This window comes from Phyllobates terribilis, unplaced genomic scaffold (genome assembly GCF_046119375.1).
Source record: "Phyllobates terribilis strain yellow unplaced genomic scaffold, ASM4611937v1 Scaffold_9__5_contigs__length_417890890, whole genome shotgun sequence".
In the NCBI taxonomy this organism is placed as follows: domain Eukaryota; kingdom Metazoa; phylum Chordata; class Amphibia; order Anura; family Dendrobatidae; genus Phyllobates; species Phyllobates terribilis.
The window spans coordinates 406,457,560-406,601,738 of record NW_027362769.1 but is presented as its reverse complement, the minus strand read 5'-3'; the positions used below and the strand labels follow the sequence as shown (position 1 = coordinate 406,601,738).

Sequence of the window (144,179 nt, the reverse complement as noted above, 5' to 3'; positions counted from 1 at the left end):
CTTGTACATAGGGGGCAGTATTATAGTAGTTATATTCTTGTACATAGGAGCAGTATTATAGTAGTTATATTCTTGTACATAGGGGGCAGTATTATAGTAGTTATATTCTTGCACATAGGGGAAGTATTATAGTAGTTATATTCTTGTACATAGGGGGCAGTATTATAGTAGTTATATTCTTGTACATAGGAGCAGAATTATAGTAGTTATATTCTTGTACATAGGGGGCAGTATTATAGTAGTTATATTCTTGTACATAGGGGGCAGTATTATAGTAGTTATATTGTTGTACATAGGGGGCATTATTATAGTAGTTATATTCTTGTACATAGGGGCAGTATTATAGTAGTTATATTCTTGTACAGAGGAGCAGTATTATTGTAGTTATAATCTTGTACATAGAGGGCAGTATTATAGTAGTTATATTCTTGTACATAGAGGGCAGTATTATAGTAGTTATATTCTTATACATAGGGGGCAGTATTATAGTAGTTATATTCTTGTACATAGAGGGCAGTATTATAGTAGTTATATTCTTATACATAGGGAGCAGTATTATAGTAGTTATATTCTTGTACATAGAGGGCAGTATTATAGTAGTTATATTCTTATACATAGGGAGCAGTAATATAGTAGTTATATTCTTGTACATAGAGGGCAGTATTATAGTAGTTATATTCTTATACATAGGGGGCAGTATTATAGTAGTTATATTCTTGTACATAGAGGGCAGTATTATAGTAGTTATATTCTTATACATAGGGAGCAGTATTATAGTAGTTATATTCTTGTACATAGAGGGCAGTATTATAATAGTTATATTCTTATACATAGGGAGCAGTATTATAGTAGTTATATTCTAGTACACAGGGGGCAGTATTATAGTAGTTATATTCTTGTACATAGGAGCAGTATTATAGTAGTTCTATTCTTGTACATAGGAGCAGTATTATAGTAGTTATATTCCTCTACATAGGAGCAGTATTATAGTAGTTATATTCTTGTACATAGGAGCAGTATTATAGCAGTTATATTCCTGTACATAGGAGCAGCATTATAGTAGTTATATTCTTGTACATAGAGGGCAGTATTATAGTAGTTATGTTCTTGTACATAGGGGCAGTATTATAGTAGCTATATTCTTGTACATAGGGGCAGTATTATAGCAGCTATATTCTGGTACATAGGAGCAGTATTATAGTAGTTATATTCTTGTACATAGGGTGCAGTATTATAGTAGTTATATTCTTGTACATAGGGAGCAGTATTATAGTAGTTATATTCTTGTTCATAGGGGCAGTATTATAGTAGTTATATTCTTGTACATAGGGTGCAGTATTATAGTAGCTATATTCTGGTACATAGGGGGCAGTATTATAGTAGTTATATTCTTGTACATAGGAGCAGTATTATAGTAGTTATATTCCTGTACATAGGAGCAGTATTATAGTAGTTATATTCCTGTACATAGGGGGCAGTATTATAGTAGTTATATTCTTGTACATAGGAGCAGTATTATAGTAGTTATATTCTTGTACATAGGAGCAGTATTATAGTAGTTATATTCTTGTACATAGGGGCAGTATTATAGTAGTTATATTCTTGTACGTAGGAGCAGTATTATAGTAGTTATATTCTTGTACATAGGGGCAGTATTATAGTAGTTATATTCTTGTACATAGGGGCAGTATTATAGTAGATATATTCTTGTACATAGGGACAGTATTATAGTAGTTATATTCTTGTACATAGGAGCAGTATTATAGTAGTTATATTCTTGTACATAGGAGCAGTATTATAGTAGTTATATTCTTGTATATAGGAGCAGTATTATAGCAGTTATATTCTTGTACATAGGAGCAGTATTATAGTAGTTATATTCTTGTACATAGGAGCAGTATTATAGTAGTTATATTCTTGTACATAGGAACAGTATTATAGTAGTTATATTCTTGTACATAGGAACATTATTATAGTAGTTATATTCTTGTACATAGGGACAGTATTATAGTAGTTATATTCTTGTACATAGGGGCAGTATTATAGCAGTTATATTCTTGTACATAGGAGCAGTATTATAGTAGTTATATTCTTGTACATTGGGGCAGTATTATAGTAGTGATATTCTTGTATATAGGGGGCAGTATTATAGTAGTTATATTCTTGTACATAGGGACAGTATTATAGTAGTTATATTCTTGTACATAGGAGCAGTATTATAGTAGTTATATTCTTGTATATAGGGGGCAGTATTATAGTAGTTATATTCTTGTACATCCGAGCAGTATTATAGTAGTTATATTCTTGTACATAGGGGCAGTATTATAGTAGTTATATTCTTGCACATAGGGGCAGTATTATAGTAGTTATATTCTTGTACATAGGGGCAGTATTATAGCAGTTATATTCTTGTACATAGGAGCAGTATTATAGTAGTTACATTCTTGTACATAGGAGCAGAATTATAGTAGTTATATTCTTGTATATAGGGGCAGTATTATAGTAGTTATATTCTTGTACATTGGGGCAGTATTATGGTAGTGATATTCTTGTATATAGGGGGCAGTATTATAGTAGTATTATTCTTGTACATACGAGCAGTATTATAGTAGTTATATTCTTGTACATAGGGGCAGTATTATAGTAGTTATATTCTTGTACATAGGGGCAGTATTATAGGAGTTATATTCTTGTACATAGGGGCAGTATTATAGTAGCTATATTCTTGTACATAGGGGCAGTATTATAGCAGCTATATTCTGGTACATAGGAGCAGTATTATAGTAGTTATATTCTTGTACATAGGGTGCAGTATTATAGTAGTTATATTCTTGTACATAGGGAGCAGTATTATAGTAGTTATATTCTTGTACATAGGAGCAGTATTATAGTAGTTATATTCTGGTACATAGGGGGCAGTATTATAGTAGTTATATTCTTGTACATAGGAGCAGTATTATAGTAGTTATATTCTTGTACATAGGAGCAGTATTATAGTAGTTATATTCTTGTACATAGGGGCAGTATTATAGTAGTTATATTCTTGTACATAGGAGCAGTATTTTAGTAGTTATATTCTTGTACATAGGGGGCAGTATTATAGTAGTTATATTCTTGTACATAGGGGCAGTATTATAGTAGTTATATTCTTGTACATAGGAGCAGTATTATAGTAGTTATATTCTTGTACATAGCGGGCAGTATTATAGTAGTTATATTCTTGTACATAGGCGGCAGTATTATAGTAGTTATATTCTTGTACATAGGGGCAGTATTATAGTAGCTATATTCTGGTACATAGGAGCAGTATTATAGTAGTTATATTCTTGTACATAGGGAGCAGTATTATAGTAGTTATATTCTTGTACATAGGGAGCAGTATTATAGTAGTTATATTCTTGTACATAGGGGCAGTATTATAGTAGTTATATTCTGGTACATAGGAGCAGTATTATAGTAGTTATATTCTTGTACATAGGAGCAGTCTTATAGTAGTTATATTCCTGTACATAGGAGCAGTATTATAGTAGTTATATTCTTGTACATAGGGGGCAGTATTATAGTAGTTATATTCTGGTACATAGGAGCAGTATTATAGTAGTTATATTCTTGTACATAGGAGCAGTATTATAGTAGTTATATTCCTGTACATAGGAGCAGTATTATAGTAGTTATATTCCTGTACATAGGGGGCAGTATTATAGTAGTTATATTCTTGTACATAGGAGCAGTATTATAGTAGTTATATTCTTGTACATAGGGGCAGTATTATAGTAGTTATATTCCTGTACATAGGAGCATTATTATAATAGTTATATTCTTGTACATAGGAGCAGTATTATAGTAGTTATATTCTTGTACATAGGAGCAGTATTATAGTAGTTATATTCTTGTACATAGAAGCAGTATTAAAGTAGTTATATTCTTGTACATAGGAGCAGTATTATAGTAGTTATATTCTTGTACATAGGAGCAGTATTATAGTAGTTATATTCTTGTACATAGGAGCAGTATTATAGTAGTTATATTCTTGAACATAGGAGCAGTATTATAGTAGTTATATTCCTGTACATAGGAGCAGTATTATAATAGTTATATTCTTGTACATAGAGTGCAGTATTATAGTAGTTATATTCTTGTACATAGGAGCACTATTATAGTAGTTATATTCCTGTACATAGGAGCAGTATTATAGTAGTTATATTCTTGTACATAGGAGCAGTATTATAGTAGTTATATTCCTGTACATAGGAGCAGTATTATAGTAGTTATATTCTTGTACATAGGGGGCAGTATTATAGTACTTATATTCTTGTACATAGGAGCAGTATTATAGTAGTTATATTCTTGTACATAGGGGCAGTATTATAGTAGTTATATTCTTGTACATAGGGGCAGTATTATAGTAGTTATATTCTTGTACATAGGAGCAGTATTATAGTAGTTATATTCTTGTACATAGGGGGCAGTATTATAGTAGTTATATTCTTGTACATAGGGGCAGTATTATAGTAGTTATATTCTTGTACATAGGAGCAGTATTATAGTAGTTATATTCTTGTACATAGCGGGCAGTATTATAGTAGTTATATTCTTGTACATAGGAGCAGTATTATAGTAGTTATATTCTTGTACATAGGAGCAGTATTATAGTAGTTATATTCTTGTACATAGGAGCAGTATTATAGTAGTTATATTCCTGTACATAGGAGCAGTATTATAATAGTTATATTCTTGTACATAGAGTGCAGTATTATAGTAGTTATATTCTTGTACATAGGAGCACTATTATATTAGTTATATTCCTGTACATAGGAGCAGTATTATAGTAGTTATATTCTTGTACATAGGAGCAGTATTATAGTAGTTATATTCCTGTACATAGGAGCAGTATTATAGTAGTTATATTCTTGTACATAGGGGGCAGTATTATAGTACTTATATTCTTGTACATAGGAGCAGTATTATAGTAGTTATATTCTTGTACATAGGGGCAGTATTATAGTAGTTATATTCTTGTACATAGGGGCAGTATTATAGTAGTTATATTCTTGTACATAGGAGCAGTATTATAGTAGTTATATTCTTGTACATAGGGGGCAGTATTATAGTAGTTATATTCTTGTACATAGGGGCAGTATTATAGTAGTTATATTCTTGTACATAGGAGCAGTATTATAGTAGTTATATTCTTGTACATAGCGGGCAGTATTATAGTAGTTATATTCTTGTACATAGGGGGCAGTATTATAGTAGTTATATTCTTGTACATAGGGGGCAGTATTATAGTAGTTATATTCTTGTACATAGGGGCAGTATTATAGTAGTTATATTCTTGTACATAGGAGCAGTATTATAGTAGTTATATTCTTGTATATAGGGGGCAGTATTATAGTAGTTATATTCTTGTACATAGGGGCAGTATTATAGTAGTTATATTCTTGCACATAGGGGCAGTATTATAGTAGTTATATTCTTGTACATAGGGGCAGTATTATAGTAGTTATATTCTTGTACATAGGAGCAGTATTATAGTAGTTATATTCTTGTATGTAGGGGCAGTATTATAGTAGTTATATTCTTGTACATACGAGCAGTATTATAGTAGTTATATTCTTGTACATAGGGGCAGTATTATAGTAGTTATATTCTTGCACATAGGGGCAGTATTATAGTAGTTATATTCTTGTACATAGGAGCAGTATTATAGTAGTTATATTCTTGTACATAGGGGGCAGTATTATAGTAGTTATATTCTTGTACATAGGAGCAGTATTATAGTAGTTATATTCTTGTATATAGGGGCAGTATTATAGTAGTTATATTCTTGTACATTGGCGCAGTATTATAGTAGTGATATTCTTGTATATAGGGGGCAGTATTATAGTAGTTATATTCTTGTACATACGAGCAGTATTATAGTAGTTATATTCTTGTACATAGGGGCAGTATTATAGTAGTTATATTCTTGTACATAGGAGCAGAATTATAGTAGTTATATTCTTGTACATAGGAGCAGTATTATAGTAGTTATATTCTTGTACATAGGATCAGTATTATAGTAGTTATATTCTTGTACACAGGGGCAGTATTATAGTAGTTATATTCTTGTACATAGGGGCAGTATTATAGTAGTTATATTCTTGTACATAGGGGGCAGTATTATAGTAGTTATATTCTTATACATGGGGGCAGTATTATAGTAGTTATATTCTTGTACATAGAGGGCAGTATTATAGTATTTATATTCTTATACATAGGGGGCAGTATTATAGTAGTTATATTCTTGTAAATAGGGGGCAGTATTATAGTAGTTATATTCTTGTACATAGGGGGCAGTATTATAGTAGTTATATTCTTGTACATAGGGGGCAGTATTATAGTAGTTATATTCTTGTACATAGGAGCAGTATTATAGTAGTTATATTCTTGTACATAGGGGGCAGTATTATAGTAGTTATATTCTTGCACATAGGGGAAGTATTATAGTAGTTATATTCTTGTACATAGGGGGCAGTATTATAGTAGTTATATTCTTGTACATAGGGGGCATTATTATAGTAGTTATATTCTTGTACATAGGGGCAGTATTATAGTAGTTATATTCTTGTACAGAGGAGCAGTATTATTGTAGTTATATTCTTGTACATAGGAGGCAGTATTATAGTAGTTATATTCTTATACATAGGGAGCAGTATTATAGTAGTTATATTCTTGTACATAGAGGGCAGTATTATAGTAGTTATATTCTTATACATAGGGAGCAGTATTATAGTAGTTATATTCTTGTACATAGAGGGCAGTATTATAGTAGTTATATTCTTATACATAGGGGGCAGTATTATAGTAGTTATATTCTTGTACATAGGAGCAGTATTATAGTAGTTATATTCTTGTACATAGGGGGCAGTATTATAGTAGTTATATACTTGCACATAGAGGGCAGTATTATAGTAGTTATATTCTTATACATAGGAATCAGTATTATAGTAGTTATATTCTTGTACATAGAGGGCAGTATTATAGTAGTTATATTCTTATACATAGGGAGCAGTATTATAGTAGTTATATTCTTGTACACAGGGGGCAGTATTATAGTAGTTATATTCTTGTACATAGGAGCAGTGTTATAGTAGTTCTATTATTGTACATAGGAGCAGTATTATAGTAGTTATATTCCTCTACATAGGAGCAGTATTATAGTAGTTATATTCTTGTACATAGGAGCAGTATTATAGCAGTTATATTCCTGTACATAGGAGCAGCATTATAGTAGTTATTTTCTTGTACATAGAGGGCAGTATTATAGTAGTTATATTCTTGTACATAGGGGCAGTATTATAGTAGCTATATTCTTGTACATAGGGGCAGTATTATAGTAGCTATATTCTGGTACATAGGAGCAGTATTATAGTAGTTATATTCTTGTACATAGGGTGCAGTATTATAGTAGTTATATTCTTGTACATAGGGAGCAGTATTATAGTAGTTATATTCTTGTACATAGGGTCAGTATTATAGTAGCTATATTCTGGTACATAGGAGCAGTATTATAGTAGTTATATTCTTGTACATAGGAGCAGTATTATAGTAGTTATATTCTTGTACATAGGAGCAGTATTATAGCAATTATATTCCTGTACATAGGAGCAGCATTATAGTAGTTATATTCTTGTACATAGAGGGCAGTATTATAGTAGTTATATTCTTGTACATAGGGGCAGTATTATAGTAGTTATATTCTTGTACATAGGGGCAGTATTATAGTAGCTATATTCTTGTACATAGGGGCAGTATTATAGTAGCTATATTCTGGTACATAGGGCAGTATTATAGTAGTTATATTCTTGTACATAGGGGGCAGTATTATAGTAGTTATATTCTTGTACATAGGGGCAGTATTTATAGTAGTTATATTCTGGTACATAGGAGCAGTATTATAGTAGTTATATTCTGGTACATAGGAGCAGTATTATAGTAGTTATATTCTTGTACATAGGAGCAGTATTATAGTAGTTATATTCCTGTACATAGGAGCAGTATTATAGTAGTTATATTCCTGTACATAGGGGGCAGTATTATATTAGTTATATTCTTGTACATAGGAGCAGTATTATAGTAGTTATATTCTGGTACATAGGAGCAGTATTATAGTAGTTATATTCTTGTACATAGGAGCAGTATTATAGTAGTTATATTCCTGTACATAGGAGCAGTATTATAGTAGTTATATTCTTGTACATAGGGGGCAGTATTATAGTAGTTATATTCTGGTACATAGGAGCAGTATTATAGTAGTTATATTCTTGTACATAGGAGCAGTATTATAGTAGTTATATTCCTGTACATAGGAGCAGTATTATAGTAGTTATATTCCTGTACATAGGGGGCAGTATTATAGTAGTTATATTCTTGTACATAGGAGCAGTATTATAGTAGTTATATTCTTGTACATAGGGGCAGTATTATAGTAGTTATATTCCTGTACATAGGAGCATTATTATAATAGTTATATTCTTGTACATAGGAGCAGTATTATAGTAGTTATATTCTTGTACATAGGAGCAGTATTATAGTAGTTATATTCTTGTACATAGAAGCAATATTAAAGTAGTTATATTCCTGTACATAGGAGCAGTATTATAGTAGTTATATTCTTGTACATAGGAGCAGTATTATAGTAGTTATATTCTTGTACATAGGAGCAGTATTATAGTAGTTATATTCTTGTACATAGGAGCAGTATTATAGTAGTTATATTCCTGTACATAGGAGCAGTATTATAATAGTTATATTCTTGTACATAGAGTGCAGTATTATAGTAGTTATATTCTTGTACATAGGAGCACTATTATAGTAGTTATATTCCTGTACATAGGAGCAGTATTATAGTAGTTATATTCTTGTACATAGGAGCAGTATTATAGTAGTTATATTCCTGTACATAGGAGCAGTATTATAGTAGTTATATTCTTGTACATAGGGGGCAGTATTATAGTACTTATATTCTTGTACATAGGAGCAGTATTATAGTAGTTATATTCTTGTACATAGGGGGCAGTATTATAGTAGTTATATTCTTGTACATAGGGGCAGTATTATAGGAGTTATATTCTTGTACATAGGAGCAGTATTATAGTAGTTATATTCTTGTACATAGGGGGCAGTATTATAGTAGTTATATTCTTGTACATAGGGGCAGTATTATAGTAGTTATATTCTTGTACATAGGAGCAGTATTATAGTAGTTATATTCTTGTACATAGCGGGCAGTATTATAGTAGTTATATTCTTGTACATAGGCGGCAGTATTATAGTAGTTATATTCTTGTACATAGGGGGCAGTATTATAGTAGTTATATTCTTGTACATAGGGGCAGTATTATAGTAGTTATATTCTTGTACATAGGAGCAGTATTATAGTAGTTATATACTTGTATATAGGGGGCAGTATTATAGTAGTTATATTCTTGTACATAGGGGCAGTATTATAGTAGTTATATTCTTGCACATAGGGGCAGTATTATAGTAGTTATATTCTTGTACATAGGGGCAGTATTATAGTAGTTATATTCTTGTACATAGGAGCAGTATTATAGTAGTTATATTCTTGTATATAGGGGCAGTATTATAGTAGTTATATTCTTGTACATACGAGCAGTATTATAGTAGTTATATTCTTGTACATAGGGGCAGTATTATAGTAGTTATATTCTTGCACATAGGGGCAGTATTATAGTAGTTATATTCTTGTACATAGGAGCAGTATTATAGTAGTTATATTCTTGTACATAGGAGCAGTATTATAGTAGTTATATTCTTGTATATAGGGGCAGTATTATAGTAGTTATATTCTTGTACATTGGCGCAGTATTATAGTAGTGATATTCTTGTATATAGGGGGCAGTATTATAGTAGTTATATTCTTGTACATACGAGCAGTATTATAGTAGTTATATTCTTGTACATAGGGGCAGTATTATAGTAGTTATATTCTTGTACATAGGGGCAGTATTATAGTAGTTATATTCTTGTACATAGGGGCAGTATTATAGTAGTTATATTCTTGTACACAGGGGCAGTATTATAGTAGTTATATTCTTGTACATAGGGGCAGTATTATAGTAGTTATATTCTTGTACATAGGGGGCAGTATTATAGTAGTTATATTCTTATACATAGGGGGCAGTATTATAGTAGTTATATTCTTGTACATAGAGGGCAGTATTATAGTATTTATATTCTTATACATAGGGGGCAGTATTATAGTAGTTATATTCTTGTAAATAGGGGGCAGTATTATAGTAGTTATATTCTTGTACATAGGGGGCAGTATTATAGTAGTTATATTCTTGTACATAGGGGGCAGTATTATAGTAGTTATATTCTTGTACATAGGAGCAGTATTATAGTAGTTATATTCTTGTACATAGGGGGCAGTATTATAGTAGTTATATTCTTGCACATAGGGGAAGTATTATAGTAGTTATATTCTTGTACATAGGGGGCAGTATTATAGTATTTATATTCTTGTACATTGGAGCAGTATTATAGTAGTTATATTCTTGTACATAGGGGGCAGTATTATAGTAGTTATATTCTTGTACATAGGGGGCAGTATTATAGTAGTTATATTCTTGTACATAGGGGGCAGTATTATAGTAGTTATATTCTTGTACATAGGGGCAGTATTATAGTAGTTATATTCTTGTACAGAGGAGCAGTATTATTGTAGTTATATTCTTGTACATAGGAGGCAGTATTATAGTAGTTATATTCTTATACATAGGGAGCAGTATTATAGTAGTTATATTCTTATACATAGGGGGCAGTATTATAGTAGTTATATTCTTGTACATAGGAGCAGTATTATAGTAGTTATATTCTTGTACATAGGGGGCAGTATTATAGTAGTTATATTCTTGCACATAGAGGGCAGTATTATAGTAGTTATATTCTTATACATGGTAAGCAGTATTATAGTAGTTATATTCTTGTACATAGAGGGCAGTATTATAGTAGTTATATTCTTATACATAGGGAGCAGTATTATAGTAGTTATATTCTTGTACACAGGGGGCAGTATTATAGTAGTTATATTCTTGTACATAGGAGCAGTGTTATAGTAGTTCTATTCTTGTACATAGGAGCAGTATTATAGTAGTTATATTCCTCTACATAGGAGCAGTATTATAGTAGTTATATTCTTGTACATAGGAGCAGTATTATAGCAGTTATATTCCTGTACATAGGAGCAGCATTATAGTAGTTATTTTCTTGTACATAGAGGGCAGTATTATAGTAGTTATATTCTTGTACATAGGGGCAGTATTATAGTAGCTATATTCTTGTACATAGGGGCAGTATTATAGTAGCTATATTCTGGTACATAGGAGCAGTATTATAGTAGTTATATTCTTGTACATAGGGTGCAGTATTATAGTAGTTATATTCTTGTACATAGGGAGCAGTATTATAGTAGTTATATTCTTGTACATAGGGGCAGTATTATAGTAGCTATATTCTGGTAAATAGGAGCAGTATTATAGTAGTTATATTCTTGTACATAGGAGCAGTATTATAGTAGTTATATTCTTGTACATAGGAGCAGTATTATAGCAATTATATTCCTGTACATAGGAGCAGCATTATAGTAGTTATATTCTTGTACATAGAGGGCAGTATTATAGTAGTTATATTCTTGTACATAGGGGCAGTATTATAGTAGCTATATTCTTGTACATAGGGGCAGTATTATAGTAGCTATATTCTGGTACATAGGAGCAGTATTATAGTAGTTATATTCTTGTACATAGGGAGCAGTATTATAGTAGTTATATTCTTGTACATAGGGGCAGTATTATAGTAGTTATATTCTTGTACATAGGAGCAGTATTATAGTAGTTATATTCTTGTATATAGGGGGCAGTATTATAGTAGTTATATTCTTGTACATAGGGGCAGTATTATAGTAGTTATATTCTTGCACATAGGGGCAGTATTATAGTAGTTATATTCTTGCACATAGGGGCAGTATTATAGTAGTTATATTCTTGTACATAGGAGCAGTATTATAGTAGTTATATTCTTGTACATAGGAGCAGTATTATAGTAGTTATATTCTTGTATATAGGGGCAGTATTATAGTAGTTATATTCTTGTACATACGAGCAGTATTATAGTAGTTATATTCTTGTACATAGGGGCAGTATTATAGTAGTTAGATTCTTGCACATAGGGGCAGTATTATAGTAGTTATATTCTTGTACATAGGAGCAGTATTATAGTAGTTATATTCTTGTACATAGGAGCAGTATTATAGTAGTTATATTCTTGTATATAGGGGCAGTATTATAGTAGTTATATTCTTGTACATTGGCGCAGTATTATAGTAGTTATATTCTTGTATATAGGGGGCAGTATTATAGTAGTTATATTCTTGTACATAGGGGCAGTATTATAGTAGTTAGATTCTTGCACATAGGGGCAGTATTATAGTAGTTATATTCTTGTACATAGGGAGCAGTATTATAGTAGTTATATTCTTGTACATAGGGAGCAGTATTATAGTAGTTATATTCTTGTACATAGGGGCAGTATTATAGTAGTTATATTCTTGTACACAGGAGCAGTATTATAGTAGTTATATTCTTGTATATAGGGGGCAGTATTATAGTAGTTATATTCTTGTACATAGGGGCAGTATTATAGTAGTTATATTCTTGCACATAGGGGCAGTATTATAGTAGTTATATTCTTGTACATAGGGGCAGTATTATAGTAGTTATATTCTTGTACATAGGAGCAGTATTATAGTAGTTATATTCTTGTACATAGGAGCAGTATTATAGTAGTTATATTCTTGTATATAGGGGCAGTATTATAGTAGTTATATTCTTGTATATAGGGAGCAGTATTATAGTAGTTATATTCTTGTACATACGAGCAGTATTATAGTAGTTATATTCTTGTACATAGGGGCAGTATTATAGTAGTTAGATTCTTGCACATAGGGGCAGTATTATAGTAGTTATATTCTTGTACATAGGAGCAGTATTATAGTAGTTATATTCTTGTACATAGGAGCAGTATTATAGTAGTTATATTCTTGTATATAGGGGCAGTATTATAGTAGTTATATTCTTGTACATTGGCGCAGTATTATAGTAGTGATATTCTTGTATATAGGGGGCAGTATTATAGTAGTTATATTCTTGTACATACGAACAGTATTATAGTAGTTATATTCTTGTACATAGGGGCAGTATTATAGTAGTTATATTCTTGTACATAGGAGCAGAATTATAGTAGTTATATTCTTGTACATAGGAGCAGTATTATAGTAGTTATATTCTTGTACATAGGATCAGTATTATAGTAGTTATATTCTTGTACATAGGGGCAGTATTATAGTAGTTATATTCTTGTACATAGGGGCAGTATTATAGTAGTTATATTCTTGTACATAGGGGGCAGTATTATAGTAGTTATATTCTTATACATAGGGGGCAGTATTATAGTAGTTATATTCTTGTACATAGAGGGCAGTATTATAGTAGTTATATTCTTATACATAGGGGGCAGTATTATAGTAGTTATATTCTTGTAAATAGGGGGCAGTATTATAGTAGTTATATTCTTGTACATAGGGGGCAGTATTATAGTAGTTATATTCTTGTACATAGGGGGCAGTATTATAGTAGTTATATTCTTGTACATAGGAGCAGTATTATAGTAGTTATATTCTTGTACATAGGGGGCAGTATTATAGTAGTTATATTCTTGCACATAGGGGAAGTATTATAGTAGTTATATTCTTGTACATAGGGGGCAGTATTATAGTTTTTATATTCTTGTACATAGGAGCAGTATTATAGTAGTTATATTCTTGTACATAGGGGGCAGTATTATAGTAGTTATATTCTTGTACATAGGGGGCAGTATTATAGTAGTTATATTCTTGTACATAGGGGGCATTATTATAGTAGTTATATTCTTGTACATAGGGGCAGTATTATAGTAGTTATATTCTTGTACAGAGGAGCAGTATTATTGTAGTTATATTCTTGTACATAGGAGGCAGTATTATAGTAGTTATATTCTTATACATAGGGAGCAGTATTATAGTAGATATATTCTTGTACATAGAGGGCAGTATTATAGTAGTTATATTCTTATACATAGGGAGCAGTATTATAGTAGTTATATTCTTGTACATAGAGGGCAGTATTATAGTAGTTATATTCTTATACATAGGGGGCAGTATTATAGTAGTTATATTCTTGTACATAGGAGCAGTATTATAGTAGTTATATTCTTGTACATAGGGGGCAGTATTATAGTAGTTATATTCTTGCACATAGAGGGCAGTATTATAGTAGTTATATTCTTATACATAGGAAGCAGTATTATAGTAGTTATATTCTTGTACATAGAGGGCAGTATTATAGTAGTTATATTCTTATACATAGGGAGCAGTATTATAGTAGTTATATTCTTGTACACAGGGGGCAGTATTATAGTAGTTATATTCTTGTACATAGGAGCAGTGTTATAGTAGTTCTATTCTTGTACATAGGAGCAGTATTATAGTAGTTATATTCTTGTACATAGGAGCAGTATTATAGTAGTTATATTCTTGTACATAGGAGCAGTATTATAGCAGTTATATTCCTGTACATAGGAGCAGCATTATAGTAGTTATATTCTTGTACATAGAGGGCAGTATTATAGTAGTTATATTCTTGTACATAGGAGCAGTATTATAGCAGTTATATTCCTGTACATAGGAGCAGCATTATAGTAGTTATATTCTTGTACATAGAGGGCAGTATTATAGTACTTATATTCTTGTACATAGGGTCAGTATTATAGTAGCTATATTCTGGTACATAGGAGCAGTATTATAGTAGTTATATTCTTGTACATAGGGTGCAGTATTATAGTAGTTATATTCTTGTACATAGGGAGCAGTATTATAGTAGTTATATTCTTGTACATAGGGGCAGTATTATAGTAGCTATATTCTGGTACATAGGAGCAGTATTATAGTAGTTATATTCTTGTACATAGGAGCAGTATTATAGTAGTTATATTCTTGTACATAGGAGCAGTATTATAGTAGCTATATTCTTGTACATAGGGGCAGTATTATAGTAGCTATATTCTGGTACATAGGAGCAGTATTATAGTAGTTATATTCTTGTACATAGGGAGCAGTATTATAGTAGTTATATTCTTGTACATAGGGGCAGTATTATAGTAGTTATATTCTGGTACATAGGAGCAATATTATAGTAGTTATATTCTTGTACATAGGAGCAGTATTATAGTATTTATATTCCTGTACATAGGAGCAGTATTATAGTAGTTATATTCCTGTACATAGGGGGCAGTATTATAGTAGTTATATTCTTGTACATAGGAGCAGTTTTATAGTAGTTATATTCTTGTACATAGGGGCAGTATTATAGTAGTTATATTCTTGTACATAGGAGCAGTATTATAGTAGTTATATTCCTGTACATAGGAGCAGTATTATAGTAGTTATATTCTTGTACATGGGAGCAGTATTATAGTAGTTATATTATTGTACATAGGAGCAGTATTATAGTAGTTATATTCTTGTACATAGGAGCAGTATTATAGTAGTTATATTCTTGTACATAGGAGCAGTATTATAGTAGTTATATTCTTGTACATAGGGGGCAGTATTATAGTAGTTATATTCTTGCACATAGAGGGCAGTATTATAGTAGTTATATTCTTGTACATAGGAGCAGTATTATAGTATTTATATTCCTGTACATAGGAGCAGTATTATAGTAGTTATATTCTTGTACATAGGAGCAGTATTATAGTATTTATATTCCTGTACATAGGAGCAGTATTATAGTAGTTATATTCCTGTACATAGGAGCATTATTATAATAGTTATATTCTTGTACATAGGAGCAGTATTATAGTAGTTATATTCTTGTACATAGGAGCAGTATTATAGTAGTTATATTCTTGTACATAGGAGCAGTATTATAGTAGTTATATTCCTGTACATAGGAGCAGTATTATAGTAGTTATATTCTTGTACATAGGAGCAGTATTATAGTAGTTATATTCTTGTACATAGGAGCAGTATTATAGTAGTTATATTCTTGTACATAGGAGCAGTATTATAGTAGTTATATTCTTGTACATAGGAGCAGTATTATAGTAGTTATATTCTTGTACATAGGGGGCAGTATTATAGTAGTTATATTCTTGCACATAGAGGGCAGTATTATAGTAGTTATATTCTTATACATAGGAAGCAGTATTATAGTAGTTATATTCTTGTACATAGAGGGCAGTATTATAGTAGTTATATTCTTATACATAGGGAGCAGTATTATAGTAGTTATATTCTTGTACACAGGGGGCAGTATTATAGTAGTTATATTCTTGTACATAGGAGCAGTGTTATAGTAGTTCTATTCTTGTACATAGGAGCAGTATTATAGTAGTTATATTCCTCTACATAGGAGCAGTATTATAGTAGTTATATTCCTGTACATAGGAGCAGTATTATAGTAGTTATATTCTTGTACATAGGGGGCAGTATTATAGTATTTATATTCTTGTACATAGGGGCAGTATTATAATAGTTATATTCTTGTACATAGAGGGCAGTATTATAGTAGTTATATTCTTGTACATAGGAGCACTATTATAGTAGTTATATTCCTGTACATAGGAGCAGTATTATAGTAGTTATATTCTTGTACATAGGAGCAGTATTATAGTAGTTATATTCCTGTACATAGGAGCAGTATTATAGTAGTTATATTCTTGTACATAGGGGGCAGTATTATAGTACTTATATTCTTGTACATAGGAGCAGTATTATAGTAGTTATATTCTTGTACATAGGGGGCAGTATTATAGTAGTTATATTCTTGTACATAGGGGCAGTATTATAGTAGTTATATTCTTGTACATAGGAGCAGTATTATAGTAGTTATATTCTTGTACATAGGGGGCAGTATTATAGTAGTTATATTCTTGTACATAGGGAGCAGTATTATAGTAGTTATATTCTTGTACATAGGAGCAGTATTATAGTAGTTATATTCTTGTACATAGCGGGCAGTATTATAGTAGCTATATTCTTGTACATAGGCGGCAGTATTATAGTAGTTATATTCTTGTACATAGGGGGCAGTATTATAGTAGTTATATTCTTGTACATAGGGGCAGTATTATAGTAGTTATATTCTTGTACATAGGAGCAGTATTATAGTAGTTATATTCTTGTATATAGGGGGCAGTATTATAGTAGTTATATTCTTGTACATAGGGGCAGTATTATAGTAGTTATATTCTTGCACATAGGGGCAGTATTATAGTAGTTATATTCTTGTACATAGGGGCAGTATTATAGTAGTTATATTCTTGTACATAGGCGCAGTATTATAGTAGTTATATTCTTGTATATAGGGGCAGTATTATAGTAGTTATATTCTTGTACATACGAGCAGTATTATAGTAGTTATATTCTTGTACATACGAGCAGTATTATAGTAGTTATATTCTTGTACATAGGGGCAGTATTATAGTAGTTATATTCTTGCACATAGGGGCAGTATTATAGTAGTTATATTCTTGTACATAGGAGCAGTATTATAGTAGTTATATTCTTGTACATAGGAGCAGTATTATAGTAGTTATATTCTTGTATATAGGGGCAGTATTATAGTAGTTATATTCTTGTACATTGGCGCAGTATTATAGTAGTGATATTCTTGTATATAGGGGGCAGTATTATAGTAGTTATATTCTTGTACATACGAGCAGTATCATAGTAGTTATATTCTTGTACATAGGGGCAGTATTATAGTAGTTATATTCTTGTACATAGGAGCAGAATTATAGTAGTTATATTCTTATACATAGGAGCAGTATTATAGTAGTTATATTCTTGTACATAGGATCAGTATTATAGTAGTTATATTATTGTACATAGGAGCAGTATTATAGTAGTTATATTCTTGTACATAGGGGACAGTATTATAGTAGTTATATTCTTGTACATAGGGAGCAGTATTATAGTAGTTATATTCTTGTACATAGGGGACAGTATTATAGTAGTTATATTCTTGTACATAGGGAGCAGTATTATAGTAGTTATATTCTTGTACATAGGGAGCAGTATTATAGTAGTTATATTCTTGTACATAGGGGGCAGTATTATAGTAGTTATATTCTTATACATAGGGAGCAGTATTATAGTAGTTATATTCTTGTACATAGGGGACAGTATTATAGTAGTTATATTCTTGTACATAGGGAGCAGTATTATAGTAGTTATATTCTTGTACATAGGGGACAGTATTATAGTAGTTATATTCTTGTACATAGGGGACAGTATTATAGTAGTTATATTCTTGTACATAGGGAGCAGTATTATAGTAGTTATATTCTTGTACATAGGGGCAGTATTATAGTAGTTATATTCTTGTACATAGGGGCAGTATTATAGTAGTTATATTCTTGTACATAGGGGCAGTATTATAGTAGTTATATTCTTGTACATAGGGGCAGTATTATAGTAGTTATATTCTTGTACATAGGGGCAGTATTATAGTAGTTATATTCTTGTACATAGGGAGCAGTATTATAGTAGTTATATTCTTGTACATAGGAGCAGTATTATAGTAGTTATATTCTTGTACATAGGGGCAGTATTATAGTAGTTATATTCTTGTACATAGGGAGCAGTATTATAGTAGTTATATTCTTGTACATAGGGGCAGTATTATAGTAGTTATATTCTTGTACATAGGGGCAGTATTATAGTAGTTATATTCTTGTACATAGGGGCAGTATTATAGTAGTTATATTCTTGTACATAGGAGCAGTATTATAGTAGTTATATTCTTCTACATAGGAGCAGTATTATAGTAGTTATATTCTTGTACATAGGGGGCAGTATTATAGTAGTTATATTCTTGTACATAGGGGGCAGTATTATAGTAGTTATATTCTTGTACATAGAGGCAGTATTATAGTAGTTATATTCTTGTATATAGGAGCAGTATTATAGTAGTTATATTCTTGTATATAGGAGCAGTATTATAGTAGTTATATTCTTGTACATAGGAGCAGTATTATAGTAGTTATATTCTTGTACATAGGGGGCAGTATTATAGCAGTTATATTCTTATACATAGGAGCAGTATTATAGTAGTTATATTCTTGTACATAGAGGCAGTATTATAGCAGTTATATTCTTGTACATAGGAGCAGTATTATAGTAGTTATATTCTTGTACATAGGAGCAGTATTATAGTAGTTATATTCTTGTACATAGGAGCAGTATTATAGTAGTTATATTCTTGTACATAGGGGGCAGTATTATAGTAGTTATATTCTTCTACATAGGGGGCAGTATTATAGTAGTTATATTCTTGTACATAGGGGGCAGTATTATAGTAGTTATATTCTTGTACATAGAGGCAGTATTATAGTAGTTATATTCTTGTACATAGGGGCAGTATTATAGTAGTTATATTCTTGTACATAGGAGCAGTATTATAGTAGTTATATTCTTGTACATAGAGAGCAGTATTATAGTAGTTATATTCTTATACATAGGGGACAGTATTATAGTAGTTATATTCTTGTACATAGGAGCAGTATTATAGTAGTTATATTCTTGTACATAGGAGGCAATATTATAGTAGTTATATTCTTGTACATAGGGGACAGTATTATAGTAGTTATATTCTTATACATAGCGGCAGTATTATAGTAGTTATATTCTTGTACATAGGGGCAGTATTATAGTAGTTATATTATTGTACATAGGGGCAGTATTATAGTAGTTATATTCTTGTACATAGGGGGCAGTATTATAGTAGTTATATTCTTGTACATAGGGGCAGTATTATAGTAGTTATATTCTTATACATAGGAGCAGTATAATAGTAGTTATATTCTTGTACATAGGGGCAGTATTATAGTAGTTATATTATTGTACATAGGAGCAGTATTATAGTAGTTATATTCTTGTACATAGGGGACAGTATTATAGTAGTTATATTCTTGTACATAGGGAGCAGTATTATAGTAGTTATATTCTTGTACATAGGGGACAGTATTATAGTAGTTATATTCTTGTACATAGGGAGCAGTATTATAGTAGTTATATTCTTGTACATAGGGACAGTATTATAGTAGTTATATTCTTGTACATAGGGAGCAGTATTATAGTAGTTATATTCTTGTACATAGGGGGCAGTATTATAGTAGTTATATTCTTATACATAGGGAGCAGTATTATAGTAGTTATATTCTTGTACATAGGGGACAGTATTATAGTAGTTATATTCTTGTACATAGGGAGCAGTATTATAGTAGTTATATTCTTGTACATAGGGGACAGTATTATAGTAGTTATATTCTTGTACATAGGGAGCAGTATTATAGTAGTTATATTCTTGTACATAGGAGCAGTATTATAGTAGTTATATTCTTGTACATAGGGGCAGTATTATAGTAGTTATATTCTTGTACATAGGGGCAGTATTATAGTAGTTATATTCTTGTACATAGGGGCAGTATTATAGTAGTTATATTCTTGTACATAGGGGCAGTATTATAGTAGTTATATTCTTGTACATAGGGAGCAGTATTATAGTAGTTATATTCTTGTACATAGGAGCAGTATTATAGTAGTTATATTCTTGTACATAGGGGCAGTATTATAGTAGTTATATTCTTGTACATAGGGAGCAGTATTATAGTAGTTATATTCTTGTACATAGGGGCAGTATTATAGTAGTTATATTCTTGTACATAGGGGCAGTATTATAGTAGTTATATTCTTGTACATAGGAGCAGTATTATAGTAGTTATATTCTTGTACATAGGAGCAGTATTATTGATGTGTTTTATTGATGTAGAACGGTATACACTAGGTTCTTACTCTCTCCCCATTATCAGCATGTTATACAGCATGTCAGTAATATTTGCTGACATTGATGTGGATGATTTACAAGCTATAAACCTCTTTTTGTTCTTCTTGATCTTCTCGGGGTTGTTATGGAGCGTTGATCTCCCGCGGGTGGATTCTCGGTGGAGTCTCTTGTTTTCCTCGGTCTTTGCGTCTTCTGAGACGTTCATTATGTGGTTGCAGAGTGACATCTCTCATGTAAGACATTGTTTTCTCTTATAACGAGTCCCAGTCCGGCTTTTCTAAGAATAATTAAATCAATTAGTGAAGATTATTGTGACTGTAAATTACCGCAGCGCCTCTTCATCCTTCTATTATCTCATGTATTTTAGGTTTTTATTATTACATGGACTGAATCATAAGAATAACCAGAGATTGTGATAGAAGATGAATATTGGCCGGATTCCCCATCATCCTTATATAATAGACCATGGTCTGGACTATTAATCTGAGCGACACGGACCCCTGTCCCACCTCATACATTGTGGTGAAGTACAGCGATATCCTGGATGAAAACCTCTTCCAGAGTGCTCTGGCCCTCAGACTTGGCTGAAGGTTCACCTTCCAACAAGACAATGACCCTAAGCCCACAGCTAAAATAACAAAGGAGAGGCTTCAGAACAACTCTGTGACCATTCTTGACAGATAAGGACCCTCAAATCAATACCAGACATAATTATATAGAAGTCAAAACATTATTAAATCAAATCCAGGCAGCCATAGTGCCCAATTGTGTGAAGGTTAAGGGGTCTTTGTTGCAAACACAGGACAAATCTCCAGATTGTGACGATTTTTCACCAGGTATTTCCTGACTTGATAGCATTCTAAAGACGGCTTATTACTGTACTTGGATGACCATTCGGCACCACCGTCCCATGATCGGTCCATTACAAAGGTCCCAGAATTGAGGCTGCACTGCCATGTAGACGTTCTAGTAATGATCTATAATGGCATCTCCCAGTGAGGAGACAGTAGAGCCATGTAGAGGTCCTAATAATGATCTATGATGACATCTCCTAGTGAGGACACAGTAGTCCCACATAGAGGTCCGAGTAATGATCTATGATGACATCTCCTAGTGAGGAGACAATAGTGCTATACAGAGGTCCTAGTAACGATCTATAATGATGTCTCCTAGTGAGGAGACAGTAGAGCCATGTAGATGTCCTAGTAATCATCTATGATGTCATCTCCCAGTGAGGAGACAGTAGAGCCATGTAGAGGTCCGAGTAATGATCTATGATGACATCTCCTAGTGAGGAGACAGTAGTGCCATGTAGAGGTCCTAGTAATGTTCTATGATGATGTCTCCTAGTGAGGAGACAGTAGAGCCATGTAGGGGTCCTAGTAATGTTCTATGATGATGTCTCCTAGTGAGGAGACAGTAGAGCCATGTAGGGGTCCTAATAATGATCTATGATGACATCTCCCAGTGAGGAGACAGTAGAGCCATGTAGAAGTCCTAATAATGATCTATGATGACATCTCCCAGTGAGGAGACAGTAGAGCCATGTAGGGGTCCTAATAATGATCTATGTAAACCAGGGATTGAAGCTTGAAGAGGACAATTTGCATATTCCAGGTGCCTTCTGGGAAAAGCGAAGAGTCTCTTTCAGCTAGAAGATCGTTGGGTACAGCCGGGACCAGCTGCTTGGAAAGCATCGCCAAACCAGGGATTGAAGCTTGAAGAGGACAATTTGCATATTCCAGGTGCCTTCTGGGAAAAGCGAAGAGTCTCCTTCAGCTAGAAGATCGTTGGGTACAGCTGGGACCAGCTGCTTGGAAAGCATCGCCAAACCAGGGATTGAAGCTTGAAGAGGACAATTTGCATATTCCAGATGCCTTCTGGGAAAAGCGAAGAGTCTCCTTCAGCTAGAAGATCGTTGGGTACAGCCGGAACCAGCTGCTTGGAAAGCATCGCCAAACCAGGGATTGAAGCTTGAAGAGGACAATTTGCATATTCCAGGTGCCTTCTGGGAAAAGCGAAGAGTCTCCTTCAGCTAGAAGATCGTTGGGTACAGCCGGAACCAGCTGCTTGGAAAGCATCGCCAAACCAGGGATTGAAGCTTGAAGAGGACAATTTGCATATTCCAGATGCCTTCTGGGAAAAGCGAAGAGTCTCCTTCAGCTAGAAGATCGTTGGGTACAGCCGGGACCAGCTGCTTGGAAAGCATCGCCAAACCAGGGATTGAAGCTTGAAGAGGACAATTTGCATATTCCAGGTGCCTTCTGGGAAAAGAGAAGAGTCTCCTTCAGCTAGAAGATTGTTGGGTACAGCCGGGACCAGCTGCTTGGAAAGCATCGCCAAACCGAATTTGTTTAATTTGTTTATCCTAGGGTATCACAAGAAAGAAGACAGACGTCAAGTCAGCAGGGACAAGGAGCAGCATGGCAGATGTGACAACCTACATGGTGAGCTTTAACATGTGCTACATGTTCACAGATCGACCAGAAGCTGAAAGCAACTTCACCTGCCAGAAGTGTAGACTACTGTCTCTTTTAGAAGAAAAGGTGCGGGGACTGGAAGAAAGAATTGCGACATTAAAACTCATCAAGGAAAATGAAGACTTCCTGGACAGAACAGAAGCGTCACTACTGGTCACGGAAAGTGAAGGAAGCGTCAGAGAACCTCCAGAGGCAGACAAGTGGAGGCAAGTGACCAAAAGAAGCAAGAAGACCATGGAGACACCACCAACCACACAACTGAGAAACAGATTCCAAGGACTTGTGGAGGACGAAGATGGCACACCTAAGGATGAGGCACTACCAGCAAGCTAAAAAGAAAAGAGCACCCAGAAACACCCAGAAGCGACAAGAAAAAGGACAGCCAAGAAGGGAAGAAGAGTGGTGGTGGTGGGAGACTCACTACTGAGAGGAACAGAAGCAGCTATCTGTAGACCGGACATAACTGCAAGAGAAGTATGCTGCCCCCCAGGGGCGAAGATCAGGGATGTTACCGATAGGATACCGAAGCTCATCAGTTCCAAGGATGTCCACCCATTTCTTCTGATACATGTTGGCACCAATGACACGGCAAAGAAGGACCTACCGACAATCTGCAAGGACTTTGAAGCATTGGGGAAGAAAGTAAAAGAACTGGATGCGCAGGTAGTTTTTTCTTCTATCCTTCCAGTAGACGGGCATGGCGTCAGGAGATGGGACAGGATCCTTGATGTGAACAACTGGCTGAGACGATGGTGCAGACAACAAGGATTTGGATTCCTGGACCACGGTGTGAATTACCTCTATGACGGACTCCTTGCCAGAGACGGACTACACCTCAACAAACCTGGGAAACACACATTCGCCAGGAGACTCGCAACACTCATCAGGAGGGCGTTAAACTAAAAGAAGAGGGGATGGGAAGAAAAACGCCGGACACGAACATGCAACCAGAGAACATACTAATGAAAGATATGAAGTGCGACAAAGAAGGTCCAAGACAAGATGCTTGGAAGGGAGGTAAGAAAATTTCTAATACAATCCACAGGGAGAAGATTGGAACAAAACAAAATCATGTAAACTGCGTGCTAGCAAATGCCAGGAGCCTGACAAACAAGATGGATGAACTGGAAGCAGAAATATCTACAGGTAACTATGACATAGTGGGAATAACCCAGACATGGTTAGATGAAAGCTATGACTGGGCAGTTAACTTACAGGGTTACAGTCTGTTTAGAAGGGATCGAAGAAATCAGAAAGGGGGTGGAGTCTGTCTATATGTAAAGACGTGTCTAAAGCCTACAATACGGGAGGATGTATGGGAGGGACATGAGGAGGTCGAGTCCTTATGGGTGGAGATACATGGGGCAAAAAACAATAATAAAATTATCATAGGAGTCTGTTATAAACCACCAAATATAGCAGAAGCCACGGAAAGTCTATTAATGAGACAAATAGACGAAGTAGCAAAAAATAACGAGGTGATTATTATGGGGGACTTCAACTACCCCGATATAGACTGGGAAACCGAAAGCTGTAGATCTCAGAAAGGAAACAGGTTTCTGTCAATTATCAAAGACAATTATTTGTCACAACTTGTGCAGGAACCAACTAGAGGGACGTCCCTTTTAGACTTAATATTAACTAACAGGCCAGACAGAATAACTGAGGTGCAGGTCGGGGGGCACCTGGGAAATAGTGACCCCAACATTATACAATTCCACATGTGCTTCAGTAGGGTGCCCAGCAAGGGAGTCACAAAAACACTGAACTTCAGCTAAGAGATGCCCTTCACCTTATAGACTGGGATAGGATCTTCAGGAATAGGAGCACGGATAGAAAATGGGAAATTTTCAAAACAGTCCTACATAGTCACTGTAGAAGGTCCATACCTTATGGGAATAAAAGGGCTAGGAATAGGAGGAAGCCAATGTGGCTAAATAAGGAAGTCAAGAGGGCAATGAAAAACAAAAAAAGGGCTTTCGGTAAACTTAAACAAGAAGGCAGCGAGGAAGCGCTAATATCTTATAGGGAAAAAAACAAAATCTGTAAGAAACAAATAAGAATAGCAAAAGAGGAGACAGAGAGACTAATTGCCAAAGAAAGTAAAACCAATCCCAAACTGTTCTTTAACTCTATAAACAGTAAAAGGATTAAAACTGATGGAGTTGGCCCATTGAAAAATAACCTGGGTAAAATCCTAGAGGGCGATGACGGTAAAGCAAACCTACTCAATAGCTTCTTCTCCACTGTTCTCACAAAAGAAAACAATTTATCGGAGGAAATGCAGAATGATAAAGTAAACCCTCCGTTAAATATCACCCACCTAACCCAGGAGGAAGTTCAGAAACGCCTAAAGAATATCAAAATAGACAAGTCACCAGGCCCAGATGGCATACACCCCCGAGTACTAAAAGAATTAAGTAATGTGATAGACAGGCCGCTGTATCTTATATTCAAGCACTCTTTATAGACAGGGACTGTCCCACTAGACTGGCGCCAAGCAAATGTGGTACCAATATTCAAAAAGGGGTCTAAAAGTGACCCTGGGAACTATAGCCCAGTCAGCTTAACGTCTGTGGTGGGTAAATTGTTTGAAGGATTTCTTAGAGATGCTATTGTAGAATATCTTAATGATAATAACTGTCTAACTCCATATCAGCATGGATTCATGAGGGATCGCTCCTGATGGCCTTCTACGAGGAGGTGAGCTCACAGCTGGACCGGGGAGAGTCAGTGGATGTTGTAGACCTGGACTTCTCCAAAGCGTTTGATACCGTGCCACACAAAAGGTTGGTATATAAAATGAGAATGCTTGGTCTGGGGGATAATGTGTGCAAGTGGGTAAATAGCTGGCTGAGTGATAGAAAGCAGAGGGTGGTTATCAATGGAGTAAGCTCAGGGGGTGTCAGGGTTACTAGCGGGGGGCCTCAAGGGTCTGTCTTGGGCCCTATATTATTTAATATATTTATTAATGATCTAGTGGAAGGGTTGCATAGTAAAATAGCAATATTTGCAGATGATACTAAACTTTGTAAAGTAGTTAATACAGATGAGGACAGGGCACAGCTACAGGAGGATTTAGATAAATTGGGGAGTTGGGCCAAAAAATGGCAAATGGGGTTCAATGCCGATAAATGTAAGGTCATGCACATGGGAAAGAAAAACAGCAGTCACCCATACATATTAAATGGGAAACCGTTGGGGAAATCTGACATGGAGAAGGACCTGGGCGTCTTGGTTAACAGCAAATTAAATTGGAGTGCCCAGTGTCAGGCAGCAGCTGCGAAGGCAAATAGAGTCATGGCATGCATCAGAAGAGGAATAGGGGCATATGATGAGAACATTGTTCTTCCTCTGTATAAAGCGCTGGTAAGGCCGCACTTAGAATATTGTGCACAGTTCTGGGCTCCGGTGCTCAGGAAAGACATATTGGAGCTAGAGAGGGTACAAAAGAGGGCGACTAAGGTAATAAAGGGAATGGAGGGACTAGAATACCCAGAGAGGTTGTCAAAATTAGGCCTATTTAAGTTGGAAAAGAGAAGGCTTAGGGGAGACCTCATAAACATGTATAAATACATCAGGGGGCAGTACAGAGATCTCTCCCATGACCTGTTTATACCAAGGATGGTGACAAAGACGAGGGGGCACACTATGCGTCTGGAGGAAAGGAGGTTCCTGCACCAGCATAGAAGGGGATTCTTTACGGTCAGAGCCGTGAGACTCTGGAACTCTCTGGGAGAGGAAGTGGTGATGTCCAACTCACTTAATGAGTTCAAGAGAGGCCTGGACGCCTTTCTGGAGAACAATAAAATTGCATCTTATGCTTAGTTAATTAATCCAGGGATTTAATCTGACTGCCAGATTGGTGTCGGGAAGTGAATTTTTCCTCAATGATGTAAATTGGCCTCTACCGCATGGTTTAGGAATAGCGGAATAGCTGCAGTGCACAAGAAATAGGCTGAACTGGATGGACGCTTGTCTTTTTTCAGCCTTATAAACTATGTAACTATGATGACATCTCCCAGTGAGGAGACAGTAGAACCATGTAGAGGTCCTAATAATGACCTACAGTTAGGTCCATATATATTTGGACAGAGAGAACATTTTTCTAATTTTGCTTCTAGACATTACCACAATGAATTTTAAACAAAACAATTCAGATGCAGTTGAAGTTCAGACTTTCAGCTTTCATTTGAGGGTATCCACATTAAAATTGGATGAAGGGTTTAGGAGTTTCAGCTCCTTAACATGTGCCGCCCTGTTTTTAAAGGGACCAAAAGTAATTGGACAGATGAAATAATTGTAAATAAACTGTTCATTTCTAGTACTTGGTTGAAAACCCTTTGTTGGCAATGACTGCCTGAAGTCTTGAACTCATGGACATCACCAGACGCTGTGTTTCCTCCTTTTTGATGCTCTGCCAGGCCGTCACTGCGGTGGTTTTCAGTTGCTGTTTGTTTGTGGGCCTTTCTGTCTGAAGTTTAGTCTTTAACAAGTGAAATGCTGCTCAATTGGGTTGAGATCAGGTGACTGACTTGGCCATTCAAGAATATTCCACTTCTTTGCTTTAATAAACTCCTGGGTTGCTTTGGCTTTATGTTTTGGGTCATTGTCCATCTGTAGTATGAAACGACGAGCAATCAGTTTGGCTGCATTTGGTTGGATCTGAGCACACAGTATGGCTCTGAATACATCAGAATTCATTCGGCTGCTTCGGTCCTGTGTCACATCATCAATAAACACTAGTGACCCAGTGCCACTGGCAGCCATGCATGCCCAAGCCATCACACTGCCTCCGCCGTGTTTTACAGATGATGTGGTATGCTTTGGATCATGAGCTGTACCACGCCTTCGCCATACTTTGATCTTTCCATCATTCTGGTAGAGATTGATCTTGGTTTCATCTGTCCAAAGAATATTCTTCCAGAACTGTGCTGGCTTTTTTAGATGTTTTTCAGCAAAGTCCAGTCTAGTCTTTTTCTTCTTGATGCTTATGAGTGGCTTGCACCGTGCAGTGAACCCTCTGTAGTTACTCTCATGCAGTCTTCTCTTTATGGTAGATTTGGATATTGATACGCCTACCTCCTGGAGAGTGGTGGTCACTTGGTTGGCTGTTGTGAAGGGGTTTCTCTTCACCATGGAGATTATTCTGTGATCAGCCACCACTGTTGTCTTCCGTGGGCGCCCAGGTCTTTTTGCATTGATGAGTTCACCAGTGCTTTCTTTCTTTCTCAGGATGTACCAAACTGTAGATTTTAATATTTTAGCAATTTCTCAGATGGGTTTTTTCTGTTTTTGCAGCTTAAGGATGGCTTGTTTCACCTGCATGGAGAGCTCCTTTGACCACATGTTTACTTCACAGCAAAACCTTCCAAATGGAAGCACCACACCTCAAATCAACTCCAGGCCTTTTATCTGCTTAATTGAGAATGACATAACGAAGGGATTGCCCACACCTGCCATGAAATAGCCTTGAAGTCAATTGTCCAATTACTTTTGGTCCCTTTAAAAACAGGGAGGCACATGTTAAGGAGCTGAAACTCCTAAACCCTTCATGCAATTTTAATGTGGATAACCTCAAATGAAAGCTGAAAGTCTGAACTTCCAGTAATGGTCTATGATGACGTCTCCTAGTGAGGAGACAGTAGAGCCATGTAGAAGTTCCAGTAATGATCTATGATGACGTCTCCTAGTGAGAAGATGGTAGTGCCATGTAGAGGTCCTAATAATGATCCATGATGACAACTCCCAGTGAGGAGACAGTAGAGTCATGTAGAGGTCCTCATAATGATCTATGATGACATCTCCCAGTGAGGAGACGGTAGAGCCATGTAGAGGTCCTAATAATGATCTATGATGACATCTCCTAGTGAGGAGACAGTAGAGCCATGTAGAGGTCCTAATAATGATCTATGATGACATCTCCAAGTGAGGAGACAGTAGTGCCATGTAGAGGTTCCAGTAATGATCTATGATGACGTCTCCTAGTGAGAAGATGGTAGTGCCATGTAGAGGTCCTAGTAATCATCTATGATGACATCTGCCAGTGAGGAGACAGTAGAGCCATGTAGAGGTCCTAGTAATGATCTATGATGATGTCTCCTTGTGAGGATACAGTAGAGCCATGTAGAGGTCCTAGTAATGATCTATGATGACATCTCCCAGTGAGGAGACAGTAGAGTCACGTAGAGGTCCTAATAATGATCTATGATGACATCTCCTAGTGAGGAGACAGTAGAGTCATGTAGAGGTCCTAATAATGATCTATGATGACATCTCCCAGTGAGGAGACAGTAGAGCCATGTAGAGGTCCTAGTAATGATCTATGATGACATCTCCCAGTGAGGAGACAGTAGAGCCATGTAGAGGTCCTAATAATGATCTATGATGACATCTCCTAGTGAGGAGACAGTAGAGTCATGTAGAGGTCCTAATAATGATCTATGATGACATCTCCCAGTGAGGAGACAGTAGAGCCATGTAGAGGTCCTAGTAATGATCTATGATGACATCTCCCAGTGAGGAGACAGTAGAGCCATGTAGAGGTCCTAATAATGATCTATGATGACATCTCCTAGTGAGGAGACAGTAGAGTCTTGTAGAGGTCCTAATAATGATCTATGATGACATCTCCTAGTGAGGAGACAGTAGAGCCATGTAGAGGTCCTAATAATGATCTATGATGACATCTCCCAGTGAGGAGACAGTAGAGCCATGTAGAGGTCCTAATAATGATCTATGATGACATCTCCTAGTGAGGAGACAGTAGAGTCTTGTAGAGGTCCTAATAATGATCTATGATGACATCTCCTAGTGAGGAGACAGTAGAGCCATGTAGAGGTCCTAATAATGATCTATGATGACATCTCCCAGTGAGGAGACAGTAGAGCCATGTAGAGGTCCTAGTAATGATCTATGATGACATCTCCCAGTGAGGAGACAGTAGAGTCACGTAGAGGTCCTAATAATGATCTATGATGACATCTCCTAGTGAGAAGACAGTAGAGCCATGTAGAGGTCCTAGTAATGATCTATGATGATGTCTCCTTGTGAGGATACAGTAGAGCCATGTAGAGGTCCTAGTAATCATCTATGATGACATCTGCCAGTGAGGATACAGTAGAGCCATGTAGAGGTTCTAGTAATCATCTATGATGATGTCTCCTAGTGAGAAGATGGTAGTGCCATGTAGAGGTCCTAATAATGACCTATGATGACATTTCCTAGTGAGGAGATTATAGTGCCATATACCGGTCACATTGAACAGCCTGTGTTTTTGTGATCCTGTTTTTCTCCTGATCCTTAGTTATTCCGGTATCTCAGCTCCTGTCTGGTACGTGGGTGGTTACTTTATGTATTAAATAATGGGACAGAACAATCTTCCACTTGTATAGTATATAAATAGATGTTTATATAGACGACTCCACCTATTGGCACCGTCCCATCGCTTCCTATACACATGAGTAGCACAAGGTGAAGGTTCTCCTCCTCCTCAAAACCTTATACACCTCTAATTAGTGCAGCATCTGAATGACCAATGTGGAGACCACACACTGCCTCCAATATATCTATTGTAGAAGAATATGACAACTCTTCTGGAATTCTCACAATTTAATCTAATTGTGTCCTTTTATTGGGGATGAAGGGGAATCAGTGCACAATTAAATGGAGGTCATATAAAAGATGTTGGAATTCAAAACAATAGAAATCTGTCACAAATAATTTGGGGATTCGTAACAGCTCTGGTTATGCTGTAATTTAAATGTAGTTTTTCCGTTGTTAGTCTCTTGCTGGCAGTCTTTTGTTAGCGGTCAGCTGATATTGGTTGGTGCCACTCCCACCTCCCTTTAAATAGCCACATGCTCCATCAGCTGACCCGGTTATAGTTCATTCTATGCTGACCTCTTTGAAGGAGCCAGTCTCTGGAGAAGCTGTGGTGTTCGCTGCTATTGCTGCGGTGAAGTTTCCTGTTGGAGAGATGTGTATTTTAGGTTATCTTCCCATTGTTTGTCTTCCCTTCCTTGTGTTGTCCTATTGTAGTGGTGAGACTCGTGCCACTCTGGCCTGTGCACTCGCCAGGTTAAGTCCAGGGCCAGCGAGGGCTTAGGTACGTGATCGCGCATGGGGGAAAGTACCCATCTAGGGACGATAGGAAACTTAGGGACAGACACAGGTTGGTGTCAGGAGGTGTTCCTTCCCTCGTCCCTTACTGTTTGGGCCTTCCTCCCCCTATATCACCCCGTTGTATCCATCACCTTGTCCATCCATGACAAAATCAGAGACATTGGGCAAGTGTGTAAAATATCCTGCAAAGTAAGGAGCTCTCAGAAATAGAAGGGTTAATAGTTTAGTTTTAGCAATTAACAAAATGCAAAGTGACTGAAGAAAAGAGAAATGTAAATCCCCTCAATATCTGGTGACCGCCCGTCGCCTCCATCATCAGTATCTGGTGACCGCTTGTCGCCTCCATCATCAGTATCTGGTGACTGCCCATCACCTCCACTGTCAATATCTGGTGACCACCCTTCTCCTCCGTCATCAGTTTCTGGTGACCACCTGTCGCCTCCATCATCAGTATCTGGTGACCATCCATCACTTCCGTCATTAGTATCTGGTGGCCACCCGTCGCCTCCATCATCAGTATCTGGAGACCGCCCGTCGCCTCCATCATCATTATCTGGTGACCGCCCGTCGCCTCCATCTCAGTATCTGGTGACCGCCCGTCGCCTCCATCATCAGTATCTGGTGACCGCATGTCGCCTCCATCATCAGTATCTGGTGACCGCCCGTCGCCTCCATCTCAGTATCTGGTGACAGCCCGTCGCCTCCATCATCAGTATCTGGTGACCGCATGTCGCCTCCATCATCAGTATCTGGTGACCGCCCGTCGCCTCCATCTCAGTATCTGGTGACAGCCCGTCGCCTCCATCATCAGTATCTGGTGACCGCCCGTTGCCTCCATCATCAGTATCTGGTGACCGCATGTCGCCTCCATCATCAGTATCTGGTGACCGCCCGTCGCCTTCATCATCAGTATCTGGTGACCGCCCGTCGCCTCCATCTCTTCTTCTCGTCACTTGTATGCAGGTTATGGAGGATCTCGGCAGAAGGTTGTGCCAAACTGAGAACTTCCCCCAGATCTTCTGTGTATGAGGCTTGTGCGGATCCTTCTGTCTCTTCATGTGACCCCAGACAGACGGGAGGATGTGAGATCAGAGCTCCGGGGCTGGATGTCATGTCCCATGATTTAGGAATCATACAGACAGTATTGTATTGTCTTTGTGCTGCTGTGTCGTTGCTATGCAGCAAGGTTTGCCTCTTTTGGAAGTTTGTCCTTCCTCTCTCCCTGTAGATGTAGCTCTGATGTCAGTGACCCCTCCCTTCTTCCTCATTCTGTATGTCAGCCATGTTATGAGGCTAATGTCTTGTATCTCTGTTTAAGAATCGTCTTTTTACCTACTGATAATTGTGCATAATTACAAGAGTTCAGCTCGAAAATAAACCTTCTTCTGGAATCGTCACACGTGCCTCTGTAGTCGAGTCAAGCTATCTGATGAAATCACTTTGTGAGTAACGGTACATAGAGAGCCACAGAAATGGTATCTGAAGCGCCCCACACACTCAGACTAGTAATGGAGTCAGAATACCGGATAATTACTTCCAGGACTCCTCGTCGTTAATGATATTGGACGGATGTTGGGGGTCGTTGTCCGGCTGCAGAATAAATTTAGAGCCAATAAGATTTTATGGTATTACATGATGGGTCAGTATCTGCCCGGATTTCTCTGCATTCAACCCGCTGCCATTTTTCGGCAACCCAGTATCAATGCTTTCCTAGTTGAGTCACTTGGTATTATTTCCATGTTGAAAGTCTGGCTTTTTGGCCTCAATTCTTCCATGAAGACCACATCTGGCCAGACATCTCTGAACATTCATGGGTGTAGGAGGTTCCCAATGGTTTTTGCCAGTTCTGAGATAGTGACACTGCTGGACAACTTCCGATTTTAAAAGCAGGTAATTATGATGTGTGTTTCATCTGCTGCACTAAGTTTCCGTGGCCCAGTTTTGCCCAGTTTTTTGAGCTTCTTCAAAAGAGCTTGAAGAACAATTCTTGAAAGCCCATTCCGCTTTGACATCTTTGCCTGGGATAGACCTTGTTGATGCAGCATAACTACCTGGTATCTTAGTGCTGTGCTCAGGCTTGCCATGATGTATGACATGCAACATGAAATGATCTTCTGCAACCTCACCTTTGTTGTATAGCCTCACCGAGTTGTAAGCCTCCCACACGGCTGTTTCTGTTTTAGTTAATGACTGTGTTTCAGCCTCCATATGAAAGTGATGATCTGTATCATCCGTTTGGTATAACTGGTTACCTGACTATAATCCTACAAAATCCATAACTTTGTGCAAGTGCACCTAGAAAATTGATGTTTTCATCCTGTTTTGAAGGGAAAAGGTCGCCAGCAAATAGAGATTTGATTTAGATTTCTAATTTGTTCATTACAGCTGTATTCATCACTGGAGCTCAGATGAAGGGCAAAGAACTGCGTCTATACTTGTCGAATGAAATCTGGGGGTTGTAACACACAGCAGAGTAACCAGTGTCCGATGGGCCCCAGTGCAAGATTTGATCTGCCCCCCATCCTAATATATAATGTAATATATAATATAATATAATATTATATAATATACACTGCTCAAAAAAATAAAGGGAACACTTAAACAACAGAATATAACTCCAAGTAAATCATACTTCTGTGAAATCAAACTGTCCACTTAGGAAGCAACACGGATTGACAATCAATTTCACATGCTGTTGTGCAAATGGAATAGACAATAGATGGAAATTATTGGCAATTATCAAGACCCCCTCAATAAAGGAGTGGTTCTGCAGGTGGGGACCACAGACCACAACTCAGTACCAATGCTTTCTGGCTGATGTTTTGGTCACTTTTGAATGTTGGTTGTGCTTTCACACTCGTGGTAGCAGGAGACGGACTCTACAACCCACAGAAGTCGCTCAGGTAGTGCAGCTCATCCAGGATGGCACATCAATGCGAGCTGTGGCAAGAAGGTTTGCAGTGTCTGTTAGCGTAGTGTCCAGAGACTGGAGGCGCTACCAGGAGACAGGCCAGTACACCATGAGACGTGGAGGGGGCCGAAGGAGGGCAACAACCCAGCAGCAGGACCGCTACCTCCGCCTTTGTGCAAGGAGGAACAGGAGGAGCACTGCCAGAACCCTGCAAAATAACCTCCAGCAGGCCACAAATGTGCATGTGTCTGCACAAACGGTTAGAAACCGACTCCATGAGGGTGGTATGAGGGCCCGACATCCACAGATGGGGGTTGTGCTCACAGCCCAACACCGTGCAGGACGCTTGGCATTTGCCACAGAACACCAGGATTGGCAAAGTGGCCACTGGCGCCCTGTGCTCTTCACAGATGAAAGCAGGTTCACACTGAGCACATGTGACAGACGTGACAGAGTCTGGAGACGCCGTGGAGAGCGATCTGCTGCCTGCAACTTCCTTCAGCATGACCGGTTTGGCAGTGGGTCAGTAATGGTGTGGGGTGGCATTTCTTTGGAGGGCCGCACAGCCCTCCATGTGCTCGTCAGAGGTGACCTGACTGCCATTAGGTACCGAGATGAGATCCTCAGACCCCTTGTGAGACCATATGCTGGTGCGGTTGGCCCTGGGTTCCTCCTAATGCAGGACAATGCCAGACCTCATGTGGCTGGAGTGTGTCAGCAGTTCCTGCAAGATGAAGGCATTGAAGCTATGGACTGGCCGCCCGTTCCCCAGACCTGAATCCGATTGAGCACATCTGGGACATCATGTCTCGCTCCATCCACCAACGTCACATTGCACCACAGACTGTCCAGGAGTTGGCGGATGCTTTAGTCCAGGTCTGGGAGGAGATCCCACAGGAGACCATCCGCAACCTCATCAGGAGCATACCCAGGCATTGTAGGGAGGTCAAACAGGTACGTGGAGGCCACACACAATACTCAGCCTCATCAGGAGCATGCCCAGGCGTTGTAGGGAGGTGATACAGGCATGTGGAGGCCACACACAATACTCAGCCTCATCAGGAGCATACCCAGGCGTTGTAGGGAGGTCATACAGGCACGTGGAGGCCACACACAATACTGAGCCTCATCAGGAGCATGCCCAGGCGTTGTAGGGAGGTCATACAGGCACGTGGAGGCCACACACAATACTCAGCCTCATCAGGAGCATGCCCAGGCATTGTAGGGAGGTCATACAGGTACGTGGAGGCCACACACAATACTCAGCCTCATCAGGAGCATGCCCAGGTGTTGTAGGGAGGTTATACAGGCACGTGGAGGCCACACACAATACTGAGCCTCATTAGGAACATGCCCAGGCGTTGTAGGGAGGTCATACAGGCACGTGGAGGCCACACACAATACTCAGCCTCATCAGGAGCATGCCCAGGTGTTGTAGGGAGGTCATACAGGCACGTGGAGGCCACACACAATACTCAACCTCATCAGGAGCATGCCCAGGCGTTGTAGGGAGGTCATACAGGCACGTGGAGGCCACACACAATACTCAGCCTCATCAGGAGCATGCCCAGGCGTTGTAGGGAGGTCATACAGGCACGTGGAGGCCACACACAATACTCAGCCTCATCAGGAGCATGCCCAGGTGTTGTAGGGGGGGTCATACAGGCACGTGGAGGCCACACACAATACTCAGCCTCATCAGGAGCATGCCCAGGCGTTGTAGGGAGGTCATACAGTCACGTGGTGGACACACACAATACTCAGCCTCATCAAGAGCATGCCCAGGCGTTGTATGGAGGTCATACAGGCACGTGGAGGCCACACACAATACTCAGCCTCATCAGGAGCATGCCCAGGCGTTGTAGGGAGGTCATACAGGCACGTGGAGGCCACACACAATACTCAGCCTCATCAGGAGCATGCCCAGGCATTGTAGGGAGGTCATACAGGTACGTGGAGGCCACACACAATACTCAGCCTCATCAGGAGCATGCCCAGGCGTTGTAGGGAGGTCATACAGGCAGGTGGAGGCCACACACAATACTCAGCCTCATCAGGAGCATGCCCAGGCATTGTAGGGAGGTCATACAGGCACGTGGAGGCCACACACAATACTCAGCCTCATCAGGAGCATGCTCAGGCGTTGTAGGGAGGTCATACAGGAACGTGGAGGCCACACACAATACTCAGCCTCATCAGGAGCATGCCCAGGCGTTGTAGGGAGGTCATACAGGCACGTGGAGGCCACACACAATACTCAGCCTCATCAGGAGCATGTCCAGGCGTTGTAGGGAGGTCATACAGGCACGTGGAGGCCACACACAATACTCAGCCTCATCAGGAGCATGCCCAGGCGTTGCAGGGAGGTCATACAGGCACGTGGAGGCCACACACAATACTCAGCCTCATCAGGAGCATGCCCAGGCGTTGTAGGGAGGTCATACAGGCACGTGGAGGCCACACACAATACTCAGCCTCATCAGGAGCATGTCCAGGCGTTGTAGGGAGGTCATACAGGCACGTGGAGGCCACACACAATACTCAGCCTCATCAGGAGCATGCCCAGGCATTGTAGGGAGGTCATACAGGCACGTGGAGGCCACACACAATACTCAGCCTCATCAGGAGCATGTCCAGGCGTTGTAGGGAGGTCATACAGGCACGTGGAGGCCACACACAATACTCAGCCTCATCAGGAGCATGCCCAGGCGTTGCAGGGAGGTCATACAGGCACGTGGAGGCCACACACAATACTCAGCCTCATCAGGAGCATGCCCAGGCGTTGTAGGGAGGTCATACAGGCACGTGGAGGCCACACATAATACTCAGCCTCATCAGGAGCATGTCCAGGCGTTGTAGGGAGGTCATACAGGCACGTGGAGGCCACACACAATACTCAGCCTCATCAGGAGCATGCCCAGGCATTGTAGGGAGGTCATACAGGCACGTGGAGGCCACACACAATACTCAGCCTCATCAGGAGCATACCCAGGCCTTGTAGGGAGGTCATACAGGCACGTGGAGGCCACACACAATACTCAGCCTCATCAGGAGCATGCCCAGGCGTTGTAGGAGGTCATACAGGCACGTGGAGGCCACACACAATACTCAGCCTCATCAGGAGCATGCCCAGGTGTTGTAGGGAGGCCATACAGGCACGTGGAGGCCACACACAATACTCAGCCTCATCAGGAGCATGCCCAGGCGTTGTAGGGAGGTCATACAGGCACGTGGAGGCCACACACAATACTCAGCCTCATCAGGAGCATGCCCAGGCGTTGTAGGGAGGTCATACAGGCACGTGGAGGCCACACACAATACTCAGCCTCATCAGGAGCATGCCAAGGCGTTGTAGGGAGGTCATACAGGCACGTGGAGGCCACACACAATACTCAGCCTCATCAGGAGCATACCCAGGCATTGTAGGGAGGTCATACAGGCACGTGGAGGCCACACACAATACTCAGCCTCATCAGGAGCATGCCTAGGGGTTGTAGGGAGGTCATACAGGCACGTGGAGGCCACACACAATACTCAGCCTCATCAGGAGAATGCCCAGGCGTTGTAAGGAGGTCATACAGGCACGTGGAGGCCACACACAATACTCAGCCTCATCAGGAGCATGCCCAGGGGTTGTAGGGAGGTCATACAGGCACGTGGAGGCCACACACAATACTCAGCCTCATCAGGAGAATGCCCAGGCGTTGTAAGGAGGTCATACAGGCACGTGGAGGCCACACACAATACTCAGCCTCATCAGGAGCATTCCCAGGCGTTGTAGGGGGGTCATACAGGCACGTGGAGGCCACACACAATACTCAGCCTCATCAGGAGCATGTCCAGGCGTTGTAGGGAGGTCATACAGGCACGTGGAGGCCACACACAATACTCAGCCTCATCAGGAGCATGCCCAGGCATTGTAGGGAGGTCATACAGGCACGTGGAGGCCACACACAATACTCAGCCTCATCAGGAGCATGTCCAGGCGTTGTAGGGAGGTCATACAGGCACGTGGATGACGCGCCCCTGGGCCTGTGTCGCGCTGCGTTGCGCATGCGGGAGCCTACCCGGAGCCGGATCAGTGGAGGGTTGTAGTCTCGTGGCGGTGACCCGGTCCGTGCCCAGGGAGTCAAACTAGACGGCAGTCTATTAGTAGTAAATAGTTGATGACTACGCCACCCGTTGAGTGCAGCCAGGGAGCTGCTGCTGCAGGGCAGACCGCTGAGGCCGGTGGTAGGATTGTGCAGCGTGATAGTATAACCCCCAACGGGAGGGGTATGGCCTCAGGGCAGCCGACGTTGATGATGGGGGTAGCAGGAACCACTCAGAGACGGTACGGTGTAGTTCAGGGTCTTTACTGGTAACAACGATAGACCCTCCCGGAGTACTTGCTAGCAAACGGGGCCTGGTCAGTCTTTGAGCAGATGGGATCTCCCCTGGCCAGGCGTAGTTGTAGGCCTCACAAACTGACTGTACTCTTCTGGCTACCTTGCTAGAAGCTGATGTAAGTAGCCCACGTCCCCGAGTGTACCGTGTGGTGCTCACCCGTATGGCCGGTGACTCGGGGCCTTCTAATGGCTTCCGCTCCACGATGGCGGTGCTGGTCCCACGCGTGTGACCGTGCCTTCGGGCTTCTGGGCCAGAGGACCTGAAATCCCCTGCCTGACGGATTCTGCTGCTGGGTAGAAGTTAGTCCCCACAGCCTCGGACTCCGGGTCCGGTAAAGAATCTTCTTAGTCAGGGCGAGCGCTGCAGCTGCCAGCCCCTGACTCCTTGGAACTCTCCTGTTTCCTATGCTGCTTCTTGTCTCCACTCTCCTTGTCTGACTCACCCTGCCTCAGCCCCGGGTTTATACAGGGGAAGTTCTTCCCCTCCCAAGACTGGGCAGGAGGTGTGGCATGCACAGGCTCCCTGACCAAAGGACCTCCCACCTGCTCTCAGACATAACATTACATTACTGTGGAAAACCAGACCCCTGGGGTGCCACATTCCCCCCTAGTGAAATTTAGTACTCCGGGACTAAACACATTTAGAAAAACATAACAAAGTATAACAATAACAACAGAATAAGAAAAACACATAAGATGGTTGCGGCGTGTCCGCAACCGGGTGCAGTCTTTGAAGAAAAGCAAAGGTGTCCATTTCACCAACACAGGGAGACGTAACCAGGTAGGGGTCTGTCCTACCCCGAGTCCTTAACAGTCTCTAGTCCATCCTGGGTTACGCTCCAACTATATACAAGGATTTCCGGTAAATCCACCAAGGTTTCCTAAAAACAACTGGAAACACAAAATTATTCACAAGCAACAATACACAGAAAAACATAAATAAAACAATTTATACACTTTAAATTCTCCAGCGTGCGGGTAACTGGCCTCTAGTGGCCCGAGTGGACCTACGGAGCTGACTGTCTGGCCCTGAACTACAGGGTGTAGGAGCTGTCAAGGGTAAACTGGGCAGCTGTCTACCGGCTCTTTGTCTCACTAGGGGTACGGCAGGCTCACTATAAGCAGAGGGTTGATTCTCCTGTTCTGCTTGTGTGGAGTCTTCTGCCTCCTGGACCGGCTGTTCTTCCAGCTCTACCCGTTGCTCCGTAGGTTCTTGGGATGATGGTTGGAGGAAGGTGAGTACGGGTACCACAACTGCACCATTGACTTGAGTCCAAGACTGAGGGAAGTCCCCGAGCACGGTACTAACCATATCTTCCCTTTCTTCCACGGGTCGATGGTCTTCTTGTTCCTCTTCAGGGTTCCTCAGTTGTTCGGGACACTTCTTCAGGTGGTCCCGGGATACAATGGCTGTGGTTTCCCCTCCGTCTTTACTGATGGTACAGACCTTCGGGTTCTCGTGGCTTGAGGGCAGTACGGTGTACGGGTCCTCCTCCCACTGGTCATCCAACTTGTGGAGCCGTCTTTTCCTCTTCAAGACCTGCTCTCCGGGTACCAGGGGAACAGCGGGAGCATACTGGTTGTAAGTCTTCTCTTGTCTTTCCCTAGCCTGACAGAGACTTCGCTCCACGCTCTCCTGTACTCTCCGGTACTGCTGCTGCCTCTCTGTGTCCCAGTCTGCTTCTGGTGAAGTGTCCTCAGGTGTCAGGACTCCCATTTCCAGGTCAACAGGTAACTTACCAGGTCTCGCCCTCATTAGGTAAGCCGGGGTACAGTTGGTGGAACCTACCGGGATGTGGTTGTATAGGTCCACCAGATCGGGCAACTTCTCAGGCCACAGACTGCGTTCTTCCAGGGGCAATGTTTTTAGCAGATCCATTACCACCTGGTTCATTTTTTCACAAAGTCCATTAGTTTGCGGATGGTAGGGTGTCGTCCTTATCTTCCGGCAGCCATACAGATTGCAGAATTCCTGGAAGACCTCCGCTTCAAAGGCAGGTCCCTGGTCCGTCAGCACTTGGTCCGGGTACCCGTGTGGACGGCAGAAGTGCTGCTGGAAGGCTCTAGCTGCTGTTTGAGCCGTTAAGTCCTTGACGGGGACGACAACCAAGAACCGGGAATAATGATCCACGATGGTTAACGCGTAGACGTAGCCACTTCTGCTTGGGGTCAGTTTTACATGATCCAAGGCTACCAGTTCCAACAGTTGCCGGGTGACGATGGACTGCAGGGGAGTCTTCTGGCTGGCCCGGTCCTTCCTTCTCAGATTGCACGGGCCACAGTCTCTGCACCACTTCTCGATGGTTCCCCTCATGCCTACCCAGTGGAACCGCTCGCGCAGCAGGAACTCCAGCTTTTTCCACCCGAAGTGTCCAGCTCCGTCGTGGTATGCCTCCATCACCATGGCTGCGTCTCTTCGTGGCACCACTACTTGCCAGAGTAGTTCATGCGTCCGGGAGTTGACCATTCTGCGGCACAACTTCCCCTTGTAAAGGAATAGTCGACTCTTCTCCGCCCATAGTTGTTTGGCTTCCTCCGGAGCGTCTGGTTCAAGTCGAGCCTCCGGCCGAGTCAGCATCTCCTTCACCAGTCGGACGGCAGGGTCGCTGTCTTGCGTTTCCGCCCAGTTGTAGTGGGGTAAGGGGTTCAACGTAGCAGCCTGTTTACCCCTTACCCGGTGGGAATACTGGATAGTCCCATGACGGTGGAACGCAGGGAGTTCAACTTCTTCCAGTCCCTCCGGATCTTCTCCTTCGTCCGGCAGGTTGGGCATCCTGGACAGGGCATCCGCGTTAGTATTGGAGCGTCCTGCCCGGTATTTGATTGTGAACTCGTAGTTGGACAGACGGGCCATCCACCTCTGCTCCAGGGCACCGAGTCTTGCCGTGTCCAGGTGTATCAACGGGTTGTTATCCGTGTATACGGTGAACCGGGAAGAAGCGAGGTAATGCCTAAAGCGCTCGGTGACTGCCCATACCACGGCCAGGAACTCTAGCTTAAATGAGCTGTAATTCTCGGGGTTCCTTTCGGTGGGTCGCAGTTTTCGGCTGGCATAGGAGATCACTCGTTCTCTCCCCTGCTGAATCTGGGATAGTACGGCTCCTAGCCCGATGTTACTGGCGTCGGTGTAGAGGATGAAGGGCTGGCTATAGTCTGGGTACGCCAAGATTTCATCCCCCGTGAGGGCCATCTTCAGCTGGCGGAAGGACTCTTCTTCTAGCTCTTCCCATTTGAAGGGCGGCTTCTGGTTCTTGGCCTTCCGGGACTGGCCTATCAGGAGGTCCTGCATAGGCGCTGCCTTTTTGGTGAAACCGGGAATAAACCTTCGGTAGTAGCCTACCAACCCTAGGAACTGCCGCACTTCTTTTACGCTGGAGGGGCTTGGCCATCCCTTAATTGCGGTGATCTTATCGGGGTCGGGAGCCACTCCGTCAGCGCTCACCACGTGTCCCAGGTATTGCACCTTTGGTTTCAGGAGGTGACACTTGGAGGGTTTCACCTTTAGGCCGTAACTCGCCAGAGCTTCGAACACCTCCGCCAGGTGTTTCAGGTGGTCCTCATAAGTTTTGGAGTATACGATGACATCGTCCAGGTACAACAGGACCGTCTCGAAGTTTCTGTGGCCCAGACAGCACTCCATTAATCGTTGGAAGGTTCCTGGGGCGTTGCAGAGTCCGAACGGCATGCAGGTGAACTCACTAAGTCCCATCGGGGTGGTGAATGCGGTCTTCTCCCGGTCCGCCTCTGCTACAGGAACCTGCCAGTACCCGCTAGTGAGATCCAAGGTAGAGAAGAAGTTAGCAGATCTTAAAGCAGCCAATGACTCCTCTATCCTTGGTAAGGGGTACGCATCCTTGTGTGTGATACGGTTGATTTTCCGGTAATCTACACACATCCTCATGGTGTTGTCTTTCTTTTTGACTAAAACTAGTGGGGCTGCCCAGGGGCTACAGCTATCCCGGATTACCCCAGCCTCCTTCATGTCTTTAAGCATCCCCTTGGCGTGTTGGTAATGTGCAGGGGGTACGGGTCGATACCTCTCTTTTATGGGAGGATGATCTCCCGTGGGGATGCGGTGTTCTACCCCCTTGACTCGCCCGAAGTCTAACGGGTGTTTACTAAACACTCTCTCATACTCTTGAACCACCCGATAGACTCCTTGTTTCTGATGTGGGGGAGTGGAATCAGTACCCAAATGTAGTTGCTGACACCAGTCCTCCATGTCTTTCTTAGAGCCGTTACCTTCCTCCGGGTGAGATGGAGGCAAGGGTTCCACAGATTGTATAGAATTTTGATTAGTGGTATATAATTTGGCTAGCGTGGCATACCGGGGCAGGTACACTTCCCTCTCCCCGATATTTATTATGCGAATGGGCACCCTCCCATGGCGTACATTGACCACCCCCCGTGCTGTCAAAATGGTGGGCCTACTGTCTGAGAAAACTGGTTCTACCATTGCCTGGTAATCTCTTCCTCTCAGACCAATAGCTGCCCGGCACCAAATCATCATTTCACTTTTTGGGGGCATGGCAATAGGAAAAGGGTCACACATTCTTACGCTACCAATCTCACCGCCGGAGAGTTCCACTTGTTGCCGTTGCATCAGTGCCCGGATCTCTTTCTGGAGCACCCGCTGCTCGCCGGAGCTGGCGTTCTTGGCAACCTGCTGTAAAAGGAAAATCACCTCTGCAAGACAATTTTCAATTACGTTAGTTCCTAGAGTTATTTTTGGGTGACTCTCATGTTTATCAATATCTACAATGATCAGTCCCTGTGCGGCCAGTTCGACTCTACCGATTTTGAGGGCCACCTCCTTAAATCCGATCTGTGGCACGGGCTGGCCATTGCTGGCGATGATACTCAAGTCGTCGTCAGGGTAGTGGGTAATATCCGAGTCATTCCAGTACTGCTTGAAGAGCACGTACGGGATGGTGGTGACCTGTGACCCGGTATCCAGTAGGGCACTCATGGGAATGCCATCCAGTACCACAGGCAAGACTGGACGTCCTCCCACATATCTGTCGCGCCAGTTCGATGGGCCTGGTGATCTTTTTCCTGGGGGTTGGCCCTCTACCCCAGGTTGTGCCCGTTTAAAGAACAGTACCTTTCCATATGTCCGGGTTGATTGCAGCGGCGGCAGATGGGTCGTCCGTCCTCGCTGTATCGGTCACTGGGTCTTCCTCTGGCCGGTGGGGTCCTCCTTGGTCGACGCCACGGGATGTCCTCCGGTCCGGATGCCAGCTGGATCTTCCCTGGGGTGGAAACCTGTAAAGACTGCACAGTTCGGGTTAGCGCAGCAACGCTCTTAGCTAGCTCTTGGACCTGATGGTGTAGGTCTGGAGCCGGGTCATTGTCCAAAGCCTGCGCATCAGCTCCCACAGGCCCTGCTAACAAGGGCGCCGCCTCCTGGTAGTAAGTGGTAGTGGGGCGTCTGTGGGTCACAACGCCACCTGGTGCCGGTTCTCGGAGCACCCGGATGGCTCTGTCCTTGAACTGTGCAAAGTCCAGATGGGGATCCTGTAAGGCCATTGCCCGCAACTGGGTTCGGTGGGCATTGCAATATAAACCCTCTATAAATTGTTCAGTCAACAGCCTGTCCTCGTTTCCCACCCCATCAGGGTCGGTCTGCTTTATGGCCCTCAGGGCCTCTTGTAGGTTTAGTGCATAGTCCCTTATACTCTCATGCGCTCGCTGCTTGCACCCGTAGAATCTAAGCTTAATCTCGGCTGAGGTGCGGGTATGAAAGGTGTCCTTCAGCCGGGTTAGTATCCCTGCGACAGTCTTCCTCCCAGGTGGCCAGGATTTTACTTCCCTTTTGGCTGCCCCGGTTAGTTGGGCCACCAGGATGCTCACTTTTTGCTCTTCTGTGAGGGGGTACACCTGGAAGAGGCTATCCAGCTTTTCTCTAAAGTCATGCAGGGTATGTGACTCCCCTGAGTACTGGGGTAGCCAAGCTGCTCCCGGGATATAGGGCATGGTGAAGGGCATAACTGCAGCAGCGGTAGCGCTGGCGGGGGTTGGGGCAGTGAAGCTCTCCTCCGTATCCGACATCTTCCTCCCCCCTAGTGGACCGTGGCCTACCTTGCGATGATCCTCTTCCGTAGGCCGCGGCTCCGCAGTGGATCGTCAGGGTTGAGGACCTTCCGTCGCGCTCCTGTGACGTCGGCGTCTGCTGGGCTCCTTCCAGGACCTTACGCAACGTCCGGACGTGAGGCGGGGCTTCAGTTCTCGCGCGCTTTCGGAGTCCACGCCCCTCTTCTTCCCGCGCGGCGTCCCCAAGATGGCGTCCAACGGCGGGAAAACTCCACGGATGGCGGGAAGAAGGCCGAAGATGGCGCCGGATGGCGGGAAACTTCACCGATGGCGGGAAGAAGGTAGAAGATGGCGCCGGATGGCGGGAAACCTCCACGGATAGCGGGAATCTTCACCACTGGTAAGTTTGAACAGTCTTTGCTTTTCAGGCACGCAGTACCCGGTGGTTGCGGGCACGAAATCCTGCCGACTACGCCAAAGTTGACGCGCCCCTGGGCCTGTGTCGCGCTGCGTTGCGCATGCGGGAGCCTACCCGGAGCCGGATCAGTGGAGGGTTGTAGTCTCGTGGCGGTGACCCGGTCCGTGCCCAGGGAGTCAAACTAGACGGCAGTCTATTAGTAGTAAATAGTTGATGACTACGCCACCCGTTGAGTGCAGCCAGGGAGCTGCTGCTGCAGGGCAGACCGCTGAGGCCGGTGGTAGGATTGTGCAGCGTGATAGTATAACCCCCAACGGGAGGGGTATGGCCTCAGGGCAGCCGACGTGGATGATGGGGGTAGCAGGAACCACTCAGAGACGGTACGGTGTAGTTCAGGGTCTTTACTGGTAACAACGATAGACCCTCCCGGAGTACTTGCTAGCAAACGGGGCCTGGTCAGTCTTTGAGCAGATGGGATCTCCCCTGGCCAGGCGTAGTTGTAGGCCTCACAAACTGACTGTACTCTTCTGGCTACCTTGCTAGAAGCTGATGTAAGTAGCCCACGTCCCTGAGTGTACCGTGTGGTGCTCACCCGTATGGCCGGTGACTCGGGGCCTTCTAATGGCTTCCGCTCCACGATGGCGGTGCTGGTCCCACGCGTGTGACCGTGCCTTCGGGCTTCTGGGCCAGAGGACCTGAAATCCCCTGCCTGACGGATTCTGCTGCTGGGTAGAAGTTAGTCCCCACAGCCTCGGACTCCGGGTCCGGTAAAGAATCTTCTTAGTCAGGGCGAGCGCTGCAGCTGCCAGCCCCTGACTCCTTAGAACTCTCCTGTTTCCTATGCTGCTTCTTGTCTCCACTCTCCTTGTCTGACTCACCCTGCCTCAGCCCCGGGTTTATACAGGGGAAGTTCTTCCCCTCCCAAGACTGGGCAGGAGGTGTGGCATGCACAGGATCCCTGACCAAAGGACCTCCCACCTGCTCTCAGACATAACATTACATTACTGTGGAAAACCAGACCCCTGGGGTGCCACATGGAGGCCACACACAATACTCAGCCTCATCAGGAGCATGCCCAGGCGTTGCAGGGAGGTCATACAGGCACGTGGAGGCCACACACAATACTCAGCCTCATCAGGAGCATGTCCAGGCGTTGTAGGGAGGTCATACAGGCACGTGGAGGCCACACACAATACTCAGCCTCATCAGGAGCATGCCCAGGCGTTGTAGGGAGGTCATACAGGCACGTGGAGGCCACACACAATACTCAGCCTCATCAGGAGCATGCCCAGGCGTTGTAGGGAGGTCATACAGGCACGTGGAGGCCACACACAATACTGAGCCTCATCAGGAGCATGCCCAGGCGTTGTAGGGAGGTCATACAGACACGTGGAGGCCACACACAATACTCAGCCTCATCAGGAGCATGCCCAGGCGTTGTAGGGAGGTCATACAGGCACGTGGAGGCCACACACAATACTCAGCCTCATCAGGAGCATGCCCAGGCGTTGTAGGGAGGTCATACAGGCACGTGGAGGCCACACACAATACTCAGCCTCATCAGGAGCATGCCCAGGCGTTGTAGGGAGGTCATACAGGCACGTATAGACCACACACAATACTCAGCCTCATTAGGAGCATGCCCAGGCGTTGTAGGGAGGTCATACAGGCACGTGGAGGCCACACACAATACTCAGCCTCATCAGGAGCATGTCCAGGCGTTGTAGGGAGGTCATACAGGCACGTGGAGGCCACACACAATACTCAGCCTCATCAGGAGCATGCCCAGGCGTTGTAGGGAGGTCATACAGGCACGTGGAGGCCACACACAATACTCAGCCTCATCAGGAGCATGCCCAGGCGTTGTAGGGAGGTCATACAGGCACGTGGAGGCCACACACAATACTCAGCCTCATCAGGAGCATGCCCAGGGGTTGTAGGGAGGTCATACAGGCACGTGGAGGCCACACACAATACTCAGCCTCATCAGGAGCATGCCCAGGCGTTGTAGGGAGGTCATACAGGCACGTGGAGGCCGCAAACAATACTCAGCCTCATCAGGAGCATGCCCAGGCGTTGTAGGGAGGTCATACAGGCACGTGGAGGCCACACACAATACTCAGCCTCATCAGGAGCATGCCCAGGCGTTGTAGGGAGGTCATACAGGCACGTGGAGGCCACACACAATACTCAGCCTCATCAGGAGCATGCCCAGGCGTTGTAGGGAGGTCATACAGGCACGTGGAGGCCACACACAATACTCAGCCTCATCAGGAGCATGCCCAGGTGTTGTAGGGAGGTCATACAGGCACGTGGAGGCCACACACAATACTCAGCCTCATCAGGAGCATGCCCAGGTGTTGTAGGGAGGTCATACAGGCACGTGGAGGCCACACACAATACTCAGCCTCATTGTGACTTGTTTTAAGGACATTACATCACAGTTGGATCGGCCTGTAGTGGGTTTTTCCACTTTAATTTTGGGGGTGACTCCAAATCCAGGCCTCCATTGGTTAATAAATGTGATTTCCATTGATGATTTTTGTGTGATTTTGTTGTCGGCACATTCAGCTTTCTACAGAACAAAGTATTCAATGAGAAGATTTCATCCATTCACATCTAGGAGGGGGGATTTCAGTGGTCCCTTTATTTTTTTGAGCAGTGTATATATATATATATATATATATATATATGTGTGGCGCCCCTGAGGGTTCAGTCGCCACAGAGGTACTGCACCTCATCCAGAGGTGTGGTGTCTCCTTCTCTCAGGTAAGGAGGGAGTGCTGCCCGGGACCCCAACACCTGCATCCAACACTACACTGCTGCAGGCCGGCTGGAAGGGCAAGATGCATTGTGTCTCCTGCTGAGCCCTATCCCTGGCTGGAGTGGGGGGAACCCAAAGGTAGGGGGAACCAGTAGTGGGTGTGGGTGGAGGAAGTAGTTTAGGGGAGCACCATAGAAGGAGGTACATAAAGGGAAGCCATCTTAGGGTGGCAGGTCAGTCAGTGAGAGGAGAGAGTGAAGACAGTCAAGGAGCAGAGTCTCTTTAGGACCTCTGCTCCACAAGTAGGGCCTAGTGCTAGAGGCCCAGGAGGGGAGCAGAGGAGTAGGCTCCGTTCTGTTGAAGGGATCCCAGGGGGTACAGCGAGTGCAGGACGGCACCTGTACGCCCCGAATCTGTCAGAAGACAGAGGGATCGTAGGCCGCAAGAAGGGGACCGGCCCCTGGACCAGCCGTGTCACTTCAGGTCTCGGCTGGGAAAACCGGAGGCTTCTGGCTTTTATAGTTCAGTTGCCAAAGCCTCATTCTAACCACCGTGAGGGTCAAGCAGGTCCGGGAACTCCAGTTTGACAGGAGGGTCTTCAGAGCACCCGAACGGGACTGTGAGTGGGGAAGTGCAGGGCAGGAGGGAGAAGACCCAGCGTGAAGACGGTCTAGAGAGGAACATAAGAAAGTTCCGTCAGGTGCTCCTAACCTACCTGAGGAAGAGCTGAACCCCCGGTCTGGTGAACGCAGCGCGATATATATGCACACGCTGTATATACCTCCTGTGCTGCGCTGCTATCCTCCGCCTCTGTATAACCAGTTGCCAGGCTTTGTGTGAACGGCCCTGAGCTCGGCCCTGTGGACGTCCTTGTTCTGGGAGATATTCTTCCATAAACCGCCCCTGACTGTCACTGTACAATGTCACCTACGCCCAGCAACATATTGCATACATTATATAACACAAGATGTCTCTCCCATTAATCACATGCTGGATGCCCCTCTATAATATCTGCTGGGGTCTTCTTATGTTGCCCTCATATGTCACAACATTCCTGCAATATACAGTTGTGCTCAAAAGTTTACACACCCCGGCAGAATTTTTCCTTTCTTGGCCTTGTTTCAGAGAATATGAATGATACCAAAAATCTTTTTCTCCCCTCACGGTTATTGGTTGGGTGAAGCCATTTATTGTTAAACTACTGTGTTTTCTCTTTTTAAATCTTAATGACAACAAAAAACATCCAAATGACCCTGATCAAAAGTTCACATACCCTGGTGATTTGGGCCTGATAACATGCACAAAATTTGACACAAATGGGTTTGAATGGCTACTAAAGGTAACATCCTCACCTGTGACCTGTTTGCTTGTAATCAGTGTGTGCACATAAAAGCTGAGTGAGTTTCTGGGATCCAGACAGACTCTTGCATCTTTCATCCAGCCACTGACGTTTCTGGATTGTGAGTCATAGGGAAAGCAAAAGAATTGTCAATGGATCTACGGGAAAAGGTGGTTGAACTGTATAACACAGGAAAGGGATACAAAAAAATATCCAAGGAATTGATAATGCCAGTCAGCAGCATTCAAACTGTGACTAACAAATAGAAAATCAGGGACTCTGTAAAAACCAAACCACGGTCAGGTAGACCAACAAAAATTTCGGCCACAACTGCCAGGAAAATTGTCCGGGATGCAAAAAAAAAACCACAAACAACATCAGCTGAAATTCAGGACTCTCTGAAAACTAGCGGTGTGGCTGTTTCAAGATGCACAATAAGGAGGCACTTGAAGGAAAATGGGCTGCATGGTCGAGACGCCTGAAGATAGCCATTACTGCGCAAATGCCACAAAGTATCTCGCCTACAATATGCCAAACAGCACAGAGACAAGCCTCAAAACCTCTGGAACAAGGTAATTTGGAGTGATGAGACCAAAATTGAACTTTTTTGCCACAACCATAAACGTTACATTTGGAGAGAGGTCAACAAGGCCTATGATGAAAGGAACACCATTCCTACAGTAAAGCATGGAGGTGGATCGCTGATGTTTTGGGGATGTGTGAGCTGCAAAGGCACAGGAAACTTGGTAAAAGTTGAAGGAAAGATGAATGCAGCACGTTATCAGCAAATACTGGAGGCAAATTTGCACTCATCAGCCCGGAAGCTGCGCATGGGACATACTTGGACGTTCCAATATGACAACGATCAGACACACAAGCCCATGTCGACCTGTCATTGGCTACAGCAGAACAAAGTGAAGGTTCTGTAGTGGCCATCTCAGTCTCCTGACCTCAATATCATTGAGCCACTCTGGGGAGATCTCAAGCGCGCAGTTCATGCTAGACAGCCCAGGAATTTACAGGAACTGGAGGCTTTTTGCCAAGAAGAATGGGCAGCTTTACCATCTGAGAAAATAAAGAACCTCGTCCATAACTACCACAAAAGACTTCAAGCTGTCATTGATGTTAGAGAGGGCAATACACGGTATTAAGAACTGGGTCATTTGGATGTTTTTGGTTGTGTAAGGTGGCGGTGTTCACACCGTGCAGTAACTGAGGCATTTGTTAGAACCCTCCTGTTTGCTTTTTTCCATTTTGTGTTTTGCGGTCACGTGACCTTCTGCCTTTATATTCCAGCTCCGCCCTTTTGGCTGAGCTGGACTTCAGTGTTTGACTGTTTCTCTAGCCAGGTGCTTCGGTGCCTTTCTCTGTCAGTTCGCTTGGGACTTCTAGTACCTATTTATCAGTTTGTCTTTTTGTGTTCTGCAACTACTTCTTTGCTTAGGAGGTGTCCCATTTTGTGTCCCAGTCCTTCGTTCTTTTAGGGACCCCTTCCCTTATGCCATAGGTCTTCGTTCAGACTAGCCGAGGACTAAGGCGGGTCTGTTCGCTAGGAACAGGCAGCCCGCTACATCGTAGGGATTCCTTAGTTCATGTTGCAGATTATAACAGTATTGACCCCAGCAAGTCCAATATAAACAGCTTTTATTTCAGCAACTTACGGGTAAACAGAAAGTCCTTTAGTTTGCAGCCGGGTTAACATAAGTCCATAAATAACGGCTGCCGTGGGCAAAGGCCGCGCCGGGCCGCCCAGAGCCTGACAGGAGTGGGTTCAGCTGCTTACAGGCCCGCCGTGCTTTCCTGCTCTGCTCCTAGCAGGTCCCAACACTGAACAACACTAATCCTTAATGCAGGGTTTTAAAAGGACCTGTGGCAAGAGCCACTGGAAAACCCGGGTTGGAGGGAGGACGCCGCCCCACTGCCTTCCTGTAGCCCCCTGCAATAAATAAAGGCCGTGCCGGGTTTTACTAATCTGCCTTAGCCAGTAGCCGGACCAGGTCAACGCTCACCTTCATTCCTGCATTGCAGCCGCAGCTGTGTCTGGGACTCCAATGGGTTTAATAGGTCTCTGTGCACATTCTGGGGGAGATATAACGTCCCTCGTATACGATCCCGGTCACTGCCTCACAGTTGTCATTAAGATTTAAAAAGAGAAATCACAGGAGTTTGACAATAAATGGCTTCACCTAATCAATAACCATGAGGGGAGAAAAAGTTTTTTTGTGATCATTCATATTCTCTGAAACAAGAAAGGAAAACTTCTGCCGGGGTGTGTAGACTTTACAGCACAACTGTATGTACAAGAGAAACTAAACTATAGAAAGCAGAGAGGAAGGAGATAATGCTGAGGAGGACTATGGAAGATTTACCCGTAATGATGATAATATCAGGGACTCTCATTACTCCATACATCAGGGGATGCGGGAGGTTTGGGAAGGTTTGTCTCTACATCTCATTAGCTGAGTTCCCATCACAAGGAGACGATCAGGTTCATCAACTTCACATTGTAGTAATTATAATAATCATCTGTAATTATAATAACTGTATAGAGATCAGCTGCTTCTATCAACACAACCACTAATGAGATGTGCAGAAGTATCAGTACTACATTACCGATCCTGTACTGATCCTGAGTTACCTCCTGTATTATACTCCAGAGCTGCACTCACTATTCTGCTGGTGCAGTCACTGTGTACATACATTACATTACTGATCCTGAGTTATCTCCTGTATTATACTCCAGAGCTGCACTCACTATTCTGCTGGTGCAGTCACTGTGTACATACATTACATTACTGATCCTGAGTTACCTCCTGTATTATACTCCAGAGCTGCACTCACTATTCTGCTGGTGCAGTCACTGTGTACATACATTACATTACTGATCCTGAGTTACCTCCTGTATTATACTCCAGAGCTGCACTCACTATTCTGCTGGTGCAGTCACTGTGTACATACATTACACTACTGATCCTGAGTTACATCCTGTATTATACTCCAGAGCTGCACTCACTATTCTGCTGGTGCAGTCACTGTGTACATACATTACATTACTGATCCTGAGTTACATCCTGTATTATACTCCAGAGCTGCACTCACTATTCTGCTGGTGCAGTCACTGTGTACATACATTACATTACTGATCCTGAGTTACATCCTGTATTATACTCCAGAGCTGCACTCACTATTCTGCTGGTGCAGTCACTGTGTACATACATTACATTACTGATCCTGAGTTACATCCTGTATTATACTCCAGAGCTGCACTCACTATTCTACTGGTGCAGTCACTGTGTACATACATTACATTACTGATCCTGAGATACATCCTGTATTATACTCCAGAGCTGCACTCACTATTCTGCTGGTGCAGTCACTGTGTACATACATTACTTTACTGATCCTGAGTTATATCCTGTATTATACTCCAGAACTGCACTCACTATTCTGCTAGTGCAGTCTCTGTGTACATACATTACATTACTGATCCTGAGTTACCTCCTGTATTATACTCCAGAGCTGCGCTCACTATTCTGCTGGTGCAGTCACTGTGTACATACATTACACTACTGATCCTGAGTTACATCCTGTATTATACTCCAGAGCTGCACTCACTATTCTGCTGGTGCAGTCACTGTGTACATACATTACATTACTGATCCTGAGATACATCCTGTATTATACTCCAGAGCTGCACTCACTATTCTGCTGGTGCAGTCACTGTGTACATACATTACTTTACTGATCCTGAGTTATATCCTGTATTATACTCCAGAACTGCACTCACTATTCTGCTAGTGCAGTCTCTGTGTACATACATTACATTACTGATCCTGAGTTACCTCCTGTATTATACTCCAGAGCTGCGCTCACTATTCTGCTGGTGCAGTCACTGTGTACATACATTACACTACTGATCCTGAGTTACATCCTGTATTATACTCCAGAGCTGCACTCACTATTCTGCTGGTGCAGTCACTGTGTACATACATTACATTACTGATCCTGAGTTACATCCTGTATTATACTCCAGAGCTGCACTCACTATTCTGCTGGTGCAGTCACTGTGTACATACATTACATTACTGATCCTGAGTTACATCCTGTATTATACTCCAGAGCTGCACTCACTATTCTGCTGGTGCAGTCACTGTGTACATACATTACATTACTGATCCTGAGTTACATCCTGTATTATACTCCAGAGCTGCACTCACTATTCTACTGGTGCAGTCACTGTGTACATACATTACATTACTGATCCTGAGTTACCTCCTGTATTATACTCCAGAGCTGCGCTCACTATTCTGCTGGTGCAGTCACTGTGTACATACATTACATTACTGATCCTGAGTTACATCCTGTATTATACTCCAGAGCTGCACTCACTATTCTGCTGGTGCAGTCACTGTGTACATACATTACATTACTGATCCTGAGTTACATCCTGTATTATACTCCAGAGCTGCACTCACTATTCTGCTGGTGCAGTCACTGTGTACATACATTACATTACTGATCCTGAGTTACATCCTGTATTATACTCCAGAGCTGCACTCACTATTCTGCTGGTGCAGTCACTGTGTACATACATTACATTACTGATCCTGAGTTACCTCCTGTATTATCCTCCAGAGCTGCACTCACTATTCTGCTGGTGCAGTCACTGTGTACATACATTACATTACTGATCCTGAGTTACATCCTGTATTATATTCCAGAGCTGCACTCACTATTCTGCTGGTGCAGTCACTGTGTACATACATTACATTACTGATCCTGAGTTACATCCTGTATTATCCTCCAGAGCTGCACTCACTATTCTGCTGGTGCAGTCATCGTGTACATACATTACATTACTGATCCTGAGTTACATCCTGTATTATACTCCAGAGCTGCACTCACTATTCTGCTGGTGCAGTCACTGTGTACATACATTACATTACTGATCCTGAGTTACCTCCTGTATTATACTCCAGAGCTGCACTCACTATTCTGCTGGTGCAGTCACTGTGTACATACATTACATTACCGATCCTGTACTGATCCTGAGTTACCTCCTGTATTATACTCCAGAGCTGCACTCACTATTCTGCTGGTGCAGTCACTGTGTACATACATTACATTACTGATCCTGAGTTACCTCCAGTATTATACCCCAGAGCTGCACTCACTATTCTGCTGGTGCAGTCACTGTGTACATACATTACATTACTGATCCTGAGTTACATCCTGTATTATACTCCAGAGCTGCACTCACTATTCTGCTGGTGCAGTCACTGTGTACATACATTACATTACTGATCCTGAGTTACATCCTGTATTATACTCCAGAGCTGCACTCACTATTCTACTGGTGCAGTCACTGTGTACATACATTACATTACATTACTGATCCTGAGATACATCCTGTATTATACTCCAGAGCTGCACTCACTATTCTGCTGGTGCAGTCACTGTGTACATACATTACTGATCCTGAGTTATATCCTGTATTATACTCCAGAGCTGCACTCACTATTCTGCTGGTGCAGTCACTGTGTACATACATTACATTACTGATCCTGAGTTACCTCCTGTATTATACTCCAGAGCTGCACTCACTATTCTGCTGGTGCAGTCACTGTGTACATACATTACATTACCGATCCTGTACTGATCCTGAGTTACCTCCTGTATTATACTCCAGAGCTGCACTCACTATTCTGCTGGTGCAGTCACTGTGTACATACATTACATTACTGATCCTGAGTTACCTCCAGTATTATACCCCAGAGCTGCACTCACTATTCTGCTGGTGCAGTCACTGTGTACATACATTACATTACTGATCCTGAGTTACATCCTGTATTATACTCCAGAGCTGCACTCACTATTCTGCTGGTGCAGTCACTGTGTACATACATTACATTACTGATCCTGAGTTACATCCTGTATTATACTCCAGAGCTGCACTCACTATTCTACTGGTGCAGTCACTGTGTACATACATTACATTACTGATCCTGAGATACATCCTGTATTATACTCCAGAGCTGCACTCACTATTCTGCTGGTGCAGTCACTGTGTACATACATTACTGATCCTGAGTTATATCCTGTATTATACTCCAGAGCTGCACTCACTATTCTGCTAGTGCAGTCTCTGTGTACATACATTACATTACTGATCCTGAGTTACATCCTGTATTATACTCCAGAGCTGCGCTCACTATTCTGCTGGTGCAGTCACTGTGTACATACATTACATTACTGATCCTGAGTTACATCCTGTATTATACTCCAGAGCTGCACTCACTATTCTGCTGGTGCAGTCACTGTGTACATACATTACATTACTGATCCTGAGATACATCCTGTATTATACTCCAGAGTTGCGCTCACTATTCTGCTGGTGCAGTCACTGTGTACATACATTACATTACTGATCCTGAGTTACATCCTGTATTATACTCCAGAGCTGCACTCACTATTCTGCTGGTGCAGTCACTGTGTACATATATTACATTACTGATCCTGAGTTACCTCCTGTATTATACTCCAGAGCTGCACTCACTATTCTGCTGGTGCAGTCACTGTGTACATACATTACATTACTGATCCTGAGTTACATCCTGTATTATACCCCAGAGCTGCACTCACTATTCTGCTGGTGCAGTCACTGTGTACATACATTACATTACTGATCCTGAGTTACATCCTGTATTATACTCCAGAGCTGCACTCACTATTCTGCTGGTGCAGTCACTGTGTACATACATTACATTACTGATCCTGAGTTACATCCTGTATTATACTCCAGAGCTGCACTCACTATTCTGCTGGTGCAGTCACTGTGTACATACATTACATTACTGATCCTGAGATACATCCTGTATTATACTCCAGAGCTGCACTCACTATTCTGCTGGTGCAGTCACTGTGTACATACATTACATTACTGATCCTGAGTTATATCCTGTATTATACTCCAGAGCTGCACTCACTATTCTGCTAGTGCAGTCTCTGTGTACATACATTACATTACTGATCCTGAGTTACATCCTGTATTATACTCCAGAGCTGCGCTCACTATTCTGCTGGTGCAGTCACTGTGTACATACATTACATTACTGATCCTGAGTTACATCCTGTATTATACTCCAGAGCTGCACTCACTATTCTGCTGGTGCAGTCACTGTGTACATACATTACATTACTGATCCTGAGATACATCCTGTATTATACTCCAGAGCTGCACTCACTATTCTGCTGGTGCAGTCACTGTGTACATACATTACATTACTGATCCTGAGTTATATCCTGTATTATACTCCAGAGCTGCACTCACTATTCTGCTAGTGCAGTCTCTGTGTACATACATTAAATTACTGATCCTGGGTTACCTCCTGTATTATACTCCAGAGCTGCACTCACTATTCTGCTGGTGCAGTCACTGTGTACATACATTACATTACTGATCCTGAGTTACATCCTGTATTATCCTCCAGAGCTGCACTCACTATTCTGCTGGTGCAGTCACTGTGTACATACATTACATTACTGATCCTGAGTTATCTCCTGTATTATACTCCAGAGCTGCACTCACTATTCTGCTGGTGCAGTCACTGTGTACATACATTACATTACTGATCCTGAGTTACCTCCTGTATTATCCTCCAGAGCTGCACTCACTATTCTGCTGGTGCAGTCACTGTGTACATACATTACATTACTGATCCTGAGTTATCTCCTGTATTATACTCCAGAGCTGCACTCACTATTCTGCTGGTGCAGTCACTGTGTACATACATTACATTACTGATCCTGAGTTACCTCCTGTATTATACTCCAGAGCTGCACTCACTATTCTGCTGGTGCAGTCACTGTGTACATACATTACGTTACTGATCCTGAGTTACCTCCTGTATTATCCTCCAGAGCTGCGCTCACTATTCTGCTGGTGCAGTCACTGTATACATACATTACATTACTGATCCTGAGTTACCTCCTGTATTATACTCCAGAGCTGCGCTCACTATTCTGCTGGTGCAGTCTCTGTGTACATACATTACATTACTGATCCTGAGTTACATCCTGTATTATCCTCCAGAGCTGCACTCACTATTCTGCTGGTGCAGTCACTGTGCACATACATTACATTACTGATCCTGAGTTACCTCCTGTATTATACCCCAGAGCTGCACTCCCTATTCTGCTGGTGCAGTCACTGTGTACATACATTACATTACTGATCCTGAGCTACATCCTGTATTATACTCCAGAGCTGCACTCACTATTCTGCTGGTGCAGTCACTGTGTACATACATTACATTACTGATCCTGAGTTACATCCTGTATTATACTCCAGAGCTGTACTCAGTATTCTGCTGGTGCAGTCACTGTGTACATACATTACATTACTGATCCTGAGTTACCTCCTGTATTGTACTCCAGAGCTGCGCTCACTATTCTGCTGGTGCAGTCACTGTGTACATACATTACATTACTGATCCTGAGTTACATCCTGTATTATACTCCAGAGCTGCACTCACTATTCTGCTGGTGCAGTCACTGTGTACATATATTACATTACTGATCCTTGGTTACCTCCTGTATTATACTCCAGAGCTGCACTCACTATTCTGCTGGTGCAGTCACTGTGTACATGCATTACATTACTGATCCTGAGTTACCTTCTGTATTATACTCCAGAGCTGCACTCACTATTCTGCTGGTGCAGTCACTGTGTACATACATTACATTACTGATCCTGAGTTACATCCTGTATTATCCTCCAGAGCTGCACTCACTATTCTGCTGGTGCAGTCACTGTGTACATACATTACATTACTGATCCTGAGTTACATCCTGTATTATACTCCAGAGCTGCACTCACTATTCTGCTGGTGCAGTCACTGTGTACATACATTACATTACTGATCCTGAGTTACATCCTGTATTATACTCCAGAGCTGCACTCACTATTCTGCTGGTGCAGTCACTGTGTACATACATTACATTACTGATCCTGAGTTACCTCCTGTATTATACTCCAGATCTGCACTCACTATTCTGCTGGTGCAGTCACTGTGTACATACATTACATTACTGATCCTGAGTTACATCCTGTATTATCCTCCAGAGCTGTACTCACTATTCTGCTGGTGCAGTCACTGTGCACATACATTACATTACTGATCCTGAGTTACATCCTGTATTATACTCCAGATCTGCACTCACTATTCTGCTGGTGCAGTCACTGTGTACATACATTACATTACTGATCCTGAGTTACATCCTGTATTATACTCCAGAGCTGCACTCACTATTCTGCTGGTGCAGTCACTGTGTACATACATTACATTACTGATCCTGAGTTACCTCCTGTATTATACTCCAGAGCTGCACTCACTATTCTACTGGTGCAGTCACTGTGTACATATATTACATTACTGATCCTGAGTTACATCCTGTATTATACTCCAGAGCTGCACTCACTATTCTGCTGGTTCAGTCACTGTGTACATACATTACATTACTGATCCTGAGTTACATCCTGTATTATACTCCAGAGCTGCACTCACTATTCTGCTGGTGCAGTCACTGTGTACATACATTACATTACTGATCCTGAGTTACATCCTGTATTATCCTCCAGAGCTGCACTCACTATTCTGCTGGTGCAGTCATCGTGTACATACATTACATTACTGATCCTGAGTTACATCCTGTATTATACTCCAGAGCTGCACTCACTATTCTGCTGGTGCAGTCACTGTGTACATACATTACATTACTGATCCTGAGTTACCTCCTGTATTATACTCCAGAGCTGCACTCACTATTCTGCTGGTGCAGTCACTGTGTACATACATTACATTACCGATCCTGTACTGATCCTGAGTTACCTCCTGTATTATACTCCAGAGCTGCACTCACTATTCTGCTGGTGCAGTCACTGTGTACATACATTACATTACTGATCCTGAGTTACCTCCTGTATTATACCCCAGAGCTGCACTCACTATTCTGCTGGTGCAGTCACTGTGTACATACATTACATTACTGATCCTGAGTTACATCCTGTATTATACTCCAGAGCTACACTCACTATTCTGCTGGTGCAGTCACTGTGTACATACATTACATTACTGATCCTGAGTTACATCCTGTATTATACTCCAGAGCTGCACTCACTATTCTACTGGTGCAGTCACTGTGTACATACATTACATTACTGATCCTGAGTTACCTCATGTATTATACTCCAGAGCTGCACTCACTATTCTGCTGGTGCAGTCTCTGTGTACATACATTACATTACTGATCCTGAGTTACCTCCTGTATTATACCCCAGAGCTGCACTCACTATTCTGCTGGTGCAGTCACTGTGTACATACATTACATTACTGATCCTGAGTTACATCCTGTATTATACTCCAGAGCTGCACTCACTATTCTGCTGGTGCAGTCACTGTGTACATACATTACATTACTGATCCTGAGTTACATCCTGTATTATACTCCAGAGCTGCACTCACTATTCTGCTGGTGCAGTCACTGTGTACATACATTACATTACTGATCCTGAGTTACATCCTGTATTATACTCCAGAGCTGCACTCACTATTCTGCTGGTGCAGTCACTGTGTACATACATTACATTACTGATCCTGAGTTACATCCTGTATTATACTCCAGAGCTGCACTCACTATTCTGCTGGTGCAGTCACTGTGTACATACATTACATTACTGATCCTGAGTTACATCCTGTATTATACCCCAGAGCTGCACTCACTATTCTGCTGGTACAGTCACTGTGTACATACATTACATTACTGATCCGGAGTTACATCCTGTATTATACTCCAGAGCTGCACTCACTATTCTGCTGGTGCAGTCACTGTGTATATACATTACATTACTGATCCTGAGTTACCTCCTGTATTATACTCCAGAGCTGCACTCACTATTCTGCTGGTACAGTCACTGTGTACATACATTACATTACTGATCCTGAGTTACCTCCTGTATTATACTCCAGAGCTGCACTCACTATTCTGCTGGTGCAGTCACTGTGTACATACATTACATTACTGATCCTGAGTTACATCCTGTATTATACTCCAGAGCTGCACTCACTATTCTGCTGGTGCAGTCACTGTGTACATACATTACATTACTGATCCTGAGTAACCTCCTGTATTATACCCCAGAGCTGCACTCACTATTCTGCTGGTGCAGTCACTGTGTACATACATTACATTACTGATCCTGAGTTACATCCTGTATTATACTCCAGAGCTACACTCACTATTCTACTGGTGCAGTCACTGTGTACATACATTACATTACTGATCCTGAGTTACCTCCTGTATTATACTCCAGAGCTACACTCACTATTCTACTGGTGCAGTCACTGTGTACATACATTACATTACTGATCCTGAGTTACATCCTGTATTATACTCCAGAGCTACACTCACTATTCTGCTGGAGCAGTCACTGTGTACATACATTACATTACTGATCCTGAGTTACCTCCTGTATTATACTCCAGAGCTGCACTCACTATTCTGCTGGTGCAGTCACTGTGTACATACATTACATTACTGATCCTGAGTTACATCCTGTATTATACTCCAGAGCTGCACTCACTATTCTGCTGGTGCAGTCACTGTGTACATACATTACATTACTGATCCTGAGTTACATCCTGTATTATACTCCAGAGCTGCACTCACTATTCTGCTGGAGCAGTCACTGTGTACATACATTACATTACTGATCCTGAGTTACCTCATGTATTATACTCCAGAGCTGCGCTCACTATTCTGCTGGTGCAGGCACTGTGTACATACATTACATTACTGATCCTGAGTTACATCCTGTATTATACTCCAGAGCTGCACTCACTATTCTGCTGGTGCAGTCACTGTGTACATACATTACATTACTGATCTTGAGTTACATCCTGTATTATACTCCAGAGCTGCACTCACTATTCTGCTGGTGCAGTCACTGTGTACATTCATTACATTACTGATCCTGAGTTACATCCTGTATTATACTCCAGAGCTGTACTCACTATTCTGCTGGTGCAGTCACTGTGTACATATATTACATTACTGATCCTGGGTTACCTCCTGTATTATACTCCAGAGCTGCACTCACTATTCTGCTGGTGCAGTCTCTGTGTACATACATTACATTACTGATCCTGAGTTACCTCCTGTATTATACCCCAGAGCTGCACTCACTATTCTGCTGGTGCAGTCACTGTGTACATACATTACATTACTGATCCTGAGTTATCTCCTGTATTATACTCCAGAGCTGCACTCACTATTCTGCTGGTGCAGTCACTGTGTACATACATTACATTACTGATCCTGAGTTACCTCCTGTATTATACCCCAGAGCTGCACTCACTATTCTGCTGGTGCAGTCACTGTGTACATACATTACATTACTGATCCTGAGTTACATCCTGTATTATACTCCAGAGCTACACTCACTATTCTGCTGGTGCAGTCACTGTGTACATACATTACATTACTGATCCTGAGTTACATCCTGTATTATACTCCAGAGCTGCACTCACTATTCTACTGGTGCAGTCACTGTGTACATACATTACATTACTGATCCTGAGTTACCTCATGTATTATACTCCAGAGCTGCACTCACTATTCTGCTGGTGCAGTCTCTGTGTACATACATTACATTACTGATCCTGAGTTACCTCCTGTATTATACCCCAGAGCTGCACTCACTATTCTGCTGGTGCAGTCACTGTGTACATACATTACATTACTGATCCTGAGTTACATCCTGTATTATACTCCAGAGCTGCACTCACTATTCTGCTGGTGCAGTCACTGTGTACATACATTACATTACTGATCCTGAGTTACATCCTGTATTATACTCCAGAGCTGCACTCACTATTCTGCTGGTGCAGTCACTGTGTACATACATTACATTACTGATCCTGAGTTACATCCTGTATTATACTCCAGAGCTGCACTCACTATTCTGCTGGTGCAGTCACTGTGTACATACATTACATTACTGATCCTGAGTTACATCCTGTATTATACCCCAGAGCTGCACTCACTATTCTGCTGGTACAGTCACTGTGTACATACATTACATTACTGATCCGGAGTTACATCCTGTATTATACTCCAGAGCTGCACTCACTATTCTGCTGGTGCAGTCACTGTGTATATACATTACATTACTGATCCTGAGTTACCTCCTGTATTATACTCCAGAGCTGCACTCACTATTCTGCTGGTACAGTCACTGTGTACATACATTACATTACTGATCCTGAGTTACATCCTGTATTATACTCCAGAGCTGCACTCACTATTCTGCTGGTGCAGTCACTGTGTACATACATTACATTACTGATCCTGAGTTACATCCTGTATTATACTCCAGAGCTGCACTCACTATTCTGCTGGTGCAGTCACTGTGTACATACATTACATTACTGATCCTGAGTAACCTCCTGTATTATACCCCAGAGCTGCACTCACTATTCTGCTGGTGCAGTCACTGTGTACATACATTACATTACTGATCCTGAGTTACATCCTGTATTATACTCCAGAGCTACACTCACTATTCTACTGGTGCAGTCACTGTGTACATACATTACATTACTGATCCTGAGTTACCTCCTGTATTATACTCCAGAGCTACACTCACTATTCTACTGGTGCAGTCACTGTGTACATACATTACATTACTGATCCGGAGTTACATCCTGTATTATACTCCAGAGCTACACTCACTATTCTGCTGGAGCAGTCACTGTGTACATACATTACATTACTGATCCTGAGTTACCTCCTGTATTATACTCCAGAGCTGCACTCACTATTCTGCTGGTGCAGTCACTGTGTACATACATTACATTACTGATCCTGAGTTACATCCTGTATTATACTCCAGAGCTGCACTCACTATTCTGCTGGTGCAGTCACTGTGTACATACATTACATTACTGATCCTGAGTTACATCCTGTATTATACTCCAGAGCTACACTCACTATTCTACTGGTGCAGTCACTGTGTACATACATTACATTACTGATCCTGAGTTACATCCTGTATTATACTCCAGAGCTGCACTCACTATTCTGCTGGAGCAGTCACTGTGTACATACATTACATTACTGATCCTGAGTTACCTCATGTATTATACTCCAGAGCTGCGCTCACTATTCTGCTGGTGCAGGCACTGTGTACATACATTACATTACTGATCCTGAGTTACATCCTGTATTATACTCCAGAGCTGCACTCACTATTCTGCTGGTGCAGTCACTGTGTACATACATTACATTACTGATCTTGAGTTACATCCTGTATTATACTCCAGAGCTGCACTCACTATTCTGCTGGTGCAGTCACTGTGTACATTCATTACATTACTGATCCTGAGTTACATCCTGTATTATACTCCAGAGCTGTACTCACTATTCTGCTGGTGCAGTCACTGTGTACATATATTACATTACTGATCCTGGGTTACCTCCTGTATTATACTCCAGAGCTGCACTCACTATTCTGCTGGTGCAGTCTCTGTGTACATACATTACATTACTGATCCTGAGTTACCTCCTGTATTATACCCCAGAGCTGCACTCACTATTCTGCTGGTGCAGTCACTGTGTACATACATTACATTACTGATCCTGAGTTACATCCTGTATTATACTCCAGAGCTGCACTCACTATTCTGCTAGTGCAGTCTCTGTGTACATACATTACATTACTGATCCTGAGTTACATCCTGTATTATACTCCAGAGCTGCACTCACTATTCTGCTGGTGCAGTCTCTGTGTACATACATTACATTACTGATCCTGAGTTACCTCCTGTATTATACCCCAGAGCTGCACTCACTATTCTGCTGGTGCAGTCACTGTGTACATACATTACATTACTGATCCTGAGTTACATCCTGTATTATACTCCAGAGCTGCACTCACTATTCTGCTGGTGCAGTCACTGTGTACATACATTACATTACTGATCCTGAGTTACATCCTGTATTATACTCCAGAGCTGCACTCACTATTCTGCTGGTGCAGTCACTGTGTACATACATTACATTACTGATCCTGAGTTACATCCTGTATTATACTCCAGAGCTGCGCTCACTATTCTGCTGGTGCAGTCACTGTGTACATACATTACATTACTGATCCTGAGTTACATCCTGTATTATACTCCAGAGCTGCACTCACTATTCTGCTGGTGCAGTCACTGTGTACATACATTACATTACTGATCCTGAGATACATCCTGTATTATACTCCAGAGCTGCACTCACTATTCTGCTGGTGCAGTCACTGTGTACATATATTAGATTACTGATCCTGGGTTACCTCCTGTATTATACCCCAGAGCTGCACTCACTATTCTGCTGGTGCAGTCACTGTGTACATACATTACTGATCCTGAGTTACATCCTATATTATACTCCAGAGCTGCACTCACTATTCTGCTGGTGCAGTCACTGTGTACATACATTACATTACTGATCCTGAGTTACATCCTGTATTATACTCCAGAGCTGCACTCACTATTCTGCTGGTGCAGTCACTGTGTACATACATTACATTACTGATCCTGAGTTACATCCTGTATTATACTCCAGAGCTGCACTCACTATTCTGCTGGTGCAGTCACTGTGTACATACATTACATTACTGATCCTGAGTTACATCCTGTATTATACTCCAGAGCTGCACTCACTATTCTGCTGGTGCAGTCACTGTGTACATACATTACATTACTGATCCTGGGTTACCTCCTGTATTATACTCCAGAGCTGCACTCACTATTCTGCTGGTGCAGTCACTGTGTATATACATTACTGATCCTGAGTTACATCCTGTATTATACTCCAGAGCTGCACTCACTATTCTGCTGGTGCAGTCACTGTGTACATACATTACATTACTGATCCTGAGTTACCTCCTGTATTATACTCCAGAGCTGCACTCACTATTCTGCTGGTGCAGTCACTGTGTACATACATTACATTACTGATCCTGAGTTACATCCTGTATTATACTCCAGAGCTGCACTCACTATTCTGCTGGTGCAGTCACTGTGTACATACATTACATTACTGATCCTGAGTTACCTCATGTATTATACTCCAGAGCTGCACTCACTATTCTGCTGGTGCAGTCACTGTGTACATACATTACATTACTGATCCTGAGTTACATCCTGTATTATACTCCAGAGCTGCACTCACTATTCTGCTGGTGCAGTCACTGTGTACATACATTACATTACTGATCCTGAGTTACATCCTGTATTATACTCCAGAGCTGCACTCACTATTCTGCTGGTGCAGTCACTGTGTATATACATTACTGATCCTGAGTTACATCCTGTATTATACTCCAGAGCTGCACTCACTATTCTGCTGGTGCAGTCACTGTGTACATACATTACATTACTGATCCTGAGTTACCTCCTGTATTATACTCCAGAGCTGCACTCACTATTCTGCTGGTGCAGTCACTGTGTACATTCATTACATTACTGATCCTGAGTTACATCCTGTATTATACTCCAGAGCTGCACTCACTATTCTGCTGGTGCAGTCACTGTGTACATACATTACATTACTGATCCTGAGTTACATCCTGTATTATCCTCCAGAGCTGCACTCACTATTCTGCTGGTGCAGTCACTGTGTACATACATTACATTACTGATCCTGAGTTACATCCTGTATTATACCCCAGAGCTGCACTCACTATTCTGCTGGTGCAGTCACTGTGTACATACATTACATTACTGATCCTGAGTTACCTCCTGTATTATACTCCAGAGCTGCACTCACTATTCTGCTGGTGCAGTCACTGTGTATATACATTACTGATCCTGAGTTACATCCTGTATTATACTCCAGAGCTGCACTCACTATTCTGCTGGTGCAGTCACTGTGTACATACATTACATTACTGATCCTGAGTTACCTCCTGTATTATACTCCAGAGCTGCACTCACTATTCTGCAGGTGCAGTCACTGTGTACATTCATTACATTACTGATCCTGAGTTACATCCTGTATTATACTCCAGAGCTGCACTCACTATTCTGCTGGTGCAGTCACTGTGTACATATATTACATTACTGATCCTGGGTTACCTCCTGTATTATACTTCAGAGCTGTGCTCCCATGAATTGATGTTCTGTGACATTCTAGAAGCTTTGGTATGACACATGACCCTGCAGTGAGTTCTGAGGCTTTGTTATCTTTATTATATCCTTCATATCTAGTTACAGCTGTTACATTGTATCTTAGTATTTTCTCCCCGGATATAAACAATCTGTCAATCAATAGCGATGATGGAATAAAGTGACTGTCAGGAGTCCTCGGGCTTCTCCCATTCATTCATCGTGTTCGGCTTTTGCTCGGTGTCACTCTCTTGCGTCTCCACCGTGTCTTGTCCTTCTGATGAGCCTTCTCCCTCCTCTTTGAAGACAGACTGGAGAGCTTGTGTGGTGGAGACGCTCGTCTTCCATCGGCCCACAACCATGTAGATGTAGGGATTGACAGTGGAATTGATGGCTGAACACAGTGAAATCATAATGTAGCTGAGGACCCTTATCTTCCCTGCAGGGATGAAGCCAAAGACGGCCAAGAGTCTCACCATGGTGGCCGGAACCAGAGAAATCAGGAAGGTAACGACCGCGGTGACAACCACCACGTACAGTTTCATGGGTCGGCAGTGAATGGAGGTCTTCCGAATCTCTACGAGAAGTACAACACTAGAGCCAATAATGGCCAGAGTCACCATCAGAAATACGACTGATACCACGGTGTAGACAGTGGATCTGTGCTCCGGGATGAGGAATCTCTCCAGAACAGTTATCAGGATCGACAGGATCCATATCATCCCGCACAATATGGCCGACAAGTGCCGCGGGCGTCGACACTTGTACCACATGGGAAAGCAAACGGTGAGACATCGTTCAACGCAAAGAGCGGCCAGAAAGAACAAGCTGGAATTAAACCCAAAACTGTGCAGGAACTCGCCAAATATGGAGAATGTCCTGTCATTCTCCGAGGTGGTGGGCACTCCATTATACAAGCACAGAAAGTACAAGGAGACCATGCAGCAGCAGAACAGGTAGATGAAGTCCGCCAAGGCCAAATTCAAGATATAGACCGTGGACTGGTTCAGCTTGATGCGGAAACACAACAGATATACTGTGAGGCCGTTCCCGACCAGACCCACCAGGCATACGAGAACCGTCACCAGGCAGATGGTGATTGGGATGGTGGCCAGGGACAGATCTACTGGGGGGTTCGTATGGTTGACTGATGAGTTGAGGGACATTTTTCTCTACAGTGATTGGAGGCCGGGAATGTCCATTCCCCTGAAAAAACAAAAAAATAATTAGTAAATTAAAAGCGCAAAACAATTTAAAAAAAGGCAACAAGGTGTTGTCGGAGCCCCAAATTAGAACGGGATCACCTGCGAATCAGGCCTCTCCTTTGTGCCGGATGACCGCGTTTCTTAAATACAGCCGTTAAAGAAGCCATTAAAGTGGTTTTCTGGGCAGAATTGTGACGGTGTGTAATGTGCATACTGTCAGGATTCCCCGTTACTTCCATCTCAAGTGGGAATTCATGTGGTTCGCATAGTTGTGCTCATGAGTAAGTATTCCTCCTTCATTCGTTATTCTATTGAGAGAAGAAGAGGAGAAGCTAGACAACATGTGAGCGACCACTCGAGCTGGAAATAGAGGGAAGTCCTGACAGTGTGCACATTGCGTAGAGTAGCTGCAGACCTTCATGAAATTTATGTTCCGCCTGAAATAACCTTCTTAGGTTCTGCCTGCGGGCCACATTTTCTGGACTTTTGCAGTATTGCTCAGGTGATGTGTTTATTGTCCGTATATCATGAATGGCCACAGACATCTCATTACGGGATATCGCGATGTGATGCCCGGAGGTCTGCAGTCCAGAAGCTGCGCTCTAGAAGACCCCTCGATGTTATACACCTGGTGTACAGACATTATGGGGTAGGAATACATTGGATCAAGCGTTCAGCATTTTTTGGCCTAGTCAAAAATAACAATAAAGGGAGGGGGGGCACATAATTAACAAATTGTAAGCTGTGAAACGTGTTGCACGTTATTATTCTTTTATATAAACAGATTAGTTTACTTCATGCATTGCCTCGAAGGCTGGAGTTTGGTCATTTGTAGCAATGAGCGAATCAATTCAAGGTGAATCCTTAAATATTACAAAAAAAAACATCAGATTTACCCAATTCTGAATTTTTTAGTTTTCTGTGAGAAAATTCAGCCCGGAGAGGAGTTTAGAAACTTGTGCTCGCCTTGGTGCTCGCCTCTCCCGTGAGCGCAGCTTCCCTTCCGGTCATCCCTTCTCTCCGCAGTACCGGTGTCTCTTCTCTTGAGGTGTGCTGACGGACGCCCTCTTCTATGATTTCAATCTTTGGCCGCGGTTCCATTTCTGGCTAGACCTAGGTGGCACGTCGTGAAGTCTCAATGTCAGGACATCACTACGTGCGCTGCCCGATGCCCGGAAATGCCAGCAAAGACTGAAGATCTGGGAGTGGAGTTGGCACAATCGAAAAGAAGACACCTTTGTGGCTCAGGTCCTTAAACCCTTTCGGATGCTCAAAGAAGATCTAAACCTTCCAAACAAGTACACACAATTGTAACATGTCCTTAAGACCTTGTTCCCGGGTCCTCCACCCTGTCCTGCAGAAATACCCCTCGTCACTGGTGCTACTGGATCCCGTTGGATCTGGGCTTACATCCCAATTCCATGCCCTTTTGCTGGCAGACTGCACGGATCCAATACATGACAGCCCAGGCGAGAAGTGAGTGCGAGACAGATGTAGCATAGATGAGTGCTGAGAATTCGAAGCTCTTAATCATGTTTCCTGAACTCTACTGAAAGAGCCACACAACTATATGTTCTTCACCGTACGTGTTCCACTGCCGATAGGGAATGCTGGGCCAAAGTGGTTCAGTTCCTACATAACCACATGGGAATCCACATTACAGATGACCCTAAAACTTGAAAATGTGTGGCCACACGAGGTGTCTTCAAGAGCATCAACCATCTCGAAATGGAAAATCGGCCATAAACCTCTCCCTCAAAGTAATCGGCCATAAACCTGTCCCTCAAAGTAATCGGCCATAAACCTGTCCCTCAAAGTAATCGGCCATAAACCTGTCCCTCAAAGTAATCGGCCATAAACCTGTCCCTCAAAGTAATCGGCCATAAACATCTCCTTCAAAGTAATCGGCCATAAATCTCTCCCTCAAAGTAATCGGCCATAAACCTGTCCCTCAAAGTAATCGGCCATAAACCTCTCCCTCAAAGTAATCGGCCATAAACCTGTCCCTCAAAGTAATCGGCCATAAATCTCTCCCTCAAAGTAATCGGCCATAAACATCTCCTTCAAAGTAATCGGCCATAAATCTCTCCCTCAAAGTAATCGGCCATAAACCTGTCCCTCAAAGTAATCGGCCATAAACCTGTCCCTCAAAGTAAAAAAAAATATCTACATTTCGCTGGGCCCACCCTAGAAAATTCCCCCAAAATTTTAGGTAGATCAATTGACTCCACCCTGACTGCATAAAGAGTGTGGGGTGGAGGAATGGGAGGAGGAGAGGGAGGAGAGTTTCTATGGTCGCACCCCTTCTGTTTTGGGTGGGTGACATAGCCGAGCAGCAATGTCTGGTGTTTGCCTTAGTTTTAGTGTGATTTTCCTTTTGTGGGTGGTCAGTAGCGAGGGGAGTGGTGACGAAGCTTTGGAGTCGGGAGATCACAAAGAATAATAATAAGGGACATATCATTTTCATCATATAACTTCATCTGTAAATTGAAATTTCCTGATACATTGAAGCAATTTGCTGAATTTTAATGTCTCTGGTCTCGGGGTCAGGATTACTAGTGCTAAGGTTACATTTGGGGATAGGATTAATAGGACATTGACTACGGTTTATGGATTATTATAGTTAGAGTTTGTTTTGGAGTTAGGCTTAGCAGGGTAAAAATTAGTCTTGGGGTTAAGATTAGTAGGGTTAAGGTTTGGACTGGAGCTAGGACTTGTAGGGTAGATGTTGGGTTTGAGGTTCGGATTACTAGGACTATGATTTATGGATTAGTATAGTTTGGGTTCGTTTTGGGTTTAGTGTTACTGGGGTGAAGTCTAGGTTCAGGGTCAGGATCTGTAGGGTTAAGTATCGTCTTGGGGATAGGATTAGTACAGTTAGGGTTAGGCAGTACACACAGATGAATTTAGTTCATAAATGACCTCTCTGTCCAGCAATGACTACGCCATGAGCCTGATGTAATGGCCATCGATACGTCTGTAGATATTTGTGGGCAGATGGAGCTCATGTTGGTGGCATCTTCTCATCTTCTATTACATCTGCCTGTACCTCCCACCTCAGATATCTAATCACTGTCCACCTGATACAGGTGCATTTCACTAAATTAGAATATCATCAAAAAGTTACTTTATTTCAGTTCTTCACTACAAAAAGGTGAAGCTCCGATATTATATAGAGTCATTACACACAGAGGGATCTATTATATAGAGTCATTACACACAGAGGGATCTATTATATAGAGTCATTACACACAGAAGGATCTATTATATAGAGTCATTACACCCAGAGGGATCTATTATATAGAGTCATTACACACAGAGGGATCTATTATATAGAGTCATTACACACAGAGGGATCTATTATATAGAGTCATTACACACAGAGGGATCTATTATATAGAGTCATTACACACAGAGAGATCTATTATATAGAGTCATTACACGCAGAGGGATCTATTATATAGAGTCATTACATGCAGAGGGATCTATTATATAGAGTCATTACACACAGAGGGATCTATTATATAGAGTCATTACACACAGAGGGATCTATTATATAGAGTCATTACACACAGAGGGATCTATTATATAGAGTCATTACACACAGAGGGATCTATTATATAGAGTCATTACACACAGAGAGATCTATTATATAGAGTCATTACACACAGAGAGATCTATTATATAGAGTCATTACACACAGAGGGATCTATTATATAGAGTCATTACACACAGAGGGATCTATTATATAGAGTCATTACACGCAGAGGGATCTATTATATAGAGTCATTACACGCAGAGGGATCTATTATATAGAGTCATTACACACAGAGGGATCTATTATATAGAGTCATTACACACAGAGGGATCTATTATATAGAGTCATTACACACAGAGGGATCTATTATATAGAGTCATTACACGCAGAGGGATCTATTATATAGAGTCATTACATGCAGAGGGATCTATTATATAGAGTCATTACACACAGAGGGATCTATTATATAGAGTCATTACACACAGAGGGATCTATTATATAGAGTCATTACACACAGAGTGATCTATTATATAGTGTCATTACACAGAGGGATCTATTATATAGAGTCATTACACACAGAGGGATCTATTATATAGAGTCATTACACACAGAGGGATCTATTATATAGAGTCATTACACACAGAGGGATCTATTATATAGAGTCATTACACACAGAGGGATCTATTATATAGAGTCATTACACACAGAGGGATCTATTATATAGAGTCATTACACACAGAGCGATCTATTATATAGAGTCATTACACACAGAGCGATCTATTATATAGAGTCATTACACGCAGAGGGATCTATTATATAGAGTCGTTACACACAGAGGGATCTATTATATAGAGTCATTACATGCAGAGGGATCTATTATATAGAGTCATTACACACAGAGCGATCTATTATATAGAGTCATTACACACAGAGGGATCTATTATATAGAGTCATTACACACAGAGATCCCTCTGTGTGCAATGACTCTATCTAATAGATCGCTCTGTGTGTAATGACTCTATATAATAGATCCCTCTGCATGTAATGACTCTATATAATAGATCCCTCTGTGTGTAATGACTCTATATAATAGATCGCTCTGTGTGTAATGACTCTATATAATAGATCCCTCTGGGTGTAATGACTCTATATTATAGATCCCTCTGTGTGTAATGACTCTATATAATAGATCCCTCTGTGTGTAATGACTCTATATTATAGATCCCTCTGCGTGTAATGACTCTATATAATAGATCGCTCTGTGTGTAATGACTCTATATAATAGATCCCTCTGCATGTAATGACTCTATATAATAGATCCCTCTGCGTGTAATGACTCTATATAATAGATCCCTCTGTGTGCAATGACTCTATCTAATAGATCGCTCTGTATGTAATGACTCTATATAATAGATCCCTCTGCATGTAATGACTCTATATAATAGATCCCTCTGCGTGTAATGACTCTATATAATAGATCCCTCTGCGTGTAATGACTCTATATAATAGATCCCTCTGCATGTAATGACTCTATATAATAGATCCCTCTGCGTGTAATGACTCTATATAATAGATCCCTCTGTGTGTAATGACTCTATATAATAGATCCCTCTGTGTGTAATGACTCTATATAATATAGGAGCTTCACTATTTGTATTGAAGAACTGAAATTAATTAACTTTTTGATGATATTCTAATTTACTGAGATGCAGCTGTATATAGATCAGCGGAGCTGTACTCACCAGCGAGGGTGGTATGAAGATCCGATGCTCTCAGCACAAGGAGGCACAGGGACTGGATGCAAGGTCTCTGGCAGGATGCAGCGCGCTTTACTTGGCTCGAAGCCTCTCCATAGTCTGAGATTTCCTCATCACCGGCGCTTGTCTAATAACTGCATTCCTGGGCGTATATAGACTCGTGTGTATGTAAATGTAATAGCTCAGAAGTGAACTCATTGACCCAAATAGAAGCCCAGACTGAGCCACAGATCATGGCCGACCAACCATACACAACAAGTCTCCATCAAAAGATGTATGGCTCTATAGAGGCAGTGGTAGCACAGATAGAATATGGAGCATGATGGGTATTGAGTACAGGCAGGGTGCAGTAGCAGTACAGTATGGAACATGATGGACAGGCAGAATATGTGCGGCTGTAGGTAGCAGTGATAGCAGCAGTACAGTATGGAACATGATGGACAGGCAGAATATGTGCGGCTGTAGGTAGCACTGGTAGCAGCAGTACAGTATGGAACATGATGGACCGGCAGAATATGTGCGGCTGTAGGTAGCACTGGTAGCAGCAGTACAGTATGGAACATGATGGACCGGCAGAATATGTGCGGCTGTAGGTAGCACTGGTAGCAGCAGTACAGTATGGAACAGGATGGACAGGCAGAATATGTGCGGCTGTAGGTAGCAGTGATAGCAGCAGTACAGTATGGAACATGATGGACAGGCAGAATATGTGCGGCTGTAGGTAGGAGTGATAGCAGCAGTACAGTATGGAACAGGATGGACAGGCAGAATATGTGCGGCTGTAGGTAGCACTGGTAGCAGCAGTACAGTATGGAACAGGATGGACCGTCAGAATATATGCGGCTGTAGGAAGCAGTGATAGCAGCAGTACAGTATGAAACATGATGGACAGGCAGAATATGTGCGTCTGTATGGTAGCACTGGTAGCAGCAGTACACTATGGAACAGGATGGACCGTCAGAATATATGCGGCTGTAGGAAGCAGTGATAGCAGCAGTACAGTATGAAACATGATGGACAGGCAGAATATGTGCAGCTGTAGGTAGCACTGGTAGCAGCAGTACAGTATGGAACAGGATGGACAGGCAGAATATGTGCGGCTGTAGGTAGCAGTGATAGCAGCAGTACAGTATGGAACATGATGGACAGGCAGAATATGTGCGGCTGTAGGTAGCAGTGATAGCAGCTGTACTGTATGGAACATGATGGACAGGCAGAATATGTGCGGCTGTAGGTAGCAGTGATAGCAGCAGTACAGTATGGAACATGATGGACAGGCAGAATATGTGCGGCTGTATGGTAGCACTGGTAGCAGCAGTACACTATGGAACAGGATGGACCGTCAGAATATATGCGGCTGTAGGAAGCAGTGATAGCAGCAGTACAGTATGGAACATGATGGACAGGCAGAATGCGTGCGCCTGTAGGTAGCAGTGATAGCAGCAGTACAGTATGGAACATGATGGACAGGCAGAATATGTGCGGCTGTATGGTAGCACTGGTAGCAGCAGTACACTATGGAACAGGATGGACCGTCAGAATATATGCGGCTGTAGGAAGCAGTGATAGCAGCAGTACAGTATGGAACATGATGGACAGGCAGAATATGTGCGGATGTAGGTAGCATTGATAGCAGCAGTACAGTATGGAACATGATGGACAGGCAGAATATGTGCAGCTGTATGGTAGCACTGGTAGCAGAAGTACAGTATGGAACATGACAGACCAGCAGAATATGTGCGGCTGTAGGTAGAAGTGATAGCAGCAGTATAGTATGGAACAGGATGGACAGGCAAAATATGTGCAGCTGTAGGTAGAAGTGATAGCAGCTGTACAGTATGGAACATGATGGACAGGCAGAATGTGTGTGGCCGTAGGTAGGAGTGATAGCAGCAGTACAGTATGGAACAGGATGGATCGGCAGAATATGCGTGGCTGAAGGTAGCAGTGATTGCAGCAGTACAGTATGGAACAGGATGGACAGGCAGAATATGTGCGGCTGTAGGTAGGAGTGATAGCAGCAGTACAGTATGGAATAGGATGGACAGGCAGAATGTGTGTGGCTGTAGGTAGGAGTGATAGCAGCAGTACAGTATGGAACAGGATGGACAGGCAGAATATGTTCAGCTGTAGATAGCACTGGTAGCAGCAGTACAGTATGGAACATGATGGACAGGCAGAATATGTGCGGCTGTAGGTAGCATTGATAGGAGCAGTACAGTATGGAACATGATGGACAGGCAGAATATGTGCAGCTGTAGGTGGGAGTGATAGCAGCAGTACAGTATGGAACAGGATGGACAGGCAGAATATGTGTGGCTGTAGGTAGGAGTGATAGCAGCAGTACAGTATGGAATAGGATGGACAGGCAGAATGTGTGTGGCTGTAGGTAGGAGTGATAGCAGCAGTAAAGTATGGAACAGGATGGACAGGCAGAATATGTTCAGCTGTAGATAGCACTGGTAGCAGCAGTACAGTATGGAACATGATGGACAGGCAGAATATGTGCGGCTGTAGGTAGCATTGATAGGAGCAGTACAGTATGGAACATGATCTACAGGCAGAATATGTGCGTCTGTAGGTAGCAGTGATAGCAGCAGTACAGTATGGAACATGATGGACAGGCAGAATATGTGCGGCTGTAGGCAGCAGTGATAGCAGTAGTACAGTATGGAATATGATGGACTGGCAGAATGTGTGTGGCTGTAGGTAAGAGTGATAGCAGCAGTACAGTGTGGAACATGATGGACAGGCAGAATATGTGCGGATGTAGGTAGCATTGATAGCAGCAGTACAGTATGGAACAGGATGGACAGGCAGAATATGTGCGGCTGTAGGTAGGAGTGATAGCAGCAGTACAGTATGGAATAGGATGGACAGGCAGAATGTGTGTGGCTGTAGGTAGGAGTGATAGCAGCAGTACAGTATGGAACAGGATGGACAGGCAGAATATGTTCAGCTGTAGATAGCACTGGTAGCAGCAGTACAGTATGGAACATGATGGACAGGCAGAATATGTGCGGCTGTAGGTAGCATTGATAGGAGCAGTACAGTATGGAACATGATGGACAGGCAGAATATGTGCAGCTGTAGGTGGGAGTGATAGCAGCAGTACAGTATGGAACAGGATGGACAGGCAGAATATGTGTGGCTGTAGGTAGGAGTGATAGCAGCAGTACAGTATGGAATAGGATGGACAGGCAGAATGTGTGTGGCTGTAGGTAGGAGTGATAGCAGCAGTAAAGTATGGAACAGGATGGACAGGCAGAATATGTTCAGCTGTAGATAGCACTGGTAGCAGCAGTACAGTATGGAACATGATGGACAGGCAGAATATGTGCGGCTGTAGGTAGCATTGATAGGAGCAGTACAGTATGGAACATGATCTACAGGCAGAATATGTGCGTCTGTAGGTAGCAGTGATAGCAGCAGTACAGTATGGAACATGATGGACAGGCAGAATATGTGCGGCTGTAGGCAGCAGTGATAGCAGTAGTACAGTATGGAATATGATGGACTGGCAGAATGTGTGTGGCTGTAGGTAAGAGTGATAGCAGCAGTACAGTGTGGAACAGGATGTATCGGCAGAATATGTGCGGCTGTAGGTAGCAATGATAGCAGCAGTACAGTATGGAATAGGATGGACAGGCAGAATATGTGCGGCTGTAGGTAGCAGTGATAGCAGCAGTACAGTATGGAATAGGATGGACAGGCAGAATATGTGCGGCTGTAGGTAGCAGTGATAGCAGCAGTACAGTATGGAACAGGATGGACCGGCAGAATATGTGCGGCTGTAGGTAGGAGTGATAGCAGCAGTACAGTATGGAACAGGATGGACAGGCAGAATATGTGCGGCTGTAGGTAGCAATGAAAGCAGCAGTACAGTATGGAATATGATGGACTGGCAGAATGTGTGTGGCTGTAGGTAAGAGTGATAGCCGCAGTACAGTGTGGAACAGGATGGATCGGCAGAATATGTGTGGCTGTAGGTAGCAGTGATAGCAGCAGTACAGTATGGAACAGGATGGACCGGCAGAATATGTGCGGCTGTAGGTAGGAGTGATAGCAGCAGTACAGTATGGAACTGGATGGACCGGCAGAATATGTGCAGCTGTAGGTAGGAGTGATAGCAGCAGTACATTATGGAACAGGATGGACAGGCAGAATATGTGCGGCTGTAGGTAGGAGTGATAGCAGCAGTACAGTATGGAATAGGATGGACAGGCAGAATGTGTGTGGCTGTAGGTAGGAGTGATAGCAGCAGTACAGTATGGAACAGGATGAACCGGCAGAATATGTGCGGCTGTAGGTAGCAGTGATAGCAGCAGTACAGTGTGGAACAGGATGGACCGGCAGAATATGTGTGGCTGTGGGTAGCAGTGATAGCAGCAGTACAGTATGGAACATGATGGACAGGCAGAATATGTGTGGCTGTAGGTATCACTGGTAGCAGCAGTACAGTATGGAACATGATGGACAGGCAGAATATGTGTGGCTGTAGGTAGCAGTGATAGCAGCAGTACAGTATGGAATAGGATGGACAGGCAGAATATATGCGGCTGTAGGTAGCAGTGATAGCAGCAGTACAGTATGGAACATGATGGACAGGCAAAATATGTTCGGATGTAGGTAGCACTGGTAGCAGCAGTACAGTATGGAACATGATAGACAGGCAGAATATGTGTGGCTGTAGGTAGCAGTGATAGCAGCAGTACAGTATGGAATAGGATGGACAGGTAGAATGTGTGTGGCTGTTGGTAGGAGTGATAGCAGAAGCACAGTATGGAACATGATGGACAGGCAGAGTATGTGCGGCTGTAGGTAGGAGTGATAGCAGCAGTACATACAGTATGGAGCAGGATGGACAGGCAGAATATGTGCGGCTGTAGGTAGCAGTGATAGCAGCAGTACAGTATGGAACAGGATGGACCGGCAGAATATGTGTGGCTGTAGGTAGCAGTGATAGCAGCAGTACAGTATGTAACATGATGCACAGGCAGAATATGTGTGGATGTAGGTAGCACTGGTAGCAGCAATACAGTATGGAACATGATGGACAGGCAGAGTAAGTGCGGCTGTAGGTAGCAGTGATAGCAGCAGTACAGTATGGAACATGATGCATAGGCAGAATATGTGTGGATGTAGGTAGCACTGGTAGCAGCAGTACAGTATGGAACATGATGGACAGGCAGAATGTGTGTGGCTGTAGGTAGCAGTGATAGCAGCAGTACAGTATGGAACATGATGGACAGGCAGAATATGTGTGGCTGTAGGTAGCAGTGATAGCAGCTGTACAGTATGGAACATGATGGACAGGCAGAATATGTGCGGCTGTAGATAGCACTGGTAGCAGCAGTACAGTATGGAACACGATGGACAGGCAGAATATGTGTGGCTGTAGGCAGCAGTGATAGCAGCAGTACAGTATGGAGCATGATGGAGAGGCAGAATATGTGCGGCTGTAGGTAGCAGTGATAGCAGCAGTACAGTATGGAACATGATGGACAGGCAGAATATGTGCGGCTGTAGGTAGCAGTGATAGCAGCAGTACAGCATGGAACATGATGGACAGGTAGAATATGTGCGGCTGTAGGTAGGAGTGATAGCAGAAGTACAGTATGGAACATGATTGACAGGCAGAATGTGTGTGGTTGTAGGTAGCACTGGTAGCACCAGTGCAGTATGGAACATGATGGACAGGCAGAATATGTGCGGCTGTAGGTAGGAGTGATAGCAGCAGTACAGTATGGAACAGGATGGACCGGCAGAATATGTGCGGCTGTAGGTTGGAGTGATAGCGGCAGTACAGTATGGAACAGGATGGACAGGCAGAATATGTGCGGCTGTAGGTAGCAATGATTGCAGCAGTAAAGTATGGAACAGGATGGAGCGGCAGAATATGTGCGGCTGTAGGTTGCAGTGATAGCAGCAGTACAGTATGGAATAGGATGGAGAGGCAGAATATGTGGGGCTGTAGGTAGGAGTGATAGCAGCAGTACAGCATGGAACAGGATGGACCGGCAGAATATGTGTGGCTGTAGGTAGGAGTGATAGCAGCAGTACAGTATGGAATAGGATAGACAGGCAGAATATGTGCGGCTGTAGGTAGCAGTGATAGCAGCAGTACAGTATGGAACAGGATGGACCGGCAGAATATGTGTGGCTGTGGGTAGCATTGATAGCAGCAGTACAGTATGGAACAGGATGGACAGGCAGAAAATGTGTGGCTGTAGGTAGCACTGGTAGCAGCAGTACAGTATGGAACATGATGGACAGGCAGAATATGTGCGGCTGTAGGTAGCACTGGTAGCAGCAGTACAGTATGGAACATGATGGACAGGCAGAGAATGTGTGGCTGTAGGTAGCACTGGTAGCAGCAGTACAGTATGGAACATGATGGACAGGCAGAATATGTGTGGCTGTAGGTAGCAGTGATAGCAGCAGTACAGTATGGAACAGGATGGACAGGCAGAATATGTGCGGCTGTAGGTAGCAATGATAGCAGCAGTAAAGTATGGAACAGGATGGACGGGCAGAATATGTGCGGCTGTAGGTTGCAGTGATAGCAGCAGTACAGTATGGAATAGGATGGACAGGCAGAATATGTGAGGCTGTAGGTAGGAGTGATAGCAGCAGTACAGCATGGAACATGATGGACAGGCAGAATATGTGTGGCTGTAGGTAGCAGTGATAGCAGCTGTACAGTATGGAACATGATGGACAGGCAGAATATGTGCGGCTGTAGATAGCACTGGTAGCAGCAGTACAGTATGGAACACGATGGACAGGCAGAATATGTGTGGCTGTAGGCAGCAGGGATAGCAGCAGTACAGTATGGAGCATGATGGAGAGGCAGAATATGTGCGGCTGTAGGTAGCAGTGATAGCAGCAGTACAGTATGGAACATGATGGACAGGCAGAATATGTGCGGCTGTAGGTAGCAGTGATAGCAGCAGTACTGTATGGAACATGATGGACAGGCAGAATATGTGTGGCTGTAGGTAGCAGTGATAGCAGCAGTACAGCATGGAACATGATGGACAGGCAGAATGTGTGTGGCTGTAGGTAGGAGTGATAGCAGAAGTACAGTATGGAACATGATTGACAGGCAGAATATGTGTGGTTGTAGGTAGCACTGGTAGCACCAGTGCAGTATGGAACATGATGGACAGGCAGAATATGTGCGGCTGTAGGTAGGAGTGTTGGCAGCAGTACAGTATGGAACAGGATGGACAGGCAGAATATGTGAGGCTGTAGGTAGGAGTGATAGCAGCAGTACAGCATGGAACATGATGGACAGGCAGAATATGTGTGGCTGTAGGTAGCAGTGATAGCAGCTGTACAGTATGGAACATGATGGACAGGCAGAATATGTGCGGCTGTAGATAGCACTGGTAGCAGCAGTACAGTATGGAACACGATGGACAGGCAGAATATGTGTGGCTGTAGGCAGCAGTGATAGCAGCAGTACAGTATGGAGCATGATGGAGAGGCAGAATATGTGCGGCTGTAGGTAGCAGTGATAGCAGCAGTACTGTATGGAACATGATGGACAGGCAGAATATGTGTGGCTGTAGGTAGCAGTGATAGCAGCAGTACAGCATGGAACATGATGGACAGGCAGAATGTGTGTGGCTGTAGGTAGGAGTGATAGCAGAAGTACAGTATGGAACATGATTGACAGGCAGAATATGTGTGGTTGTAAGTAGCACTGGTAGCACCAGTGCAGTATGGAACATGATGGACAGGCAGAATATGTGCGGCTGTAGGTAGGAGTGTTGGCAGCAGTACAGTATGGAACAGGATGGACAGGCAGAATATGTGAGGCTGTAGGTAGGAGTGATAGCAGCAGTACAGTATGGAATAGGATAGACAGGCAGAATATGTGTGGATGTAGGTAGCACTGGTAGCAGCAGTACAGTATGGAACATGATGGACAGGCAGAAAATGTGTGGCTGTAGGTAGCACTGGTAGCAGCAGTACAGTATGGAACAGGATGGACATGCAGAATATGTGCGGCTGTAGGAAGCAATGATAGCAGCAGTAAAGTATGGAACAGGATGGACCGGCAGAATATGTGCGGCTGTAGGTTGCAGTGATAGCAGCAGTACAGTATGGAATAGGATGGACCGGCAGAATATGTGAGGCTGTAGGTAGGAGTGATAGCAGCAGTACAGCATGGAATAGGATAGACAGGCAGAATATGTGCGGCTGTAGGTAGCAGTGATAGCAGCAGTACAGTATGGAACAGCATGGACCGGCAGAATATGTGTGGCTGTGGGTAGCAGTGATAGCAGCAGTACAGTATGGAACATGATGGACAGGCAAAATATGTTCGGATGTAGGTAGCACTGGTAGCAGCGGTACAGTATGGAACATAATGGACAGGCAGAATATGTGTGGCTGTAGGTAGCAGTGATAGCAGCAGTACAGTATGGAATAGGATGGACAGGCAGAATATGTGTGGCTGTGGGTAGCAGTGAAAGCAGAAGTACAGTATGGAACATAATGGACAGGCAGAATACGTGTGGCTGTAGGTAGCAGTGATAGCAGCAGTACAGTATGGAGCATGATGGAGAGGCAGAATATGTGCGGCTGTAGGTAGCAGTGATAGTAGCAGTACAGTATGGAATATGATGGACAGGCAGAATATGTGTGGCTGTAGGCAGCAGTGATAGCAGCAGTACAGTATGGAGCATGATGGATCGGCAGAATATGTGCGGCTGTAGGTAGCAGTGATAGTAGCAGTACAGTATGGAACATGATGGACAGGCAGAATATGTGCGGCTGTAGATAGCACTGGTAGCAGCAGTACAGTATGGAACATGATGGACCAGTAGAATATGTGCGGCTGTAGGTAGCACTGGTAGCAGCAGTACAGTATGGAACAGGATGGACAGGTAGAATATGTGCAGCTGTATGGTAGCAGTGATAGCCGCAGTACAGTATGGAACAGGATGGACAGGCAAAATATGTGCAGCTGTAGGTAGCACTGATAGCAGCAGTACAGTATGGAACATGATGGACAGGCAGAATATGTGCGGCTGTAGGTAGCAGTGATAGCAGCAGTACAGTATGGAACATGATGGACAGGCAGAATATGTGCGGCTGTAGGGAGCAGTGATAGCAGCAGTACAGTATGGAACGTGATGGACAGGCAAAATATGTGCAGCTGTAGGTAGCAGTGATAGCAGCAGTACAGTATGGAACATGATGGACAGGCAGAATATGTGCGGCTGTATGATAGCAGTGATAGCAGAAGTACAGTATGGAACATGATGGACAGGCAGAATATGTGCGGCTGTATGGTAGCAGTGATAGCAGCAGTACAGTATGGAACATGATGGACAGGCAGAATATGTGCGGCTGTAGGTAGCAGTGATAGCAGCAATACAGTATGGAACAGGATGGACAGGCAGAATATGTACGGCTGTATGGTAGCAGTGATAGCAGCAGTACAGTATGGAACATGATGGACAGGCAGAATATGTGCGGCTGTAGATAGCACTGGTAGCAGCAGTACAGTATGGAACATGATGGACCAGTAGAATATGTGAGGCTGTAGGTAGCACTGGTAGCAGCAGTACAGTATGGAATAGGATGGACAGGCAGAATATGTGCAGCTGTAGGTAGCAGTGATAGCAGCAGTACAGTATGCAACAGGATGGACAGGCAGAATATGTGCGGCTGTATGGTAGCAGTGATAGCAGCAGTACAGTATGGAACATTATGGACAGGCAGAATATGTGCGGCTGTATGTAGCACTGGTGGCAGCAGTACAGTATAGAACATGATGGACCAGTAGAATATGTGCGGCTGTATGTAGCACTGGTGGCAGCAGTACAGTATAGAACATGATGGACAGGCAGAATATGTGCGGCTGTAGGCAGCAGTGATAGCAGCAGTACAGTATGGAACAGGATGGACAGGCAAAATATGTGCAGCTGTAGGTAGCACTGATAGCAGCAGTACAGTATGGAACATGATGGACAGGCAGAATATGTGCGGCTGTAGGTAGCAGTGATAGCAGCAGTACAGTATGGAACATGATGGACAGGCAGAATTTGTGCGGCTGTAGGTAGCAGTGATAGCAGCAGTACAGTATGGAACATGATGGACAGGCGGAAAATGTGCGGCTGTAGGTAGCAGTGATAGCAGCAGTACAGTATGAAACAGGATGGACAGGCAGAATATGTACAGCTGTAGGTAGCACTGGTAGCAGCAGTACAGTATGGAACATGATGGACCGGCAGAATATGTGCGGCTGTAGGTAGCACTGGTAGCAGCAGTACAGTATGGAACAGGATGGACAGGCAGAATATGTGCAGCTGTAGGTAGCAGTGATAGCAGCAGTACAGTATGGAACATGATGGACAGGCAGAATATGTGCGGCTGTAGGTAGCAGTGATAGCAGCAGTACAGTATGGAACATGATGGACAGGCAGAATATGTGCGGCTGTAGGTAGCAGTGATAGCAGCAGTACAGTATGGAACATGATGGACAGGCAGAATATGTACGGCTGTAGGTAGCAGTGATAGCAGCAGAACAGTATGGAACAGGATGGACAGGCAGAATATGTGCGGCTGTAGGTAGCACTGATAGCAGCAGTAGAGTATGGATCATGATGGACAGGCAGAATATGTGCGGCTGTAGGTAGCATTGATAGCAGAAGTACAGTATGGAACAGGATGGACAGGAAGAATATGTGCGGCTGTATGGTAGCAGTGGTAGCAGCAGTACAGTATGGAACATGATGGACAGGCAGAATATGTGCGGCTATAGGTAGCAGTGATAGCAGCAGTACCGTATGGAACAGGATGGACAGGCAGAATATGTGCGGCTGTATGGTAGCAGTGATAGCAGCAGTACAGTATGGAACATGATGGACAGGCAGAATATGTGCGGCTGTAGATAGCACTGGTAGCAGCAGTACAGTATGGAACATGATGGACCAGTAGAATATGTGCGGCTGTAGGTAGCACTGGTAGCAGCAGTACAGTATGGAATAGGATGGACAGGCAGAATATGTGCAGCTGTAGGTAGCAGTGATAGCAGCAGTACAGTATGGAACAGGATGGACAGGCAGAATATGTGTGGCTGTAGGTAGCAGTGATAGCAGCAGTACAGTATGTAACATGATGCACAGGCAGAATATGTGTGGATGTAGGTAGCACTGGTAGCAGCAGTACAGTATGGAACATGATGGACAGGCAGAGTAAGTGCGGCTGTAGGTAGCAGTGATAGCAGCAGTACAGTATGGAACATGATGCATAGGCAGAATATGTGTGGATGTAGGTAGCACTGGTAGCAGCAGTACAGTATGGAACATGATGGACAGGCAGAATATGTGTGGCTGTAGGTAGCAGTGATAGCAGCAGTACAGTATGGAACATGATGGACAGGCAGAATATGTGTGGCTGTAGGTAGCAGTGATAGCAGCTGTACAGTATGGAACATGATGGACAGGCAGAATATGTGCGGCTGTAGATAGCACTGGTAGCAGCAGTACAGTATGGAACACGATGGACAGGCAGAATATGTGTGGCTTTAGGCAGCAGTGATAGCAGCAGTACAGTATGGAGCATGATGGAGAGGCAGAATATGTGCGGCTGTAGGTAGCAGTGATAGCAGCAGTACAGTATGGAACATGATGGACAGGCAGAATATGTGCGGCTGTAGGTAGCAGTGATAGCAGCAGTACAGCATGGAACATGATGGACAGGTAGAATATGTGCGGCTGTAGGTAGGAGTGATAGCAGAAGTACAGTATGGAACATGATTGACAGGCAGAATATGTGTGGTTGTAGGTAGCACTGGTAGCACCAGTGCAGTATGGAACATGATGGACAGGCAGAATATGTGCGGCTGTAGGTAGGAGTGATAGCAGCAGTACAGTATGAAACAGGATGGACCGGCAGAATATGTGCGGCTGTAGGTTGGAGTGATAGCGGCAGTACAGTATGGAACAGGATGGACAGGCAGAATATGTGCGGCTGTAGGTAGCAATGATTGCAGCAGTAAAGTATGGAACAGGATGGATCGGCAGAATATGTGCGGCTGTAGGTTGCAGTGATAGCAGCAGTACAGTATGGAATAGGATGGAGAGGCAGAATATGTGGGGCTGTAGGTAGGAGTGATAGCAGCAGTACAGCATGGAACAGGATGGACCGGCAGAATATGTGTGGCTGTAGGTAGGAGTGATAGCAGCAGTACAGTATGGAATAGGATAGACAGGCAGAATATGTGCGGCTGTAGGTAGCAGTGATAGCAGCAGTACAGTATGGAACAGGATGGACCGGCAGAATATGTGTGGCTGTGGGTAGCATTGATAGCAGCAGTACAGTATGGAACAGGATGGAGAGGCAGAAAATGTGTGGCTGTAGGTAGCACTGGTAGCAGCAGTACAGTATGGAACATGATGGACAGGCAGAATATGTGCGGCTGTAGGTAGCACTGGTAGCAGCAGTACAGTATGGAACATGATGGACAGGCAGAATATGTGTGGCTGTAGGTAGCAGTGATAGCAGCAGTACAGTATGGAACAGGATGGACAGGCAGAATATGTGCGGCTGTAGGTAGCAATGATAGCAGCAGTAAAGTATGGAACAGGATGGACCGGCAGAATATGTGCGGCTGTAGGTTGCAGTGATAGCAGCAGTACAGTATGGAATAGGATGGACAGGCAGAATATGTGAGGCTGTAGGTAGGAGTGATAGCAGCAGTACAGCATGGAACATGATGGACAGGCAGAATATGTGTGGCTGTAGGTAGGAGTGATAGCAGAAGTACAGTATGGAACATGATTGACAGGCAGAATATGTGTGGTTGTAGGTAGCACTGGTAGCACCAGTGCAGTATGGAACATGATGGACAGGCAGAATATGTGTGGTTGTAGGTAGCACTGGTAGCACCAGTGCAGTATGGAACATGATGGACAGGCAGAATATGTGTGGCTGTAGGTAGCAGTGATAGCAGCTGTACAGTATGGAACATGATGGACAGGCAGAATATGTGCGGCTGTAGATAGCACTGGTAGCAGCAGTACAGTATGGAACACGATGGACAGGCAGAATATGTGTGGCTGTAGGCAGCAGTGATAGCAGCAGTACAGTATGGAGCATGATGGAGAGGCAGAATATGTGCGGCTGTAGGTAGCAGTGATAGCAGCAGTACAGTATGGAACATGATGGACAGGCAGAATATGTGCGGCTGTAGGTAGCAGTGATAGCAGCAGTACTGTATGGAACATGATGGACAGGCAGAATATGTGTGGCTGTAGGTAGCAGTGATAGCAGCAGTACAGCATGGAACATGATGGACAGGCAGAATGTGTGTGGCTGTAGGTAGGAGTGATAGCAGAAGTACAGTATGGAACATGATTGACAGGCAGAATATGTGTGGTTGTAGGTAGCACTGGTAGCACCAGTGCAGTATGGAACATGATGGACAGGCAGAATATGTGCGGCTGTAGGTAGGAGTGTTGGCAGCAGTACAGTATGGAACAGGATGGACAGGCAGAATATGTGAGGCTGTAGGTAGGAGTGATAGCAGCAGTACAGCATGGAACATGATGGACAGGCAGAATATGTGTGGCTGTAGGTAGCAGTGATAGCAGCTGTACAGTATGGAACATGATGGACAGGCAGAATATGTGCGGCTGTAGATAGCACTGGTAGCAGCAGTACAGTATGGAACACGATGGACAGGCAGAATATGTGTGGCTGTAGGCAGCAGTGATAGCAGCAGTACAGTATGGAGCATGATGGAGAGGCAGAATATGTGCGGCTGTAGGTAGCAGTGATAGCAGCAGTACAGTATGGAACATGATGGACAGGCAGAATATGTGCGGCTGTAGGTAGCAGTGATAGCAGCAGTACAGCATGGAACATGATGGACAGGTAGAATATGTGCGGCTGTAGGTAGGAGTGATAGCAGAAGTACAGTATGGAACATGATTGACAGGCAGAATATGTGTGGTTGTAGGTAGCACTGGTAGCACCAGTGCAGTATGGAACATGATGGACAGGCAGAATATGTGCGGCTGTAGGTAGGAGTGATAGCAGCAGTACAGTATGGAACAGGATGGACCGGCAGAATATGTGCGGCTGTAGGTTGGAGTGATAGCGGCAGTACAGTATGGAACAGGATGGACAGGCAGAATATGTGCGGCTGTAGGTAGGAGTGTTGGCAGCAGTACAGTATGGAACAGGATGGACAGGCAGAATATGTGAGGCTGTAGGTAGGAGTGATAGCAGCAGTACAGCATGGAACATGATGGACAGGCAGAATATGTGTGGCTGTAGGTAGCAGTGATAGCAGCTGTACAGTATGGAACATGATGGACAGGCAGAATATGTGCGGCTGTAGATAGCACTGGTAGCAGCAGTACAGTATGGAACACGATGGACAGGCAGAATATGTGTGGCTGTAGGCAGCAGTGATAGCAGCAGTACAGTATGGAGCATGATGGAGAGGCAGAATATGTGCGGCTGTAGGTAGCAGTGATAGCAGCAGTACAGTATGGAACATGATGGACAGGCAGAATATGTGCGGCTGTAGGTAGCAGTGATAGCAGCAGTACAGCATGGAACATGATGGACAGGTAGAATATGTGCGGCTGTAGGTAGGAGTGATAGCAGAAGTACAGTATGGAACATGATTGACAGGCAGAATATGTGTGGTTGTAGGTAGCACTGGTAGCACCAGTGCAGTATGGAACATGATGGACAGGCAGAATATGTGCGGCTGTAGGTAGGAGTGATAGCAGCAGTACAGTATGGAACAGGATGGACCGGCAGAATATGTGCGGCTGTAGGTTGGAGTGATAGCGGCAGTACAGTATGGAACAGGATGGACAGGCAGAATATGTGCGGCTGTAGGTAGCAATGATTGCAGCAGTAAAGTATGGAACAGGATGGATCGGCAGAATATGTGCGGCTGTAGGTTGCAGTGATAGCAGCAGTACAGTATGGAATAGGATGGAGAGGCAGAATATGTGGGGCTGTAGGTAGGAGTGATAGCAGCAGTACAGCATGGAACAGGATGAACCGGCAGAATATGTGTGGCTGTAGGTAGGAGTGATAGCAGCAGTACAGTATGGAATAGGATAGACAGGCAGAATATGTGCGGCTGTAGGTAGCAGTGATAGCAGCAGTACAGTATGGAACAGGATGGACCGGCAGAATATGTGTGGCTGTGGGTAGCATTGATAGCAGCAGTACAGTATGGAACAGGATGGACAGGCAGAAAATGTGTGGCTGTAGGTAGCACTGGTAGCAGCAGTACAGTATGGAACATGATGGACAGGCAGAATATGTGCGGCTGTAGGTAGCACTGGTAGCAGCAGTACAGTATGGAACATGATGGACAGGCAGAAAATGTGTGGCTGTAGGTAGCACTGGTAGCAGCAGTACAGTATGGAACATGATGGACAGGCAGAATATGTGTGGCTGTAGGTAGCAGTGATAGCAGCAGTACAGTATGGAACAGGATGGACAGGCAGAATATGTGCGGCTGTAGGTAGCAATGATAGCAGCAGTAAAGTATGGAACAGGATGGACCGGCAGAATATGTGCGGCTGTAGGTTGCAGTGATAGCAGCAGTACAGTATGGAATAGGATGGACAGGCAGAATATGTGAGGCTGTAGGTAGGAGTGATAGCAGCAGTACAGCATGGAACATGATGGACAGGCAGAATATGTGTGGCTGTAGGTAGCAGTGATAGCAGCTGTACAGTATGGAACATGATGGACAGGCAGAATATGTGCGGCTGTAGATAGCATTGGTAGCAGCAGTACAGTATGGAACACGATGGACAGGCAGAATATGTGCGGCTGTAGGTAGCAGTGATAGCAGCAGTACTGTATGGAACATGATGGACAGGCAGAATATGTGTGGCTGTAGGTAGCAGTGATAGCACCAGTACAGCATGGAACATGATGGACAGGCAGAATGTGTGTGGCTGTAGGTAGGAGTGATAGCAGAAGTACAGTATGGAACATGATTGACAGGCAGAATATGTGTGGTTGTAGGTAGCACTGGTAGCACCAGTGCAGTATGGAACATGATGGACAGGCAGAATATGTGCGGCTGTAGGTAGGAGTGTTGGCAGCAGTACAATATGGAACAGGATGGACAGGCAGAATATGTGAGGCTGTAGGTAGGAGTGATAGCAGCAGTACAGCATGGAACATGATGGACAGGCAGAATATGTGTGGCTGTAGGTAGCAGTGATAGCAGCTGTACAGTATGGAACATGATGGACAGGCAGAATATGTGCGGCTGTAGATAGCACTGGTAGCAGCAGTACAGTATGGAACACGATGGACAGGCAGAATATGTGTGGCTGTAGGCAGCAGTGATAGCAGCAGTACAGTATGGAGCATGATGGAGAGGCAGAATATGTCCGGCTGTAGATAGCAGTGATAGCAGCAGTACAGTATGGAACATGATGAACAGGCAGAATATGTGCGGCTGTAGGTAGCAGTGATAGCAGCAGTACTGTATGGAACATGATGGACAGGCAGAATATGTGTGGCTGTAGGTAGCAGTGATAGCAGCAGTACAGCATGGAACATGATGGACAGGCAGAATGTGTGTGGCTGTAGGTAGGAGTGATAGCAGAAGTACAGTATGGAACATGATTGACAGGCAGAATATGTGTGGTTGTAAGTAGCACTGGTAGCACCAGTGCAGTATGGAACATGATGGACAGGCAGAATATGTGCGGCTGTAGGTAGGAGTGTTGGCAGCAGTACAGTATGGAACAGGATGGACAGGCAGAATATGTGAGGCTGTAGGTAGGAGTGATAGCAGCAGTACAGTATGGAACAGGATGGACCGGCAGAATATGTGCGGCTGTAGGTAGGAGTGATAGCGGCAGTACAGTATGGAACAGGATGGACAGGCAGAATATGTGCGGCTGTAGGTAGCAATGATTGCAGCAGTAAAGTATGGAACAGGATGGATCAGCAGAATATGTGCGGCTGTAGGTTGCAGTGATAGCAGCAGTACAGTATGGAATAGGATGGAGAGGCAGAATATGTGGGGCTGTAGGTAGGAGTGATAGCAGCAGTACAGCATGGAACAGGATGGACCGGCAGAATATGTGTGGCTGTAGGTAGCAGTGATAGCAGCAGTACAGTATGGAACAGGATGGACCGGCAGAATATGTGTGGCTGTGGGTAGCAGTGATAGCAGCAGTACAGTATGGAATAGGATAGACAGGCAGAATATGTGTGGCTGTAGGTAGCAGTGATAGCAGCAGTACAGTATGGAATAGGATAGACAGGCAGAATATGTGTGGCTGTAGGTAGCAGTGATAGCAGCAGTACAGTATGGAACAGGATGGACCGGCAGAATATATGCTGCTGTAGGTAGCAGTGATAGCAGCAGTACAGTATGGAACATGATGGACAGGCAGAAAATGTGTGGCTGTAGGTAGCACTGGTAGCAGCAGTACAGTATGGAACAGGATGGACAGGCAGAATATGTGGGGCTGTAGGTAGGAGTGATAGCAGCAGTACAGCATGGAACAGGATGGACCGGCAGAATATGTGTGGCTGTAGGTAGCAGTGATAGCAGCAGTACAGTATGGAACAGGATGGACCGGCAGAATATGTGTGGCTGTGGGTAGCAGTGATAGCAGCAGTACAGTATGGAATAGGATAGACAGGCAGAATATGTGTGGCTGTAGGTAGCAGTGATAGCAGCAGTACAGTATGGAATAGGATAGACAGGCAGAATATGTGTGGATGTAGGTAGCACTGGTAGCAGCAGTACAGTATGGAACATGATGGACAGGCAGAAAATGTGTGGCTGTAGGTAGCACTGGTAGCAGCAGTACAGTATGGAACAGGATGGACAGGCAGAATATGTGCGGCTGTAGGAAGCAATGATAGCAGCAGTAAAGTATGGAACAGGATGGACCGGCAGAATATGTGCGGCTGTAGGTTGCAGTGATAGCAGCAGTACAGTATGGAATAGGATGGACCGGCAGAATATGTGAGGCTGTAGGTAGGAGTGATAGCAGCAGTACAGTATGGAATAGGATAGACAGGCAGAATATGTGTGGCTGTAGGTAGCAGTGATAGCAGCAGTACAGTATGGAACAGCATGGACCGGCAGAATATGTGTGGCTGTGGGTAGCAGTGATAGCAGCAGTACAGTATGGAACATGATGGACAGGCAGAAAATGTGTGGCTGTAGGTAGCACTGGTAGCAGCAGTACAGTATGGAACATGATGGAGAGGCAGAATATGTGTGGCTGTAGGTAGCAGTGATAGCAGCAGTACAGTATGGAATAGGATGGACATGCAGAATATATGCGGCTGTAGGTAGCAGTGATAGCAGCAGTACAGTATGGAACATGATGGACAGGCAAAATATGTTCGGATGTAGGTAGCACTGGTAGCAGCGGTACAGTATGGAACATAATGGACAGGCCGAATATGTGTGGCTGTAGGTAGCAGTGATAGCAGCAGTACAGTATGGAATAGGATGGACAGGCAGAATATGTGTGGCTGTGGGTAGCAGTGAAAGCAGCAGTACAGTATGGAGCATGATGGAGAGGCAGAATATGTGCGGCTGTAGGTAGCAGTGATAGTAGCAGTACATTATGGAATATGATGGACAGGCAGAATATGTGTGGCTGTAGGCAGCAGTGATAGCAGCAGTACAGTATGGAGCATGATGGATCGGCAGAATATGTGCGGCTGTAGGTAGCAGTGATAGTAGCAGTACAGTATGGAACATGATGGACAGGCAGAATATGTGCGGCTGTAGATAGCACTGGTAGCAGCAGTACAGTATGGAACATGATGGACCAGTAGAATATGTGCGGCTGTAGGTAGCACTGGTAGCAGCAGTACAGTATGGAACAGGATGGACAGGTAGAATATGTGCAGCTGTATGGTAGCAGTGATAGCCGCAGTACAGTATGGAACAGGATGGACAGGCAAAATATGTGCAGCTGTAGGTAGCACTGATAGCAGCAGTACAGTATGGAACATGATGGACAGGCAGAATATGTGCGGCTGTAGGTAGCAGTGATAGCAGCAGTACAGTATGGAACATGATGGACAGGCAGAATATGTGCGGCTGTAGGTAGCAGTGATAGCAGCAGTACAGTATGGAACGTGATGGACAGGCAAAATATGTGCAGCTGTAGGTAGCAGTGATAGCAGCAGTACAGTATGGAACATGATGGACAGGCAGAATATGTGCGGCTGTATGATAGCAGTGATAGCAGAAGTACAGTATGGAACATGATGGACAGGCAGAATATGTGCGGCTGTATGGTAGCAGTGATAGCAGCAGTACAGTATGGAACATGATGGACAGGCAGAATATGTGCGGCTGTAGGTAGCAGTGATAGCAGCAATACAGTATGGAACAGGATGGACAGGCAGAATATGTACGGCTGTATGGTAGCAGTGATAGCAGCAGTACAGTATGGAACATGATGGACAGGCAGAATATGTGCGGCTGTAGATAGCACTGGTAGCAGCAGTACAGTATGGAACATGATGGACCAGTAGAATATGTGCGGCTGTAGGTAGCACTGGTAGCAGCAGTACAGTATGGAATAGGATGGACAGGCAGAATATGTGCAGCTGTAGGTAGCAGTGATAGCAGCAGTACAGTATGCAACAGGATGGACAGGCAGAATATGTGCGGCTGTATGGTAGCAGTGATAGCAGCAGTACAGTATGGAACATTATGGACAGGCAGAATATGTGCGGCTGTAGATAGCACTGGTAGCAGCAGTACAGTATGGAACATGATGGACCAGTAGAATATGTGCGGCTGTATGTAGCACTGGTGGCAGCAGTACAGTATAGAACATGATGGACAGGCAGAATATGTGCGGCTGTAGGCAGCAGTGATAGCAGCAGTACAGTATGGAACAGGATGGACAGGCAGAATATGTGCGGCTGTAGGTAGCACTGATAGCAGCAGTACAGTATGGAACATGATGGACAGGCAGAATATGTGCGGCTGTAGGTAGCAGTGATAGCAGCAGTACAGTATGGAACATGATGGACAGGCAGAATTTGTGCGGCTGTAGGTAGCAGTGATAGCAGCAGTACAGTATGGAACATGATGGACAGGCGGAAAATGTGCGGCTGTAGGTAGCAGTGATAGCAGCAGTACAGTATGAAACAGGATGGACAGGCAGAATATGTACAGCTGTAGGTAGCACTGGTAGCAGCAGTACAGTATGGAACATGATGGACCGGCAGAATATGTGCGGCTGTAGGTAGCACTGGTAGCAGCAGTACAGTATGGAACAGGATGGACAGGCAGAATATGTGCAGCTGTAGGTAGCAGTGATAGCAGCAGTACAGTATGGAACATGATGGACAGGCAGAATATGTGCGGCTGTAGGTAGCAGTGATAGCAGCAGTACAGTATGGAACATGATGGACAGGAAGAATATGTGCGGCTGTAGGTAGCAGTGATAGCAGCAGTACAGTATGGAACATGATGGACAGGCAGAATATGTGCGGCTGTAGGTAGCAGTGATAGCAGCAGAACAGTATGGAACAGGATGGACAGGCAGAATATGTGCGGCTGTAGGTAGCACTGATAGCAGCAGTAGAGTATGAATCATGATGGACAGGCAGAATATGTGCGGCTGTAGGTAGCATTGATAGCAGAAGTACAGTATGGAACAGGATGGACAGGAAGAATATGTGCGGCTGTATGGTAGCAGTGGTAGCAGCAGTACAGTATGGAACATGATGGACAGGCAGAATATGTGCGGCTATAGGTAGCAGTGATAGCAGCAGTACCGTATGGAACAGGATGGACAGGCAGAATATGTGCGGCTGTATGGTAGCAGTGATAGCAGCAGTACAGCATGGAACATGATGGACAGGCAGAATATGTGCGGCTGTAGATAGCACTGGTAGCAGCAGTACAGTATGGAACATGATGGACCAGTAGAATATGTGCGGCTGTAGGTAGCACTGGTAGCAGCAGTACAGTATGGAATAGGATGGACAGGCAGAATATGTGCAGCTGTAGGTAGCAGTGATAGCAGCAGTACAGTATGGAACAGGATGGACAGGCAGAATATGTGCGGCTGTAGGTAGGAGTGATAGCAGCAGTACAGTATGGAATAGGATGGACAGGCAGAATATGTGCGGCTGTAGGTAGGAGTGATAGCAGCAGTACAGTATGGAACAGGATGAACCGGCAGAATATGTGCGGCTGTAGGTAGGAGTGATAGCAGCAGTATAGTATAGAACATGATGGACAGGCAGAATATGTGCGGCTGTAGGTAGCAGTGATAGCAGTAGAACAGTAGGGAACAGGATGGACAGGCAGAATATGTGCGGCTGTAGGTAGCCCTGGTAGCAGCAGTTCAGTATGGAATAGGATGGACAGGCAGAATATGTGCGGCTGTAGGTAGCAGTGATAGCAGCAGTACAGTATGGAACAGGATGGATCGGCAGAATATGTGCGGCTGTATGTTGCAGTGATAGCAGCAGTACAGTATGGAACATGATGTACAGGCAGAATATGAGCGGCTGTATGGTAGCACTGGTAGCAGCAGTACAGTATGGAACAGGATGGACAGGCAGAATATGTGCGGCTGTAGATGGCACTGGTAGCAGCAGTACAGTATGGAACATGATGCACAGGCAGAATATGTGCGGCTGTAGGTAGCAGTGATAGCAGCAGTACAGTATGGAACATGATGGACAGGCAGAATATATGCGGCGGTAGGTAGCACTGGTAGCAGCAGTACAGTATGGAACATGATGGAAAGGCAGAATATATGCGGCTGTAGGTAGCAGTGATAGCAGTAGAACAGTAGGGAACAGGATGGACAGGCAGATTATGTGCGGCTGTAGGTAGCCCTGGTAGCAGCAGTTCAGTATGGAATAGGATGGACAGGCAGAATATGTGCGGCTGTAGGTAGCAGTGATAGCAGCAGTACAGTATGGAACAGGATGGATCGGCAGAATATGTGCGGCTGTATGTTGCAGTGATAGCAGCAGTACAGTATGGAACATGATGTACAGGCAGAATATGAGCGGCTGTATGGTAGCACTGGTAGCAGCAGTACAGTATGGAACAGGATGGACAGGCAGAATATGTGCGGCTGTAGATGGCACTGGTAGCAGCAGTACAGTATGGAACATGATGGACAGGCAGAATATGTGCGGCTATAGGTAGCAGTGATAGCAGCAGTACAGTATGGAACAGGATGGACAGGCAGAATATGTGCGGCTGTATGGTAGCAGTGATAGCAGAAGTACAGTATGGAACATGATGGACAGGCAGAATATGTGCGGCTGTAGATAGCACTGGTAGCAGCAGTACAGTATGGAACATGATGGACCAGTAGAATATGTGCGGCTGTAGGTAGCACTGGTAGCAGCAGTACAGTATGGAATAGGATGGACAGGCAGAATATGTGCGGCTGTAGGTAGCAGTGATAGCAGCAGTACAGTATGGAACGTGATGGACAGGCAAAATATGTGCAGCTGTAGGTAGCAGTGATAGCAGCAGTACAGTATGGAACATGATGGACAGGCAGAATATGTGCGGCTGTATGATAGCAGTGATAGCAGAAGTACAGTATGGAACATGATGGACAGGCAGAATATGTGCGGCTGTATGGTAGCAGTGATAGCAGCAGTACAGTATGGTACATGATGGACAGGCAGAATATGTGCGGCTGTAGGTAGCAGTGATAGCAGCAGTACAGTATGGAACAGGATGGACAGGCAGAATATGTACGGCTGTATGGTAGCAGTGATAGCAGCAGTACAGTATGGAACATGATGGACAGGCAGAATATGTGCGGCTGTAGATAGCACTGGTAGCAGCAGTACAGTATGGAACATGATGGACCAGTAGAATATGTGCGGCTGTATGTAGCACTGGTGGCAGCAGTACAGTATAGAACATGATGGACAGGCAGAATATGTGCGGCTGTAGGCAGCAGTGATAGCAGCAGTACAGTATGGAACAGGATGGACAGGCAAAATATGTGCAGCTGTAGGTAGCACTGATAGCAGCAGTACAGTATGGAACATGATAGACAGGCAGAATATGTGCGGCTGTAGGTAGCAGTGATAGCAGCAGTACAGTATGGAACATGATGGACAGGCAGAATATGTGCGGCTGTAGGTAGCAGTGATAGCAGCAGTACAGTATGGAACATGATGGACAGGCGGAAAATGTGCGGCTGTAGGTAGCAGTGATAGCAGCAGTACAGTATGAAACAGGATGGAAAGGCAGAATATGTACGGCTGTAGATAGCACTGGTAGCAGCAGTACAGTATGGAACATGATGGACAGGCAGAATATATGCGGCTGTAGGCAGCAGTGATAGCAGCAGTACAGCATGGAACATGATGGATCGGCAGAATATGTGCAGCTGTAGGTAGGAGTGATCGCATTAGTACAGTATGGAACAGGATGGACAGGCAGAATATGTGCGGCTGTAGGTAGGAGTGATAGCAGCAGTACAGTATGGAACAGGACGGACAGGCAGAATATGTGAGGTTGTAGGTAGCAGTGATAGGAGTTGTACAGTATAGAACATGATGGACAGGCAGAATATGTGCAGCTGTAGGTAGCAGTGATAGCAGCAGTACAGTATGGAACATGATGGACAGGCAGAATATGTGCGGCTGTAGGTTGCAGTGATAGCAGCAGTACAGTATAGAACATGATGGACAGGCAGAATATGTGCGGCTGTATGTTGCAGTGATAGCAGCAGTACAGTATGGAACATGATGGACAGGCAGAATATGTGCGGCTGTATGGTAGCACTGGTAGCAGCAGTACACTATGGAACAGGATGGACCGTCAGAATATATACGGCTGTAGGAAGCAGTGATAGCAGCAGTACAGTATGGAACATGATGGACAGGCAGAATATGTGCAGCTGTAGGCAGCAGTGATAGCAGCAGTACAGTATGGAACATGATGGACAGGCAGAATATGTGCGGCTGTATGGTAGCACTGGTAGCAGCAGTACAGTATGGAACATGATGGACGAGCAGAATATGTGCGGCTGTATGTAGCAATGGTGGCAGCAGGACAGTATAGAACATGATGGACAGGCAGAATATGTGCGGCTGTAGGCAGCAGTGATAGCAGCAGTACAGTATGGAACAGGATGGACAGGCAAAATATGTGCAGCTGTAGGTAGAAGTGATAGCAGCAGTACAGTAGGGAACATGATGGACAGGCAGAATATGTCCGGCTGTAGGTAGCAGTGATAGCAGCAGTACAGTATGGAACAGGATGGACAGGCAAAATATGTGCGGCTGTATGGTAGCAGTGATAGCAGCAGTACAGTATGGAACATGATGGACAGGCAGAATATGTGCGGCTGTAGGCAGCAGTGATAGCAGCAGTACAGTTTGGAATAGGATGGACAGGCAGAATGTGTGTGGCTGTAGGTATGAGTGATAGCAGCAGTACAGTATGGAAAAGGATGGATCGGCAGAAAATGTGTGGCTGTAGGTAGCAGTGATAGCAGCAGTACAGTATGGAACAGGATGGACAGGCAGAATATGTGCGGCTGTAGGTAGGAGTGATAGCAGCAGTACAGTATGGAACAGGATGGACAGGCAAAATATGTGCGGCTGTATGGTAGCAGTGATAGCAGCAGTATAGTATGGAACAGGATGGACAGGCAGAATATGTGCGGCTGTAGGCAGCAGTACAGTATGGAATAGAATGGACAGGCCGAATGTGTGTGGCCGTAGGTAGGAGTGATAACAGCAGTACAGTATGGAACAGGATGGACAGGCAGAATATGTGCGGCTGTATGGTAGCAGTGATAGCAGCAGTACAGTATGGAATAGGATGGACAGGCAGAATATGTGCGGCTGTAGGCAGCAGTGATAGCAGCAGTACAGTATGGAATAGGATGGACAGGCAGAATGTGTGTGGCCGTAGGTAGGAGTGATAGCAGCAGTACAGTATGGAACAGGATGAACAGGCAGAATGTGTGTAGCCGTAGGCAGCAGTGATAGCAGCAGTACAGTATGGAACAGGATGGACAGGCAGAATATGTGCGGCTGTAGGCAGCAGTGATAGCAGCAGTACAGTATGGAATAGGATGGACAGGCAGAATGTGTGTGGCCGTAGGGAGCAGTGATAGCAGCAGTACAGTATGGAACAGGATGGACAGGCAGAATATGTGCGGCTGTAGGTAGCAGTGTTAGCAGCAGTACAGTATATAACATGATGAACAGGCAGAATATGTGCGGCTGTAGGTAGGAGTGATAGCAGCAGTACAGTATGGAACATGATGGACAGGCAGAATATGTGCGGCTGTAGGTAGGAGTGATAGCAGCAGTACAGTATGGAATAGGATGGACAGGCAGAATATGTGCGGCTGTAGGTAGGAGTGATAGCAGCAGTACAGTATGGAACAGGATGAACCGGCAGAATATGTGCGGCTGTAGGTAGGAGTGATAGCAGCAGTACAGTATGGAACATGATGGACAGGCAGAATATGTGCAGCTGTAGGTAGCAGTGATAGCAGCAGTACAGTATGGAACATGATGGACCGGAAGAATATGTGCGGATGTAGGTAGCAGTGATAGCAGCAGTACAGTATGGAACATGATGGACAGGCAGAATATGTGCGGCTGTAGGTAGCACTGGTAGCAACAGTACAGTATGGAACAGGATGGACAGGCAGAATATGTGCGGCTGTAGGTAGCACTGGTAGCAGCAGTTCAGTATGGAACAGGATTGACAGGCAGAATATGTACAGCTGTAGGTAGCACTGGTAGCAGCAGTACAGTATGGAACATGATGGACCGGCAGAATATGTGCGGCTGTAGGTAGCACTGGTAGCAGCAGTACAGTATGGAACAGGATGGACAGGCAGAATATGTGCAGCTGTAGGTAGCAGTGATAGCAGCAGTACAGTATGGAACATGATGGACAGGCAGAATATGTGCAGCTGTAGGTAGCTGTGATAGCAGCAGTACAGTATGGAACATGATGGACAGGTAGAATATGTGCGGCTGTAGGTAGCAGTGATAGCAGCAGTACAGTATGGAACATGATGGACAGGCAGAGTATGTGCGGCTGCAGGTAGCAGTGATAGCAGCAGAACAGTATGGAACAGGATGGACAGGCAGAATATGTGCGGCTGTAGGTAGCAGTGATAGCAGCAGTACAGTATAGAACATGATGCACAGGCAGAATATGTGCGGCTGTAGGTAGCAGTGATAGCAGCAGTACAGTATGGAACATGATGGACAGGCAGAATATGTGCGGCTGTAGGAAGCACTGGTAGCAGCAGTACAGTATGGAACATGATGGACAGGCAGAATATATGCGGCTGTAGGTAGCAGTGATAGCAGCAGAACAGTAGGGAACAGGATGGACAGGCAGAATATGTGCGGCTGTAGGTAGCCCTGGTAGCAGCAGTTCAGTATGGAACAGGATGGACAGGCAGAATATGTGCGGCTGTAGGTAGCAGTGATAGCAGCAGTACAGTATGGAACAGGATGGATCGGCAGAGTATGTGCGGCTGTATGTTGCAGTGATAGCAGCAGTACAGTATGGAACATGATGTACAGGCAGAATATGTGCGGCTGTATGGTAGCACTGGTAGCAGCAGTACAGTATGGAACAGGATGGACAGGCAGAATATGTGCGGCTGTAGGTCGCAGTGATAGCAGCAGTACAGTATGGAACAGGATGGACAGGCAGAATATGTGTGGCTGTAGGTAGCAGTGATAGTAGCAGTACAGTATGGAACATGATGGACAGGCAGAATATGTGCGGCTGTAGGCAGCAGTGATAGCAGCAGTACAGTATGAAACATGATGGACAGGCAGAATATATGCGGCTGTAGGTAGCACTGGTAGCAGCAGTACAGTATGGAACATGATGGACAGGCAGAATATATGCGGCTGTAGGTAGCAGTGATAGCAGCAGAACAGTAGGGAACAGGATGGACAGGCAGAATATGTGCGGCTGTAGGTAGCCTTGGTAGCAGAAGTACAGTATGGAACATGATGGACAGGCAGAATATGTGCGGCTGTATGGTAGCAGTGATAGCAGCAGTACAGTATGGAACATGATGGACAGGCAGAATATGTGCGTCTGTAGATAGCACTGGTAGCAGCTGTACAGTATGGAACATGATGGACTGGCAGAATATGTGCGGCTGTAGGTAGCAGTGATAGCAGCAGTACAGTGTGGAACAAGATGGACTGGCAGAATATGTGCGGCTGTATGGTAGCAGTGATAGCAGCAGTACAGTATGGAACATGATGGACAGGCAGAATATGTGCGGCTGTAGATAGCACTGGTAGCAGCAGTACAGTATGGAACATGATGGACCAGTAGAATATGTGCGGCTGTAGGTAGCACTGGTAGCAGCAGTACAGTATGGAATAGGATGGACAGGCAGAATATGTGCAGCTGTAGGTAGCAGTGATAGCAGCAGTACAGTATGGAACAGGATGGACAGGTAGAATATGTGCGGCTGTAGATAGCAGTGATAGCAGCAGTACAGTATGGAACATGATGGACAGGCAGAATATGTGCGTCTGTAGATAGCACTGGTAGCAGCAGTACAGTATGGAACATGATGGACCAGTAGAATATGTGCGGATGTAGGTAGCACTGGTAGCAGCAGTACAGTATGGAACATGATGGACAGGCAGAATATGTGCGGCTGTAGATAGCACTGGTAGCAGCAGTACAGTATGGAACATGATGGACCAGTAGAATATGTGCGGCTGTAGGTAGCACTGGTAGCAGCAGTACAGTATGGAATAGGATGGACAGGTAGAATATGTGCGGCTGTATGGTAGCAGTGATAGCAGCAGTACAGTATGGAACATGATGGACAGGCAGAATATGTGCGGCTGTATATAGCACTGGTAGCAGCAGTACAGTATGGAACATGATGGACCAGTAGAATATGTGCGGCTGTATGTAGCACTGGTGGCAGCAGTACAGTATAGAACATGATGGACAGGCAGAACATGTGCGGCTGTAGGCAGCAGTGATAGCAGCAGTACAGTATGGAACAGGATGGACAGGCAAAATATGTGCAGCTGTAGGTAGCACTGATAGCAGCAGTACAGTATGGAACATGATGGACAGGCAGAATATGTGCGGCTGTAGGTAGCAGTGATAGCAGCAGTACAGTATGGAACATGATGGACAGGCAGAATATGTGCGGCTGTAGGTAGCAGTGATAGCAGCAGTACAGTATAGAACGTGATGGACAGGCAAAATATGTGCAGCTGTAGGCAGCAGTGATAGCAGCAGTACAGTATGGAACATGATGGACAGGCAGAATATGTGCAGCTGTAGATAGCACTGGTAGCAGCAGTACAGTATGGAACATGATGGAACAGTAGAATATGTGCGGCTGTAGGTAGCACTGGTAGCAGCAGTACAGTATGGAATAGGATGGACAGGCAGAATATGTGCAGCAGTAGGTAGCAGTGATAGCAGCAGTACAGTATGGAACAGGATGGACAGGCAGAATATGTGCGGCTGTACGGTAGCAGTGATAGCAGCAGTACAGTATGGAACATTATGGACAGGCAGAATATGTGCGGCTGTAGATAGCACTGGTAGCAGCAGTACAGTATGGAACATGATGGACCAGTAGAATATGTGCGGCTGTATGTAGCACTGGTGGCAGCAGTACAGAATAGAACATGATGGACAGGCAGAATATGTGCGGCTGTAGGCAGCAGTGATAGCAGCAGTACAGTATGGAACAGGATGGACAGGCAAAATATGTGCAGCTGTAGGTAGCACTGATAGCAGCAGTACAGTATGGAACATGATGGACAGGCAGAATATGTGCGGCTGTAGGTAGCAGTGATAGCAGCAGTACAGTATGGAACATGATGGACAGGCAGAAAATGTGCGGCTGTAGGTAGCAGTGATAGCAGCAGTACAGTATGTAACAGGATGGAAAGGCAGAATATGTGCGGCTGTAGATAGCACTGGTAGCAGCAGTACAGTATGGAACATGATGGACAGGCAGAATATATGCGGCTGTAGGCAGCAGTGATAGCAGCAGTACAGCATGGAACATGATGGATCGGCAGAATATGTGCGGCTGTAGGTAGGAGTGATAGCATTAGTACAGTATGGAACAGGATGGACAGGCAGAATATGTGCGGCTGTAGGTAGGAGTGATAGCAGCAGTACAGTATGGAACAGGACGGACAGGCAGAATATGTGAGGTTGTAGGTAGCAGTGTTAGCAGTTGTATAGTATGGAACATGATGGACAGGCAGAATATGTGCGGCTGTAGGTAGCAGTGATAGCAGCAGTACAGTATAGAACATGATGGACAGGCAGAATATGTGCGGCTGTAGGTTGCAGTGATAGCAGCAGTACAGTATAGAACATGATGGACAGGTAGAATATGTGCGGCTGTATGGTAGCACTGGTAGCAGCAGTACAGTATGGAACATGATGGACCAGCAGAATATGTGCGGCTGTATGTAGCAATGGTGGCAGCAGGACAGTATGGAACATGATGGACAGGCAGAATATGTGCGGCTGTAGGCAGCAGTGATAGCAGCAGTACAGTATGGAACAGGATGGACAGGCAAAATATGTGCAGCTGTAGGTAGAAGTGATAGCAGCAGTACAGTATGGAACATGATGGACAGGCAGAATATGTGCGGCTGTAGGTAGCAGTGATAGCAGCAGTACAGTATGGAACAGGATGGACTGGCAAAATATGTGCGGCTGTATGGTAGCAGTGATAGCAGCAGTACAGTATGGAACATGATGGACAGGCAGAATATGTGCGGCTGTAGGCAGCAGTGATAGCAGCAGTACAGTATGGAATAGGATGGACAGGCAGAATGTGTGTGGCTGTAGGTATGAGTGATAGCAGCAGTACAGTATGGAAAAGGATGGATCGGCAGAATATGTGCGGCTGTATGTTGCAGTGATAGCAGCAGTACAGTATGGAACATGATGTACAGGCAGAATATGTGCGGCTGTATGGTAGCACTGGTAGCAGCAGTACAGTATGGAACAGGATGGACAGGCAGAATATGTGCGGCTGTAGGCAGCAGTGATAGCAGCAGTACAGTATGAAACATGATGGACAGGCAGAATATGTGCGGCTGTAGGCCGCAGTGGTAGCAGCAGTACAGTATGGAACGTGATGGACAGGCAAAATATGTGCAGCTGTAGGCAGCAGTGATAGCAGAAGTACAGTATGGAACATGATGGACAGGCAGAATATGTGCGGCTGTATGATAGCAGTGATAGCAGCAGTACAGTATGGAACATGATGGACAGGCAGAATATGTGCGTCTGTAGATAGCACTGGTAGCAGCAGTACAGTATGGAACATGATGGACAGGCAGAATATGTGCGGCTGTAGGTAGCAGTGATAGCAGCAGTACAGTATGGAACAGGATGGACCGGCAGAATATGTGCGGCTGTATGGTAGCAGTGATAGCAGCAGTACAGTATGGAACATGATGGACAGGCAGAATATGTGCGGCTGTAGATAGCACTGGTAGCAGCAGTACAGTATGGAACATGATGGACCAGTAGAATATGTGCGGCTGTAGGTAGCACTGGTAGCAGCAGTACAGTATGGAATAGGATGGACAGGCAGAATATGTGCAGCTGTAGGTAGCAGTGATAGCAGCAGTAAAGTATGGAACAGGATGGACAGGTAGAATATGTGCGGCTGTATGGTAGCAGTGATAACAGCAGTACAGTATGGAACATGATGGACAGGCAGAATATCTGCGGCTGTAGATAGCACTGGTAGCAGCAGTACAGTATGGAACATGATGGACCAGTAGAATATGTGCGGCTGTATGTAGCACTGGTGGCAGCAGTACAGTATAGAACATGATGGACAGGCAGAATATGTGCGGCTGTAGGCAGCAGTGATAGCAGCAGTACAGTATGGAACAGGATGGACAGGCAAAATATGTGCAGCTGTAGGTAGCACTGATAGCAGCAGTACAGTATGGTACATGATGGACAGGCAGAATATGTGCGGCTGTAGGTAGCAGTGATAGCAGCAGTACAATATGGAATATGATGGACAGGCAGAATATGTGCGGCTGTAGGTAGCAGTGATAGCAGCAGTACAGTATGGAACGTGATGGACAGGCAAAATATGTGCAGCTGTAGGCAGCAGTGATAGCAGAAGTACAGTATGGAACATGATGGACAGGCAGAATATGTGCGGCTGTATGGTAGCAGTGATAGCAGCAGTACAGTATGGAACATGATGGACAGGCAGAATATGTGCGGCTGTAGGTAGCAGTGATAGCAGCAGTACAGCATGGAACATGATGGACAGGCAGAATATGTGCGGCTGTAGGTAGCAGTGATAGCAGCAGTACAGTATGAAACAGGATGGAAAGGCAGAATATGTGCGGCTGTAGATAGCACTGGTAGCAGCAGTACAGTATGGAACATGATGGACAGGCAGAATATATGTGGCTGTAGACAGCAGTGATAGCAGCAGTACAGCATGGAATATGATGGACAGGCAGAATATGTGCGGCTGTAGGTAGCAGTGATAGCAGCAGTACAGTATGGAACGTGATGGACAGGCAAAATATGTGCAGCTGTAGGCAGCAGTGATAGCAGAAGTACAGTATGGAACATGATGGACAGGCAGAATATGTGCGGCTGTATGGTAGCAGTGATAGCAGCAGTACAGTATGGAACATGATGGACAGGCAGAATATGTGCGGCTGTAGGTAGCAGTGATAGCAGCAGTACAGCATGGAACATGATGGACAGGCAGAATATGTGCGGCTGTAGGTAGCAGTGATAGCAGCAGTACAGTATGAAACAGGATGGAAAGGCAGAATATGTGCGGCTGTAGATAGCACTGGTAGCAGCAGTACAGTATGGAACATGATGGACAGGCAGAATATATGTGGCTGTAGACAGCAGTGATAGCAGCAGTACAGCATGGAACATGATGGATCGGCAGAATATGTGCGGCTGTAGGTAGGAGTGATAGCATTAGTACAGTATGGAACAGGATGGACAGGCAGAATATGTGCGGCTGTAGGTAGGAGTGATAGCAGCAGTACAGTATGGAACAGGACGGACAGGCAGAATATGTGAGGTTGTAGGTAGCAGTGATAGCAGTTGTACAGTATGGAACATGATGGACAGGCAGAATATGTGCGGCTGTAGGTAGCAGTGATAGCAGCAGTACAGTTTGGAACATGATGGACAGGCAGAATATGTGCGGCTGTAGGTTGCAGTGATAGCAGCAGTACAGTATAGAACATGATGGACAGGCAGAATATGTGCGGCTGTATGGTACCACTGGTAGCAGCAGTAAAGTATGGAACATGATGGACCAGCAGAATATGTGCGGCTGTATGTAGCAATGGTGGCAGCAGGACAGTATGGAACATGATGGACAGGCAGAATATGTGCGGCTGTAGGCAGCAGTGATAGCAGCAGTACAGTATGGAACAGGATGGACAGGCAAAATATGTGCAGCTGTAGGTAGAAGTGATAGCAGCTGTACAGTATGGAACATGATGGACAGGCAGAATGTGTGTGGCCGTAGGTAGGACTGATAGCAGCAGTACAGTATGGAACAGGATGGATCGGCAGAATATGTGTGGCTGTAGGTAGCAGTGATAGCAGCAGTACAGTATGGAACATGATGGACAGGCAGAATGTGTGTGGCTGTAGGTAGGAGTGATAGCAGAAGTACAGTATGGAACATGATGGACAGGCAGAATATGTGTGGTTGTAGGTAGCACTGGTAGCAGCAGTACAGTATGAAACATGATGGACAGGCAGAATATGTGCGGCTGTAGGTAGGAGTGTTGGCAGCAGTACAGTATGGAACAGGTGGACAGGCAGAATATGTGTGGCTGTAGGTAGGAGTGATAGCAGCAGTACAGTATGGAATAAGATGGACAGGCAGAATGTGTGTGACTGTAGGTAGGAGTGATAGCAGCAGTACAGTATGGAACAGGATGGACCAGCAGAATATGTGCGGCTGTAGGTAGGAGTGATAGCAGCAGTACAGTATGGAACAGGATGGACAGGCAGAATATGTGCGGCTGTAGGTAGTAATGATAGCAGCAGTACAGTATGGAACAGGATGGACAGGCAGAATATGTGCGGCTGTAGGTAGCAATGATAGCAGCCTGTACAGTATGGAACAGGATGGACAGGCAGAATATGTGTGGCTGTAGGTTGCAGTGATAGCAGCAGTACAGTATGGAATAGGATGGACAGGCAGAATATGTGGGGCTGTAGGTAGGAGTGATAGCAGCAGTACAGTATGGAACAGGATGGACCGGCAGAATATGTGCGGCTGTAGGTAGGAGTGATAGCAGCAGTACAGTATGGAATAGGATGGACAGGCAGAATATGTGCGGCTGTAGGTAGCAGTGATAGCAGCAGTACAGTATGGAACAGGATGGACCGGCAGAATATGTGTGGCTGTGGGTAGCAGTGATAGCAGCAATACAGTATGGAACATGATGGACAGGCAGAAAATGTGTGGCTGTAGGTAGCACTGGTAGCAGCAGTACAGTATGGAACATGATGGACAGGAAGAATATGTGTGGCTGTAGGTAGCAGTGATAGCAGCAGTACAGTATGGAATAGGATGGACAGGCAGAATATATGCAGCTGTAGGTAGCAGTGATAGCAGCAGTACAGTATGGAACATGATGGACAGGCAAAATATGTTCGGATGTAGGTAGCACTGGTAGCAGCACTACAGTATGGAACATGATGGACAGGCAGAATATATGCGGCTGTAGGTAGCAGTGATAGCAGCAGTACAGTATGGAACATGATGGACAGGCAAAATATGTTCGGATGTAGGTAGCAGTGATAGTAGAAGTACAGTATGGAACATGATGGACAGGCAGAGTATGTGCGGATGTAGGTAGCAGTGATAGCAGCAGTACAGTATGGAACAGGATGGACCGGCAGAATATGTGTGGATGTAGGTAGCACTGGTAGCAGCAGTACAGTATGGAACATGATGGACAGGCAGAATATGAGTGGCTGTAGGTAGCAGTGATAGCAGCAGTACAGTATGGAGCATGATGGAGAGGCAGAATATGTGCGGCTGTAGGTAGCAGTGATAGCAGCAGTACAGTATGGAACATGATGGACAGGCAGAATATGTGTGGCTGTAGGTAGCAGTGATAGCAGCAGTACAGTATGGAACATGATGGACAGGCAGAATATGTGCGGCTGTAAATAGCAATGGTAGCAGCAGTACAGTATGGAACACGATGGACAGGCAGAATATGTGTGGCTGTAGGTAGCAGTGATAGCAGCAGTACAGTATGGAGCATGATGGAGAGGCAGAATATGTGCGGCTGTAGGTAGCAGTGATAGCAGCAGTACAGTATGGAACATGATGGACAGGCAGAATATGTGCAGCCGTAGGTAGCAGTGATAGCAGCAGTACAGTATGGAACATGATGGAGAGGCAGAATATGTGTGGCTGTAGGTAGCAGTAATAGCAGCAGTACAGCATGGAACATGATGGACAGGCAGAATATGTGGGGCTGTAGGTAGCAGAGATAGCAGCAGTACAGTATGGAACATGATGAACAGGCAGAATATGTGCGGCTGTAGGTAGGAGTGATAGCAGCAGTACAGTATGGAACATGATGGACAGGCAGAATATGTGCGGCTGTAGGTAGGAGTGATAGCAGCAGTACAGTATGGAAAATGATGGACAGGCAGAATATGTGAAGATGTAGGTAGCAGTGATAGCAGCAGTACAGTATGGAACATGATGGACAGGCAGAATATGTGCGGCTGTAGGTAGCACTGGTAGCAACAGTACAGTATGGCACAGGATGGACAGGCAGAATATGTGCGGCTGTAGGTAGGAGTGATAGCAGCAGTACAGTATGGAATAGGATGGACAGGCAGAATATGTGCGGCTGTAGGTAGGAGTGATAGCAGCAGTACAGTATGGAACAGGATGAACCGGCAGAATATGTGCGGCTGTAGGAAGGAGTGATAGCAGCAGTACAGTATGGAACATGATGGACAGGCAGAATATTTGCAGCTGTAGGTAGCAGTGATAGCAGCAGTACAGTATGGAACATGATGGACAGGCAGAATATGTGCGGCTGTAGGTAGCACTGGTAGCAGCAGTACAGTATGGAACATGATGGACCGGCAGAATATGTGCGGCTGTAGGTAGCAGTGATAGCAGCAGTACAGTATGGAACATGATGGACAGGCAGAATATGTGCGGCTGTAGGTAGCAGTGATAGCAGCAGTACAGTGTGGAACATGATGGACAGGCAGAATATGTGTGGCTGTAGGTAGCAGTGATAGCAGCAGTACAGTATGGAACATGATGGACAGGCAGAATGTGTGTGGCTGTAGGTAGGAGTGATAACAGAAGTACAGTATGGAGTATGATGGACAGGCAGAATATGTGCGGCTGTAGGTAGGAGTGTTGGCAGCAGTACAGTATGGAACAGGATGGAAAGGTAGAATATGTGCGGCTGTAGGTAGGAGTGATAGCAGCAGTACAGTATGGAAAAGGATGGACAGGCAGAATATGTGCGGCTGTAGGTAGCAGTGATAGCAGCAGTACAGTATGGAATAGAATGGACAGGCAGAATATGTGTAGCTGTAGGTAGCCCTGGTAGCAGCAGTACAGTATGGAACAGGACGGACAGGCAGAATATGTGCGGCTGTAGGTAGGAGTGATAGCAGCAGTACAGTATGGAACAGGATGAACCGGCAGAATATGTGCGGCTGTAGGTAGGAGTGATAGCAGCAGTACAGTATGGAACATGATGGACAGGCAGAATATGTGCAGCTGTAGGTAGCAGTGATAGCAGCAGTACAGTATGGAACATGATGGACAGGCAGAATATGTGCGGATGTAGGTAGCAGTGATAGCAGCAGTACAGTATGGAACATGATGGACAGACAGAATATGTGCGGCTGTAGGTAGCACTGGTAGCAACAGTACAGTATGGAACAGGATGGACAGGCAGAATATGTGCGGCTGTAGGTAGCACTGGTAGCAGCAATACAGCATGGAACAGGATGGACAGGCAGAATATGTGCGGCTGTAGGTAGGAGTGATAGCAGCAGTACAGTATGGAATAGGATGGACAGGCAGAATATGTGCGGCTGTAGGTAGGAGTGATAGCAGCAGTACAGTATGGAACAGGATGAACCAGCAGAATATGTGCAGCTGTAGGTAGCAGTGATAGCAGCAGTACAGTATGGAACATGATGGACAGGCAGAATATGTGCGGCTGTAGGTAGCAGTGATAGCAGCAGTACAGTATGGAACATGATGGACAGGCAGAATATGTGCAGCTGTAGGTAGCAGTGATAGCAGCAGTACAGTATGGAATAGGATGGACAGGCAGAATATGTGCGGCTGTAGGTAGCAGTGATAGCAGCAGTACAGTATGGAATAGAATGGACAGGCAGAATATGTGTAGCTGTAGGTAGCCCTGGTAGCAGCAGCACAGTATGGAACAGGACGGACAGGCAGAATATGTGCGGCTGTAGGTAGGAGTGATAACAGCAGTACAGTATGGAACATGATGGTCTGGCAGAATATGTACGGCTGTAGGTAGCAGTAATAGCAGCAGTACAGCATGGAACATGATGGACAGGCAGAATATGTGCGGCTGTAGGTAGCAGAGATAGCAGCAGTACAGTATGGAACATGATGAACAGGCAGAATATGTGCGGCTGTAGGTAGGAGTGATAGCAGCAGTACAGTATGGAACATGATGGACAGGCAGAATATGTGCGGCTGTAGGTAGGAGTGATAGCAGCAGTACAGTATGGAACAGGATGAACAGGCAGAATATGTGCGGCTGTAGGTAGGAGTGATAGCAGAAGTACAGTATGGAACATGATGGACAGGCAGAATATGTGCGGCTGTAGGTAGGAGTGATAGCAGCAGTACAGTATGGAACAGGATGAACCGGCAGAATATGTGCGGCTGTAGGTAGGAGTGATAGCAGCAGTACAGTATGGAACATGATGGACAAGCAGAATATGTGCGGCTGTAGGTAGGAGTGATAGCAGCAGTACAGTATGGAACAGGATGAACCGGCAGAATATGTGCGGCTGTAGGTAGGAGTGATAGCAGCAGTACAGTATGGAACATGATGGACAGGCAGAATATGTGCAGCTGTAGGTAGCAGTCATAGCAGCAGTACAGTATGGAACATGATGGACAGGCAGAATATGTGCGGCTGTAGGTAGCACTGGTAGCAACAGTACAGTATGGAACAGGATGGACAGGCAGAATATGTGCGGCTGTAGGTAGCACTGGTAGCAGCAATACAGTATGGAACAGGAAGGACAGGCAGAATATGTACAGCTGTAGGTAGCACTGGTAGCAGCAGTACAGCATGGAACATGATGGACCGGCAGAATATGTGCGGCTGTAGGTAGCACTGGTAGCAGCAGTAGAGTATGGAACAGGATGGACCGACGGAATATGTACAGCTGTAGGTAGCACTGGTAGCAGCAGTACAGTATGGAACATGATGGACCGGCAGAATATGTGCGGCTGTAGGTAGCACTGGTAGCAGCAGTACAGTATGGAACAGGATGGACAGGCAGAATATGTGCAGCTGTAGGTAGCAGTGATAGCAGCAGTACAGTATGGAACATGATCTACAGGCAGAATATGTGCGGCTGTAGATAGCACTGGTAGCAGCAGTACAGTATGGAACATGATGGACAGGCACAATATGTGTGGCTGTAGGTAGCAGTGATAGCAGCAGTACAGTATGGAGCATGATGGAGAGGCAGAATATGTGCGGCTGTAGGTAGCAGTGATAGCAGCAGTACAGTATGGAACATGATGGACAGGCAGAATATGTGCGGCTGTAGGTAGCAATGATAGCAGCAGTACAGTATGGAACATGATGGACAGGCAGAATATGTGTGGCTGTAGGTAGCAGTGATAGCAGCAGTACAGTATGGAACATGATGGACAGGCAGAATGTGTGTGGCTTTAGGTAGGAGTGATAACAGAAGTACAGTATGGAACATGATGGACAGGCAGAATATGTGCGGCTGTAGGTAGGAGTGTTGGCAGCAGTACAGTATGGAACAGAATGGACAGGCAGAATATGTGCGGTTGTAAGTAGGAGTGATAGCAGCAGTACAGTATGGAATAGGATGGTCAGGCAGAATGTGTGTGGCTGTAGGTAGGAGTGATAGCAGCAGTACAGTATGGAAAAGGATGGACCGGCAGAATATGTGCGGCTATAGGTAGGAGTCATAGCAGCAGTACAGTATGGAACAGGATGGACAGGCAGAATATGTGCGGCTGTAGGTAGAAATGTTAGCAGCAGTGCAATATGGAACAGGATGGACAGGCAGAATATGTGCACATGTAGGTAGCAGTGATAGCAGCAGTACAGTATGGAACATGATGGACAGGCAGAATATGTGCGGCTGTAGGTAGCGCTGGTAGCAACAGTACAGTATGGAACAGGATGGAGAGGCAGAATATGTGCGGCTGTAGGTAGCACTGGTAGCAGCAGTACACTATGGAAGAGGATGGAGAGGCAGAATATGTACAGCTGTAGGTAGCACTGGTAGCAGCAGTACAGTATGGAACATGATGGACCGGCAGAATATGTGCGGCTGTAGGTAGCACTGGTAGCAGCAGTACAGTATGGAACAGGATGGACAGGTAGAATATGTGCAGCTGTAGGTAGCAGTGATAGCACCTGTACAGTATGGAACATGGTGGACAGGCAGAATATGTGCGGCTGTAGGTAGCAGTGATAGCAGCAGTACAGTATGGAACATGATGGACAGGCAGAATATGTGCGGCTGTAGGTAGCAATGATAGCAGCAGTACAGTATGGAACATGATGGAAAGGCAGAATATGTGCGGCTGTAGGTAGCTCTGGTAGCAGCAGTACAGTATGGAACATGATGGACAGGCAGAATATGTGCGGCTGTAGGCAGCAGTGATAGCAGCAGTACAGTATGGAACATGATGGACAGGTAGAATATGTGCGGCTGTAGGTAGCAGTGATAGCAGCAGTACAGTATGGAACATGATGGACAGGCAGAATATGTGCGGCTGTAGTTAGCACTGGTAGCAGCAGTACAGCATGGAACATGATGGAGCGGCAGAATATGTGCGGCTGTAGGTAGCAGTTATAGCAGCAGCACAGTATGGAACATGATGGACAGCCAGAATATGTGCGGCTGTAGTTAGCACTGGTAGCAGCAGTACAGTATGGAACGGCAGAATATGTGTGGCTGTAGGTAGCAATGATAGCAGCAGTACAGTATGGAACAGGATGGACAGACAGAATATGTGCGGCTGCAGGTAGCACTGGTAGCAGCAGTACAGTATGGAATAGGATGGACAGGCATAGGATGGACAGGCAGAATATATGCGGCTGTAGGTTGCAGTGATAGCAGCAGTACAGTATGGAACATGATGGACAGGCAGAATATGTGCGGCTGTAAGTAGCAGTGATAGCAGCAGTACAGTATGGAACATGATGGACCGGCAGAATATGTGCGGCTGTAGGTAGCAGTGATAGCGGCTGTACAGTATGGAATATGATGGACAGGCAGAATATGTGCGGCTGTAGGTAGCAGTGATAGCAGCAGTACAGTATGGAACATGATGGACAGGCAGAATATGTGCGGCTGTAGGAAGCAGTGATAGCAGCAGGACAGTATGGAACATGATGGACAGGCAGAATATGTGCGGCTGGAGGTAGCAGTTATAGCAGCAGCACAGTATGGAACATGATGGACAGGCAGAATATGTGCGGCTGTAGTTAGCACTGGTAGCAGCAGTACAGTATGGAACATGATGGAACGGCAGAATATGTGTGGCTGTAGGTAGCAGTGATAGCAGCAGTACAGAATGGAACATGATGGACAGGCAGAATATGTGTGGCTGTAGGTAGCAATGATAGCAGCAGTACAGTATGGAACAGGATGGACAGACAGAATATGTGCGGCTGCAGGTAGCACTGGTAGCAGCAGTACAGTATGGAATATGATGGACAGGCATAGGATGGACAGGCAGAATATATGCGGCTGTAGGTTGCAGTGATAGCAGCAGTACAGTATGGAACATGATGGACAGGCAGAATATGTGCGGCTGTAAGTAGCAGTGATAGCAGCAGTACAGTATGGAACATGATGGACCGGCAGAATATGTGCGGCTGTAGGTAGCACTGGTAGCAGCAGTACAGTATGGAACAGGATGGACAGGCAGAATATGTGCAGCTGTAGGTAGCAGTGATAGCGGTTGTACAGTATGGAACATGATGGACAGGCAGAATATGTGCGGCTGTAGGTAGCAGTGATAGCAGCAGTACAGTATGGAACATGATGGACAGGCAGAATATGTGCGGCTGTAGGTAGCAGTGATAGCAGCAGTACAGTATGGAACATGATGGACAGGCAGAATATGTGCGGCTGTAGGTAGCACTGGTAGCAGCAGTACAGTATGGAACATGATGGACAGGCAGAATATGTGCGGCTGTAGGTAGCAGTGATAGCAGCAGTACAGTATGGAACATGATGGACAGGCAGAATATGTGCGGCTGTAGGTAGCAGTGATAGCAGCAGTACAGTATGGAACATGATCTACAGGCAGAATATGTGCGGCTGTAGGTAGCAGTGATAGCAGCAGTACAGTATGGAACATGATGGACAGGCAGAATATGTGCGGCTGTAGGTAGCAGTGATAGCAGCAGTACAGTATGGAACATGATGGACAGGCAGAATATGTGCGGCTGTAGGTAGCAGTGATAGCAGCAGTACAGTATGGAACATGATGGACAGGCAGAATATGTGCGGCTGTAGTTAGCACTGGTAGCAGCAGTACAGTATGGAACATGATGGACCGGCAGAATATGTGCGGCTGTAGGTAGCAGTGATAGCAGCAGTACAGTATGGAACATGATGGACAGGCAGAATATGTGCGGCTGTAGTTAGCACTGGTAGCAGCAGTACAGTATGGAGCATGATGGAGAGGCAGAATACGTGCGGCTGTAGGTAGCAGTGATAGCAGCAGTACAGTATGGAACATGATGGACAGGCAGAATATGTGCAGCTGTAGGTAGCAGTGATAGCAGCAGTACAGTATGGAACATGATGGACAGGCAGAATATGTGCGGATTTAGGTAGCAGTGATAGCAGCAGTACAGTATGGAAATTGATGGACAGGCAGAATATGTGCGGCTGTAGGTAGCACTGGTAGCAGCAGTACAGTATGGAACAGGATGGAGAGGCAGAATATGTACAGCTGTAGGTAGCACTGGTAGCAGCAGTACAGTATGGAACATGATGGACCGGCAGAATATGTGCGGCTGTAGGTAGCACTGGTAGCAGCAGTACAGTATGGAACAGGATGGACAGGTAGAATATGTGCAGCTGTAGGTAGCAGTGATAGCACCTGTACAGTATGGAACATGGTGGACAGGCAGAATATGTGCGGCTGTAGGTAGCAGTGATAGCAGCAGTACAGTATGGAACATGATGGACAGGCAGAATATGTGCGGCTGTAGGTAGCAATGATAGCAGCAGTACAGTATGGAACATGATGGAAAGGCAGAATATGTGCGGCTGTAGGTAGCTCTGGTAGCAGCAGTACAGTATGGAACATGATGGACAGGCAGAATATGTGCGGCTGTAGGCAGCAGTGATAGCAGCAGTACAGTATGGAACATGATGGACAGGTAGAATATGTGCGGCTGTAGGTAGCAGTGATAGCAGCAGTACAGTATGGAACATGATGGACAGGCAGAATATGTGCGGCTGTAGTTAGCACTGGTAGCAGCAGTACAGCATGGAACATGATGGAGCGGCAGAATATGTGCGGCTGTAGGTAGCAGTTATAGCAGCAGCACAGTATGGAACATGATGGACAGCCAGAATATGTGCGGCTGTAGTTAGCACTGGTAGCAGCAGTACAGTATGGAACGGCAGAATATGTGTGGCTGTAGGTAGCAATGATAGCAGCAGTACAGTATGGAACAGGATGGACAGACAGAATATGTGCGGCTGCAGGTAGCACTGGTAGCAGCAGTACAGTATGGAATAGGATGGACAGGCATAGGATGGACAGGCAGAATATATGCGGCTGTAGGTTGCAGTGATAGCAGCAGTACAGTATGGAACATGATGGACAGGCAGAATATGTGCGGCTGTAAGTAGCAGTGATAGCAGCAGTACAGTATGGAACATGATGGACCGGCAGAATATGTGCGGCTGTAGGTAGCAGTGATAGCGGCTGTACAGTATGGAATATGATGGACAGGCAGAATATGTGCGGCTGTAGGTAGCAGTGATAGCAGCAGTACAGTATGGAACATGATGGACAGGCAGAATATGTGCGGCTGTAGGTAGCAGTGATAGCAGCAGGACAGTATGGAACATGATGGACAGGCAGAATATGTGCGGCTGGAGGTAGCAGTTATAGCAGCAGCACAGTATGGAACATGATGGACAGGCAGAATATGTGCGGCTGTAGTTAGCACTGGTAGCAGCAGTACAGTATGGAACATGATGGAACGGCAGAATATGTGTGGCTGTAGGTAGCAGTGATAGCAGCAGTACAGAATGGAACATGATGGACAGGCAGAATATGTGTGGCTGTAGGTAGCAATGATAGCAGCAGTACAGTATGGAACAGGATGGACAGACAGAATATGTGCGGCTGCAGGTAGCACTGGTAGCAGCAGTACAGTATGGAATATGATGGACAGGCATAGGATGGACAGGCAGAATATATGCGGCTGTAGGTTGCAGTGATAGCAGCAGTACAGTATGGAACATGATGGACAGGCAGAATATGTGCGGCTGTAAGTAGCAGTGATAGCAGCAGTACAGTATGGAACATGATGGACCGGCAGAATATGTGCGGCTGTAGGTAGCACTGGTAGCAGCAGTACAGTATGGAACAGGATGGACAGGCAGAATATGTGCAGCTGTAGGTAGCAGTGATAGCGGTTGTACAGTATGGAACATGATGGACAGGCAGAATATGTGCGGCTGTAGGTAGCAGTGATAGCAGCAGTACAGTATGGAACATGATGGACAGGCAGAATATGTGCGGCTGTAGGTAGCAGTGATAGCAGCAGTACAGTATGGAACATGATGGACAGGCAGAATATGTGCGGCTGTAGGTAGCACTGGTAGCAGCAGTACAGTATGGAACATGATGGACAGGCAGAATATGTGCGGCTGTAGGTAGCAGTGATAGCAGCAGTACAGTATGGAACATGATGGACAGGCAGAATATGTGCGGCTGTAGGTAGCAGTGATAGCAGCAGTACAGTATGGAACATGATCTACAGGCAGAATATGTGCGGCTGTAGGTAGCAGTGATAGCAGCAGTACAGTATGGAACATGATGGACAGGCAGAATATGTGCGGCTGTAGGTAGCAGTGATAGCAGCAGTACAGTATGGAACATGATGGACAGGCAGAATATGTGCGGCTGTAGGTAGCAGTGATAGCAGCAGTACAGTATGGAACATGATGGATAGGCAGAATATGTGCGGCTGTAGTTAGCACTGGTAGCAGCAGTACAGTATGGAACATGATGGACCGGCAGAATATGTGCGGCTGTAGGTAGCAGTGATAGCAGCAGTACAGTATGGAACATGATGGACAGGCAGAATATGTGCGGCTGTAGTTAGCACTGGTAGCAGCAGTACAGTATGGAGCATGATGGAGAGGCAGAATATGTGCGGCTGTAGGTAGCAGTGATAGCAGCAGTACAGTATGGAACATGATGGACAGGCAGAATATGTGCAGCTGTAGGTAGCAGTGATAGCAGCAGTACAGTATGGAACATGATGGACAGGCAGAATATGTGCGGATTTAGGTAGCAGTGATAGCAGCAGTACAGTATGGAAATTAATGGACAGGCAGAATATGTGCGGCTGTAGGTAGCACTGGTAGCAGCAGTACAGTATGGAACATGATAGACCGGCAGAATATGTGCGGCTGTAGGTAGCACTGGTATCAGCAGTACAGTATGGAACAGGATGGACAGGCAGAATATGTGCAGCTGTAGGTAGCAGTGATAGCAGCAGTACAGTATGGAACATGATGGACAGGCAGAATATGTGCGGCTGTAGGTAGCACTGGTAGCAGCAGTACAGTATGGAACATGATGGACAGGCAGAATATGTGCGGCTGTAGGTAGCAGTGATAGCAGCAGTACAGTATGGAACATGATGGACAGGCAGAATATGTGCGGCTGTAGGTAGCAGTGATAGCAGCAGTACAGTATGGAACATGATTGACAGGCAGAATATGTGCGGCTGTAGTTAGCACTGGTAGCAGCAGTACAGTATGGAACATGATGGACCGGCAGAATATGTGCGGCTGTAGGTAGCAGTGATAGCAGCAGTACAGTATGGAACATGATGGACAGGCAGAATATGTGCGGCTGTAGTTAGCACTGGTAGCAGCAGTACAGTATGGAGCATGATGGAGAGGCAGAATATGTGCGGCTGTAGGTAACAGTGATAGCAGCAGTACAGTATGGAACATGATGGACAGGCAGAATATGTGCGGCTGTAGGTAGCAGTGATAGCAGCAGCACAGTATGGAACATGATGGTCAGGCAGAATGTGTGTGGCTGTAGGTAGCAGTGATAGCAGCAGTAGAGTATGGAACATGATGGACAGGCAGAATATGTGTGGCTGTAGGTAGCAGTGATAGCAGCAGTAGAGTATGGAACATGATGGACAGGCAGAATGTGTGTGGCTGTAGGTAGGAGTGATAGCAGAAGTACAGTATGGAACATGATGGACAGGCAGAATATGGGTGGTTGTAGGTAGCACTGGTAGCAGCAGTACAGTATGGAACATGATGGACAGGCAAAATATGTGCGGCTGTAGGTAGGAGTGTTGGCAGCAGTACAGTATGGAACAGGATGGACAGGCAGAATATGTGCGGCTGTAGGTAGGAGTGATAGCAGCAGTACAGTATGGAATAAGATGGACAGGCAGAATGTGTGTGGCTGTAGGTACGAGTGATAGCAGCAGTACAGTATGGAACAGGATGGACCGGCAGAATATGTGCGGCTGTAGGTAGGAGTGATAGCAGCAGTACAGTATGGAACATGATGGACAGGCAGAATATGTGCGGCTGTAGGTAGCACTGGTAGCAGCAGTACAGTATGGAACATGATGGACAGGCAGAATATGTGCGGCTGTAGGTAGCAGTGATAGCAGCAGTACAGTATGGAACATGATGGACAGGCAGAATATGTGCGGCTGTAGGTAGCAGTGATAGCAGCAGTACAGTATGGAACATGATCTACAGGCAGAATATGTGCGGCTGTAGGTAGCAGTGATAGCAGCAGTACAGTATGGAACATGATGGACAGGCAGAATATGTGCGGCTGTAGGTAGCAGTGATAGCAGCAGTACAGTATGGAACATGATGGACAGGCAGAATATGTGCGGCTGTAGGTAGCAGTGATAGCAGCAGTACAGTATGGAACATGATGGACAGGCAGAATATGTGCGGCTGTAGTTAGCACTGGTAGCAGCAGTACAGTATGGAACATGATGGACCGGCAGAATATGTGCGGCTGTAGGTAGCAGTGATAGCAGCAGTACAGTATGGAACATGATGGACAGGCAGAATATGTGCGGCTGTAGTTAGCACTGGTAGCAGCAGTACAGTATGGAGCATGATGGAGAGGCAGAATATGTGCGGCTGTAGGTAGCAGTGATAGCAGCAGTACAGTATGGAACATGATGGACAGGCAGAATATGTGCAGCTGTAGGTAGCAGTGAGAGCATCAGTACAGTATGGAACATGATGGACAGGCAGAATATGTGCGGCTGTAGGTAGCACTGGTAGCAGCAGTACAGTATGGAAATTGATGGACAGGCAGAATATGTGCGGCTGTAGGTAGCACTGGTATCAGCAGTACAGTATGGAACAGGATGGACAGGCAGAATATGTGCAGCTGTAGGTAGCAGTGATAGCAGATGTACAGTATGGAACATGATGGACAGGCAGAATATGTGCAGCTGTAGGTAGCAGTGATAGCAGCAGTACAGTATGGAACATGATGGATAGGCAGAATATGTGCGGCTGTAGGTAGCAGTGATAGCAGCAGTACAGTATGGAACATGATGGCCAGGCAGAATATGTGCGGCTGTAGGTAGCACTGGTAGCAGCAGTACAGTATGGAACATGATGGACAGGCAGAATATGTGCGGCTGTAGGTAGCAGTGATAGCAGCAGTACAGTATGGAACATGATGGACAGGCAGAATATGTGCGGCTGTAGGTAGCAGTGATAGCAGCAGTACAGTATGGAACATGATGGACAGGCAGAATATGTGCGGCTGTAGTTAGCACTGGTAGCAGCAGTACAGTATGGAACATGATGGACCGGCAGAATATGTGCGGCTGTAGGTAGCAGTGATAGCAGCAGTACAGTATGGAACATGATGGACAGGCAGAATATGTGCGGCTATAGTTAGCACTGGTAGCAGCAGTACAGTATGGAGCATGATGGAGAGGCAGAATATGTGCGGCTGTAGGTAACAGTGATAGCAGCAGTACAGTATGGAACATGATGGACAGGCAGAATATGTGCGGCTGTAGGTAGCAGTGATAGCAGCAGCACAGTATGGAACATGATGGTCAGGCAGAATATGTGTGGCTGTAGGTAGCAGTGATAGCAGCAGTACAGTATGGAACATGATGGACAGGCAGAATGTGTGTGGCTGTAGGTAGGAGTGTTGGCAGCAGTACAGTATGGAACAGGATGGACAGGCAGAATATGTGCGGCTGTAGGTAGGAGTGATAGCAGCAGTACAGTATGGAATAAGATGGACAGGCAGAATGTGTGTGGCTGTAGGTACGAGTGATAGCAGCAGTACAGTATGGAACAAGATGGACCGGCAGAATATGTGCGGCTGTAGGTAGGAGTGATAGCAGCAGTACAGTATGGAATAGGATGGACAGGCAGAATATGTGCGGCTGTAGGTAGCAGTGATAGCAGTAGTACAGTATGGAACAGGATGGACCAGCAGAATATGTGTGGCTGTGGGTAGCAGTGATAGCAGCAGTACAGTATGGAACATGATGGACAGGCAGAAAATGTGTGGCTGTAGGTAGCACTTGTAGCAGCAGTACAGTATGGAACATGATGGACATGCAGAATATGTGTGGCTGTAGGTAGCACTGGTAGCAGCAGTACAGTATGGAACATGATGGACAGGCAGAATATGTGCGGCTGTAGATAGCACTGGTAGCAGCAGTACAGTATGGAGCATGATGGAGAGGCAGAATATGTGCGGCTGTAGGTAGCAGTGATAGCAGCAGTACAGTATGGAACATGATGGACAGGCAGAATATGTGTGGCTGTTGGTAGCAGTGATAGCAGCAGTACAGTATGGAACATGATGGACAGGCAGAATATGTGCGGCTGTAGATAGCACTGGTAGCAGCAGTACAGTATGGAACACGATGGACAGGCAGAATATGTGTGGCTGTAGGTAGCAGTGATAGCAGCAGTACAGTATGGAGCATGATGGAGAGGCAGAATATGTGCGGCTGTAGGTAGCAGTGATAGCAGCAGTACAGTATGGAACATGATGGACAGGCAGAATATGTGCGGCTGTAGGTAGCAGTGATAGCAGCAGTACAGTATGGAACATGATGGACAGGCAGAATATGTGTCGCTGTAGGTAGCAGTGATAGCAGCAGTACAGTATGGAACATGATGGACAGGCAGAATGTGTGTGGCTGTAGGTAGGAGTGATAACAGAAGTACAGTATTGAACATGATGGACAGGCAGAATATGTGCGGCTGTAGGTAGGAGTGTTGGCAGCAGTACAGTATGGAACAGAATGGACAGGCAGAATATGTGCGGCTGTAAGTAGGAGTGATAGCAGCAGTACAGTATGGAATAGGATGGTCAGGCAGAATGTGTGTGGCTGTAGGTAGGAGTGATAGCAGCAGTACAGTATGGAAAAGGATGGACCAGCAGAATATGTGCGGCTATAGGTAGGAGTGATAGCAGCAGTACAGTATGGAACAGGATGGACAGGCAGAATATGTGCGGCTGTAGGTAGAAATGATAGCAGCAGTACAATATGGAACAGGATGGACAGGCAGAATATGTGCGGATGTAGGTAGCAGTGATAGCAGCAGTACAGTATGGAACATGATGGACAGGCAGAATATGTGCGGCTGTAGGTAGCGCTGGTAGCAACAGTACAGTATGGAACAGGATGGAGAGGCAGAATATGTGCGGCTGTAGGTAGCACTGGTAGCAGCAGTACAGTATGGAACAGGATGGACAGGCAGAATATGTACAGCTGTAGGTAGCACTGGTAGCAGCAGTACAGTATGGAACATGATGGACCGGCAGAATATGTGCGGCTGTAGGTAGCACTGGTAGCAGCAGTACAGTATGGAACAGGATGGACAGGTAGAATATGTGCAGCTGTAGGTAGCAGTGATAGCAGCTGTACAGTATGGAACATGGTGGACAGGCAGAATATGTGCGGCTGTAGGTAGCAGTGATAGCAGCAGTACAGTATGGAACATGATGGACAGGCAGAATATGTGCGGCTGTAGGTAGCAGTGATAGCAGCAGTACAGTATGGAACATGATGGACAGGCAGAATATGTGCGGCTGTAGGTAGCTCTGGTAGCAGCAGTACAGTATGGAACATGATGGACAGGCAGAATATGTGCGGCTGTAGGTAGCAGTGATAGCAGCAGTACAGTATGGAACATGATGGACAGGCAGAATATGTGTGGCTGTAGGTAGTAGTGATAGCAGCAGTACAGTATGGAACATGATGGACAGGCAGAATGTGTGTGGCTGTAGGTAGGAGTGATAACAGAAGTACAGTATGGAACATGATGGACAGGCAGAATATGTGCGGCTGTAGGTAGGAGTGTTGGCAGCAGTACAGTATGGAACAGAATGGACAGACAGAATATGTGCGGCTGTAAGTAGGAGTGATAGCAGCAGTACAGTATGGAATAGGATGGTCAGGCAGAATGTGTGTGGCTGTAGGTAGGAGTGATAGCAGCAGTACAGTATGGAAAAGGATGGACCGGCAGAATATGTGCGGCTATAGGTAGGAGTGATAGCAGCAGTACAGTATGGAACAGGATGGACAGGCAGAATATGTGCGGCTGTAGGTAGAAATGATAGCAGCAGTACAATATGGAACAGGATGGACAGGCAGAATATGTGCAGATGTAGGTAGCAGTGATAGCAGCAGTACAGTATGGAACATGATGGACAGGCAGAATATGTGCGGCTGTAGGTAGCGCTGGTAGCAACAGTACAGTATGGAACAGGATGGAGAGGTAGAATATGTGCGGCTGTAGGTAGCATTGGTAGCAGCAGTACAGTATGGAACAGGATGGACAGGCAGAATATGTACAGCTGTAGGTAGCACTGGTAGCAGCAGTACAGTATGGAACATGATGGACCGGCAGAATATGTGCGGCTGTAGGTAGCACTGGTAGCAGCAGTACAGTATGGAACAGAATGGACAGGTAGAACATGTGCAGCTGTAGGTAGCAGTGATAGCAGCTGTACAGTATGGAACATGGTGGACAGGCAGAATATGTGCGGCTGTAGGTAGCAGTGATAGCAGCAGTACAGTATGGAACATGATGGACAGGCAGAATATGTGCGGCTGTAGGTAGCAGTGATAGCAGCAGTACAGTATGGAACATGATGGACAGGCAGAATATGTGCGGCTGTAGGTAGCTCTGGTAGCAGCAGTACAGTATGGAACATGATGGACAGGCAGAATATGTGCGGCTGTAGGTAGCAGTGATAGCAGCAGTACAGTATGGAACATGATGGACAGGTAGAATATGTGCGGCTGTAGGTAGCAGTGATAGCAGCAGTACAGTATGGAACATGATGGACAGGCAGAATATGTGGGGCTGTAGTTAGCACTGGTAGCAGCACTACAGCATGGAACATGATGGAGCGGCAGAATATGTGCGGCTGTAGGTAGCAGTTATAGCAGCAGTACAGTATGGAACATGATGGACAGGCAGAATATGTGCGGCTGTAATTAGCACTGGTAGCAGCAGTACAGTATGGAACATGATGGACAGGCAGAATATGTGTGGCTGTAGGTAGCAATGATAGCAGCAGTACAGTATGGAACAGGATGGACAGACAGAATATGTGCGGCTGTAGGTAGCACTGGTAGCAGCAGTACAGTATGGAATAGGATGGACAGGCATAGGATGGACAGGCAGAATATATGCGGCTGTAGGTTGCAGTGATAGCAGCAGTACAGTATGGAACATGATGGACAGGCAGAATATGTGCGGCTGTAAGTAGCAGTGATAGCAGCAGTACAGTATGGAACATGATGGACAGGCAGAATATGTGCGGCTGTAGGTAGCAGTGATAGCAGCAGTACAGTATGGAACATGATGGACAGGCAGAATATGTGCGGCTGTAGGTAGCACTGGTAGCAGCAGTACAGTATGGAATAGGATGGACAGGCAGAATATGTGCAGCTGTAGGTAGCACTGATAGCAGCAGTACAGTATGGAACATGATGGACAGGCATAGTATGTGCGGCTGTAGGTAGCAGTGATAGCAGCAGTACAGTATGGAACATGATGGAAAGGCAGAATATGTGCGGCTGTAGGTAGGAGTGATAGCAGCAGTACAGTATGGAATAGGATGGACAGGCAGAATATGTGCGGCTGTAGGTAGCAGTTATAGCAGCAGTACAGTATGGAATAGAATGGACAGGCAGAATATGTGCGGCTGTAGGTAGCCCTGGTAGCAGCAGTACAGTATGGAACAGGACGGACAGGCAGAATATGTGCGGCTGTAGGTAGGAGTGATAACAGCAGTACAGTATGGAACATGATGGACTGGCAGGATATGTGCGGCTGTAGGTAGCAGTAATAGCAGCAGTACAGTATGGAACATGATGGACAGGCAGAATATGTGCGGCTGTAGGTAGCAGAGATAGCAGCAGTACAGTATGGAACATGATGAACAGGCAGAATATGTGCGGCTGTAGATAGGAGTGATAGCAGCAGTACAGTATGGAACATGATGGACAGGCAGAGTATGTGCGGCTGTAGGTAGGAGTGATAGCAGCAGTACAGTATGGAATAGGATGGACAGGCAGAATATGTGCGGCTGTAGGTAGGAGTGATAGCAGCAGTACAGTATGGAACAGGATGAACCGGCAGAATATGTGCGGCTGTAGGTAGGAGTGATAGCAGCAGTACAGTATGGAACATGATGGACAGGCAGAATATGTGCAGCTGTAGGTAGCAGTGATAGCAGCAGTACAGTATGGAACATGATGGACAGGCAGAATATGTGCGGATGTAGGTAGCAGTGATAGCAGCAGTACAGTATGGAACATGATGAACAGGCAGAATATGTGCGGCTGTAGGTAGCACTGGTAGCAACAGTACAGTATGGAACAAGATGGAGAGGCAGAATATGTGCGGCTGTAGGTAGCACTGGTAGCAGCAGTACAGTATGGAACAGGATGGACAGGCAGAATATGTACAGCTGTAGGTAGCACTGGTAGCAGCAGTACAGTATGGAACATGATGGACCGGCAGAATATGTGCGGCTGTAGGTAGCACTGGTAGCAGCAGTACAGTATGGAACAGGATGGACAGGCAGAATATGTGCGGCTGTAGGTAGCAGTGATAGCAGCAGTACAGTATGGAACATGTTGGACAGGCAGAATATGTGCGGCTGTAGGTAGCTCTGGTAGCAGCAGTACAGTATGGAACATGATGGACAGGCAGAATATGTGCGGCTGTAGGTAGCAGTGATAGCAGCAGTACCGTATGGAACATGATGGACAGGCAGAATATGTGCGGCTGTAGGTAGCAGTGATAGCAGCAGTACAGTATGGAACATGATGGACAGACAGAATATGTGCGGCTGTAGGTAGCTCTGGTAGCAGCAGTACAGTATGGAACATGATGGACAGGCAGAATATGTGCGGCTGTAGGTAGCAGTGATAGCAGCAGTACCGTATGGAACAGGATGGGCAGGCAGAATATGTGCGGCTGTAGGTAGCAGTGATAGCAGCAGTACAGCATGGAACATGATGGACCGGCAGAATATGTGCAGCTGTAGGTAGCAGTTATAGCAGCAGTACAGTATGGAACATGATGGACAGGCAGAATATGTGCGGCTGTAGTTAGCACTGGTAGCAGCAGTACAGTATGGAACATGATGGAACAGCAGAATATGGTGTCTGCGGGCCGCATGAAGCAGCCGGAGGGGCCGCATGCGGCCTGCGGGCCGCCTGTTTGAGGCTCCTGGTATAGCTCATGATGGACAAGCAGACGGCAGTATCTTTGGGCTGGTAATAAGTAGCCAGTTCCCACTGTCACCAATATCAGATCTAATCATTGGTATCAGCCAGAGGTGTCTGAAAATCATCAAAGATTCATGTCGGAGTCATTTTCTCAGATGTCATGTTTTCCACAGTTTTTTACGATAATCTTATCCTCATCAGTTGTGTTGAAACAACCTGACGCCCTGAACCCCCTCTATGACAGTACACCGGGGATTGTCACTGACTCCACAGCATGGTTGTAGCTGGCGGCAAGACATTTAGTGGGAAACTTACTGCTCAATGCAGAGAAGAGTCTCCACTGCTGGGTGACTGCCCTCGCCCAGGCTCTTCCGCTATGGCAGACCACCATGGAGGCGTCCCAATAAGTTAGGGGAAATGGAAGCAATGTTCGTTCCTGCAGCTTCTGGGGACGAGAAGGATGTGGAGAAGGTGGAGAAGAGCCGCATCGTGTTGGAATCAGAACTGTTCAAACATGGAGCTGCCACCGCCCAACCAACTTGCACTAGTGAATTGTCATAGCCCAGTAGATACAAAAACTTCATTATCATCATTGTTAAGAATTGGTTTACTCCAGCAGCACAGCCAAGGATGGAGGAGGAGGATAGAGGAGAATGGAGGAAGAGGAAGACCGAGGAGAATGGAGGAAGAGGAAGACCGAGGAGAATGGAGGAAGAGGAAGACCGAGGAGAATGGAGGAAGAGGAAGACCGAGGAGAATGGAGGAAGAGGAAGACCGAGGAGAATGGAGGAAGAGGACAAAGGAGAGTGGAGGAGGAGGACAAAGGAGAGTGGAGGAGGAGGACAAAGGAGAGTGGAGGAGGAGGACAAAGGAGAGTGGAGGAGGAGGACAAAGGAGAATGGAGGAGGAGGACAAAGGAGAGTGGAGGAGGAGGACAAAGGAGAGTGGAGGAGGAAGACAGAGGAGAATGGAGTAGGAAGACAGAGGAGCATGGAGTAGGAAGACAGAGGAGCATGGAGTAGGAAGACAGAGGAGCATGGAGTAGGAAGACAGAGGAGCATGGAGTAGGAAGACAGAGGAGCATGGAGCAGGAGGACAGAGGAGAATAGAAATGAGATGAGGGGAGGAGGACAGAGGAGAATGGAGGAGGAGAAAGGAAAGAGGAGGAGGACAGAGGATTAGAAGGAAGACAGGAGAATAAAGTAGGAAGACAGGAGAATGGAGGATGACGACAGAGGAGGAGGACAGAGGAGAATGGAGGAGGAGGACAGAGGAGAGTGGATGAGGACAAAGGAGAGAGGAGGAGGAGGAGGACAGTCGAGTCTGGAGGAGGACAGAGGAGAATGGAGGTGGACAGAGCAGAATTGAGAAGGACTGAGAAAAATGGAGGAGGAAAGAGCAGTCTGTTATAGGGAAGGGAATTCTACATTAAACTCACCTGTCCTAAAGTTGAATTCGATGACAAGGACTTTGGGATGTTGTTGTGGTTAGGAGATGGTTTCCGGAAGTTCAAACCCGGGATCTCCACCTCCCAGCCAGAGACTCTCACACTTATTCTGGTTGACCTTGGACCCGGATGCTTCCGAGTAGTGCTCCACTTCTGACATCACCACCTTCGCCTCCTCTTGAGAAGAAACAAAGAAAGTGACATAATCTGTGTAGGCCACTACCCTCAGGATAGCATCTGGCGCCGCCCCACCCATCCGCAACCCCACCAACAGTTCACAATCAACCTGAGGTATGTATCAATCGCAAATGCGTAAAGCAAAGGGCTAAAAGGGCAACCCTGACGGACACCAGTTCCTTCCCCAAAAGGTTGTCCAATCCACCCCATTTACCAGAGGGAAAGTCTCAGCCCCTGCATACAAAGTCTTAAGCCAGTTCACAAACCGTCCAGGCAGACTGTACCTCAAAAGAGTGAACCAGAGGTACTCATGGTTGACTGGATCAAAATCTTTTGTCTGATCTAGGGTCAGCAAGAACCCCTTCCAAAGGCCCACCCTTCCCTGATCCATAGCCTCTCAGACACCAAGAATAGGACTAAAAGTGCTATGGCCAGGAACTCAACAGTGCTGAGCCTCCAAAAGGAGCCGGGGCGCAAATTTCACCAGCTTGTTGAAAAGTATTAGTCAAAACCTTCCTGTCTACATTGAGAAGTGCTATGGAATGCCAATTCTCAATGCATGACGGATTCTTACCCTTTGACAAAATGATCAAATTTGACCTCCTTAATGATCTCAGCAAAGTTCCTGAGGAAAAACACTCATTAAACACCCGAGTCAAGAGGGGGACCAAATCATCCCTAAAAGGTCCTAAAGAACTCGGATATTAAGCCATCCGGACCTGGCAATTTTTTGGGCCTAAGGTCATCAATCGCCATTTTCACTTCCTCTCCTTTGATCGCTTTTGCCAAACCACCCAACGAGAGGTCAGCCCCTCTCTCAGGAACAGCTTCTGCAAGGAAAGCTGATATCCTATCACAATGCTGCTCCCTCCTTCCCAAGAGGTGTGAGAAGTATGAACTGACAACCTCCAAGATCCCTGATCTGGACCTTCTCAGGAATCTTGTACTGTCTATCAGCTCCGTTCACTGATAGCTTACAGTTTCTGTAAGGGTCAGGCGAGCGGTACTTCCCGTAGTCCCTCTCAAAAACCAAAGATGCGTGCCTATCATACAGACACCTCTTCAGCAAGGACTTCACTCTGGAGATCTCCTCGCGGCTACCTCCAGTCGAGACAAGACGCTCGATTTTCCGCCTCAGGCTATGATACAGGCGATCCCTGTTCAGGCTTCTGAGGTTCGAGAGTTGTCAGAAGAATCTCGCCACCTGATGTTTGAACATTTCCCACCACTCCGACTTAGTGTTACCTAGGCCCAGTAATGATACCTGGTTCTAAAAGGATTCCTTGAAGGACCGTCTTACAGCTTCTTCCTCAGAGTGATGAATTCAGCTTCTACTTACCTCTTCCCATCCAAGATTAGTCCCGGCTTTCGCCTGTCCCGTACTCACCGCTTTCAAGACCACATTGGCAAAAGAACGCAGACAGCGACTGAACGGGTGACCGAGGACACCACACACCACACAAATTACACCAAATCCTGCCACAGGTAGCAGCAAGATGACCATGGTCCCAACACAGTGCTCATTTCTGGGTGGTGCACTGTGCACTAAAGTTTGTGGAACTACCGCACCTGTGACAAACCTTAGGCTGCCCCCGGTAGAAAATCAGGATCCTATCCCGATCCAAAAATGTTGAGGAAGGAAAATGAATAACAGTGTTTCCTGAAACCTTCAACTTTACCATGAAGGTCCAGGCCCCTGACCAGATACCATGGTCATCGAGGTTCTTTTGATGAACATCAACAATATCTCCATATCGACAAACCCAGGTCATAATGTTCATACAGGAAAGTGACTCGTTACTAGTCAAATCTGTCACCTTGACGGAAATATGGCGGGCTATTGCCAGAGAAATGAAACGCTGCCATTTGGAGTGACCCTGGGCCAGCTCTTAGTGGGACTAGAAAAGCTCAAGGCCCTCCGGTCAAACGAAGCTGACGTCAAAGGAGGAGGTCCTATAGAGATGATCAAGGCAAAGATCTCATATGCCGCAAATCCCATCCCCAGCAGGAGCTTGGCAGACTTCGACAGGCATCCTTACTTACTGAAGAAGGGCCACGTTCCTATGGTTACTCCTCTGCCCCGTTGTCAGCAGAGACAAGACAGTCTCTGCCCCTCTATCTCGGAAGGCTGAAAGACCATGTCTCTCTATCCAGAAAGACAGATCAACCTGCCTCCCCTGTACATTGGTGGAACCCTCCCCTTTTCTCAAGGCATCTATGAGGTGCTGTTGCAAGTCACCTTCCCCAGGGCCACCAAACAAGAGCACACTACTAGCCCCAGCACCGACAGCTCCTTAATAGCTTTGGGCTGAATCCAATGCCAGAGGCAGTGGGACCAGCGCCTACTCCCCCCCCCCCACCAACACCAGTGCTGCACTCCTCATTCACTCCTCTACTACTCCCATCATTTGCTGCACTACTACTCCCATAATTTTCTGCATCACTGCTCCCTTCAATTACTCCACTACTACTTCCCCGTAATTTTAGGCTCTAGCGGAGGTTAAGCAGACGGCAGGGGCAGATGTTTGAAGCCTGGGAAGGGGGTAATACCCATGAAGCTTCCCAGGCTACTAATATCAGCCCCCAGCTGAATACCTTGCCTTTACCAGCTATTAAAATGGGGCACCCAAAAAAAATGACGTGGGGTCACCTCTATTTTAATAGCTAGCAAAGGCTAGGCAGACAGCTGGGGGCTATCTATCTAATCTATGTGTGATGCTCTATTCTTTCTGTTCTAAATTGTCGGGTACTGGTGTATGCCGCAGCTGAATTGCCGGCTTTTCATGTTTCACTGTGAGCACTGTTCCCATCGATTTGGGCTATCACTGTAATGCCACAACCACCATGGCTGTGGCATTACAGTGAGTGGCAGACAATCCCTGCATGATTGGTGCTCTAAATAGCGCCAGACATGCAGGACATGCTTTTGGTGTACGAACAGTTATCGAACATAACCTCGAACAGCCAAATTTTTTGCCAATCGTTTGCGTTCGTCGAACGACGCGAACACCGCCCAAAACAGCTCGAATTTGAGATTGGTGAACAGTTCTAGTTGAACACCGCTCATCTCTACTCATTACCACTCGTACCACCTCCCATCAGCTTGGAATCATGACTTTAACAAGAGACACAGATTTGGATTCTACATGATTCCGGCCTAAGGATATATGGCCCTAACTGGAAAAAGAGAGCCCATGGATACATTTTGGGGAGACTAGGTTGGGACGATGAAGTCACCTGTCCCCATGGATATATTGTTTGGGATTGCCAGGTGGGACCCTCTGGTCGCCTAGAACCCATGGAGAAATTCAGAGAAGCCAGATTGGGACCAGCCGGTCATCTGGCCCCATGGAAATTCTCAGAGAGGCCAGGGTGGGACCCTCAGGTCTCCTGGCCTTGTTCCTCGATGGACTATCGGCTTCTTAAGCTTGCCGCTACCTTCTCTCTGTGAGGGCCCGCCAGAAGCGGGGGGCCACTGGTTGAGGTAGTTGGCCCTGGAAGTCCAAAAGTCGCAGCTGTTCTATCCCAGGCGGGCGTGGCGGAAGGGTGAGGACTGTGTAATGTTGTACCATCTTGGGTATTAGCTGGGACTGTTCTATCTGTTTATTGTATGTTTTGTGGTTCAATACATTCTTGCCACACTGTTTTACCCTCACTCTGTGTTGTCTGAGTACTATTACACCCACAGAAGACATAGTGTCTTCACATCGGGGAAGGGGTGCATTTTCAGAGAATTGGTGCTAGCTCTCTGTTGTGTTCTTGGAGCGCCCTCCCCCCTACTGCCGCAGTTTGCTCCTTATTATCATTGGCCCACTGCTTGTTGGACACCGCCGCCTGCCCTGTACCTACAGACTCTGGGGCCTTAGTGTCATGTTTGGGTAATGGGGCACACTACCCCACTGTCACAGTAGTTCGCCCAGTATTACTTGCAGATTTGTTTTCCTGCTGCTTATTTGCAGGAACATTATTTTCTTCTCCATTGAGGCATACTGCACCCCTGTCACTTCAATGGCATCAGTAACCACCTCGCCCGACGCTGGAGCAGTGCACCCCCCTCTTGCAACAACACGCTCCTCCGCCCTGTCCCGCAGCCCTGGCTGGCTCAGCCGCAGTGAGGAGAGATGGAGTCTCCTCACACTGTATCCCTCTCGTGATGGTGTGTACATCCCTCCCACCCTCCTCCTCTTCCTCCCCTGACACTCCAATCTCCCCTGTCTGAGACCTCTGTCCTGCAGCTCTGCCCCTCACTCTCCTGGCTTGTTCTTGCATGTGGGACACTAGTTCCATATTCATCTTCCTCCTCTTCGCTTAGGACGCCGGCTGGCGGCTCTCCAAAAGTATTTAACCCCTTCATTTCTGAGCTCTCATGTTCCTCCAGGATCTTCCTGGGCTCTGGGATGCCCCTGTATCTCTCCCTGGGCGGGCGATGAACCATCTTGGGGTTGGAGTAGGTAGGTACGTTCTTCCTCACCCTTCCTGATCTCCTCACTCCCTCCTGGGCCGGTTGTTGTGGCTCCTTGTCCCCCGCCGGCATAGACCGGGGGATAGGAGGCTGGGAAGCCATGCCGGCCTCCCAGTAAGCCTGCCTCTCCCTGGGGAGAAGAGAGGCAGACGACGACCCTCCTCCTGGAAATCCTGGAGCTCCACAGACAGCTACTACTCTCAGCAGGGAGAAACTGATTGTGGGCACCTGTCCTCCAGTCTCCTCCCCCAGTAATGGCTGATAACAGGGAGTAATAGATTGTAGTCTCCTGTCCTACAGTCTCCTCCCCCGGTAATGGCTGATAACAGGGAGTAATAGATTGTAGTCTCCTGTCCTACAGTCTCCTCCCCCAGTAATGGCTGATAACAGGGAGTAATAGATTGTAGTCTCCTGTCCTACAGTCTCCTCCCCCAGTAATGGCTGATAACAGGGAGTAATAGATTGTAGTCTCCTGTCCTACAGTCGCCTCCCCTAGCAATGGCTGATAACAGGGAGTAATAGATTGTAGTCTCCTGTCCTACAGTCACCTCCTCCATTATTGGCTGATAACAGAGAGTAATAGATTGTAGTCTCCTGTCCTACAGTCACCTCCCCTAGCAATGGCTGATAACAGGGAGTAATAGATTGTAGTCTCCTGTCCTACAGTCACCTCCTCCCCCAGTAATGGCTGATAACAGGGAGTAATAGATTGTAGGTCTTTTTTATTTATAGAAGAAGAACATTACAGGACACAAAACATAAGAACAAAACAAGACGACAAAAACCCGACACAAATCACAGAAAATAGAAGCAAAATAAATCAAAACAGAAATATAAGATCCGACCTACAGAGAAAGAACAAAATCACCATCACCCCAGGAATATATACATAGAGAAGAAATAAATACTATAAAACCTATAAGACCCCCGGCCCAGCTTCATTCATACTACTATATACAATCCCACACAACGCTCACGCCGTCCTATATACACATAAAACACCGTCCTATATACAAGATTATATACAATAAAACACTAAACCTAATATAACGTATATACAACCGGACACTAACACTAACCTACTGGTCCCACTGCCTGACCTTAGTCACCCCCTTACCGCACCTCATTCACACCACAGAAAAACAAAAATAACAATATATACAATAGTGACATGGACAATTTTTTTTTTTTTTTTATATTATATTTTATATATTTTTTTTAATTTTTAATATATATACATAAAACACAGCCCTACACTAACTATCCCGCCACCCCTGATCCAGCTCTGGCCACAAAGTTCAGGATTACTCCGAGCTAGGATCAGGCCCCAAAGTTTTTCCCCAGGCGGGGCCTGGACCAGGCCAGATCAGTCCTCTTATCACCGCTGATGAAGAACTCCCCCAAATCCCCCACCCAACCTAACTAAAACCCCCTATTATACATTATAATACAATATATACAGAACACAACCTACACACTCACCATCCAAGGCTCAAGTTCGATGCCGGCAAACCTTCTATTCAGGAGACAGAAATACAAAACAAAAATCTAGGGTGGAAAGACATCGGCCCACCACCAGGATATAGGAGTACTACCGGACTAAGGCACCCTGAAGGAAAAGCCCCTCCAGAGACGGGCCGCCCTCCGGGCACCCAGTCCTTCATACTCCAGAGAACGTACCTTCACCAGGTCACCTAGGATGTTCCTACAGACTTCATCTACATGGAGGATTTTACTCTGCGTCGAGACTAAAACTCGTGCGTTCCACGTGAAATACCTCACCACTGCGCTGACTATGAATAAAGTGTCTCGGTCCCTTCTCCCAAGGTCTCCGAACGCTCCATAGGCCCACCCGGCGTAGGACAGAGTAGCCAGCCGCGGCCAACCAATGGAAGCCCCCACCCTGTTGTACACCTCTGTATTAAAGGGACAATGAAGCAGGAAGTGCTCCATGCTTTCCAGCACGTTAGCAAAAGCCTCACGGGGGCAATTCCTGTCCTCGGAGCTCCTGTACTTCAAATTGTTCCTCACATACAGCTTACCATGGAAGCAGCGCCAAGTCAAGTCCCAGTACTTCTTGGGGATCCTGCTAGAATTTAACAAACTCAACCCAACCTCCAGATCCCGACTTGGGCAGTCTTTGAGGACCAATGGACTCTGAAAATGAGAAAGCAAGACCCTCATATCAAGGAGTTTCCTCGGGAGGGACCTCACCTCCCACATTCCCAGACCCCACCGGCGGATCATTTTCAGAACCGGGGTAACGTAAGCCGGGAGATGCCCGTGTGGTGTGTGGAGATCCTTCACTCTTCCCCCTGTCTCCCATTCCTGGAAGAAAGGCTGAAACCATCCCTTGCAGGAGAATACCCACGGAGGAGCCCTCTCTTTCCAGAGGTTTGCCACGTTCACTTTCAAGAAGGTGTTCACTAGGAACAGCACGGGGTTCACCATATTCAAACCCCCTAGTCTCCTCGTGCGGTAAATGACCTCCCGCTTGACTAGGTTCAGTCTGTTCCCCCATAATATCTGGAAGAACAGACCGTAGACCCGTGTCCAGAGAGGCTCTGGCAAGACACAGACGCTGCCCAGGTAGATTAGCAAGGGAAGCAGGAAAGCTTTGCACAGGCCAACCCTTTCCCTCAGGGTCAAAGACCAACCCCTCCATTGGTCCACTCTTTGGGCCACATCTTTGATTCTGCCTTCCCAGTTTTTCGTGGGGTAATCACCCTGGCCGAATTCGATGCCCAGGACTTTGGCATGTTCTTGGGGTTCGGGAAGGGTGTCCGGAAGATCAAACCCGGGATCTCCGCCTCCCAGCCAGAGACTCTCACACTTATCCTGGTTGACCTTCGACCCGGATGCCTCCGAGTAGCGCTCCACTTCTGACATCACCGCCGTTGCCTCCCCTTGCGAAGAAACAAAGACGGTAACATCGTCCGCGTAGGCCACCACCCTCAGGATAGCCTCCGGCGCCGCCCCGCCAACGGTCCACAATCGATCCTTCTGAGGAAGGGATCGATCGCAAACGCGTAAAGCAAAGGGCTAAGAGGACAGCCCTGACGGACACCGGATCCTACCCCGAAAGGTCGTCCAATCCACCCATTCACCAGAGGGAAAGTCTCAGCCCCTGCATACAAGGTCTTAAGCCAGTCCACAAACCCCCCAGGCAGACCATAACTCAAAAGAGTGGACCAGAGGTACTCGTGGTTAACCCGATCAAAGGCTTTTGCCTGATCCAAGGTCAGCAAGAACCCCTTCCAAAGGCCCGCCCTGCCTTGCTCCACGGCCTCTCGGACACCTAGAACAGCACTAAAAGTGCTACGGCCAGGAACGCAACAGTGCTGAACCTCCGAAAGGAGCCGGGGTGCAAACTTCACCAGCCTGTTGAAAAGTATCTTAGCCAAAATCTTCCTGTCCACATTGAGAAGTGCTATGGGACGCCAGTTCTCAATGCGTGACGGATCCTTACCCTTTGACAAAATGATCAAAGCTGACCTCCTTAATGATCTCGGCAGAGTGCCCGAGGAGAGACACTCGTTAAACACCTGAGTCAAGAGGGGGACCAAAGAGTCCCTAAAGGTCCTAAAGAACTCGGATGTTAAGCCATCCGGACCTGGCGACTTTTTGGGCCTAAGCCCATCGATCGCCAGTCTCACTTCCTCTTCTTTGATCGCTTCTGCCAAATCGCCCAGCGAGAGGTCAGCCCCTGGCTCAGGAACAGATTCAGCCAGGAAAACAGACATCCCGTCACGATCCAGCTCCCTCCTTCCCAAGAGGTGCGAGTAGTAGGAACTGACGACCTCCAAGATCCCTGATCTGGACCTTCTCAGGGACCCCGTACTGTCCACCAGCCCCGTCACTATCTTACTATTCACTGACATCTTACAGTTCCTGTAAGGGTTGGGCGAGCAGTACTTCCCGTAGTCCCTCTCGAAAACCAAAGATGCGTGCCTATCGTACTGACACCTCTTCAGCAAGGACTTCACTCTGGAGATCTCCTCGCGGCTACCTCCAGTCGAGACAAGATGCTCAAGTTTCCTCCTCAGGCTCTGATACAGGCGATCCCTGTTCAGGCTTCTGAGGTTCGAGAGCTGCCGGAAGAATCTCGCCACCCGATGTTTGAACATCTCCCACCACTCCGACTTAGTGTTACTTAGGCCCAGCAATGGTACCTGGCTCTGAAGGAATTCCTCAAACGACCGTCTTACAGCTTCTTCCTCAAGGAGTGACGAATTCGGCTTCCAATAACCTCTTCCCATCCGAGGAGTCTCTGTAACGTTCAGAGAAAACATAATCAAACAGTGATCGGAGAACTCCACCTCCACAACCGACAACGGTGAAGAGACGGCCTCCTCCTTCAAATAAAACCTATCTAGCCTAGACCTGCACTGACTACCTCTAAAAAAGGTGAATCCCGTGTCGCCCGGGTTGTGCCGGATGTGGACATCCACCAGGCGAGCTTCACTTACTATCCTGTTTAACGCGACGCAGTCATAAGCCAGCTGGTCTCCGGAACCTCCTCTATCACAGGATCTCGTGACGTTGTTGAAATCCCCTCCGAAGACCACCTGCCGACTCGAAAATAAAAAAGTTTTGATCTTCAGGAAGAGACATTTGCGGTCCCACTTGGACTGGGGACCGTAGATGTTAATGAGCCGAAGCTCTTGTCCCCCCATGGAGACATCTAGGATCAAGCATCTCCCCATTTCTAATTCGATCACTCGTCTGCATTCAACCGCTGCGGTCTTAAAAAGGACCGCCACCCCGCTATACGGCTCGGCTGCAAGAGACCAGTAGGAGGGTCCATGCCTCCACTCCCGCCTTGCTTTATGCAAGGTTGATATATCGGTCAACCTGGTCTCCTGCAAAAACAAAATGTCGGAATCAAAGTTGGCCGAGAAAATGAAAGGCCGTGTACCTTGCCGCATCTGACTTTATGCTGCAAACGTTAATAGTTGCCAGCGTCAACGGGGTGGGTGCCGCCATCATGATTGATTGAATTAGATAGCCTTTTTCTTCCCACCACTGACAGTCCCAACCTCTTCCTCCGATAATGACGGGTTTTTAGTGCGCTTAAGACAAACAGACTCGTCCAATTTCTCCTTACATACATTCTTGCCGTCGTCTGGTGGTCCTGGGTTAGTCGTCCCCCCAGAGGGCTTTGTATTTGCCCCCCGAGAGGAAGACCCAGCCATCTCCTGAGCCCCAACCACCTTGTCCGCAACCTCCGGCCCCGGGTCCCCACTTCCCCCCTCCAGAGGGAGGTCCTGGAGAGCCCCGAACCGGTTGGAGAGATCCACCAGAGGGGGGGCGGCAGAACCCTCCAATGGCGCCTGGATCACGGCCAGAGAGTCAGAGGGGTCGCACTCCAAAGAGGCAACTCGAGACCTGGTCCCCCTCCTACCTCTGGCCGTTTTCCTGTTACCCTTTTTCTTTTTCTGTGACCAATCCCCCTCTCCCTCATCTAGACTGTCACCAGAAGAGGGTTCCTGCGAAGACGTGGCGTCCTCTCGCTCTTCCCTTTCAAGTCTCTTGACTTCCTCGCTCAATTCGCTGTCTTTAGGATCCTCAGCTGCAAGTGAAGTACCTGGGTCAGAGTTTAGGGACATTACTTCCTGCCCCCTGTCCCCACGGCGCTGCTCCTGCCACCTGATGTTGGATGGCGGCAGCTTGCTCCTCACCGGGTCCCTGCCTCCCCCACCTCTGCTGGTCCCTTCACCGGCAAGATTAGTCCCGGCTTTCGCCTGTCCCGCACTCGCCGCTTTCAGGACCGCATTGGCGAAGGAACGCGGACAGCGACTGAACGGGTGACCGAGGTCACCACACAAGTTACACCTAATCCTGCGACAGGCAGCAGCAAGATGACCGAGGTCCCCACACAGTGCGCATTTCTGGGTGGTACACTGCGCACTGAAGTGTGTGGGGCTACCGCACCTGTGACAGACCTTAGGCTGCCCCCAGTAGAAAATCAAGATCCTATCCCTCCCCAAAAAGGTTGAGGAGGGGATATGGGTAACAGTGTTTCCTGAAACCTTCAATTTCACCATGAAGGTCCAGGCCCCTGACCAGATACCATGGTCATCCAGATTCTTTTCGGGAATATTGGTGACCTCTCCGTATCGACTCACCCAGGTGGTAATGTCCAAACAGGAAAGCGACTCGTTTCTAGTCAAAACGGTCACTTTCCTGACTGAATCTTGGCGAGTTATTGCCAGGGGAAAGAGACCATGCCATTCGGGGCGACTCCGAGCCAGCTCATGGCGAGACCAGAAAAGCTCAAGGCCCTCCGGTCTCACGAAGCTGACATCGAACTAGGAGGTCCCGTAGGGATGGATCAAGGCAAAGATGTCATATGCCGCAAAGCCCATCCCCAGCAGGAGCTCAACCACCTTCGACCTATCAGGACAGGCATCCTTGCTTACCCACTGGAGACGGACCACGTTCCTACGGTTACTCCTCTGCCCCGTTGTCGGCAGAGACCAGACAGTCTCTGCCCCTCTATCTCGGAAGGCTGAAAGACCATGTCCCTCCCCTCTACAGTGATGGAGCTCTCACCTCTCCTCAGGGCGTCCAGGAGCTGCTGTTGCAAGTCACCATCCCCAGGGCCACCAGACGAGGGCGCACTACTACCCCCAGCACTGACAGCTCCTGAATAGCTTTGGGCTGAAGCCCCAGCCAATGCTGGGGGGGCAGCGGGACCATTGCCTACTTCCCCCCCACCAACACCAGTGCTGCTCCCACCATTCACTCCACTATTACTCTCACGATTTGCTGCATCACTACTCCCACCATTCATTCCACCACTACCCCCAGCATTCATTCCACCACTACCACCATCATTCCCACTACTCCCAGCATTCATTCCACCACTACCCCCACCATTCACTGCACCACAACTTTCATTCCCTTTACTTGCCACCCCATTACCACCATTTCCTCCGCTGTTCTCTGCACCTTCCACAGTCACCTCCATTCCTTCCTCCCTTGTGTCTGGTGTCTCTGCACTCACACCTGCTGGGCCGGGGGAGGGGAGCACCCTCCAGAGACTCCTCTCCCTGCAGCACCACACCCGTTTTCTTTTGGTTGGTGCTGGCTTTCTGCAGGTCGTCTCATGGAGCGCCCCGCCCCCCTACTGCAGCATTTTGGTCCTTGTGCTTTGCAGACTGTTTATTGCCCGCCCTCAGTGTCCTTTTTGGGCGCTGGGGCACACTGCCCCCCTGTCGCAGCAGTGCGCCCAGTATTCTTGGCGGATGTTTTTTTCCCTTCCCTCCCGGCCTCCCCAGCCCCGGTGATAACCGGCTTAGCCGCAGAGGGCAGGGAGGGAAACTCCACAGAACTCCCTATGTCCGGCGCTGTGAGTACCTCCACAGCCTCGCCCCCTGCACTGTTCCCCGCACAGATGGCAGCATCGCCGGACGTCCTTCTCATCTCCCCACCTTGCCTCTGCCTTGAGCCCACTGCAGAGCCCGTACCCTTAGGTTTGGTGGGGTTTACACAGGAGGTGGCAGGCGCAACATCAGACATTGGTACATACTTGTAACTCACCACCTCCTGTGCGGCTCCTCCCGTCTTCTTCTTCTTTTTTTTCTGCTCCACTGGATCGTCCTCCCCGAAGGAAAACCGCGTCAGGTCCACTGGAGACTCCAGCAGTCGGATCTCCCTCAGCAGTCCTCCTTCCTCCTCCTCTCCCGACACTCCAGCCTCTGCTGTCGGAGTCCTCTGCCCTGCAGGGAGACCACTTGAGCTCAGGCTCAGCCCCTCACTGGCTTCAGCACCTTGGACGCCAGTCACCTCTTCATCCTCCCCCTCCTCTTCACTAAGGACGCCGGCTGGCGGTTCTCCTGAGGTGTTTAACCCCTTCATTTCTGAGAACCGCCGCTGGTTCTTAAACCTCTCCAGGAAGGGACCTGCGCTTTTCTCAATCCCCTCCCGGAGGAGCACTAACCTGACCATCTCGTCTCTGAGGGCTTTAAACCTCTGGGAGGTCGCGGGTCTCTCCTTGTTGGACGCCCGGGTGTTCAGGACCCGGGCCTCCCTCAGCTCCTCTTTCAGCTGGGTTAGTGCTTTGCCGGCGTCTTCGTATTCTCGTAGCATGGCGACCACTCGGGAGGAGAAGGAACTTGTGGACTCGCTGGAGCTCATCTCCCCCCAGGATCTTGCTGGACTCTTGTTCCTGGGGCCTGGGGTGCCCCGGTCTCCCTCTCTGGGCGAGCGATGAATCGTCTCGGGGTTGGAGTAGGTGGGTATGTTTTTCTTCACCCTACCGGATCTCCTCACTCCCTCCTGGGCCGGTTGTTGTGGCTCCTTGTCCCCCGCCGGCATAGACCGGGGGATAGGAGGCTGGGAAGCCATGCCGGCCTCCCAGTAAGCCTGCCTCTCCCTGGGGAGAAGAGAGGCAGACGACGACCCTCCTCCTGGAAGTCCTGGAGCTCACGAAGCAGGTGCTACTCTCAGCAGGGAGAAACTGATTGTGGGCACCTGTCCTACAGTCACCTCCCCCAGTAATGGCTGATAACAGGGAGTAATAGATTATAGTCTCCTGTCCTACAGTCACCTCCCCCAGTAATGGCTGATAACAGGGAGTAATAGATTGTAGTCTCCTGTCCTACAGTCACCTCCTCCCCCAGTAATGGCTGATAACAGGGAGTAATAGATTGTAGTCTCCTGTCCTACAGTCACCTCCTCCCCCAGTAATGGCTGATAACAGGGAGTAATAGATTGTAGTCTCCTGTCCTACAGTCTCCTCCTCCAGTAATGGCTGATAACAGGGAGTAATAGATTGTAGTCTCCTGTCCTACAGTCACCTCCCCCAGTAATGGCTGATAACAGGGAGTAATAGATTGTAGTCTCCTGTCCTACAGTCACCTCCTCCCCCAGTAATGGCTGATAACAGGGAGTAATAGATTGTAGTCTCCTGTCCTACAGTCTCCTCCTCCAGTAATGGCTGATAACAGGGAGTAATAGATTGTAGTCTCCTGTCCTACAGTCACCTCCCCCAGTAATGGCTGATAACAGGGAGTAATAGATTGTAGTCTCCTGTCCTACAGTCACCTCCTCCCCCAGTAATGGCTGATACCAGGGAGTAATAAATTGTAGTCTCCTGTCCTACAGTCACCTCCCCCAGTAATGGCTGATAACAGGGAGTAATAGATTGTAGTCTCCTGTCCTACAGTCACCTCCTCCCCCAGTAATGGCTGATAACAGGGAGTAATAGATTGTAGTCTCCTGTCCTACAGTCTCCTCCTCCAGTAATGGCTGATAACAGGGAGTAATAGATTGTAGTCTCCTGTCCTACAGTCACCTCCCCCAGTAATGGCTGATAACAGGGAGTAATAGATTGTAGTCTCCTGTCCTACAGTCACCTCCCTCAGTAATGGCTGATAACAGGGAGTAATAGATTGTAGTCTCCTGTCCTACAGTCTCCTCCTCCCCCAGTAATGGCTGATAACAGGGAGTAATAGATTGTAGTCTCCTGTCCTACAGTCTCCTCCCCCAGTAATGGCTGATAACAGGGAGTAATAGATTATAGTCTCCTGTCCTACAGTCACCTCCTCCAGTAATGGCTGATAACAGGGAGTAATAGATTGTAGTCTCCTGTCCTACAGTCACCTCCCTCAGTAATGGCTGATAACAGGGAGTAATAGATTGTAGTCTCCTGTCCTACAGTCTCCTCCTCCCCCAGTAATGGCTGATAACAGGGAGTAATAGATTGTAGTCTCCTGTCCTACAGTCTCCTCCCCCAGTAATGGCTGATAACAGGGAGTAATAGATTATAGTCTCCTGTCCTACAGTCACCTCCTCCAGTAATGGCTGATAACAGGGAGTAATAGATTGTAGTCTCCTGTCCTACAGTCTCCTCCTCCCCCAGTAATGGCTGATAACAGGGAGTAATAGATTGTAGTCTCCTGTCCTACAGTCTCCTCCCCCAGTAATGGCTGATAACAGGGAGTAATAGATTATAGTCTCCTGTCCTACAGTCACCTCCTCCAGTAATGGCTGATAACAGGGAGTAATAGATTGTAGTCTCCTGTCCTACAGTCACCTCCTCCCCCAGTAATGGCTGATAACAGGGAGTAATAGATTGTAGTCTCCTGTCCTACAGTCTCCTCCCCCAGTAATGGCTGATAACAGGGAGTAATAGATTATAGTCTCCTGTCCTACAGTCACCTCCTCCAGTAATGGCTGATAACAGGGAGTAATAGATTGTAGTCTCCTGTCCTACAGTCTCCTCCTCCCCCAGTAATGGCTGATAACAGGGAGTAATAGATTGTAGTCTCCTGTCCTACAGTCACCTCCTCCAGTAATGGCTGATAACAGGGAGTAATAGATTGTAGTCTCCTGTCCTACAGTCTCCTCCCCCAGTAATGGCTGATAACAGGGAGTAATAGATTATAGTCTCCTGTCCTACAGTCACCTCCTCCAGTAATGGCTGATAACAGGGAGTAATAGATTGTAGTCTCCTGTCCTACAGTCTCCTCCTCCCCCAGTAATGGCTGATAACAGGGAGTAATAGATTATAGTCTCCTGTCCTACAGTCACCTCCTCCAGTAATGGCTGATAACAGGGAGTAATAGATTGTAGTCTCCTGTCCTACAGTCACCTCCTCCAGTAATGGCTGATAACAGAGAGTAATAGATTGTATTCAGAAGGAGGGATATTAGGTGCACTGCCCCTTTAAGCAGTGTGAGTGTTGTTGTCAGTGATGATGATGGGGGTCAGAGTTCAGTCTCTGGAGTAAAGTTCTTCTGTGCAATTAACACTTTCAGTTTCATTTTGCTTTAGAAACAAGAAAAAGGTGAGGAGAGAGGAGGCCGGGAGTGGAGGGCAGAGGAGAGAGGAGGCCGGGAGTGGAGGGCAGAGGAGAGAGGAGGCCGGGAGTGGAGGGCAGAGGAGAGAGGAGGCCGGGAGTGGAGGGCAGAGGAGAGAGGAGGCCGGGAGTGGAGGGCAGAGGAGAGAGGAGGCCGGGAGTGGAGGGCAGAGGAGAGAGGAGGCCGGGAGTGGAGGGCAGAGGAGAGAGGAGGCCGGGAGTGGAGGGCAGAGGAGAGAGGAGGCCGGGAGTGGAGGGCAGAGGAGAGAGGAGGCCGGGAGTGGAGGGCAGAGGAGAGAGGAGGCCGGGAGTGGAGGGCAGAGGAGAGAGGAGGCCGGGAGTGGAGGACAGTGGGGAGGAGGGCAGAGAAGAATGGAGGAAGCAGAGGAGATAGAGGAGGGGCGGTCGGGAGTGAACGGCAGAGGAGAGAGAGGACTGGGACGATGAGGGGTGAAGAGCGAAGATCAGAGAAGAGAAGAGCAGATGAGAGAGAGGGCAGAGAGGAATGGAGGAAGCAGAGGAGAGAGAGGGGGCAGAGGGGAATGAGGGGCATAGAAAAGAGGGGAAGGGGGAAAAGGATCAGAGGAGAGATGGGCAGAGGAGATAGGAGACAGGCAGAGGAGAGGAGGTGATAAGAGTAAGGGACAGGGGAGAGAGCAGAGGTGTGGAGGGAAGAGGAGAGAAGCGGAGAAAGAGGGCAATGGGGAGGAGGGCAGAGAAGAATGGAGGAAGCAGAGGAGATAGAGGAGGGGCGGTGATAAGAGTGAGGGATGGGGGAGAGAGCAGAGGAGGGCAGACGAGAGAGAGGTCATAGGAAAGGAGGAGAGAGTGGTAGAAGAGATAAGGGCAGAGGAGAGGGGAAAACAAAAGTGGGGACATGGGTGAGACAGGCTGATGAGAGGAGTTCCAGCTAAACAAGGGCATAGAAGAGAGAGAAGAAGAAAGGGCAGAGGAGCGGGAGTGGCACAAAAGAGGGCGGCAGAGGAGAAAGGGGGGAGATGAGAGGGGAGAAAGTGAGGTGGCAGATGAAATAGAGGGCCAAATACAGGAGGGCTGACTACTGAGGAACAAGGAGAGAGAGGGCAGAGCAGAGGAGCAGAGCTTAGGGAAGCAGAGGAGAAGGAAGTATAGGAGAGGGGAGAATGAGAGAGAGGACTGAGGAGAGGGTTGCAGCATTAAAGAGGTTTTCCCACGAATAATCAATAGATCTTGGAATAATAATAACTTCCACAATTGGATGTGATATAATAATGTTCCTGTGCTGAGATAATCTTATAAATGTGCCCCTGATGTGTGCTGTGTAATGGCCGTGTCTGACCGGGCAGGAACATGGTCTGATCATGCCACAGCTCCTGGGCAGGGGTATGCCCAGGTCTGCGGTCACCAGGGACGGGGGTCCGACAACCTCCGAGTAATTCAAGTGTTCAATCAGGACCCCGCACCGGAGTGTTCCTAAACTACAGACCGGGTCCTTTCCTGTCTGTGTGTGTGTAGATAGGCCAGGTCTCCCTCTGAACTTCACTCAGAAAAAGGGCACTGGTGGCAGCTCCGCTCCTTCCGTTACCCGGTGGGATCCTCAGGGCCTACCGGACTTCCCTGACCAGGACGTAGAGTAGCAAGGTCAGGTGTCGGGGGCCGTAATCCCTCTGAATAGATCAGGTTGGCGAGGACAGGTGGCGTATACCGCTCCGTCTGTATCCCCCTGGGATCCATTTGCAGTGGAGCTACTCTCCTAAGCTCCGGGCCTTCTTGGTCATGGTTCTTGACCGGGCTGAGACATACATTATCTGCAACCTGCCCCTCGACCCAAGGCCAGGGTACGAGGACTGTGTCTCCATCCAC

At 45.6% G+C, this 144,179-nt stretch overlaps 1 protein-coding gene across 4 annotated transcripts; it reads right to left on the bottom strand.

Moving 5' to 3' along the window:
* Positions 1-66,691: 66,691 nt before the first annotated feature.
* LOC141161268 (proto-oncogene Mas-like) lies at positions 66,692-141,270 on the bottom strand. 4 transcript variants are annotated; one of them, XM_073646062.1, is made up of 5 exons: positions 139,476-141,270; positions 139,065-139,254; positions 126,883-127,066; positions 125,760-125,889; positions 66,692-67,827 (listed from the first exon to the last, which is right to left on the bottom strand). In XM_073646062.1, the coding sequence occupies exon 5, from the start codon at positions 67,785-67,787 to the stop codon at positions 66,810-66,812; it is 978 nt and encodes a 325-aa protein (XP_073502163.1). In that variant the 5' UTR covers positions 67,788-67,827; positions 125,760-125,889; positions 126,883-127,066; positions 139,065-139,254; positions 139,476-141,270; the 3' UTR covers positions 66,692-66,809. The 4 variants fall into 4 exon arrangements, with proteins under 4 accessions (XP_073502163.1, XP_073502161.1, XP_073502162.1 ...); XM_073646060.1 differs by having other exon boundaries at positions 126,883-127,068; positions 139,076-139,254; XM_073646061.1 differs by lacking the exon at positions 139,476-141,270 and having other exon boundaries at positions 126,883-127,068; positions 139,076-139,385.
* Positions 141,271-144,179: the final 2,909 nt, after the last annotated feature.

Excerpts from the sequence above, each read along its gene's own strand:
- LOC141161268 (XM_073646062.1), bottom strand. The coding sequence starts at position 67,787 with ATGTCCCTCAACTCATCAGTCAACCATACGAACCCCCCAGTAGATCTG.